The sequence below is a fragment of the Pempheris klunzingeri genome, chromosome 2 (genome assembly GCF_042242105.1).
Source record: "Pempheris klunzingeri isolate RE-2024b chromosome 2, fPemKlu1.hap1, whole genome shotgun sequence".
NCBI classification, from domain to species: Eukaryota; Metazoa; Chordata; class Actinopteri; order Acropomatiformes; family Pempheridae; genus Pempheris; species Pempheris klunzingeri.
The window spans coordinates 20,488,172-20,632,350 of record NC_092013.1 but is presented as its reverse complement, the minus strand read 5'-3'; the positions used below and the strand labels follow the sequence as shown (position 1 = coordinate 20,632,350).

The 144,179-nt window shown below is 42.5% G+C and overlaps 1 protein-coding gene across 1 annotated transcript; it reads right to left on the bottom strand.

Moving 5' to 3' along the window:
- Window positions 1–28,977: 28,977 nt before the first annotated feature.
- Window positions 28,978–143,568, bottom strand: ephb2b (eph receptor B2b). The gene is made up of 16 exons (XM_070849149.1): window positions 143,501–143,568; window positions 97,690–97,769; window positions 87,941–88,625; window positions 61,946–62,101; window positions 59,111–59,446; window positions 45,566–45,690; window positions 44,142–44,304; window positions 42,157–42,265; window positions 40,400–40,464; window positions 38,619–38,741; window positions 38,208–38,455; window positions 34,158–34,373; window positions 33,572–33,721; window positions 31,587–31,780; window positions 30,573–30,728; window positions 28,978–29,419 (listed from the first exon to the last, which is right to left on the bottom strand). The coding sequence occupies exons 1-16, from the start codon at window positions 143,550–143,552 to the stop codon at window positions 29,311–29,313; spliced, it is 2,967 nt and encodes a 988-aa protein (XP_070705250.1). The 5' UTR covers window positions 143,553–143,568; the 3' UTR covers window positions 28,978–29,310.
- Window positions 143,569–144,179: the final 611 nt, after the last annotated feature.

The window sequence follows — 144,179 nt, the reverse complement described above, 5'->3', positions numbered from 1 at the left end:
TTTGTGTGTCACAACCATTATAAGTCAACAGTGGTGCTCCCAGCGCGCTGAGTAAATGTGGGCCCTCAGTAGGAGGGCCTTCCCCGTGAATTAGCCAGTGTGAGTGCAGAAAAGCTAAGCACTCTCCCACCGCAATTAAAGAAGAGCCCATCAATAAATGATGAATGTCAAACACAGCATGATGTTTGGCCTGGTAAGCAGACTAGTATTCCATGTAGTCTCATGGCCACAGCAGGGCAGGAAACAAGGGGCGGCCTGGTGGAAACACGGAGAGAGAGGAGACAAGAGGATGTTAAGAGGACCCTGCTGCAAATGTCACTTCGTCCTTTTCAACACTTCTACAAATGTGGCGGAGGACATCCAAGATGCAGCGGCAGCTGTCATTTCTTAAGCCGTCCGCTGACAGTTGGAATTCTGGGCCACTTGCCCTGCTCCAGCACAGGAAGTGAGATGGAGGACAGGGGCGTTTTCTATAAGCCAAGGGTACAGGAAGATCACCATGGACACATCATCACAGTAGCACCAGACAGCAATGTTGTAACTTAACACAGCGTTTGCCACTTTAGGGTAGGACTTGAACTGTTGCGACCTTCTCATGACACGGCCACGCAAAGGTTAAAGTAAATGGCAGAACACCTGAGAATAATTTGACAAAGTAACACCTAATGTTTCATGTCCTCAGATGACTTGTGGCTCCATGTCACCCACATAACTGTATTATAGCTCTGTTTACAATTGTGCTATCAGTCACAGCCAACAATATTGGTATCACCGTTGCATGACTAACTGGCCTTCTCACGGCTGTGGGAAGGGTGTTCCTTCTTTTGCCAATTTTACCAGCTGGGGCTGAGTGAGAGTGACTCAGAGATATTATTGTTTTAGAAGCTCTCTGAGTGTAGTCGGAGCCCACAATGGTCCACACTCACTGGGTAGTGTTACTTCCTGCTCCGTCCAACAATAAAAACATTCTGTCCTCTTGGATTACACAGTCACTGTGCAAAACACTGCTGACGTGCAGTCTTTAATATCAGCTTTTCAAGGTTATATGAGCCTCCAGCCACATGGAGAGGATGTGGGGTTATCTAAGCGCACTATGGGTACATTTTCCATTACCCTTTGAAAAACTCACTCACTTCCTTGACTGAGGAAACCCGAGAATTGCAATGCTAACAAGTTAACATATCAAGGCAGTCCTTAATTCTTGTAAAGTTGATATTCTAAAGGCACATATTGCACCCGACAGGGCCAATATGTGGTGACAACATCAACATCAAGTGTCTGAGATAAAATCAATGTGTCAAGATCGGCTCTACCTTAAAAGATAAAGATATCTTGCGATGCATTTGTCAATATATTTTTTTGAAGAATCTGAAACAGATTACATTATTATTAGAGCTACATGAACACATAGTGAAATTATATATCTTCATTTAAAGATTTTTGTATATTTCAAGTCATTAAAGGCAAAACCCCCTTGCCAAAGTGGTTGTTTTTTTTAATGCCGTGATTAGAGGGATAAAATGATGGTTGTGCATTAAACTAAATGGGCATTAAAAAAGTGGATGTGTTTTCCACTCCAGTTGTGGATACATTAAATGTGAATATGCACAGAAACGTTCACCATCTGGTTCATCTAGCCGCTTTTCACTTTGAAGTCGAAGCACCATCTGATGTTTGCTGCAAATGACCGTCAGCTCAGCTTTGACATTATTGCTTTCTGATGTCTCCGTAATATTCTGAAAGTGCGAGTGACACGAGCTCATTCACCTTCAGAAGGGGAATTAGGGGTCTGTTTATACTGCGCCTGTGTGCTGTATATGAGTGGCATCCATCACAGCCACATGTCCAGTGGCTCCCGCAATCAGATAGAGCCGATTATCTGTAGAAACATGGCGAAGCAGGCAACACCCTCCTCTCCCACTGAGATCAAACCCATGTTCAAGCCATAGACAGAATATAAAGATGGATGACATGACAGCTTCCAAAAAGTGAGGCCAAAACCTCTTAATCACCCCCTGTTGGCTTGCTGCAGTATAGGTCGTACCTTTGTCTCACTCCCTCTGAGTTAAGAAATCGAAGTGCATGCTGAATAAATTTTCACCAAAGATAATTTCAGTGTATGAACAGAACCACCCCCCCCGACTGCTACTGCGTAGAGATGTGTTGTCCATTTTTATATATATTCAAGCATACGGTTAACGTTCAAAGTGAGTTTGAAACTTGTAAAATAAAATGTTGGTCCCAAAAGGAAACGAGTCCTTTCACAAACAGCTACAGCTGAGGGGCCACAGGTACAAAAACAATGTTCCCTTCACTTGACATCATGTCTGATGTCATTCTGTGTTTGTCCCAAAGTCCAAAGCACACAACATCAACAAGCACTGTGTGTTAGGTCCAGAGACTGACAGCTGTAAGCTTCTGGGCCATTAAATACATAAAAAAAAAAAAAACAGGTACATACAAACATACATACTATAACATCATGGCAGCATAAAATGTTGTGACTATGAAATATTTAGTTTGCACTCGACCAAAACAAATCTATATTTCATAGTGTGCTAGATCCAGAGTTGGAGTGCCGTATACTGGAGCACACCTATGGCATGCATGCAGGCGTGTGCACTTGCATGGTTAAGTTGTGGCTCATTTTGAAGGTTATATAACCACTGTTATCAGAGGGTGAATGCAACAGCCATAGATACGCTTATGTATTCATATGAATGAATGAGAAAACAGCTGCAGTCGTTTTACATTATCATTGTCAGTGCTAGTTAGCTAGTTGGCATTAGTAGAGGCCAAGCCATTAGCTAGCCTGAGGTGGACGTGCGACCACTGCCAAGCCAGCATCGTAAACTCTTATTAGCGATTTCGAAGAATGAAAGGGTCTATTGCTGCTTTTATACTAGCTAACGTTGTTCAAAGGCTATGGGCAGATACTGGTAACTTTAAAGTTTGAATGTTTTCTTACATCTTTCTCAATGCATGAGTTGACACTGTGAATCAATCAACTGACCATAAATGTCAATACGACAACTTTGTCCAATGCATTCGTTTGTATTGACTCTCTTGCATGACATACGCTTTGTTAATGATTGGATCTTCAAGTGCTTAAAAAAATGAAATGGGAGCGACTCCACGCCCCACAAAAGGACATGCTACACTCTGAGTAAGTTCTGAATGATAAAATTGTTTGGTTTATCAATATAGATACAAAGACCTTGCTCATTTGACAGGAATCCACAGAGGGATGTTATGAAATCCAACTGTGAGATTGAAGCTGTCACTGGCCATTGCTGCTTCGGCCACCGTGTCCCTGTCAGCTGTCTGAGGTTTCTGTGCGTCAGGGGGAACAGAGCCATGACTGAAGCCTCACAAACTGAATCAAAGCTCTGTGCACTGGATTGAAAGACAGCTGTAAACACCCTCGAGCAACACTGGGGGATGATGTGCATACACAAAACCACACAGAGACTCCCAGTCCACTGTCAGTTATCAGTGAAGTGTGGTGATCTGGGGACACTAGAGGAGTTTTAAGATATCAGATTTGAAATCCTCATTTCCAAATGCATATTTAATGGCAACATACATTTCATTTTTAATTATGTAACAATTCAAGAATTATAAATCCTTGGTGTGAATGACAGGGCTACATTATAAATTCCAGGCTGTTTTCATTATGTAATCTGTAGAGAGTTAATTGTACCCAACCCTGGCGGCACACATGAAGCCTTATTAGTCTCCATCAATCCATCAAGAGGTCTTGATCCCTCATTCTTGTCCAGCTGGCTATTTCAGATTGAGGCTAGCACTGCAGAGATCAAGAGAGTGCGAAGACAAACCATACAAACCTAGTAGCTTTATCCTTCCGCCCGGAGGATGAGCTCTGATTAACCACGGCCTCCAAACTGTGTCATCTCTCAGCATGAGAAAAACAAGGTGAGAAAGAAGAGGAAACGAGGCAGAAAGAGAGAGACACAGAGGCAGATAGAGTAAAAGACACAAGAGTGAATGTACAAATAAAGATGACTGAGAACGAGAAAGGGAGATGGAATCTTAATTATTGCTGTAATTCAATAGAATGGAGAATAAAACCACGGGGGCACAAATTTGCGACAACTTCCCTCGCTTTTTCCACTCACGTTGTTCGCCACTTGACGGGGAGTGTGCCCTGTCAACCCAGGACTCTCCTCTGACTTGTCAACCGCCAACACACACCTCCCCAGCCTTGCCAACTGCCAGGGCAAATGAGATGGTCGGTTGATCTCGTGGAGGGTTTGTGTTACTCTCTTGCAACCGAGAAGCTCCACTGCTCTCTCTCAGCTGCGCTATTGAGGGACGTGTTTATGTGGCGATCAGAGTTTAACTGCGCCCTCAGTTGCCTGAATTTGTGTAATTCTCTCACCACCAGATTTAGCTGCCATCTGTACAGTGTCTGCAGCTCAGTCTGAACATTTTCTGCCGTGTCATTGTTAACAATGGCAGCCTGGCATGTTTGTCCCTTGGGCTGCAATTTGGAAATGTGCTGCAGTCACAATTAATTTTAAAGGTTCACACAATAAAGGGTGATACAGAATTGTGCTTAAAAATTCTCATAGGTTCATAAAAACATTGTTTACCTATAAATTGGGGGAATGTATTTCAAACACCTCAGATGTATTCACGGTTAAGCTTTCTGCGAGGCTATACTTAGACACAGCGGGGTTTTGAGCTCAATGCTAACACTACCATGCTCACAAAGACAATGTAAACACGCTGATGTTTGGCAGCTGTAATGTTAGCCATGTGCAGCATGTTAGTTTAATGTGTTAGCACGCTAGCATTTGCTAAGTAGAGGCTAAAGACGAAGTACAGCTGAGCTAATGGGAATGTTATTAATTTCTTCATAAGCCACCATAAAACACATTGAAACAAAGTTGACCTGATGATGGCGCTAAAGGAAAAGTTACTACGTTTCACCCTGAGGGGAACATAAATGTCTGTACCAAATCTCATGGCAATTCAATATTTGTCCAGACATTTTTACTTTGAACCACATATGTCAAACTCATGGTGGCACAGGAGGAAAGGTCAGGGAACCTCAGAAATCATTAGTATACTTGTCTGGTAGCCATGAATGTCAAACTTATGAAAGTCCTACATACATGTTTCAGTGGGTGAGTTCAAAGTTTGACCTGCTGATTCATGCTCTGGGGAAAAGTCAGTCCACCCACTAGTTTAGTTAATATGTTATTATCTAATCTCTAATCTATCTCTAATTATCTGTTACTTATACTAGTGAACCAACTGACCAACATTGCCATCTCTATAGAGACACACAGCTAGCATGGCTAAAAGGCCATTACGAGCATTAGCTGTATCTGAGTACAGTAACTTTAAAATTATTTCAATCTTATACAGTTTTGTTGAAAAAAAATCAATTAATCAATTTCACAATGTCTTTTTTACTGTCATTACTACAGGGTTCCAAATAATGACCTTAAAACCTTAAAGGAAACTCATAGTGAGCAGCATGCAAAATAAAAGCAAACCTGCTGCATTATCTGTACAAAGTATCTGTAGTGTCACTGAAGTGATTCATCACAGGGCAACATGAGCAAAGTTTAGTTTATGTGAAAACGTAATAATGAATAAATAATAATATCCACTTCGTGGGTTTTATGGTAAGTTAACACATTGTACCATTTGAACTGATGACTGTAGTCTGACTTTGGTCACAGATATATATATATATTTATACATATGAATCTTCATCACACTTAAAATTACGTTTGCTACAAGACCCTGGTAACCATCTGCTAACACACACACACACACACACATACACACACACTTTCCTCAGACTCATCTAATCTTATTTAATGCTGTTGCAATCACTTTAATTTTGGTGATGAGTGACGAAGCTATGTTGTCACATTATCATCAGTCATGCATTGTCTCTTTCTTTGCCTCTCTACACACTCTCTCTCAGAGACACAAACACACAATAGATTTTCAGAGGAACAGAAACCAAGGACAGCCTCTTACACCCAGCAGCCCTCAGGCTGTGTGGAACGGTGCTAGTGGAAAGGGCAATGTGACTGGCTTTCCAAGTGAAGTCTCTGCCTTTGCCCTCGGTCTGGCTACTGTGAGCATGCTAGAGACGAAAAAAAAGAAATATAAGTGCTGCTCATGACAGCAGACAATACTACAGGAGGCACAGATGGACCCACGGGGCTAAAATTAAGAGAACATCTGTTTCTCATGTAACTCTGGCTAGAAACAACAAGACTACTGCACTTTGACTCAAGCCTTCCAACAATATGTCGACAGTGTTTGTACATTTTTCAGCAAAAGTGAACAAGCACATAATATAAAACATAGTATAGCTTGATCTTTTCTCATTAATTTATTACTGATTTAAAATGCAGTCTTAATCATTAATTATTTCATTTTGATCAAACCTCAGTCATTGTCAGCTGTCATTCTCGCTGTCATACATCCATCCACACTGTGGATTGATGATTCCCTAATGTACAAATTGAATAAAAGCTTTAAAATCTACATAAAGTAAAAATAGATACATAAATAGCACTGGCTGTCTCTTTTCTCATAAAGTTACAGTATGTTTCTCTTTTAGTTGAAACATAATAATCTTTATCAGACTTTGGCTGATTTGTGACAGCAACAATACTCAACACGGCCTCATACCAAAATGAAAAGATACGTTGATTTCCAATGACTCAAACAATAAGTCAGTGGAAATCGAGGTGCGAGGATTTTGGGCCAACAATAAGATGAATGGGGATCTGCCACACGCAAGCAAACAGGTTATGTGATATACGTGATATAAGTTAACATTGTGAAATGGAAGCATTTAGGTTAGGTTTACAGTTTAAACAATTTGATTAGGTTTAGAAGAAAGTCATGTTTTCGCTTATGTGGGCTTATGTTGGGCCCACCAGAAATGGTGAGGACTACATGTGTCTTGAACAAAGGGCCTTGGTCAATGTGTGGCACATGACCTTACAACCTCAGGTCAACAAAACCAGAGCTCCCCCATAGCTCTTCCTCTCTCTCACTTCTCATCTGGACCCCTGAGGGTCCAGCTCTCTCCTCGTCTGGACCCTGCAGGGTCCACTCCCACCTCAGCTCTGCTTGCACCTCGTCTCACCTGAGCCCCTGAGGGTCCAGTTCCAGGCCTGCAGCTTTCTCCTCCAGCTCCAGCGACAGTGTGGCCTGTACCAGACCAGGCCACCTTTTTCATGGCAGTGACACAAAACCCTGCCTGAACCAAGCTTCTCAGCACCAGCAGGTATGACCAAAAGTCTGCCAGCTGATCTTCGAAGCAACAGGAGCACACCAGCAAGTTAGCACTGAGCTGCTAACTATCAAGGAACAAAGGAGCGACCAGATTCCTCCAGCAACCAGGACAGCAAGGACAAAGACATAGGACCCACCCAGGGCCTAACGACTTGAACAGTGTTTATATGCCTGACCTCCCTACCAGTCAGTTAGAACTGAAGAAGCCTCATGGATGAGAAGCAAAACGTCTTCAAGTACCTTCAACAAATCCAGTTGACTTTGCTCAACTCCTAAGGAATAACTATGACCTGGATGACTGAGAATCTTCACAGACAAGGGTAAAGAACCACAACCTTCTTCCAGCCTGGCTCATCAAAAGGCTCAGAAAGAAGCACACTGAAGGGCCGTTCTTCTTCCCTTTTGAGGACTGATAACAAACTCTAACTGGGCATATATATATAGCATAGCATTACTGTATACATGGCTGAGCAATGGTTTAACCTTGTTAATGTAAATTGACTTTAATGTTCATTGAGTTTGATTTGTGATGTGTTGTAGTTCACTGTGCAGCCATGAAGTTAAGCTGATGTTTGTTTGCTCACACAGACACAGGGTCTAGCATGCAACTAACCATCCTATCTTCTAACCTGGCACCTTTATCCTACACACTCACACATACGGTTTTACAAATAGGCCTCGAACGAGAGATGAAGCTAAGCTAACAGCTGCAGCACTTAGCTTTCCTTTGTCTGCCTCTTACCCACACATCAGGGGGTCTGGTGGTCATTTGTAGGGAGTCCACATTTGGTTCTCCCACCATTTTGTCGTCCTACATCTTACCTTCTTTTGCAAATTCACACGTACACACACCCCCTCACACACACACACACGCACATATTGTTTGTTAGCTAGGTATATTTAGTTAGATTGTTTGTATGTTTGACTTTTTAATGTTTATTTATAATCCACATGCTGTCTTCTTTAATGTTATACAAGAGTGAATACTGCCAACCTCTACTCTGACAAGAACTTGAGAATCCCTCAACTAGCTATCAATGTGGTAATTTTGGTTGTAGTTATTAAGATAATTATTGATCATAATACCAAATAAATAGTTTAGTTATTTTATGATACTGATTCAGTTAAATTGTTAAATCTTTTTCCTCGTTTATCGAGCTGGTGCCCCAATTGAGGCAGACTTCCCATTAAAAGGTGGAAGTCCCATTAATCAATATATTGATAATTACATTTGATAATTATTAATCATTGAAAAGGTGACTCTCTGTAACACAGAGTACTGAGCACAACTTAACCGACAGCTTAGTTGGAGCATTTCATCAGTTTTGGCCTCGTCATTGTATTTGCTGACGGTGAGAAACATAGAAATTATCAGCAGGCTTAACCTTCAAGACAATCTTCATGGAATCAAAGATTGTCAGCAGAAAATAGTCACCTTGTTTTATGCCGTGACAATGAGACAAGGTCTCCAGGCTAATTTTTTTCCACTAGTGGCACCAGTGCTCTCTACTGAAAATTTTACAAGTACCATCACAAAATTTAGGAGTACCACTTAATTTAACATGCAATGCAACACAGTCATTTCCCCCTCTTAACTGTATTACTAATGAATGCTTTGGTTATAAGCATTTACAGAAATATCAATGTGCTATTTTATTCTAAAGGGCAATGGTGCAACGATGCTTTAAGAGAAAAAAAATCACTAGGATTTTTAGACGCCAAATAATACATTTCCAGTCATGCGTTACAAGTGTTTCATGTTTAAAGTGTGCAGTCAAGTGGGCAAACTCAGTTTTCCCCACAAATGTTGTTCCACACCGAGAACATTAAATACAATACATGGCGCTGCTTTGCAATATCTCAGCCACATAAATCACGTGAGCCGTTCCTGTCCGAAAGAGTAAGTCTTTGCCCTTTTCAGTGTGCCTGCTGAGTCCTCATCTGACTTGTTCTCATCAGAAATTTGGGACTGTAGTGGCACAGGAGGGTCTGAATGATTTTTTTCTCTTGAAAAATGATTCAGTAGTTCATTCTGTTTTCACCAAAGAGTGAAGCAAGAGCACTTATGGACCAGGCACAGGTAGATGACATTGTTATGATGCAGAGAGATAAAATTTAGTAGCACTGTTTCTGAAATGGTTGCAAAATGCAAAACACTCGAACATATTGATCATTCTGGGATGCTTTGACAAATAAAAAAAATAGGTGTGAGGATTTTTTTTCTTCTTTTTTTGTGCTACTGCAGCAGTCTTTTCTTTTTTTTTACATAAAAAAACAAAATGTCAGATGATGTTTTGTGTGTGTTTGTGTGCTAATTTCATCTGAATGGCCGTGTGTGTTACAGTGTGGAAATATCAGAGAGAGCTACAGTAGGGGACTGACATGTATTTTGAAAATGTAATTATCTAAAAGCACAGCATACCTCTATTGTGACTAAAAGAGAAGTAAGCGTTCGTCTGACTGAGGATCTGCTGGGAAAGTGGGTCTAAAATCCTCCATGGATTGGCCACGAAACACTGCAGAGAGCCCATTGTAAAGATGTCACACATTTGGTGCGCTCAGTGACGGCAGAAGTCCCCCGGGGGTTCAGGCACATGCAAAAATAGATCTGCTTTGATTGGCGGGCCGAAATACAACCAGAGATTTTCATTGAGAGCTGTGATTCACATGTTTAAGTAAGAGATCGAGACAAACACAGTCAGCTTTTCATGGAGCTTTCAGTGTCTATGAGGACACGTAAACATGTCAAATGAATGGAATCTGCTCATGCAGGGACGTGGAAGTCACATGAAGCCTAATGACCTTGTCAGCTGCCAGTGGGACAGACTGATTGACAGACCTTTCTCTCTGACAGCTGCCTTCCAGACCCCAGCAGCTGAAGCAAAAGAGTGGCTCTCCTGGATCGGAAAAAAAAAAAAGACATTTCCCAGGCTCCCATCGTGTTTAATCATCACGGAGGGAGATTTCGAGGACGCAAGGACAGTCCACAAGTTGTCGGATGGACCGGTCAGGGCTCACATCAGCACCACCACGCTTTTCGTGTTATGACAGGCCACAAGACAAATCACAGCTATTACTTGAGCCAGGGGTCAGCTCCTCCCAGTCACATCTGCTATATCTGAGGCCAGGGTGTTAGTTATGTTTTAACCCAGCCATACATCATCAGCCATGTTTTGATATCTCTATTTCCCTTGAGCCGGGAGCAGGCCAATCCTTTAGCGTGTCAGTTTTTGTCAGAGGCCCGTAAACACAAATAATTTGCCAAGATAACAGCCATATTTTCGAGCCGTTCAAACGACAATCATGAGGAGCTCTCGAGTGGCTTTTCGCTGCACTTAGGCATTCTCAAACATCTTGGAATGAGACTGTTGTGTCATGTCCACAGCTGCACAGCCACGCATCATCACTAATGTGTCCCTGGCACAAGCTCAGGGGTCAAGAGGTCCAGCGGAGAGATGACTTGAAATGATGACATCATTAGATCAGTGCCACTGGGCAGCGTGATGGCAGTCAGAGGGCATCCAGGGTGGCACTGCAGGGTGGAGGGACAAAAATAACAGCAGTGTAAATGTCTGCCTCCTCCTCACGGCCAGCAGAAACAAGCCACGTTCTCCATCTAGCACTTGACTCTGATGCCGTGTCTGGCAGAGGGCACTCAGGCTGATCTCACCAAATAAACTATGTCCAAGAGGGATGTCGAAATCCAAGGTTAACAGTGTTTGTGTTGGCAGCTTCATGAGCTATGTGCTTCTGTTTCAAGTCCGTCCAAAGGAAGATGGAATTAGACAGGGCACTCTTCATGGAGGCACTCAGACAGAATGCATAATTTCATTCAAAGGCACATTAACTTTGAGACAGTTAATGAAAGAGATGGAAACACAGAGACAGAGACAATTTCAATTGGTGCGAGTTGCAACGGGCGGAGATAGTTGCCAAGGAGATAAGTCCTGTGAGCATGAGGTGTGACTTCTGCGTCACCGTTTTTTTTTTTTTTTTTTCCCATTCATTTAGTATTCCTCCCTCCTCTCCTGAGCGTATCTCGGTCGATTCCTGCAACGTCACACATAGTGTTTCGGCACCCTCACCATCGCCGAGGAGACGTAGGCGGGGGTCTCGCTTGTTTTCCTTTTATCCAAGATCACCGTCAAAGTCACACGTGTGATGGGTGGAGGAAAATATCTCTGACTGTCACCAAAGACATCTCCCTCCTGTTCACAGCTAGTCAGCAAGTGTAAGGATGTTCTGTCAGCACATGCCACTCTGGATACACACACACACACACACACACACACACACACACACACACACACACACACACACTGGAAGAATGACATTTGAGCTTTGTGTGGCATGTCACTGTTCCCCTAAATCAGCAACGGAGGCCAGATTTTGAGGCAATGGAATGATGTGGGATGACATTTGAATATTCTATTTTCAATTAGTGTGTGAGTCTTGCATGCTTTACACTAAGCCGAGGACACACTCAACACACACTGGCATGCATAAATACATATTTTTATGTCATCCCCTGTTGTTTTGTGTTGCAGAGTTGTGCAAGTAAGGCCACAAACTTATTTGACCCTAGTTTTCAATGGATACTGTCCCTGAAAGTTTGATTTCAATTTAAAATAACTAATTAGCGGAGAAAAGGCAGCGTGGGAATAAATGTGAGATTCACACCTAATATCCCTGCCACGTGATCCTGTAGAGGTTAGAGAGTTAGGGAACATTAGCTTGCAGTTTACTGCATACAGCCGGTGGCTGGACTGAACGTATGATGTGGAAGTTACACTGGAATTTGTCATTTTTTAATCTGCCAGATTTCACAAAACTGGAGTGACAATTGTGATGGAAGTTTCTGGAGCTTCAGAGCTCAGACTTGTCCCCTGTAGTTTGTGATCATTGAAAAGTTACTAAAACTCATTAATATATGAATGCTATGAAAACATGCTGATTTGTTTGTCTGCATGAATAATTGTTTAAAAAAAGACCATTTGTTTAAGGTATTACACATGACCTGATAATCCAATCTGAGTATCAACCCCACCGACACACTTAAACAATGCATGACAGTGACAGGGGACCACCTTGTGGGTGATGGACAGACACAAACCAGCTGCAGTTGCTGATGAGACTACACTTGTGCTGGTTCCAGCAGCTGCTTAGCTTAGCTTAGCACAAAGACTGGAAACAGGGGGAAACAGCTAGCCTGGCTCTATATAAAGCTGCAGGGACTTCCTGTAGTCTCCACTGGTTTCTTAGAAAGTTGATGGTAATGATACTGGGTCTGATTGACAGGCTCTTTTCATTTTGTCTGACTGCTCAGCTGTTCCTTAAAGGATATCTAGTGATGAATGGTGTCAAACTACCAGCAGTACAGTAGTAAAATTCTGTATCACATTGTGCGTGTTTCCTTAAACAAACTAGCTGCAGTTTGTCTATTCTGGTGCTCAAAAACCAAGATGGCGAGGGCCATGAAAACAATATGGCGACGCCTGTACAGCGGGATACCAGGCCTCAAAGTGGCGGTCCACAAACCAAGCCCCGAGTCCAGATAAGAATTCATACTTGAAATGTAAATACGAAGATGGAATGATGCAAGCGGCACACAAACAGAGGCAGCGCTACGGAAACGAGTTAAGCTTGGCTTCCCCTATACCCGATCTTGCACGCCGAGTGAATCTGACAGCGGGGGGAACACCCTGCAGAAACTCGGCGGCTCAACTCGAGGCCTCTGTTGGTGAGGGACACCCGCTGCATCATCCCATCTAAGGGAGTGGGGTCGACTCCAACTCAGTGGGTTTGATCTTTTCAAGGTCTATATACAATCTTCCGTATGACAACTGGTGACATCATTTATGACATCATCTGTGAGGTCACCATTCCAACCAACTGTGACATCATATGTGAGGTCACCATTCCAACCAACTGTGACATCATCTGTGAGGTCACTAATCCAACATGGTGGCCAACTGTCATCAGAATCAGAATTCCTTTAATAATCCCCAGGGTGAAATTACTTTTTGTTCCACACAGCTCCAAAAGAATAAGAATAAACTTCAAACACAAACAAAAAAAAAAATCACCTGTGAAGTAACATAAGAGGCTAAAGCCTTCACACAACAAAAGACTAGGGCTGTACTGGAAATGAATGGCCTACTAGACTGGCAGTTTTGAATTGTATTTTTTTTTAAATAACTTGATGGATGCTTTGGAATGCATTAATGTTACCATGAATTTAATCCCCATATTTTTCTAAAATTACATTTAGTAATGTTCTGTGACTAAACAGATTTTATCACCTATTTTACTTGCTTGAAAAGTAAGAAAAAAGGGACTATCATTACATTTTTTATGTAAGTGCAGGGAGCTTCATTGTTTGGCAGGTCAGTTTGGATCAGAGCATGGTATTATGTTCAGCGTTGAGCGAGTTGACGGCGTTGTAATAATGCTTCTCCCAAACCCTCAACATACACACTGTATTTGAAATATGCACCAGCTTAGAAAAAGGGATGATGGTTTATGAACGTCTCCACCAGTTAGAGCTTTATGTTGCTTTAGACATAGAAAAATCAGTTCCAGATCTGATTGCTGGACCGACAGACACTGACAGCTGAACTTGTGCGTCCTGAAATGTTTGTGTCCGAACTGCAGATGAAGCAAATTTTCCAACACGTTTGCAAATGCTGCATTTTCTCAACTCAACTCGTAAAACATCCTGACCGTCATGACAAACACGCACCGTGACAGAGAATGTCGAGACACGCGTTACAAGGACAGGACGGCAAATGAAGGACGCGGCACACATAGGGATGCAGCAGAGAGCGTCATTACGAGACAAGTTAAGAGAAACTACACAGACGCCGCACACGGCAGGGCACGAAATGTCTGACCCCTGCTGCTCCCTCGTTTAAAAAGCCCCCATGATTTGAACTCCAATGAAGAAAAAAACTCAGAGTTCAGAGAGACAAATGTCCCCATCAATTCTCCTCCAACCTAATGGATGTCTCTGAGGGAGCCACAGCAAGGAGTTTCGCAATCACTCATGGCTCCTTCCCTTATCATTCACAACACATTCCTGCCTGGCAAATGTCAGCGTGTCATTGCCTAACCAGACTCTGCAGTGCATGTGTGTGTTATGCGTGTTATGTGTGTGTGTGTGTGAGCGAGTGAGTGAGTGGGGGGTATTGAGACATCTGAGTGTGAGATGGATTGAAGCGGTGATGTGGAGGCAGCAGGATGGCGAGGGTAGAGAGGACTGCTACCGTGAAACGTCTCCCTCTGCCCGTATTAGTCAAAGCAATTCAATCCATCATCCTCCTCCTCCCTGCTCCTCACCCCCTCCACTCAGTTGTCATTCCGCCGTGAAGAGTGTGATGGATGGACTCCACTTGCTGTTTATTCCTACTCCATGAAAGAAGTCGTGGGTAGAAAACGCCTTGGACGAATTCAATCAAATTGTTTGTTTTAACCTACATGGAGCACCAGGCGGACGGGGTTTAGCACAGCGGCGCGTTAGAGAAACCCACATTTAAATCAGTCCTGCAGGTTTTCGTATATTCAAGCACATAGAAATGTGGGTGTGATTTCATGGGCTCATCATGTTATACCAAACATAAAATTCAGAATTGGAAGAAGTGGAATTAGCAGAACTGATTTCTGAGTGTTAAAACCCGTATAATTACCCCGGCAGGTAAAAATGGCTCCGGTCAGTGCTGCATGCTAACAGTGGGGCACATACAGGCCACCGCGCCGCACTCATAATGACAAACCTGCAGAAAACTATCACCAGTTCCTTTGAGCTCATCAGAGCTTTTTTACTGCGCGCTACCTGCTCAGCACCAAACAGCAGACAGACACACTCAGCGACTAGCTGGTTATTTTTCAGGAGTTGATGGAGCGCGAAACCCAAGCCGAAAGAAGCGTGAATATTGGACTCACGTTCATCAGTTGGACGCAAACACGAGACTACAAATTTCATCATCGTTGCTCCGTATATGCTGGACTTCTTTTTTTTTTTTTTAGCTGTTTGCTAACATGTCAACTAAGCAGGGTAATAATATGCTAGTGTGCTTACGGCTCATTTCCCAAAAAAAATTGCATATGAGGGTTTTAATTGATTAAATGAATAATTAGTTAATACTGATTTTGCAATTTAAAAGTATTAAATAATAGTATTATTAATTTGGTATTCTTTTTTTTCACAGTTTTAAGATATATGAACATCTCAGAGGAAAACTATAGTACACATTCAAGTATACATTAAATTTCTAGATGGGGAGATATCAAAATGACTTTCAATATCCGAGATTTCTTTGAATTTCTTTAATTATCTTGACTGAGCCTGACCATCACATTTCTGTAATCGTCAGGAGAAAAGTATGCATCCCCTTTTTCACAGTTGCCAAACTGTTGCTCAGTCAGTCACCTGCTCTATCGTCGCACGTATGATGTGCCACACACAAATTTATGTTGGTCAGATTTGATTTCAATAACTCTTGCTTTCCTTTTATGGATCACACACACACACACCCAGCAATATAAGTCAGGTATCACCTGCACATACCATAAAACGATCACAGGCGTTTCAGTGAATAACAAGCTGCACATGATGTCACTCATCTGTAGTCAGTCATGAACAGATGGGACGGTGTGACTGCCATGTTAATAATGTCCTCCAATCAATCATGTGAGGAACTGTAGTGATAACGCCTCATGTCATGTCACATGGGAGGAGATTAACGGTGAGCTATGACCTTTCCTGGATTACAGACAGACCCAATAGTCTGCCGAGAGTGCGGACACACCTCGCTGCACCTTAAAATATTCCTTCAGTGCCTCTACCTGACCGGAGTGAGAGAGAGAGAGAGAGAGAGAGAGAGAGACATGGGGCAGAAGGTATTACCCTCACTGCTGTTGGCATTTATCAGCCTGCTTTGACTGATGTCCCTCATGCCTCCTGCTTCTCCTTGAGGCCCAATTTCAGTTTCATTTTGTTTGTTGACAAATTTCATCAGCTCAGACACGACAACAATGGATAAGCTGTGAAGTTGTCTGTTTAAGGCATTCAGGTGGAAATGTTCGAACTCTCTTCACTCGCTCTTTCGCAAAATAGAGGAAAATTGCAACTTGTCTAGACAGGCGGGGACCTTGGAGGGGAATTTGTCCTCGGGAGCGTGACCACTGGTTGACCGGCTGTCAAACACTGCCCCCCTGTGGGGAAATGCATTGCCTGTGCAGCAGAGTATCCTTTGCTAATGTCAGTTTAATAACACTGTCACATGCAGTCCTACCCTTTTGTTTTTGCCCCTAAGTAGCTTTAAATCATCATCTCCATTTCTCTAAGATATTCACAGCCAGGACTGATGCTTTCTGTGGTTCCATCAGATCAAAATATTCTGGATGTTTTTTTTTCCTTTTTCAACACATTCAGTCAATAATCATCTCATAGCAGGTGTTTCCACCTGATTGTGGCCTGAGGTGCATCATGCTTTTGTTGGACGGATTCGACCAAAAGCGCAGCAACAATCCTTCCCGGCCTCATAGAAATTGTGTGTTTTGGCGTGAAAACTTATACTGTTTAGTGCCGGCAGAGGTTTGGCCTCACCGAGTGTTCTCCGGATCAGTGTCAGCCGCAAGAGTGGCCTGGTCTTCCTCACAGTCTCAGAGAGGAACGCCAACAACGCCGTTGTTTGAAGAGGCCCGAAGGACAGATGCATCTTTGTTTTCCATGAATCTGGTGATTGTCCAGCGAAGAAAAAAAATAACCAATAACTGCTTTTTCCAGGAAAAAAGCAGGAGAGCGAACGAGCAAAGAGAAGAGCCTCGGGGCTCTTAATCATTCACCCTGCTGGATCTCCTTCAACAAGACCTGGGCTGAGTTTGAAGGGGGAATCCCCAGAATGCCTGAGTGGAAGATGGCTGCCAAGAAAAGGGAAATTTTGTTCCAGGGAAGAAACATCTCTCTTTGTCATTCCTCCTTTCAAACAACTGGACAGCGTGCACCACAGCAAAACTCCCAAACTGCTTGTGTTCACCTACAGTGCTGCGATGCAAAAAGGTTGTTTACACATATCTACTTATTGATTGTGCAGGGCCACTTGATTCTGTTCTGATTCATCCAGAAGCAGGGTCAAATCCAGAGAGGCTCCCCTCCTGTATGGAGCAGATGCTTTCACCAGGGGGCGCACTGAAAGCAGCTTCTGCCTCTGAGCTCCTACCAGCTCGGCTTTTTGCTGCTTGTAGCTTCAGAGAGGACAAGAAAGTGAAAGAGATTTTATCAATAACCTTATTATATTTATAGGGGCCGGTGAGAGGAACCCATGTTTCTTCATTCCCTCCTCTTTTCCTCCGTGGCTCAGTAGTTGTATTTCAGCACTTTTTAGATTAAAAAAAAAAAATCTGAAAATAGGTGTTCAGTTATTTTCCTCAGTGCTCTGAAACTCACATCCTGTTTCTCTGAGTCGTTTTGTTACAGCAGCCTGCGTCTTGCGTCTCTACATGAAATAAACTTCACATTCTGACATTTGATTTGAGATTTAACCCTGACCTTAAACTAGCAGTGAGGATTTGTGTATTGTCAACAAGGACTGTAGCTCAACCATTCATCCAGCCGTCAGTCACACTGACAGCTGACCTTCATTTTATGGATTCCCTCTTTTACTATACAGTGCACTGGAAGATCTTCACCTCTAGCTAGAGCTTTTTTCTTACCGCTCTCTAGACAAGGAACTAGCTGCGTCTCGTTTTGGATTATTTCTCTGTTTGTCATTTTAAACGGAGGGAAGTAAGTAGTAATACAAGCAGAATACTAATAATATGTTTAGAATTAAAATGATGATCAAGGTCAGTCATTCACAATGCAGGCAGCACAGAGAGGGAGAGGGAGCCACACAGGGACGTGCTCTGGTGCCACGGAGAAATCACAGACTATTCCTTTAAATGTGAAATCAATGTAGTCCTCATCATTGCACTACTGTCTTTTCACTCTTTGTCATAATTTTTTTTACATCTATACACAAGAGCAGTGGAAATAACCAAAGTCAAATTACTTGTATGTGTTACTTTGCCAATAAAGCTGATTTCGATTCTGAAAAAAAAAAAAGTTTTAATTTCAAATATAAATATTATAGAAATATGGGAAATGCACAATAAAAAACTCTGGGGGAAGAGATCTCATTTGGACCCCCCTAATGTTTACACCATTGCGTCCCTGCTTTAGAAGCTGGTTATTAAAATGAAATCCCAAATTGCAAAATGACTCTGAATGACTCTCTCTCTCTCTCTCTCTCTCTCTCTCTCTCTCTCTCTCTCTCTCCGTCAGTAAAAATCCACCAAATAAAACCTGCGCCAGAGCCGTTTTGCTGATTACATTTCATCTCTCCCCAAACCACCACTCCCATCAACCACCTTGGCCTGGGAGTCGTTCATTCAAGCAGCTGATTTCAGTGGCACACATTCGGCCACAGAGGGACGTGTAATCACTGAAATCTGCTGTTGCAGTGATTGGATGGCATGAAAACCTGTTGACTCTCAGGTCTCTGTGGCATATGGTGATGATGAACAGCTGCAGTACTCCTCCACATACAGAGGAGGAAAAACTACCTCTGCACTGCTACTTCCTGGTCTTTGTAATATGCAGCGTACAGAGCTTTGAATATGAATAAATCTCATGTGACTTGTGTGGCTCAGGTCCTAACCTGGAAGTTGCTCGACATCTTCCCAGATCCACATTCTTTATAATCTATCTACCTAATATTGTAAATTAGTGTAATCATCCTGTCATTTCTGTCCTCTCTGTACCTACAACATCTATGGGAGTTTTTATCTGACTCAGGGCTCTAAGGCCAGAGTGCTATTTGCTGTACAGACGGTAAAGTCAATTGTGACCTTAGGCTACATAAATAAAATAACCTTTAGTTAGCGAAAAGCGAAAAGGACGAGAAGCATCAGACAATGCTGTATTCTTACCACTAGATGGCGATCAGGATCCATTCTATTGAAAGCTTTCAAGCACAACTCAAACATTGTTGGCAAAACGTAGCCTGTGTTTGTTTTGGTCAGATAATACAAAAAAGTATGAATATATAATAATAATAACAATAATAACAACAACAATACTACTACTAATAACAATGATAATAATAATAATAATAATAATAATAATAATAATAATAATAACAATACTACTACTAATAACAATAATAATAATAACAACAATACTACTAATAATAATGATAATAATAATAATAATAATAATAATAATAATAATAATAATAATAATAATAATAACAATAATAATAATAATGTATGTGGGCTTATTGTGCCATATACAGTAGGTGAGCCATTGACTCTCACTGAGTCACGCCTCCAATGTTTTGTCCCCTCCTGCTGATGGAGGCAGAGATGGAGCTCAGCCTAAAACCCAGTTGAGCGGTTCACTGTGAGAGGGGAAAGATATCCCCTTTGGTTCTACCCGACACGATGTGGCATCTGTGGGTTGTGTAACTCAAGTGGAAGGGAATTAACAAGAAAAAAAAAAAAGGTTCAGGGTCTCTAAAAGCAGTCACGGAGAGTTCACATGTCTCCCTGTATCGCTGTGAAAACGTTCAATCCGCACTTTGATGTTTGGGCTCTGCAGCCAGATTAGTTGGATGATAATGCAGCAGTTATTGTCTAGAAAATCTACACGTGCGTCTCTGCACGTTTTCCAGACAGGTTGTTTGTGCCGATTACTGTGACGGGGAGTGTCTTTTTTTTTTTTACACATGAATATTCATATTAATCAGTAATTAAAATCTGTTTCTTTGCAATTAACTCGGCACACGAACACTCCTCACCTGCAGCGCAAACTACATCAAGGAATCGGGACACACTTTCCTGGAAGTTTTTCAGAGCCAAACTTGGCACCGACTCATCATTAACACCAATCACAGAGCTGGTGTCTGTCCTTGAGTGATGGCTCCTGTTTTAAAACAAAAAAAAAAAGTTGCTCCGAGTTCCCTGCCAAGCCAGAACAGTGTGGATCAAACACGGTTTTTATTTACAACCAAGGTCTCTGCGAGGTCCACATTAACCTCTCAGTCTTATTTACTGTACCTGCTGGCCCCTATTAGGCAGAGCCTGAGTCCAGTTAGAGCTGAATGTAATTCTCCGTACAGTGAGCCCACATGTCCAGATTTCTTGGCCGCTTTAATTCATCAATCCAGGCAAAGGCTCTTTCAGCAGTCTGTGCTGCATTAGCCACTGTCTCGTAACTCTCTTCAAATCCGGCTCCTGGGGTCGAACTTTTGAGCTTCTTGCCAATTAAGGGCAGTTGTATGGTAAGCAGATCCATTCGTCCCGCGCCCAGAGGAATCACTATGTCTTATTTCATTCTGATTCCACTTTCCATCATGTTTCTGGAGCGGGACATGATGGAAATGGCTTGTGACAGTTCTGACCCATTTGGAGGTCTTTCTACAACAACATGAGCCGGTGAACTCTTCCTCACTCGCTCACACTGGCCTTAATGTCCTCGGTGGCCACATGCAGTTTTTCATCTCACAGCCGCCATTATGGAAAATTTGCAGTGACCTCCTGCCTCCCGGACTGTCTGGTGAATAAGGACATTAGCTGGAACACCGTCAGACAGAACAGCAAGCTGATGGATGGTCATCAAGCCTGAAAATCCTACCATGCTGCAGGCTGAGCATCTACTATTTACTACATCTGTATCTGTACCATCTGCCAATAAGGCATGTATGTTCAGATTTTGTATTTGTAAGAGCTTTATTCATAGTACTAATAATTATTAATTCACCAATGTTGCATAAATCAGTATTAAAGCCTTCTGAATAGACAATTTCTTGGGTTCCCAGAAAATTTTTTTTAAAAAAGACGTGTTGGGTGGTATAACTTTTTTTTTTTTTTAGCTTTTTTAGTTGCTTTTTAATTCATAAGGAAGAATCCAACCATTCAGACCATTTGGCTACTTCTAACTTCTGGAAAAGGGCTGCAAAGCATCTGGACTTAAATCCAGCTTGTAACAGCGTATTAACATTTCCAACTGCTGACTTGATGGTTTATTAGAATGTGAGAAACCCATAATTCTTCATTATTATCCAGTTGCTCATTTCGGGTTTGTTTGGTCCAGATTTCGGTCCAGATGCTCTGCAGCCGCTTTTCAGAAGTTGTAAAACGGACGGCAAATGAGGAATTGGTTTACCACCAAATACTGCTAGTTTTACTTCAAACGGTATTTTGATGATGTTGTTAAAGCATTTCTAAATAGTCATTCCAACTTAGTGTTTTGGGGATTTTTAATGTTTAATACGCTGTAAAAGGATTACGTAGTTCTTCAAGTGTGGAATTTCATCAAGAGCCTTGGGCTTGTAAAACTCTTTCAGAAAATACCAGTGGATACACATAAAAATAGCCTAAAAAGACATTTCGCATACGACGGTCAGCTAGACATGTGATTCGTTTCATTCATTATTTAAAGGAAACAACAGCAGCTCTTTATTTCAACCATAAACAGGCCACTGTTCATCATTGTATAAGCTGCTTTAACTGTTGTAATACCTTCAAAATGACAAAAAAAATCTCTATTTGTAATCAGATACAATCCTTAAAAGGAAAAAGTGTTTCATAATCTATTTTGTACTTTAATGAATTATAAGAAATTTACAAAAAGTGACCAATGGTTACACCCACAAAAACCACCAGAATATGATCATAGCTTTTTAATGCCGCAGCACAGGGCCATAGCTATGAATTATGGGGCGTATGCAGAGGAGACGAATATAAGGACATCTACAAATCCTTCTTGTCCGCACACAACCATCATTCAAACCACAGCAAAAACCTGCCTGCGACTCGAGCACATCTTTCATCAGACATTTTCCTAAATGAAATTATGCATTTTGGGCTCTACCTGAAAGCTGCAAAAAAAATACACTTCCTGAAAATATTGCTACTGTTTGACATTTAATCAGTCACACAACACTCAGTAATCTCCCTCACACACTCCTTTCCTCCCCCAGTTGTACATTATGACCCTCAGAGCTCAGATGACAAGCCTTCCCCCGGTTTGTTCCCATGCTCGGCTGTGCTGGGCCCCGAGTCATCAAGGTGTAAGAAGGTGGGGGGACTCACGGGTGGTCGAGAACAACTAGAAAGGTTTTGGCGTGCCAGCAGGGCCCCAAACCACCCCCCCACCCATCCACCCACCCACCCACCCTCCTCCTCCACTAAAACTCCTGAGCCCCTCGTCTCCTCCTCATGGGGTAAAACTTTTCACACACGCGCCATTCTCCGCCGGGTCAGGCAGAGGTCTCCAGCCTTTCACACGTCGGTCGCTAATGAGGGTTCAAAATCTCAGAGCAAGGTGAAGGCAGCCCGAGCCACTCGAGAAAGTGAGCTGTGGGGAGAGAGAGCGGCTCTGCTGGTCAAATCACTTCTGACATAAAGCCACAGAATAATGTGCAGCAGTCTGGGGACAGACTGGGAGGAGTGATGCTCAATTGCTCAATTTGACCTAAAAAAAAAAAATGATGTGCACTGCAAACGGAATGCAGCATTTGTGGATTGTGATCAAATCTGTGTATGCAGTTCATTATTTACTCAAGAAACGCGCAGCCTACTTTTAGCGTTGGTCTGCTAGCGTGGGAATCAGAACCCTGGTTGTTTTGGTGCAAAACCCAACTTTCTGTGTTTTTCAAATGTGGTATAGTTACACAGCAACGGGAATTTGGCTTGTTTCTTGTGTCATTTTTGGAAGCCTAAGTTGCGTGTAAGCGGGAAACATATGTCCTGCTTGTAAGAGTTCACTTGAAGTGTAATAATCTTTTCTTTTTTTTTTCTCTCTTAATCCAGAACCACTTGAAAAGATAGATTTGAAACAGGATGTTTTCTAAAGATACGAATCTTGGCTAGCAAACGCTATTTTGTCTATAAAGGCAGAGAGCAGAAGAGAAAAAACGGGGGATTAAGGTTAAACCTCTAAACTCAGAAGGAAACATGTAATGCCTGCATTTTATGCCTTTTAAAGGCCGATTGTTTTACCTCCAAAATTGCTAAAACAAACCTACATTATACTTAATCTTCAGAAAACACAAGAGGAGAATGCAGCATGAATAAAATGTGTTCTTTCAGTTTGTTTACTCTTCTTTTTACCATATTTAAATTGGAATCAATCCAATGAATGTATTTACATTTGAATACATTAAATATGTGAAATAAAGGTTACTTTAATCACACCAAAGTGCATGAACTCCTCTGGAGTAAAAACAGAAATGGCAGCGACTGTTCGTCAGCTTTAGCAGGAGTTCAGCTGTTTCTTTTCTCCATCTTGCTTTGATTTGGCCTCACTGAGTTATCTGGAATGACTAATTTTACAAAGATCAAAACTGACATTTACAGATACAGCTAGGGGAAAAGCATCAATCTTGGCTAATTCAGTCGTAGGTTTAACGAAGGCTGGCCATGCCGATCTGTATCTCTCTAGCTCCGATGTGACAGAATAGTTCTCGTGCTTCAGCTGTTAGTTTCCGTGCAGCAAAGAGTGCAGAGTGTGATTTCTAGTCTACAGAGAGAGAAGTCATGTTTAGGTTTCAGCTCTGTTCTGTAGTTATATATAGAAAAAAAAAAAAAAAAAGCACAGATGATACGTTTCTAAGATATTCTAAGACACAATATTTTGATGGAGTAAAACTGCCAAAAATTCTGATTAATTAATAATTAATAATTAATAATCAAGACAATTTGGATCAAATAAGCAGTTCATTTTTCCTATTAGTAATAACAATAATAATTATAAATCATATATTAAAAATTTTCCACTACCAATAAAAAAATCTCTAACATCAGCGACATTACAATCTTTAACTCGTATGAAATTAAATTACAAAATAGGCTTTAAGTTATTTGCAGCATTTACTTCATGTGCTCTCAAAACGTTAGAAAGGCCCCACAGCTGTAATGTGGGCACGTTTTGGCTCTACGCCAACAATTAAAACAAACTTCAGTCACCGGTTTTTAGCAATTTTTTTTGCTCGTTTCTGAAACCACAGATTTCACATCACCGTTGTTAAAATATACAGTCGAATTCACAGAAAGCAACTACAGAATAAATGAGTAAACACTCAAATAAATAAATCGTTAAATAAATAAATAAATGTTATGTTATGTTTTAAATGAAGGAATAATAAACAAACTACTCATCATTGTTTTATAACAGATCTTATTTTTTATTGAGGAGAGTCAAGTTGGGCTTTCCATTTTTAGAAAATAAACCAATGACAATATTACAAATAATGACATTGTTACATCATTCACAGGGTTACAGTCAATATACATTTATACAGAAATACAGGATCTCCCACATCAGTCACAGTGGTCTGAAGCGGCACTGGTATGTAATGTGGGCTTTAAAGGAGCGGGGAGCAAGTGGAGATCCCCGCCTGTACTAGCCATAAGCCAGAATGGTAGTGGGAGGAGGAGGGGAGGGGGGAGGGGGGGGGGACAGGGGCAAGGAGGGGACGACGGACGGGGAACACAGGGTCATATCGGGGAACACAGGTGGCCGGGTGCCGTAGTGGTATGAAAGTTTGTCCAACAGAGGGGAAGGCCCAGGCCTGTTCTGAGCAGCAGCAGCCAGTGTTTGTCCATCAGCAGTGTGCTGAAACATGCTCAACACTGGAGCTCTGCCTGCTGCAGCGTTCACACACTATCTGCACCTGAAAACGTCAATCCAACGAGCTACATGTGGCCACCACGGCAGTAGATGGCGCTCTGGTGCTTCGTGCCGCATCCATTAAACAGGAGCCATTTTCTGTCTTCCACAACAGGAGGCCGGCCTCTCGCTACCTCTCTGCAGTTGGGCGGCGTTCAAACGCAGCCCAGTGGGTACATCCTGGCAAAGCTTGTGTTTATGCACACTATCATGTAACAGTAACACTGAGACTTAACGGTTTTCCTCCGTCCTTCAAAAATTGGCACACGGTGAGGGCAGGACTGAGTGGTTTTTACTTTGCTTCACAGATGTAAGAGGAGAAAGTACAGCGTGTTTAGCTGAAAGCTGCAGTAGGCAAACGTTGTGTGAAACCGTCGGGAGTGCCACGACCACAACGCATCTACTTCAGTTTCCAGAGGAAAACTGTGAAAAAGGTTGTCTTTTTTTTTAACAAGAGAAGCTGCATGTGTAGGTGGCATATTTTTTTGGTGCTGTAAAACTTTACAATAAAACTACATCTGAAAAGTTAAATAATACACATTGTTTCTGGGAAGCGGAGAGCAGAAAACAGCTGCTCTGAAGGGGAAATAAGCAAGTGAATTAAACATAAAGGGCGCAAATACCTTTCTGTATATACAAATCTTCAATTGACATACGGTGGGTTTAAATTTTCCTCGTGAACCAATGTACCTGACTAAACGTCTGCCTAGTTCAAACCTTTTATGGTACGATGGACAGTCATTTCAAATGAAGTCGGATTTCAGAGAGTCAGTAAAAGAATAAGATTTGGACATCAGGGCCTTTTCCACAGCTCTGGCTTTGGTGTAAAGAAAGTAGCCGATGTGCTGTTGAAAAAGAAGTCAGAGCCACTTGAAGCACTTGATGTAAGTGTGTCAATTTCTTCTCCCACTATCATTGCTCAGCTTGAACTGCAACAATACGTCTCTTGTTTTTTTTTGTGCTGTCGAAATCATAAGATACATAAATACTTCATGCAGTGCTTTCAAACACTCCACATTCAATCAAAAGGGCTCTTTTTTCTTTTTTTTTTAACTCCTTCAGATAAAAACGGAAAACACAACAAATGAAGGAGTCGCAAGAAAATACTGACAGTATGCAACATAAAGTCAAACTTCAGCACCATCTGCTAATAAATATGACCGCCCGTCCAGTTTAAGGTAATTCCTTGAGGCAAAGTTCAAGGATAATTGCTTGATTAATAACTCTTAAGTCTTGGCAGCGTCCATGGACCAGCATCTGAATGAGCTTTAATGGGGCCGGAGCAGAAACTCACCAGCCTTGTGTATACTTCAGATTAATTTCTTGAACAACATTAAGTGTCTTTCCTGTTCGCCGTAGCATGAGAGAACGTATAACCTCAGCCTAACTGAATAAAACTGATGAGCCGTTAAGTATCGAGAATTGGAAAAGGAAGACAGTCTAAAGCTCAGTTAAAAGCAAACTGCGTGTTGGCAACGGTGGCATTTAGGTCACAGCATCACTTCTCACTCACTTCTCAGCTATGACTAACAGCTCACGATTCTCCTCCTCCAGTTTCATATGTTATAAAAGCTTCCAGAGAAATATTCTTGTTCTGATGTGCTGCACTGCGCATGAAAATAACCAATGAAAGGATTACGGAGCAGAAAGAGAAAGAAAATCCCTCCACTACAGACCTTAAATTCTCAGGACAGCCAGGGATAATGAAAGGTAGGACGACAGGGGTGCGGTAACTGAGGTTTTCTCGCTTTCTTTAACCGGGGCTTTGGTGCTAAAGCTGTGTGTAGTGACACGACAAAAGTCCCAGCAGAAATGGAAGCATTGTCCAGTGTGGAGGATTTTTTTTTTTTTTTTTTTCTTTTTTCTTCTTCACATACTCAGAGGCATGCAGCATCAGGACGAGACAAGACACAACTGCCCCGCTGATGAGCGCGAGTTCGCCTGCTGCTGTTGATGCCTTTAAACTCGCCGAGACAAAACCAGACAACTGCTGAAAGCCGACTGTGCGGAGATCAGTGGGAGCGGCAGACAGGTGGCAGGCAGGCATGTATGTGATCAAGGGGAGAGAGGGGGAATCAGCGCCTGGACAGAGCGGCTGTGATCGGGGTGCGGCCGCCCCGCTGTGACCGGACGCATCAGAGCGATTGGCTCACAGCTGGACGTCCATGTCTGGCTGTCAGGTCTCGGAGCGGAGCCCAGTAGGAACTTCGCACTGCTGATATCAGTTACGGACTGTATACATAAACCCACGCTGATTCGCCTTCTCCAGGGAATCACTCCATTGCTACGGACTCCATCTTTCCCCCCCATAACCCTCACGCCACGTTACCAATGACAGCACAAACATTGATTGACAGCTCTGTAGTTATGAGACAGTATTGTTCACAGGAAGCCATGCGATAAATCCATATACTGTCCATAAGACGAAATCAAAACCTGTTACGGGGGAAATGCTATCTACATGTTTTTGTGCACCAACATGATTCATGTTTCAAAATAAACTTCTAAGCATTGATGGAAGATCTAAGTGTTTGTTGGAGTCAAACAGCAGACTCAGTGCAGAAAAAAACTAAAAGTTATAGTGATAACAATTCAATAATATCCATACAGAAATTGCAAAAATATAACACATTGCATTCGTGACTGTGTGTGTGTGTGTGTGCGTGTGTGTACAATAGCCTTGTGTGGTATCAAAACTTGAATACTTTAAACATAAAAATGTCTTTTCAAAAGGAAAGCTGGAAGAAGAAGAAACGCTGAATATAATGCAGCCACATTTTACTCTGTAAAGTGTGTCAAATCTAAGCTCTTACCAAACAGAGTTCTAGTAATTGCAGCAAATCAAAGCACTGTGAAATTAACCACTCACTCAGCATGCTATCAAACACGAGTCCCGACTTTTCAGGAGCCGCCGCTTCTTTGTGCATGTGGTACGCGCGGGCGGCGTGTGCACGGATGCACGGACGCCGTTGGAGACGAACGACGTGAAGGAGGATGCTATGACCTGACTCACTGCGTGTGTGTAAACAGTAGAACCTGTTACTTTTTCTGTGAATCTATGTAGTACGTTTTTTTGCTCTATTCCACAAGCTACTTTTTTTTTTTTTCCACGGAGTAAGGAAAGAAACTTTGCGGTGACGACAACTTAAATCCTTCCTGTGGTCAGTTCTTCTGATCCTGAACAGATCCATTGGAACTGTTTCTGAGTCATGGCGCTGTGGCAGGTCAAGTGCATCTGATATGTACAGTACAGTACAGGATCATAATTGGGGTGCAAAAAGGGGGAAAAAAAAAACTTTCTATTTGGCAAGCTGTGAATATTTCACTGTGAAAGAAAAAAGAACAAACTAGTCATTTTGTCTATAGCGAGAGGAAGCATGGTGAGACGGAATCTTCATCACAAAATTTCACACAATATAGAAAATTACTTGCAATGAGAAAAGAAAAAATGTATTTTTTTGTTTTCTTGAGTGTTGATTTCACTGTGTGAATTGTCAGTCTGAATTAAGGGGTTTTTTGACATCAGTCTATGCCAAAAGCTGTCCATTGCATGTTTTTTTTTAAATTTTATTTATTTTATTTTCTCTCCAGGGGAAACAGTTGGGAGTGCACGTTGGGTCCCTCAGTCTCCTCTGCAGTTTGCTTTCAGAAGGCCGCAGAGAACTCTGTTTCCTCATGAAGTCCAAAATTAAAAAACGGCAAAGACAATATCCACACCTTGTTGAGGATGGCCTCGCCTCAACTCCTCCTTGTTTTCTTTTTTTTTTTGCCCTTTTAAAGGGTAGCTTTCCTACTCAGTTCGTCTAGTGTACAACCGTATATCATCTATAAATTTAGATAGACTCCTTGCCTTTTTCGCAGTTTTTCTTTTTTTTTTTCTTTAAAAAATTCTTTACAAAATTAGCAGAACAAACAAACCAAAACAAAAAAAAAAAAAATAGTTCAACATCAAATGAAAACTGGTGGAAGATTGAAAAATGAGTTGCTGGTCACTTCTAACCTCCCGTGTTTCTAGCTCCAAAAAGGTGGGTCGGCCGTGGGCCCTCTGATGCCTCATCACACGGGCTTCTGTTTCCACATGCTCTCCTCAGCTGATCCCGAGGATGGAGGGAGAGTCAGGGTGAGGGGATGAGAGGAGGAGAGAGGGAAGTGGAGAGGGGAACGGGGGATGAATGCTAGTCTGGTGGGAAGTCCAGACACACTGTAATGCGATAACACATCCACTCCATCCTCCGCACCCAGAGCCCTGCATCCCATCCGCCTTTTTTTTTATCCCCCCTCTGCTCCGCACGGGAGGGTCAAACCTCAACTGACTGGATCTGGTTCATCTGTGCCCGCATCATCTGGACGCTGTTGAGGATCTTCTTTTGATGGCCTGCTAACGTCACACCAACCCTCAGGATGTCACTGTGAGGACAGACAGAAGCAGATGTCAGTGCTGATGACACCAAAGACTATAAAAAAAAAGCCTGCAGAATCTCTCTATCTCTCTCTATCTACATATCTATATAACAAAACAACATAACATATGGAGGCATGACAAGACGGCTAGCAGAAAACAGCTGAAAAAATATATACGCATATGAAAACTGATATGACAGAATAGTAACAGGCATGAAACACTGTCATTTAGCAGAGAAACAGCTGCGTGTTCATCCATCTCTGAGGCCAGAGAGCTTATATAATCCCAGAAAAAACGTTTGAATGCCAGTTTAGTGTATTTTTCTGTGACTGACTGACTTCCTGACTGATGTGGTTGAACCCCGCCTCTCTCATGCCGCCAAACCAAATGCTAAGAATTACAAATTCACAACATCTCATAGACTCCAGTCTACCAAAGACACAACATTCATTACAGAAGTTAGATGTTACATAAAGATGACAAAAAAAAAACAAAAAACAGGAAGCTCCACTTTGTATCAAAGCATCAATGTTTGACATAAATCCTGATGTTTGGAGCTGATGCCAAACATCAGGATTTACTCAATTTTTGGTTAAACAGTTTCTTATCCCCAAGACAATGAAATTTCTCTCTCATAATTCTAAATCTCAGCGGTAATCACCCTTATTGGATTACACATTACCATCTGTTTTGTTCAAAGCACTGAGGTTTCATTAACCTTTGGCTCGTGACACTTTTATCTCCAGGAAATCATTTTGAGCCGTTTTTTCTACAGGTGGCATTTTTAACATGCTTATAATTTGCATGTTAGGATGATTTTCATCCTAATATTTTGGTTACTAAACCCCAACTTGAAACATTTCCTCTTAATCCCTAAACTGAGGTCAGAAAGAGGCCTGCTAAACACATGTCAGAGAATAATGGGCAGTGTTATGGCTTCGAGCTATTGTGCCCACTGTTCAGCCTAACAACTGCAGTATTACGATCTGCTAATTACATGCAGTGCAGCTAGCGTCTTTTATAACGTGCCAGAGGCAGAGTCTGGTGCTCTGACAGATTTTAGGGGTATACGAGACTCAGCGCACACGCCTCCTGCAATCCTTTTCCTTATGTTTATCAGACCCAGAAGGAAGGAAGGCAGGAATCATCAGCACTTACTCCATTGTCATCTGAGACACCACATCAAAAGTAGTAAAGTCAGCGTTGGCGAAATTGTCTTTGTACTGGCCCATCTTGATGGCGTCCAGCCACTCATCCACAGTGCTGAAGCTGGAAAAGTCTGGGATGCTGCGGTCCAGAAGAGGGAGATGAACACTGAGGGGGATACAAGCAGGGGCCATTAAGAATAATGATGATACAAAGTGGCAGGTCGTCAGCCCAGACCACCTGCGTATGATTCAAGCACAAATTATTACATTACATTTTCAAAAGGCTAGACAGAACTTAGAGAATCCCACTGGCCTTATCCATGAACCAATATTTTCCAAACTGATTCCTCATAAAGTGTATTTTCCAAATGAAGTGATAGGCTTCAGGGAGCCAATATATCCACTCAGTGTCTGTGGAAAATCTGGCCCTCGGTCCCGCACTCCACCACAAATGAAAGTACAGACAGGGATAATGGAAATCAGTAAACCCTGGCTCTCGAAGGAAACTAACACCCAGAGCAGAAACACTTCAAAATGTTTTGTTTTGAAAATTGTACAACTGCTTCAATCCAGGTTTTTGCCCCAAGCATTTCGTGGGAAGGATTTGATCTATCAAACCGAAAGGCTTTAATTTACATAACCGCTCGGCGCCAGGAGAAACAAGAGACACTGTGTTTGGAAAAAAGTGAACCAGGCCGCGGATGGCACTGCAGCAGGAGCACGGATTTCCTGTTAGGAAGAGGACAGCCTTCACATTGAGAGAAAATCAAATGCATATTATTGTTCTAGATGTTATCCGCATCAATGTGAAATAATGCTAGAACCTAAGGCCGGCCTTGTGGGACACCTACAGAGACGAGATAAAACACACATGCAGATAACGTACAGACAGTGAAGGGCAGAGCAAGACAAAGAGAAGAACACACATTTAACACTGGCTACACTGCACCATATGCTGACAGACGATGCAAACACAAAGAAATCACATAGTAAAAATGTGATCAACAGCCTTCCTGCCGCTCACCCTGAGGATAACGGGGTCATGGCCTTTAGCGTGTTGGGATTGCGGATCATCTTGTCGAGGTTGTTGACAATCTGGCTGAACTTGGGCCGGTTGTTGCGGTCCTTTTGCCAGCAGTCCAACATGAGCTGGTGCAGCGCACTGGGACAGTCCATGGGTGGAGGCAGCCGGTAGTCCTGCTCTATGGCATTGATGACCTGCAGGGGGAGACACAGATCTCTAAGGGTTGCTACGAGGCTCTACAAAGAGGAGATCAAATGATGGAGGGGAGAGAGTGTTCGATCCAGTGGTGGAAGAGGTACTCCTACCCTTCCCTTAAGTAAAAACACCAACACATCAGTGTAAAAATACTGCACGACAAGTAAAAGTCTTACATTCAAAAACTCTGCTCCAGTAAAAGTACAAAAGCATTTGCAACAAAATGTACTTAAAGCATTAAAAGTAAAAGTAGTCAAAAAGCTAGAAAATGGTCCTAGTGACTGTTATATTATTATTTACTATATTATTTACATTACTGGGTCGTTAAATATTTTGTATCACTGAATAAGTAGCATGCACTGCTGTGGCTGGTTGAAGAGGAACTAGTTTTAACCAAACAGTAAGGTAGCTCCAAGGGTCTCGACATAAACCTAAGAGGTTGTGAGATGATTTGGGATGATTTGGGGAAAAAAAAACAACTAACTTTTGTAAGGGGTCGCAAACCAAAAAGATTGTGAACCATTGGTTTAATCTTTAACACACACACACACACCACATTTGTCTCTGAAATACCGTAGAAGTACTCCGCTAAGTAGCATTAAATGGAGATACTCAAGAACCTCAAACTTGTATTTACATTCAGTGCTTGAATGAATGTAATTTTGCAAAACTGACGTGGCCCTATTGACAAATACCCTCCTAGGTTGTATAAACATCATAAGTACATAATAAATATGCTATCTGACAGTTTTTGCATAATACCCCCAATTAAGTCAAGTTCACGACAGCCACATCTAATGTGAAGTAAACAATCTGATGAACACATAGCAAGAGCATCTGTGCCTCTCACCATGTGGGGAAAACAACTGCTTTAGTTATTACTGCGTGTTACTACTTAGTTATTCCTTAATCCTAAATACATGTGAACATGCAGTAAAAATATATATATATATTTGTGCACAATCACCACATTAGTTTTTCGTGTGAAGAGTTGTTTAAGCGTTAGGTCATTAAGAACATAAACCTTATTCCAGCGACCTCACACTTCTGCCAGCTGCCAGCTTCTCTGGCCATTACAAAGTGTTTAATGCTCTCTCTCACTCTCCGTAAAACTACATTAAAAATATGTTTAACTTAGACTGGTGATGTTGTTGGTCGGGGGGCACATAGAGGTGGTGCACGGTTAACAGAGTGAGACAACCTGGAGGACACTTGTGATGAGGACGCACAATCCTCTGCTCATTATCGGGGCCATTAAAGGAGCTCCATTCAAACCCAGATTAATCTCATTCATGAGACCTCCAAACGAGGACCCCGATGGAGCAGAAACACTATCTGGAGCTGCTAATAAGATAACTGTTGAGGTCCTCAGTCCCTCTTAGCACATTAGTGTTCTCACTTTCAATTTGAAACTATTTTCATTATCTCTCTCCCCATAATTTGCTCTCTTCTCTGCTACCCAGAGGGAGATAGGAAATGGAGGCTCCAGTCAAGAGCAGAAATTGTCCACCGAGCACTGCTGTGCATTTCAAATGATCTGATTATGTCTCTGTGGCCAATGCGGGGGGATTTTCACATAAAAACCCGAAAGTGAAAGCTGCTGTTAAGCTAAAGGAAAGCAGACACAATGACGAACTGTATCTCTGAGGAGTCTGAGGGTGTGATGAATCTCAGCAAGCAAAAACGCATGAATGTGAGGAGACATTGTTTAAGAAAATATTTAAGGGGCAAAGTTGACTGAAGATTCAGCAGTAATTCTAAAAATGACTTTAGGCAAAGTGAATTCATACATCTTGATTGGTCATGTCCCAGTAAGGCCTCTCTCCGTAGGACATGACTTCCCACATGACGATCCCGTAGCTCCACACATCACTGGCAGAGGTGAACTTCCTGTACTGGATAGCTTCGGGTGCAGTCCATCGGATAGGAATCTTCCCTCCCTGCGAACACAAAGGGCACAACCTCAGCGAGGGAAATGAGACCGAAACCTGACCGTCACAGTGTCCTGGCTACGGAGAGAGACACCGTTCACAGCAACAATGCTGATGGTAATCCAAACTGGGAGGTGGATACAACAAAACCCCTGGGAGTAAAGTGTGGATGGAATACTGGAGAAGGAGGAAGGGAAGAACAGGTGAAGGGGTGATGTTTGTCTCGATAGGGAGAGCGGTGTGGGAGCGTACTGTAGTGTACGCTCCGACCCGGGTTAAACAAAACCAACTGGGAACACCGGATGAATGGGATTTTCAATCAGGGCAGTTCAGATAGTGTCAGACAGGTTCTCATTCACAAAATAATATACTTAACTTCTTTGAGCAGGCTGTTTGACCCTGCTTTAAATGTGAGGGGAAGGCAAGACTTTTCCTCATTTCTTACCAGAGCACTAGTGTAGGTGGGGTCTGATGTATCATCCTCCAGGAAGCGCGAGAGACCGAAGTCTGACACTTTGCACACAAGGTTGCTGTTGACCAGGATGTTTCGTGCAGCGAGGTCGCGGTGCACATAGTTCATGTCGGCCAGGTATTTCATGCCTGAGGCAATGCCACGTAGCATGCCGACGAGCTGGATCACAGTGAACTGCCCGTCGTTTTGCTGTAAAACAGACATACTGTGTTAATAACACTTTATTTCATGGGGCGGTTCATAGAGAGGACGCGGTGCAAGAAATTCGGGGTCATCTGACGATCAATATATTCTCATTGTCAGGCCAGCAGCATGATTTCAACATTCCAATTTCAGTCATATATACAAAAAAGATAGTGGCCTTGTTAGTATGCTGCTTCAGTGTCGAGGCTGACGGGCTTAAAGCAACACAGACTGAACTGCAGAATTTGAAAGATGCAATAATTCCATTTAAAACCCTGCACACAGTGGTTGTAAGATAACACACCTCAATAAAATCTTGTAAAAATAACAATAAAAATAAAGTCTTGTAATGATTCTTTTAGAACTAATCATCTATGCGCCTAATGTTTACAAAATGCGCCTTTAATATTACAAATTACTTCCCACTTTTAGTCCAATTAAAAGCACTTAATTTTGACGCAAAGACCATTTAATTTTTACTTGTAACCCAACCCCTTTGAGGCTCATGCAGAAGAGTTACTTTGTCGTATTAGTTTCTCCGAGGAGTCCCTGCAGGATACGAAGCGGCGAAGTTTGGGTTGGGCTCAACTGGCCTCAGTGGGGCTAAGCTGGGTCTGGCTGGCTGTCTACAGCTGTTCCCCTCCATGGTTTGGTGAGGGCTTTACCCCATGCACGGGGAGCGTCTGGAGCGGTGGTGCAGCTGTGCCTCCAACTGCGCACACCTGCACTCTCCCCACCACCCACCTCGACACCAGGAGAACAGAAGATTCCAGAGAGTGGAGCATGGCAGCTCCGGGGGGACGGGTGTGGACAGACGGAAAGGCCAAGAGAGGGACTCGGAAGGGCAGGCGAGCAGGCCCCCGATAAGCCATATTAACAGTCTGCATGACCGCTCCGCTAGCCTATTTCTCTTTCAAACACTTTGCTGCTCATTAGCCCAGCGGATGCTTCTCCTCACGTCAAGCTGCTCTTCCTCGTGCGCCACAGCAATTAAGCAGAATGCATTATTCATGAAGCCTTTCTCACAAATTCACCTTGCCACCTAATCTGTGTGCTGTGTTTGCATATACTTTAATTGGAAGGATTCCAGCAAAGTCTTTGGGGTCAGGTTAGGTGGAAGAAATAACCAGGAAATTGTAGAACTGAGTGATTCAAGGTCTGGCATGGTTTATGTATATAAAAATGTCTTGTATCAAAGACAGACTTTCATTTTCTTTACTTTCTCTGCTCATAGTTGGCTCCAGATACCAATCCAGCTCTGATCGATCTTTTCTACCAATTGCCTTTCTTTCTGTTCCCTGCAGGTTACTGTGCAGGAGGCTGCAGGGAAGACAATCCTCCTGCAGGCAGATCGGTATAGAATGCAGTGGCCATTTAAAACAAGCACCCACCAATCGCCTCGGAGAAGACACAAACCACGTTCACAGACTTTAACACTGTCAGCAACTGTTGTCATAAACTGTCACCGTGAGGTGTCGCAGAGGTTCCCTGTTGTTTTGAATAGAATGTGCTGTCAAATGTGTTTAGCAAACATCTACATATACACAAACACCCTTCACTGCGAGATCAAATTCCAAAAAGAGCTGATGCTTTGTGTCTCAGGGGTCGGATGCAGAATGCAAATAAAGACTGTGAACCCAGCCTGACAGGAGCTTGCATGTCTTTTTCTTGAGGATGGTTTTGATGTAGGCATGCAGCAGAGAGCTTAAACTGACTGTCAGGGTGGGTATTAAACGGGTGGAAATCATTTAAAGAGGTACAGACTGTTTCCAGGCAGTTTAATAATGCTGCTGAATTCTTCAGTTACAGCGATTAATCATTAAATGGTTTGCATTAACTGCATGCACAATCTAATCTATATTCTACATTTCTGTATCTGCAAGACAACAACTTTCTTTTGTGCAGTGCTTATGTACCGCAGTGCATCAAACAGCATAGCATATATTTTTTATTCCAAGAAAGGCCACGACTTAAGTTATTTTATGATATGGCATACTCACTACACTATGATACTCCCTGTGTCACATTAAAGAGAGAGTTCCCATTACATCATTTGAAGTTAATCTAAAAATAAACCTTTTCTGGCAAAGACACTCTCAATTTCCATAAATCAGAGGCCCTTCACTACTCATTCCAAAAATGCAAAGACAGCAATTAGAGTTGAGGACAGCATCCAAAGAAAAAAAATTGTCATATTAGCAAAAAAATGTTTTTATTTAATTTACATCCCAAGACAGATGCTGAGGGGCTGTGTGACATCTCATCTCATAGCCAGCTTCATTTTAAACATCTGACATCTCATTTTAAGTCTTGCAAAGTATTTGAATTATTTATGTGGGTTGTAAATGGGGGAGCACGGCCACTTCTTCGCACCATCCTCCTCCGGTTAGATTATGAAAATTAAAAATCCCATGAACTTGTGAACAGTGCATATTTCTTGTCAGAGGAGTCTGGGGAAAACGAGCATGCGATTCCTGTATGCAGGACTGTGTGTGTGGATGCAGAACTGCTTAATCAGCAAGTGGACTAAATGTGTGGTGAATCCAAAGCAAAAACATCAAAGACAGACAAAATTTCCTGGACTCTAACAAGCAAGACCCTGTTATTCCGCGGTTCTTTGTTCAGACTGACAGAGAAAATGTAAAATATTGAGAGAAAAGCAAGAAATAAATCAATACTAGAGGAAAACAGATATTCTGCGAGTGTCGATAGTGAAGCGTGATTGCACAGAGCTGAGAACACCTCTAAAGCACTCGTGATTGACACTTGAATTAAACAGGAGATTCTGTGAATAATAATATTTACTTGAAGTAGGATTACAGTGCATGGGTGTATAAACCATATCAAATTACTGGACAAATATGCGCTTACGCAGAAGAGCGTGTGTTTATGTGCAACAAAGATATGAATCCTTGTTTGTCAGAATAGCTTAAGATAAGTACTACTGAGGCTGAAAGATCAATCTTTTTTACAGCAAAATCGCAGTTCTTAAACAGCAAGGGCCGCATAACAGTGTCTTAACAATCTGTAGGAGGTGAGCAATGAATTTACTCAGCTGTATCTGATTGATATTAATTCTGTGAGTTGGCAAAAACAACAAAGGAAGAAATCTTGGCTACTGTCTTGTTTATTATTTATATATGCTCTTTGCATGGAGAGGGTGATTTCCACTTGTCATTTTCTGACCAGAAGCAAACAGCTAGCTTGGCAGTTGTTGAGCGACACTGACCGACCGGTTGTCAGAAAGTTTCCCATTTGAGATCATCATATAATTTATTCAAACTTGCAGCTTTTCAGAATAAAAGCTCCGAATTGACACCTACAGGATTCAAAGCAGGGATAGCAGCTGTGAGTCTGAGAAGTTAACACACATAGATAACATTATTTGTTATTTACCAGCAGTGTCATTATAACAATATTGGCCAACTATGCAACTTTTACCGCTAAATATACTGCCACCTTTGACTGTCATGATTATATTTATCGATGCCAAATATACAAATACTTATGTAATAAGCGTGAGCTAAATGTGAGCTAAGTTGGTCAGTTCTCCAACAAAACGCTGGGCAAATTTACTTAGAACGTAAGGATTCTCTGACTGAGTGTGAGGACGAGCAGCTTCAGATTCTACTGAAGAAACCATACAGGTCTGTGATTATGCTTGACATAATCACGTCTTGTTTGATGCTATGTGGACCACAAGCACGGGCATGTAATGAAATCTGTCGAAAGAAATTGCAATATTGGCCGCAAAGTCCAAATAATATATTTTCCTGTGATCATTACGCTCCAGGCGAGTCACAGAAACAACAAAAACAATACAAAAATCTGGATGCTTACTCTGAGGAAGGAGTCCAGAGAACCATTCTCCATGAACTCGGTGATGATCATGACAGGGCTGCTCTTGGTGACCACACCCTCCAGATGAATGACGTTGGGATGGTCGAACTGGCCCATGATGCTGGCCTCACTGAGGAAGTCCCGCCTTTGCTTTTCCGTGTAGCCAGACTTCAGAGTTTTTATGGCCACAAACATCTCCCTTTTACCTGGGAGCTTTAGGTTACCGCTGCACACCTCTCCAAATTCTCCTGTGAAGAGGTGGTATGGGGAAAAAAAGCAATGTTTTTAAGATATGGGCAAGTATGAGGAAGCAGCTTTTCTGCATCAATTTGTACTTATAAATCAACTTAAAAACCAAGCTGTTTTACAGTGTTGTATTCCGTCCACGTTTCAGTCAGATTTTTCCATTACCTGCACCAATGACCTGTTCAATCTTCACACAGGATATATCAATCTCCTTGGCAAACTCCCTCACAGCCTCGTTGGGGTCCTCATATGTGAACGGATCAATATAAATCTTCATTCCTGGAGTCACTTGGAAAAAAGGAAAGAGCCTCTATAATATTTGATTTTTGCAGTCGTGCTTACACTCCTACGGGCTTGACAGTCAAATGCATTCAGGCACATTAGCAATCAATTCACCTAGCATTCACACACCCCTGGGCAATTATGTGATTTTTTGTAGGGCATTCAGGCGATGAAGGTTGAAAGATTTAAGAGGTAGTGTAGTTACAAATGGTGGTTATGACTAGTGCATCATGGCTACCATGTAGGTTTTCAGCTAGCAAGGACATGGTACCTCTGGTCTTCTTAGCTGTGATAAGGCAGGTTAATATATATATATATCATTTCCTGTGAGTCATAGGGCCATTAACACTCAGGAGAGAAACCTGGGCCCTATATCAGCATCGCTCAGCTCCACTCAAAGAAATAAATTGGCTCTCCTAAGCCCTGATGCCAGGTAAATTGGCTTAAGGTGGCCTTTAAGCGTTCAGGGACTTAAGTGTCCCGAGTTTTAAATCCGATTATTCGGCTCTCACCTCCACATCAGGCCTCGGGCTATTTGAATGGATACTGAACTCATGCCTGGGCTGCTGCAGAGCTAGAAGAGCATGCACAACGCCTCAGAGCCTGGCACACAACACTGAAGAAACGTGCTGTGGAGATGAACAGATGGAGAGGATCTGACCAGGCAAAACCCCCCATTACTAAAACCCTACAATCTCTTCCCAAGCTGAAGCACTGTTCAACAGACCTCCCCCCTATGATGGCAAAGACCACCAACAACAGGGGCAGAAGTCTGAACTGTGACTGGTGCGAGGAACGGGATGCACGCAGGACGCGCTGGCTTCTGCTGTTAATGGCAGTGAAATACCCGAGTATGGCACAATTTTCAATGAATCACAAACTGGGGTTCTTTGCACAGCGTGATCGGATTATATTGAGAAAGCTATTACCTTTAGAGTGGAATTAACATAAAAAAGGTGAAGAAAGGTGGTAATTACACAATCAAGTGAACAAATTAAGACGGGGTCATAAACTTATGATGGAAAAAGATCTGTTTTTTTCCCAGTCATGCAGGGGGAAGATGGATTAGCTTTAATATCTTGGAGCCACGGAGAAATTACTTCTCAGCTCTTTCTCCCAGATTTATTTCTGCATCATTGTCATTTAAGCTCCATGCTACTGTACTGTATGAAGAAGGAATATCATTGAGAAGTTCCATTCATTCACCAAGTCTTTTGAATCTTTTTAACAATGGCAAATGACTCATGTGGTATTAGCATGCAAATGGTGTTAATGTGAGTAAAGACTGACCTATTTCCACTACAATGGATTTAGTTAACTATGAAATGTGACGATGCACTGAACACACACTTGAACACTGATTTTGATGTGGTTAAATCCAAGCTCGGAGTGAGCACGGTCAAACAACAGGGAGGATTACTCGTAAGTGGGGGACGGGCAAATGAAGCGGTGCTGTGCTGGGCCGTAGCCAAGGACACCAGCATGCAAGGTGGTAGCCATGGAGACAGGTGTGTGAGGCAGTGGAGGGCTGAACGATAGCCATGGAGGTGACTGTGTGAGATGGTAGTCATGGAGACAGGTGTGTGTGTGTGTGTGCGTGTGTGTGTGTGTGTGTGTGGTGCTGAGGGAGGAAAGCAAGCAGAGTGGAGTGGTGGTTTACTCACTGTGGCCGCTGGTGTAGTGCTGCAGTTTGTCTGTGTATTCTGAATCGGCCCTGTCAAAGCCACGCCTCCTGGGGGAAAAACAAAGAACTCTAGCTCCGGTTCAAAGAGAGACAGCAGGGAGGGGCAGAAACACAGATCAAACACCCCCAGGCCTACCTACATTAAAGATACACCGACTAAGATCACATAAAGAGCCAGGTATTTGTGGATAGGCAAGCATTGAGGGTATTGCAGCGCTGGAAAAGGTAGCTTGCATAGTTTGATAACAAACAGAGACAGCACAAGTGAGGATAGAACTGATAGTTCTGACCTGGATGGTAGAGTAATCAAAACTATTATCTAATATATGGATGTCTTCATCACAGATGGGAAAAACATGGAGCAAACAGAGGGATGCACTGCTCCGATCTGCCAAATCAATATTGGGGTTGATATTGACGTTCAGATCGGGTATCTGCCACAATAAATACAGCCCCCTTTGTTCAAGTCATTATGAAAGATAAAAATAACTGAGAGGAAGAGAGCACGACTATCAGATCAGGAATCTATATCTGCAAATGGCAAAAAGTTACTGGAATGTGTAACTTTATCTTTAGATCTGCGCCTCATGCAAAATAAACAAAGCTAATTACGACCACAATTTCACACCACAATCATCGTAAACGTGTATGTGTGAAATGTATTTACAAGTTGGGAAATAATTGATACATATTTTCTAATTGATATGTCAAAATGATTTTTTATGACTTTGGCTGTATGAGAAAAGGCACATCTGTTATCTTTTGCATGGAACAATCCAATTTTCAAACTAATTTCACACTTTTACTCCGCACTCGCTTCACCATGTTGTGAGGTATGAGGCATCACTTCATTATGACGATGTGCTGGAGCTGCTGTCAGCAAAGTTGCGTGTCCAAGGTATATTAAAGTATCTTTTTAGTTCTCTGATAGGGCCATCACAGTGCATTAGAACCTTTTTATTTCTTCGACTGCCTGTCGGTTCTCCAAACTCTCAGTCACGCACTCTTTCATTTTGTCCTGGCGATACTCCCAAACTATCCCACAATGCAGTGAACAACCTATGCCATTCGGCGGTCATAATCCAAGATGGCGATATGCTACGAGTATGAGTACACACTCATGTAATACATGTACATGTTGTACATTCCTCTGTGAATCAAAATACTGTAAAGGAGCAAAGCCACAGTTTTAATATGCGTGGCCCCAGTGGGAACTGAAATCCCAACCTTGGCAGGGTTACAAACGTTTGATTCTAAATGAGCAGGAGCACCTGCAGAACTTTAATGTTGACTTTTATGTATTATTTCTGCTGCTGAAAGACTGGAATTCATTAAGAATTCATATCTTTCAACCCAGATGGTTTTATCTCTACAACTCACAATTACACTATGATTTAGAATCAGAATAAACTTTATAGGCCAAGTATACATACGAGGAATTTGACCCATTGCTCTCAATGACCTTTAACACTGTTATAAGAAATACTTTCAGGTCAGACAGAAACTCAGCTACAAACTAGAACAAAGATAATATAAACATGTAACTATTATGCACATACAAGTAGGTCAAAAGTAGGTCACATTGAACATGTAATGTCTATATATATGTCAGACCGCTTCTGTACACTATAAACAAGCATACAATAGTACGAGCCTGCAGATTTCATACAACCTTACTGATTAAAAGCAGAGCGTACAATTTGCCAGCTCAGAAAGACTGGGACAGGAATGACTCACCGGTTGCAGACGATGATGATGACGACCACAGCGATGAGGAAGACCAAGCCAGCAGCTGCAGAGCCGATGATGAGAGGTAGCTTCTCCTGAATGCTGGTGTTGTATTCCTCTACAGACAGAAAGAAAAACAGAATAAACACATACATAAACACAGTGGCGGACACACACACACACACACACTAACATACACACACGCACACTCACGCAGAGTCACAAGCTGAAACATATGGGTAAGCATCTGAGCCACTGCATATGGAGGGAGCAATGGGTGACAGACACACATACGGCTGGGTGAACCAGTGAGCATCCTGGCATCTTGACTGGCTGCATGGACCATTTTCCAAAGCACAATGAATGTGCTCAGATGCCGCGGATATGGACAAATCATCTGGCAGAAAGCGTGTGAAGTGAGGGGAGAGAGCATGTTTGGGTGAGACCCAGACTGATCAGGCAGCCAAGAGCAGGAATCCAGCTACTGAATGGGCACACACAGTTAGGCCCAGACCCTTCTCTTGAGCGCTGGGAATGACGCACAGCTTCACAGTTTTAGCCAGATACAGTGTGGAGTTGGTGATTTCCCCACGGTGTTATAAATATTGTATTCTAAACAGTAGAACACTGTACTGTCATTTTTAAGTACTGTATGAACGTTTAAGAAATAGTTACTAATTCATTCTAATGTGGTGGTTAAATAAGATAAGATAAGATAAGCTTTTATTGATCCCACCGTGGGGAAAGTTCCCTGTTATCGCAGCTCAAAAGACAAAGCAAACAATTAAAGACAGACTAATTAAATAAACATAATATAATATATATAAACATTATATTCACTAATTATTACTAGTTAGCAGATATAAGGACAGTGTGATCAACAATTACCATTTTTTCTATCAAGAAATGTTTCATATAGTTCTGTTTTACTATATTATCCATTACATTATATGAATATATTACCATCTATATTATCCATGATTTCAGCCTCCACTTATGGGTGCCCACAAGAGGAGTTCAAGTTCAAGTTGTTAAACCATACATTAATAAACACTTGGTTAATTATATGCCTTTTTAAAAAGAAGAATTTATTAGTGTTTATTTTGAATATTGAAATCAGTAACGCAAACACCCTGGTAATACAGTAATCAGATTTAAAATCAAAAAATTTGAATCAAACACAGTTTGATTGTCTTTGTTTTGCTCTCTGAGAGAGGCTCATTTTCACCTTGTGCTGATTTTTTACTGCACTCATCACAGAACTATGATAATGAGCGCCTTCTTGCAGCAGGAAACAACAATCGCTTTGAACTGATCTTCTTTTCTTTAAGAAATAAACACTTTTCAGATAAAACTGAAAACAATGAGCCTTATTTATAAGTTTGCTCAATATCTACAGTTTTTAGTCAGTTTAGATATGTCTTTAGTGCTGGGATCTGTGCGTGTGGCGGCATCAAGGATGTTTGTACTCTATGAGTTCTGACTAATGATGGCCCTGGGCACTGCAGGCTGAAGGAAATGAGATGTTCAGAGGGGAAAACCCAGGCCTTGGCTCTGACATTAACCTACATGACTGATGTTTACTGAATGTTTCGTCTTCTCCCAGCCGTGTCATTGTACAAAGACAAGACAACTCCCACCTCATCCTTGACTTAAAAGCTTACGGTGGCAAATAGCAAAAATCTATCTTTGGCGAAAAGATGTGTTTGTTTGAGAGGAGGACCAAACAAGGGGAAGAAATCTTCACTGTTGAAATATGAATAATGAAAGAATTATTGGAGTATAATGTGTGGGACGTTTCCTAATGCTGAAAAAAGACATGATGAAAGTGAGAATATGTTTTTAAACCACGCTAATCTGGTTTTGGAGTATTTCAACTGTTTACATCACAACATGATTCCCTTTCATTCCTGCAGCTGTCCGTATCCATAATATACTACATGAGAGGTGATAACAGCTCTACGTGCTTTGGTGAACACTGGCTAAATTCTCACCCTCAGTCATGGTCTGAAAGTACAGTTTGCCACTGTAGCGTCCAAACCCAGCCACGGTGCGGGCCCGGACCTGGAACACGTAGATGCTTCCTGACTTGAGGCCACGGATGACCACTGTGTTGGTCTGGCTCCTGACGGTGGTAGCGTTATGTTCTGATTGGTCCTGGGAGAAGAAAAACAACATGTTAAATTTGTGCACATGAGTAAATAACTACGTAATGACACGCAAATAACTCAGAGGGAACAAACAGCATCAGGGAGCATGATCTGTTTTTGCTGCTGTTTTAAAAAGAATATTATTGATGGTATAATTGATGCATGATTAACAGCTTTTTATTTTGGTGGATAATATTATATTGTACATATCTTAAATGCACCACACAGCATCTGCAGATTACATTTTATACTGAAATCCTGTTTTCTTTTAGATCTGGCAGTGTCACCGTGATATTGAGAACAGAAATAGGCAGTGATACTCATCTCTACATTTATTTTACAAACATCCACAGTAACCACAGAAGAACTAATTCGCAAAAATTTGCTACCACAAAAATGTGTAATGTTTGATAAAGCAGCAGGACTGAGAGAGGCAGGCTTCCAAGCAGCTGCAGTTAAGAAGGTAGATTTGATGGCAGTTTCAGGTCAGGCGGTTTTTTTGAGCCGTGCCTTCTGATGATCAGAGCCTTATTTCACTGCCATGCTCCTCTCCTCCAGAATTCTGACAGGTCTGAGAGCGGAGACTGAGACTCTTTTAGCTGCTCCCTTCAACCCACTACTCAGTGTGCACTTGTGAGCCACAGCAGGGGCCGGGACAATTGTTTTGACAGCTCTCTCCAGCAGTGTCAGGAAAGGGAATTATACTCAAAAGTGGAACGGCTCAGCATGTAGACGAAAAGCTCAACAAATGCTGCGTATGTGCACAGGTCTGCGCGTGCGCCTGGATGTCTGTGAACGGCTGTATGCGTTTTTAGTGATCTCTGTGCTCGAATCAATGCACACTTATGACTGCGAGGCTTCTTGTGAGAAACTATGCCGATTCGGTGGAGCTTGCCCCTTGAATACTATTTTTACAGCAGTCAGCGCAGCATTGTTTCAACCACAAATCTCTGCGCATCAATCCCCAGTGGCTCTACTTCAGGGCTGAGCGCGGTTTCCTTTCCCAGTGAGTGACCGTGATTATAATTGAAAGAGAATGAGCAGAAGTTCTAAGCAACGTTCAGAAGCTCTGCCTACATGCCTTGTAGAGATGTGCTGTTATGCAAACGAGCGTGAGGAGATATTCTGAATTTCAATGCACGACTAAACAATAGAGTCAGTTCTTACCACCAGTGTTTCATTTATTTAGCTGGAGAGGGAGAAAGCGAGATGGACCTTGTGTTTATGTGGATCAATGGCGGTTTGGAGGGAGGCTGTGTTGCTGATACCTTTTCATAATACAGTAGCTCGTAGTCCAGGATGACTCCATTAGGCTGGTCAGGCTGGGACCAGGAGAGGGTGATGCTGTCCACGGTGCGACTGACCTGGTGCATTATGGATACTGTAGACGGAGCTGCGAGGAGACAAAGGCAAGCGTGTTAAGGACGAGGCAGATCAATCACAAACACTTCACAGTCACGCGCAGAGAGATTTTACAGCATCTTTAATCTCACAGACAAACGCCACGTTCCGCAAAGGTGTAGCACGTAATGCCATAAAATCTGTGTAATATACTGCACTCTCCTTTTAGAGAGTCTCAAAGCTAGACGTGCGTAGCAGGTTGGCAAGTTCAACATGTTCCTACACCACATAAGCAGCTTATGGAGCCTCCCAGTATCAACTGTGATTAATTTGCGCTCGTCCTACTGCTGATATCAGACCACCTTCTCCAAATAAATCTTTTTAAATCGCCAGACCACAAGGTATTACATGAAGTCGGCCCATTTGTCAGCCGCATAAACTAAACAAACAAATAGCATAGGTCACAGTTGTGCAACACAGAATCCCTTTTGTGCAGCGTTTTTGTCCTTCACATTTTATTTAGTTGTAGTTGTTTATGCATATTTACTTGTAGATGACAGCTTAAAGGGCCATGGCATTGGTTTTCCACGCTCCAAATTGCATGTGTTTGAAATTACTGCCAACAATTTTTTTCTCCTTTCTACTTTCAGTTTTTTAGAGTATTCTCTTAGCTTCCAGGCACATATGAGTTCCCCGTGTCTTGAAGGAGCAGTATGAAAATCAAAACATTCGAATATTTTTAAACTTGCTACATACGGGGTGGCCAACACATGTTTATTTTACCAAATAACATTATCATTGACTGTCCTTGAGGTTTTGAAAACTATGTGATGGCATTTTTATGGTCTGAATTGAACTGCAACCTTTTTAATGCAACAAACTTACAATTTTACAACGAATCTTTTACAACACAGTTACTTGCATCTTTGCCTTCTAAATACTAGGTACTTAAACAGTCCTTTAACAGCTGCCAGCAGACACAACTAAATTACTTTATATCAGTCACACATTTCCTTAGAACAATATCTTGCTTTGATAGTTTTTTCAAGACACACACATCACTGCAGTTTTTATTTTTTGAGCCCATTACTCGATTTTATTTACATGTTTTTGAGCGAACACAATGTTAAGGCTCAGTAGTAGACTAAATGACTTGTTACATCATGGGTGGCCTACTATAGTCTTGCATAACCCAGTGACCTAAAACATTGTGCATTCCTTTCAGCACGACCCCGAGTGAGGGGGCTTGATCACCTCAAGTCCTCCAACAACCATTAAGATTAGTTCAGGGTGCCGTGGGTCAGTGTAAAGCTAAGAGAGACTGAAGATAAAAAGCTCTGTCTAGGGAGCCTGGCAAGGCCTGCAGGCCTCTATGTCTGAGCCTCTCTGTATGTGTGAAAGGATGGGGTGGGTTCGGGGAGTCAGAGAGGGAGGGTTGCTGGGCAAGATTTATGGACACCGAGCTCCACGCTCATCCCCTACAGGCCCGTGCTGCACACACATGCAGGCCTCAGCCAGCAGCACAGTGGCTCCCCTGAGTCCCAGCAATAAAGAGTGAAGTCTCTTTACCGCCACGCGTTCTCTATGGAAAATCCACTGACTGGGAAACTACGACTGCCACGCCTCTATAATCTACGATTCTAAAGCTGCATGTGTGTGGTTTAAAGTCTTCTGTGTGTAATGTTGATTTTGTTGTTGTTCATGTAGAGAAATGCTTACAACTAAGTATCAAGCAGAGGTGTCTTTGCAACTCCTGTCCCGAAGCAGGGGAGAAAATATAGTGTGCTAGTGACCACAGTGAGTCAGACCCGATGATAAAAAAAAAAGTCCCTTTTATAACCTTACTCATTCTCATCAGCTAATCAGCCCTGCCTTGCATGCCCTCTGACCCAAACAGAGGCATCCATCTGAGGCAACAAATTATGATGTCTCGTATAAACTGTGATGGTCAAGGGACTGAGTGCGTCCTCGTGCGCTGCTGCCAGCAGATAATAAATAGATGTTCTGTATTTCATCTCAGCAAAGCACTTACACCATGATGGTTTGTGGCTCTGCAGCGTACATACATCATGCTCCTTTCCTGGAGCCGGAGGTACAATATTGTATACAGGACACCAGATTCAGGAATCTCTTCCATCTCACTGTACTCACGAGTTTGTTTGCCGTCACAAGACGACAGCCTAATAAGGCAAACAGTTACTCTAAGGGGAACTCACGAGTATCCCATTACGGATGTACATATATTCAAGACTGCCACATGGCCTTTTCCTGCATAGCATTTCCATTAAACACACGGCACAGCCATGCCTAGTAACCTGATACAGGGCCAGAGAAACAAAGGCAGCTCATGTATTCATGTACAAAGGATGGATACATGCCAACATGAAAAGCTGTTGGAGGAGAACACTGTGGTTTTCTTCTGCTAAAGGACAACTTCCAGACAGTGGGGTGGCAGTCGCCATGTCTGAGCTCAAGAAACCGATAAGGGTTGATGTAACAGAAAACAGAGATTAAATTGAGGGAACATTAACATGACTTTTAGAGCTGTTCAAAAAATAAAGCGTTGAGACGTTCGGCTTGTAGGAAAAATAGCAATCCAGCTGGCTTGTGTATTTCAAGTCAATTAAGTACACGCATTTCAAGCTAAGCTGACATTCCACCAATTGGCTGAGGAATGCAGTGGTATGCCAAGTCAATGTTTCATTGCAGTAAGGCCTACAGCAATGATCCACATATGAAAACCATTTTCGTACATCTAATTTACGTACTCCAAATCTACAAGTCTCCATTGTACTCCAAAATCTTTCAGTGTACCTAGAATTTTTTTTTCCCCCCAACTTAATCTATAATTTAAAGGGTTGAGTAAATACTTGGTTTTCATTGAGTCAACATCATCCACTAAGTTATGCCACTAAATACATGTTGTAGTTGTTTCAAGCCATTTTCTTTGTTGTTACAGTAATTATTTTTAAATCGTGCGGATTGCACCCCATTAAAGACAATTAGAAATTAAAAACAAAGATGTAAGAAAGTTTCCCAGTCATTTATGTACTGTAAGCCAACTCATCATAAACTATGTCAAGTCAAATCAATTTTTTTCAAAGTGGGTGAGCTCCACTTTCACTGGATGCTTTATTTATAGATTTTCCCAATGAATGCCCTATTCATGTTCTTAAAACTAATGGAGCGGTTATAATGACAAAGACAGGGATTGTAAGTTTATATAATTAAATTAGATGGCTGAATTGTAAAGATAAATGGCCTTGATGATGTCTCTAACAGCAGTTTCACATGGACCGCAGAGGACTGAGAGAGAGCAAACACACGAGTCACAGACATGAGGGGTGCTAGTGCTTATCCCAGCAGATGAAATATTTCATTGTTGTTGCATACAAAGTGGCTTCATAATCCCTGTTGGTCGGACACACAGCACTCAACGTGGGGTGGTGTGTTCAACACCAGTTCAGTTACTAACAGAGTGGGTTTAATTTTTCGTCTTTTAAACTCAAATATATCCAAGTCTGCAAACAGCAGTGAATAAAGACTGAACATGCTGGGGCCTGAGGAGGGAGGGGACGGGAAGGGCCCATTTTAAACTTTCAAGGTTGTATATCGCATTGCTTAATTGTGAGATGATGGGAGGCCCCAGCTGTTGTCAAAGAATTAGGTTTCAGACCCCACATCATTACTCAGCCTGGGATCTGATATGAAAGATGGTGCTTTGGAGTCTATTCTAGCATGACGCTCTGGCCTTGGCCCAACAACTGGGAATACAAAGGCCCTGTTTTGCTCAACATGCCTAATAGACGTTTTAGTATTATGTTTGAACACCTAGTGGGTTCCCTAATCAATTAAAGATGGAGTTTACAGGGATATTTCCACTCATTCAAATCAAAGCAAGATTTAATGGGGCATGCTTCTGCTAAGACGCACACAGAAGTGAGGCTTTCATCCATCCCAATAATTTATGTCTCTATTATCTTTTCATATACTTTACTCTTTTGGAGGACTTTTCCACCCTCTCTTTGATCATTTCTTTGTGTAGGAGAGCTGGATTTCTACTGCTAAGCCTCATTACTAAGTACTGCAATGTACATGATGGGCATCTTCATTAAGCTAGGCTGGTGAAGGGAGACCATTGTGGATGGGTGGTAGCAGAGGGAGCTCAGTCATGGGTCCTAAACATCCTCTTTGGGCAGATTTCCAGGAGTGGAGAGGGCTTCAGGTGCTCCAGGACCCCAAAGACACCCACAGTAACTATTATATCAAGCCATGCTTGAAGGAGCAGGGGGTGAAATAAAAAAAATCCAAAAAAATCACAGCAATCAAAGTAGCGGCTTTAATTTCCTGCAGCTGACTTATTTTATTGAGCCACCTCATGGTTTCAATGCTTTTTGCTTTGGTTCTGTTTCAGTCTTTACAAACAAACACAGAGAAGAGGAAAAACCTCCAACATTTGCTGGCGTGTGAATCATATGCTTCTGAGAAACTACATGTTTAAGGTCTTTTATCTGCATCTTTCTAACATCCTGATGTGTCTATAACCATGTGGCTCTGATATGATTAGACGTTCTGGTGCAGAGAGCAATGCTGTGATTTGGGGAAAATGGGGGAGGTAGCGAGAACAGGTCAGGGCTCGTAAATCTCTTTTCCTTTTCATTGTAAAAATCGGTTTCCCCACAGTGCAGTCTCTCCCAAAGGACTCAAACCACCTGGTCCTCTACCAGGCAGCCTCCCAAACGGGCTGCCACTGCTCCACTCTGTCCGACTGCCGTCCGTTTATGAGCGGCACTTCGAGCCGTCTTAAAGGGAGAGGCCCATATTTGCATGTACTTTTAGCATGCTGGCACCCTGCCCTGCTCCCCCAGCTGCAAAGGATTGTGGGTTTTACATCTATAAAGATTTTCCAATGCAGTAAAGCTACGAAAGTGAGATTTCAGTTCATCAAGCTTTAAACCATCTGCACTGGAGAAGATTGGGAACTATAATACACTCATATACACACCATAAGCTAATTCTAAAATAGGCTCTTCAGGGCCTTGAAGAGTTTTCAGATGCTTGCAGAGGTTAGGGTTTAAATCTAAGCCAAGTCTGCAAATCTGTGGATGGAGATACAACCCAGATAAGTATGTATGGAGGCAATGCCGCAGAGGAAATGAGAGACAATTCTTTTGCAGCTACTGAGCTGAACGGCATACAATCAAAAGAAGCGCTTAGGGATTCGGTGGATGTCGGTGGATGATGCTGGATAAACTTCTCAGTAGTTGAGCCACTTACAGATTCAAATGAATTTGGAATAGTTAACAGTTAATGATATACGGACTCTGATAAAAAAACACAAATAGTCCAACAGTGGTTTAAGTGATGCAGCCAAAGCATCTCACAAGAACATCCGCAATATTGAATGCTTGTCCCCACCTTGAAAAAAAGTTGGTGAATTGTGAAAAGCACCAAAGATGATGTAAAAAATAACACTTGATCATTCAATCCTTTACAAAGTCTGATATGTTCAATTTTACAGTTGTATTAGAATGTTGTCAAGAATTCAAACCAAAAAACAGCGATTATCTAACAAGGTCGAATCTAAATGGTTCATGAAAAGGTTCTTTTAATACAACAAACTTTGCACATTCTGAAAAAGCCATGTTAAATTATTAGAACAATGTTTCTTAAGACCTTGGCGCTATAAACATTTCAGATAGATTGTTATAATGCAATTTAAAAAGTCTGTTTTTTACAAAGACACACAGATCTACTGTGGTTCTTCAGTCTCTCGGGGCTGATTTTGGGCTGAACAGACACAATGTTTGAGCTGTCTGCCACAGGGATGTGGAATGAGGGTTTGACTCACACAGCTTTGGGGGAAACTGGACTCTGTTTAATCAGCAAGCTGCTTTTCTGCATTTAAACAACTTCCAAACTGTCCACAAAAAAAAAAAAGTCCACAAACCACAGAATGCATGTCAATATTCTGCAACATTGGAAAGGCGAGTGTGGACTGCAGTCCTCTTTTTCTCAGATTCTTTTCAACTGTAAGCAAAAATGTTTTATTTTATCAAGTTAATGGTTTTGTTAGTAGAGGAAACAAAATAGAATGCTGACATGAGCAGAAGAGATGAATGGCCGTTTCAAAAAGATGTAAAGTGGATCGACTCTGTTCACGGTAACGTGAAAATCGCCATTAAAACAAAGTACAAAAAAGAAAAAATATGTACTCCTACATAAAAGTTTGTGGAACACGATTCGTGCATGATGTGTCCTCAACCACTACTACTACTGAGAAGTAAATCTATAATTGAACATCTGGAATCTCTGAGCACTTAGTATGGGTTGCTTCAAAATGGAGACCTCCTGAGAAACGGGGACCTACAAGCCCAGTATTTGACTATTCTGTAAAGCGATGCCCTGATTCGTGCTCGTTCACATTCAATAACTCACATCTAGGAGGCAGTCACCACTTCCTACCGATGCTACTGAGCAGCCCCAAAGTAACAATTTTCCAACATAAACAAAATGTGGAAATTGCACATCTGCTCTGGTTCTATTTCAATGACATTTGGCTTAACGTCGAAGACATGTTTATCTACACGGTATTGAGATTGCTGCAATGAGTGGCACACAATAGCAAGGATTATAAAAGATCATCTCCGCTTATAAAGTTCCTGACCCCAATTTACACATAAAACCTTCGAGGGGATGATAGTGGATGCAGATCCGCACGATCATCTACTACTGAGTGAATCGAGGCTACATTAAAAAATGAGAGGCATTAGTGACATATGAGTCGGAGCAGGGGGAAGCAGCTTGTCGTGTTCAAACCGCAAACTCCAGACAGTGAGGCAAGACAGTCGCTCAGACAATGACGACTCTGTTTTTCATCCACCTTGAAAGGAATACTTAATCTATATGTCACCACAGGAACTTGAGCGTGTTTGGCAGAGAAAAGGACAGAAAAAAAAACGACAGAGAGAGAGAGAGAGAAAGAGACGAGAGAGGATTAAGGAGACAGAGATGGGCGTGCCGTTGTGTTCATCACAGATCCATTTCCTTAATTGGTGAAGTTAACTCCATAAAGTTCATATAAAAGTTAATAAATTCAAAAACACAGTGCTGATTGGGCCGTGACCCCTTTTTGCTTCATCACCTTTATTTATCATCTTTTTGTAAATTATCACCGCCGCCGTTCTCTTGTATATAACAGTAAATAAATGACTGCGTTAAAGCATGGTCAATTATTCAGGCATTTCAGTATACAGCTCATGCACTCCACAATAATTAATTGTACATTCACATTATGTTCCCTTTTACGGCCCAGTGGGCCAAAAGATCGCGGCCTTTTAACCTAGATTCATATGCAGGCGATGTGCATACTCTGTTCCTCCCTTCCCTGCACAGGCTTAGAACTGCAGATCACATCCTGAAGGAGGAGATCTATAAAATGTTCCCAGACTGAAACACATAGCTGCTGAATGATTCATGACCAAGATCTATTAGTTAACTAATTTTGACAATCCATGTGCTAATTCTCTTCTTGGGGGTCATAATTAATCTCATATTGCATGCATAGGTTATTTAAAGTCATCTGATGAACCTCACTGTCAGCCCTGCACGCCGCTTACTGCAAACTTTATCGCTGCGCTAATCCGCACCCTCTCTGCTAGCGCTGGTGCTCGTGCGGGTCCGAATCTGTCTTTTGTAAACAAGTTGCTCTGTATCAACAGTAGCATGAACGCGTTGTATGTGTGGCTGGCTGGCTGATTACCAGAGCAGCCTTGTCTCAAGGCTGTGTCAGTACTGAGCTCCAGGTGCACGCTGAGGCCTCCTGTCTGTCCGCCTGGCTGACCCACACTGGCACACACCATATGTGCCCTTCTTAACACCTTCTGTCACTGTCACACCGCACGCCATGTATACTGGTGGTCCCTGTCTGACTTTCTGTCTCTCAGCCTGTTCATCTTTCAGCCCGCACCTCTCACTCTCGTGAATTTAGGGCTGAATTTTGCTGATGATAAAGCAGCCCGAGTTGTTATTGTTGCTTTAGTGCCTGTACATTTCCTCACTCTTGGTAAAATGTGTATCTTTACATAATTATCTTAAACATGGTGATGACTTCATGTGATGAGAGAACTGACTTATTTGTTCAAAGTGGATTTGCATAAGGATGTACACCTTCATGTTAAAAATAGTCTCCAGCAGTTGTTAATAAAACACATAATGGCTGCTGTTGAGCAAGAACCAGCTCTATTCTAGCTCTAAACATAGAAAGTCTCACAGATTGAAATGACTCGGCATGTGATAAAGGCAGATCAGCCAGAAAGCCATGTCACTGCCATGAATGTGCCATTGGACCACATAGATTGGCAATAACCGGTGACACTGTCGTAAAGTCAACATTGTAGTAGACACACTTGGCTGGCCGGTGTATTGACACAGTCTGGCAGTCCCACCTGGCCCTTCACCAGTGCTTTTCACACTACGGCCCAATGGAGCAGCAAAGTCCCTGGTAGCCTGGTTACAGTGGACCTGAGCAATTTGGACAATAATTAAGTCATAAATCTTCCCTAGACCACATGAAAAGGCTGCAGCGATTTCACCCACCCCACCCCCCAGCCGTTGAGTAATGTGGCTCACTTCCACAATCAAGCCAGTTCACCTGATAAGAAACCAATTCAGTCCATCTGCCTCTTGATAACATTAGCAGCAGACGCGCCGGCTCACCTTGACTTAATGAAATGCCCAAACAAATATGTCCTCTGGAATCCAATATTCCCAGCCACTATAGAAAGCAACGTGGCGTACACACATGGTAAATTGGGATCTAATTCATCAGCTGTGAAATGCTGAATTCTCTCGCAGATAGTTTGCATTCAGGTAGGAGATAATCTCTCCTCTACGCACTGGAATTGATGATACAGCAGCTCCTCCGTAAGCTAGCAAATAACTGGCAGTCACATTATTTGTTTGCTATTATCCGTTTGTGTCTTAATAATTCAAAGGAACAGTTTCATCTGTATCCAGTAAGTGTGCATCAGTTATTCTGCAATCCATAAAATAGACTTAAACAGGCTCTGCTGCCTTCATACACACATGCACGACACAGTTACGTCTACAATTTTCACCCGAGCTGTCTTCAATCAGAACCATGCCATCTAATTATTGGCCACAACTGAAACACAAGCTTGGACTTGCTCACCTGGTGGAGGCCGACTGCACCAGCTGTGCAAAGCTTAGTTCTAACTCAAGTGTGTGGAAGTGGCGTTGTGCCAAACAAACTATCTTCTTGTGTACAGATTGAGATAGAGATTGTCACTATTTACACCCCGTAACTGCCACATTTAACTGTTACACAGCAAACTGAACCAAATGACAAAACTGATGTTAGTTTGATAATACATCGGCCGTTGTGGAGGGCAATCTTGACAATTTTTAATTACTTTTCACAAAAATAACTGTGTATCTCAAATTATATTAAACATTATGCCAGTAACGTCTGCATTACCTGCTGCAGCCCAATCCTGAAATCAAACACTTGCTAGCATGTGTGTTCAACATGTGGATGCATAAAAATACCTACAGTGTGTGCTGCTTTGTGTTTGTAGCCTGTCTATCCAGCCATGTGTCCAGACTGAGTGAGGACAAAATGGCAGACTGCCTGGCAGGATGTAGTAATGTGAAGTCCATTAGGACAAAATCACACACTGCCTCTCAGCTGTCAGAAACGTTTGATTAAACCTCATAGTGGGAAATGTGGTTTCGGCTACAATTTTCACTTCATACAATAATGAATTAAGCGCAACAAAGGTAAGAAGCTGGGGAGAATGAAGCAAAGTAGGGACTGGTCTGAAATGGCAAAGTGCTTTCAAAGGGCAAATGTGTACTCTGGCCATTTCAATCCTGGTGCACCAAAGGCAACAGTCTTACTAACCAGCGGGTCACCTTGCCAGTAGTTTCTCAGCTGTTCAGAAGTAATGTAGTGATGTCGTGTCATATAAAGGGCAGCAGATGTTGGTTAAGACTGGAAAATTGCAGAAAGGATATAGAAGACAGCTAGGGGCGGCTGTGGCTCAGAGGTACAGCGGGTCGTCCCTCAATCGGAAGGTCGGCATTTCGATCCCTGGCTCCTCTAAGTCGAAGTGTCCACCGAACCAACTTGCAACTTGTGTGGTGTGTGAACAAAATGGGTGAATGTCACGCAAAAGCGCTTTGAGTAGGTGAAATGACTAGAAAGGTGTGAGACAAATACGGACCATTTAGACCATTTACCATTTCAATAATAAGCAGTAGTCCACACAAAAAAGGGAGATCATTAAAAAAAAAAAACAAGCAGCTCCATAGCAAGCTGCCACCAAGTGCCCCATTTGTACAAACAGGTGTCTGGAACCTTTTAGGTCAGCCAGACTAAGGCAAAACTTTTAATGAATACACAATAACTAACGAATCTATAATCAAAGTAATGGAATTTAAGATTTCCATTATTGCTGACAGTGGCCACTCACTGCCTCATTGGGCTTAATGATGCAAACCTGTTTTCACTCCTTCCGAGTTCCCTTATTTCTACAAACTGACTTATGAATTAACAGATTATCTAAAACCCTGAACTAAAATAATGATTTAGCACAAAACAAAAGAAAAGATTTAAAATTTTTCATAAGCGTAACATTAAAAATCCAGACGTACAGTCTGTTAAAGTCCAAACACTTGGCCTCAAAACAAATGAATCCTGCAGAGTGAGACTATTTCATTAATTGCTATTATTATTAAAGCTATTGTTGTAAATACTGCACAGGATGATGCCTAAATGATTGCTGGTATGTAAAGCACCTCAAAACATGTTCTTGCAAATGTTTTCTTTCTGAATTTAACAACTGCATTAAGATAGATGTTTGCAACGCACGGCACATTTTAAATGTGACCCCTCCCATCATGCTGTTGCCATACGTGTGAGACTGGCCTTGTGTCACCACCCTCTCACCTGTCAGAACCAGTTAAATCATTGTAACACCCAGACTCACTACGGTTTTCAGCCTCAGTCCCTGACAGAAAGCATCAGATTTGCAGCTCTGCCTCGCTCCTTCCGCTCGTTTAATGTCATGCAAGGAGTAGCGTTTTATAGACAGAGCACAGCCAAAATAGATGGCTTACTTGTGACTCATTATTACAAAAAAGGCTTGGAGGCACTTAAAGGCTTCTGCATATACAACACAATACAAGTTTTGGGGAATTAGTCATATGCTTATAAGACCGGCTCAAATGCCATTCGGCACGGCATCTCCTTTTGTGTGGCATTACACTGTGTAATCAAGCGCCGCACTTTCTAGGGCAATCATGTCCTTTATCACAGAGGAACTGTCGCCAACCACCTACAGAGTGGGAGGATAAGCCCTGTGGGTAATAGAGTGTGGTGGGTGCTTGATTGGGTATGGTGAGTGAGAAGTTTTGCTCACATCTCGCACCACACTCCTCCCCTGCCCGCACCCCTCACACCAACAAGTCATATCTGAGGACAGGAGCCATCCACACAAGAGATGAGACGCACTTTCACGCCACTTACTTTCAATTCACTCATGTATCTGTTGCTTTCACGGAAAGCTAGAGCCTCTGGCCGAATGCAAGCTGACTAAGGCACTGTTTAACACACACGTACACAACATTTTCATGAACTTTTTTTTTTTCTTCTTCTTCTTATGCTTTCATTCTTAGTGTAAGAAAGAGGCACACAACTGCCTGAGGTAATTAGGGGTGACATGATGTTTATGTAACCTCCAAGCCTCACAAACCAGATGCAATTATAGGCTCCTGGTCCTGGTGACCCCAGCTCTGTAGCATAGCACCACAGAGCTGCAATCCCATGTCCCAGGGGCGAGCCTGGTTTTGCAGGGTGATGGGGGAAGGTGGGAGAGTGGAGTGGGGGCAAGCAAGAGTTGAGTTCTTTTCACAGCTCTCTCCAACGGGAGCTCTCGCTGCCTAATCCAAAGTGACGGGCACTTCAGTGGAGAGGGCGCAGAGCCCCCCAATTTCCGCCAGGACCCCACGGCAGGGGAAGCAGAGAAGCCAAGGGTTGGGGTGGCAGACTTATTGTGGCCTAGTGAGAAAGAGTGGGGCAGGGGCCTCATTACAACGCTTAACTGCACTCACAGGCCCTCATTAACCCACCACACCAGTGACTCAAATCAAAACAGACAATAAAAAGAGGTCGCCGTTTGAATAAAGGCCTCCATTTTAGTGTGACTTGAAGTTTCAGCATTGTAACTGGGTACTTTATGGAGCTTTTACGCAAACAGATTTCTGTAAACATTGAAGTTTGCAACAATGGGTCAATTTACATGTGGAAATCTCCTCCTAAATGTGTTCATCCAACTTGTATACCCTTCCTATTTCACTTCGCCCATGTAGGCATCCGGACATCTGGGAATTCCACAGGAACGTAATGAGAGAGTTAGAGTCTAGTTAAACAAAACCCAATATGTCCGCCGCAATAAAAGCACAGTAACACAGTGCTTTAGGTAGCTCAGTCATAGACGACTGCCTTCAGTGCAGGGGGATGGATGATGAGAGATGACAGGCACTTACGCATGTTGCTAATGGGATGCAAAGCCAGTGCAAAGATAAAGCCCAGCCTGTATCCCCCCGCTCATCAGTGCTTGGGGGAGAAAAGCTTGGCACGCCAAATGATGCGTTTCATAAAGACAATTAAAGAGCAAATCAATGCTGCTGCCTCTGTGAAATAATTAGAGATGAGGCCGACTTCAACCGCAACCACATAGTGGAAAGCATGCAAAGCTCAAATAGTTGCAGAAGAGAGATTGGAGGAGATTTTTTTGTCGAGGATCCTACAGATTAAAACATTGCCCCAGTCAACAAGGAAACCTGTTTTTCATTAGGCCTCAGAACACGCTGAAAAACTGGCTTCTTTGAAGCAGTGTTTTAGTTTACAAGGTAGCTCATACGTGATGTGTACATAGCTACATACTACCCTTACTATATACTACGCATATACATGATTTTTTGAAATATTTTTTTGTAATGTAACTCTACAATCAAGTGGGTGGATGAAAATAGAGCTGTAATCACTGAGCAGTAGATAAAGTGGAGAGGCAGCAGCTAGCCCGCTCTCAGCTCCACAGTCTGAAAAACATGATGATGAGGTCACAGTGTAAAGACCAGCAGGCCATCACATTCTGACTGTCACATCATCAACGGCACTCTCCTTCCCATTTTACAGCCCTTAATCTGCATACATCAGCATGCAGGAGAGGAGAGAAACTTACTTAGTGGAAGTCTATGCACTGTGCATTATGTGCTTGTACAGGAATGAGTGTGATGAAGAGGTACTGTACAGGGCATAAGTGACAAAAGAGCAGCACAGAAATAGACGGAGAGAAGAGAAGAGAAGAGAAGAGAAGAGAAGAGAAGAGAAGAGAAAACCACATGGGGAATATTAAGTGTAGAAAAAGACAGATGGGCCCACTTACCAGCCTGGTTAGTGGTAATGTTGACTGAGGCGTACTGAGGGGAGTAGGGGCTCTGATCTGACACCCCGTTGACAGCCTGCACCTCGAACGTGTACTGCGTGTGGGCCAACAGGTCGCTAATGTAGACCCGGGATTCTGTCAGGCCCAGCTGACGTGGCAAAAACTGGACGTTGTCCCCACAGCGGGTGCAGCCTCCCCGCCCTCCACCGCAGCTCTTGCAGATGATGTTGTAGACCACGTCCTCTCGGCCCCCCGAATCCCGGGGAGGCATCCACTCCAGCATCACGGAAGTTTCATTCACGCTGGAGATAACAGTCTGTGGAGCTGACGGGACAGCTGGAAGACACGAGAGGGATTCTGTAATTAACACTTGTGAATGCATAGTTCAGCATTAAAATACATCACACTGAATTAAATGTTGTGTATCCCTGTGAAACTAAAAAAACATCATGCATGACACACAGGGATCATTATATTAGGTATTCATTATGAAAACTGAAAATAAGTTGGTAAAATATAAAGTAGAAGGATTGGTCGAAACAACAACACATGGACATGAACCCGCAGTAAATGGAAGAACTATATTCTCTCTCTCTCTAGCTTTGCTTTTTTTGGTCTCCACCAACTACTAGGGAACTACATCACCGTTATTAGCTCCCAAACACTCCACTATGTTTACCAGCTAGTGTGCCTGTCTGCCGCTTGGTGCTGGGCAGATACCATACAGTGGGTCTATCGTTGCTTTTTCACTGAAAACAGCTGCCTGCTGCTGCTGCTGCTGGAAACAAGACTGATGAGAGCAGTGAAAGTGAATCAAAATAGTAAAATCTGTGGGCCATAAAACCAAAACAATGAGCAGAGAAAGGCTGAAACATTTCACAGAGCTGAGGGCAAAGGCAGAATTTGGTGATAATTTGCTGTGGGTTCGTCGCTCCAAGCGACAACTTTCACACAGTCCCACTTATGTGATCCATTGCTTATGTTTAAAATTTTGATTATAGCTGCTTTAAGATGTCCTTGTAACGAAAACAGTTGACAATCTAACAATCAGTTGAAAATTGGATTATGTAAATGTATTTGCATTAGCACTCTGTAGTTCGTTTTGGAGTTTCTGCTAAAAAGATAGAAGATATGTAACAAATAGAAAGTTTTACAGTGTATATAGGACAGAAAAATGATAACAATGGCTGTCAGTCATATAGGCCATGACTTCAAGGATGCTGTACTTTTGCATAAACTACATTCCATAGCATTGTTCTAAGTTTATGATGGAGGCTGTGTTGTGTACTTGCTGGTGTAGAGGGCATAATTACCAGCTCTACTTAAATAACCCCTACATGGGAGAAGAAAAAAAGTCCACTAACTCTCTAAGATACTATAGCCTCTTTGAGGTCTGGGCAGACTGTGTTCCAAGTTGGCGGTGTCTCTTCCCTCGGGATGCCCATTTACACTCTCTCATTTTCCATGTTGGTGTCCACTTTGTCAAGTGTTTTCTTAACATCTATTCTTGACAGTTTTCTCATGGAGCATCGTATAGAGTTACTGCAGCGGGGAGAAACCTACTGTTTTCTCCTGTTGAGACATTCTTAGCAGCTCGGCATTACGGGGTGGAAACTTTCCACATGGTGCTACATGTTGAGTGACAGGCCAAACAAACAAACAATGAGAACTGTTTATCTTTTACAGCCATGTGCACCTAATTATGGAAGACGTATCCTCTAGGACTAATGAGATAAACAATTCCACTCCGCCCACAACATCCTAAATCTGAATCGATCACTTCTTATTTAACCTCCTTTTAATTGGCAGCAATTAACAGATCTCCGGCTCTGGAAGGAAGCCCATTGGAGTGCCCTTCTTGGTGTCTCTCATACATGGAAACATAACTCCTCCTTGGCATCTCCTTCCTGGAGAGGAGGGCTAATATCCCCCCCATTAGCTGGCGGGCAGCTCTGATGGGCCCATTCCCTTGCTTTAATCAGGCCGGGCCCTGCTGCGCTTAATACGGGTGACGTGACGCTGCTGCTTTCTCATTCACAACAGCTGCTCGACTCCCAGAGCCAGGCTTATGCAAATCTCCTTTGTTGGAGACCATCAAATCTTTTCCCTCCTCTCTCCCTTTCAACAGGCAGAGAGGGAGCGTGAGGAAAAAACACTACCAAAACGTTGAAAGGGCTTTTTTTTTTCTCACTCACCCGTTTTGTTTTAGCGAGACCACACTCTATGCACCGATTCTCACATGCACACAACCTCCCTCCGTCTCCCTCAAATTCCCTCTCCTTCAGTCCCATCTTTCCCTCACGCTTTACCCCTCCCTGACTCACTTTTGCTTTGGTCTATCCTTCTGTCTCTCTCTCTCTCTCTCAACCTCGATGTCAGCCTCAAATTCAAATTCAAATTCAAACAGCTTCATTGGCATGACAAGAGAGAGTCTCGCCTGGGCTCATTCTCCGTGCCTGCCCCTTCACAAAGCTGCGCGCCCTGGCCCAGTAACCTCTGGTCTGGCTTGGAGTACGGGCTGTGTGATGTTGAGGAGGGGCAGCCGAGCCTTGTGTGTTGGGTCAGATCTGTGGACAGCCACACTATGGGCATGTCAGCGTCGTGTTCGTGTGAGGGACAGCTCTGACAGGGTTTCTCTGTTAGGAGTTACACAGACTACCACTGTCCTTTGATCCCAGGGCTCTTCTGCTTGCGGGTGTGAAACGCGTATGTGTCAGAGAGCTCATATTTGAAATGAAAAGACGTTGCGAGTGCGTATTAATGTATGTGTGCTATGAGTGTTTGTGCGGAGTGCATGTTAAAGTTCAAAGACAACAACTTCGGGACTATACATACTTGTGCACGGCATCTGGAGAGGGTCCGAGTCGGTGCGATAGTATCCGTTACGGCAAACGCAGTTGATGGCGCCTTCACTGGTGGTACGGCTGTTGATGGGACACTGCATACAGGGTTCATCTCCTTGTGTCGGCTTGAAAAAGCCAGACGGACAGGCTGAAAGACAACGGAGGATACGAATAAGAATTTTGAATAGAAAGTGACAACCACTACGTTTTCAAAAAGCACAGATAAATAATGCAAATTCATTTCTTCGTATCAAAAACTTTCATTTCATTCAGACATTAACAGGACGATTAGAAACAAAGGCAATGTACAGGTACTGGAGTGTCAACTATTTTTAGACTCAAAGATATTGAATTCATTAAAAAGAAAATAGTAATAAGACAGAGAGATGTTCTGGTTAACTTTCTGTCACTTAACTGATGCATCTGTAATTTATGTCTAATCATGTTCATCACTAAACATATGTTAAAAGATGTTAATAGTCAGAAGGTTAAATGTAGTAGCCTGTATATACAGATTCAGTATTTACCGGAAAAAAGAGAAACAAATGTAAAGTTTGAGAGTCTTTCCACTATTTCATATTTCTGCTGTATTTCGAGGCTTTACTTTGAGGCACATTTAAGCTGTCTGGTCACATCTTGCATTACAACAGTCGCCATCAAGTGACCAACACTCAAAACAACCCAAAACACACAGATCACGAGTCCAACTTATAAATATACATTAGCGCAACCAACATATAAATACACCCCAGCGAAGCCTCGCATGTGAGTCAATTCTGTGCCGATATGGCAACATGTTGTAAGTTTGCTGTGAATAATTCACCGTGCTCTAGTTGCCTGAGAATTCTCTGAAGTGCCCTGCTTTCTGTTAAGAGCCCTTTTAAAGGCCTCTCAGCGGAAACCTGGGAGGAAAGTTGCATTCATGATAGAGATGAAGGTGAGCTCACACACCGCAGTTACCATTGAATTCTGTATTTGTGTTTCTGCATGCATTTGGGTGAGTCACGGGCTGTATGTGGGGTGAATCTGTTTGTGCGTTGCCACAAGCATGCACCATCGCAGTGATAAAGAAACTGACTTAGCTGTCTGTGAAATCCCCTTATCCTCTCCTGAGTCACTTTCCAACTAAACCTTCTCTGCTAAAAAAAATAACCTTTTTCCAGTATTTGCACCTGCACCATGTCAGGAGCTATTTTCTATCTTAGGAAAAAAACAAGCCACTGTTTTGCTTCAGGTAATCCAGCTCCCACCTGCCCCACCGATAAAGGAGAAAATACAGAGGTGTTGAGACAGAGATGTTCGAGTACAGTAACATGAAAAATTCACATATGGGACACAGTGCATATCTGAAGTTAAACCCCCCCCAGGTCTGTCAGTGCTGTTGTTTTTCTTTAGGAACAGTGGAAAAGGTGCAAGAATTTACTGAGTCTGGTGAAAGCAAGCAAAATAAAGCAGTTTTTCCACTGATGTATGGCTCTTTTCATAATGTTTTTTTTTTAATTTATGAGTTAAGCATGGCAGGTTCATAGAAATATTTTCAATGCACTATCAAAGCCGCTCTAATTTCTTATGCTCGGTAAAACAATTTGTCTCACTCAATATAGGAACAGTTATCCCCATTTTCTATATTATTCTAAAAACATAAAGTGAGAAAAATACAGTCACTATTTCATTATGAGGCTATACCAGCAATTACAGCTCAACTGCAGCATCTGGAATATGGAAACATCTGCAGCTGCAATTCCCATTTAAAGTTCAAATCACAGAGCAGTATTAGTCCGGGTCCAATCCCAATGTTTATATTAGACAGACACATCGCTGTACTCACAGACCCTTCAGGCAAGGGATTAATGCTCTTTTTTCCCCCCTAGTAACTCAAAGTACATTAGTCAGCGCCATCGCCTTCTGGCCATTATTCAAAAATCGCGACCAACGGAGACACTTTTTTAAAACAAAAAGCAACAGACAGGTGTTTAAGATGTGCTGTAAAGGTGTTGTAAAATGTACTTTCAATAAGCTTTTAATACCTGTGACTACAACTGTGGACAGAGATGGTGCTAACGATGTCAGTGCTCTGTTCATCTTATCGATATGCTGCAGTACTGTAAATTTTATTACTCTAGCTGTGTCACCTGTTCAAAGAAAGAGAAACTGGTTCAATACTATTGACCAAACCATCTCGCTTGAGAGCGGGTAAAGAGAGCTTGACTAACACTTGGTTTAAAAGATGCCGTTTTAATTAAATACACATTATGTCGAGCATCTTTGACTTCAGCTGCCTTTGTTATAATATAGCAAATATCAGTGGCAGACTTATTCCAAAATAAAACTGATGTTATCTTAAAGATCTCCTCAGCAAGTATTGGCTTTGACATGTTTTTCTTCTTCCATGATTGATGGGGAAAAGGTTCTGGGTACAGAGCGAAACATGAGGCCTGGACATTCACACTGCCAGCCAACAGGGTCTCTGAATGAGGCCCGGGCAACAGCAATGTGGGGAATTGGGATCGAACCTCTGCGGCACAGTGAGGTCTCTGGGAGTGCGGCGCTCCGAGGAGCAACACCAAAGGAAAAAACAGCATAAAGAGGTAGTGCAGGGGGGGGGGAGGAGAGAGAAGTGCAAAGATGGGAACAAAGAGACGAGAGGGGAGAGGTGGGGAATGGCTGTGTTTGGGAGTTTCTCAGCCAAGGAATTCAGTATATTACTGTGCCCACGGTGAATGTATGTGCTGCAACAGAATGCAGACTGTGCAAAACAATCACAACAATGACTTTAAAATCTGCATGGGGAGGAAACTGAAAGAATACAATTGATTAGCACTTATAAAGCCCCATGATGCCTTGCTGCCACGGTGGTTGTATTTAAAACTTCTGAGGATAGTTGTTGGATGGCACACAAGTTTTTTTTTTCCCCATCAAGCAGCAAACATCCAAAGACATAATTTTGTCTACTGTAAATCTGTTCGATGATATAGAATAAAAAAAAAGCCTGTCTGTTTGATTCAAATGGTCACAGGATCACTGTCAGACTACCTTACCTATATCTTTAAATTCTGTTTTTATCCCGTAAATAGCAGAAATGGTAAAATCCCACTAATGCCCATTATCATATCGTTGCTCGTTGTTCATCTACTGTTAGTTCATATATTTGTGTCCATGTCAAGTTTGAAAAAGCTGAATAAAATGCAGCTATAAAAGCCCATGAATGTCTTTTAACAAACAGAAAAAGTTGTTCATCTTCACTTTAAACCAAAACGGACATATGTTCGTGTAATCTCCGCCGTCTTCTTAGCATCTTTCCTTAAATACTTAGCTCAGTGCTTTGTTACCAGATAAGTTGGGCTCACAGTATCAAGAAAATTCAGATAGGGCCAAGTACAGAATCCATTACACAAAAGTAAACAGAGCTGATCTTCCAGTATTTACCAGTAAAGTTCTTTTGGAATCGCTGCATTACCCTCTGTGACGAAAGCTCTCTCATCCTATTATCTCAGCAAGTTAAAACAACCCATGAAAAAGTATTTGTTCAAACCATCCTATCCAGTTCAAGAGGCCTCAGAATTATGTGTCTTGGCATGCCTCTCTGCCCTGCCACGGTCATTATTTTGGGGGAAATATTTAGGGAATTTCCACTTTATACCCAGATGACAGATTTTAAGAGTTGCAAATTTGTGTAGTGTCAGATGTAGAGAGGCATAGACGTGGAGAGCAGTGATTAAAAAACAGATCAGAGTTTTAATTCCCTACCTCCCTGCCTGCCCAGATTGCTGCTGTTGAGCTGTTTGATCACCATACTGGCACTGTTGCTCTACATGTGAGAGCTAAAGGCTGTTTTTTTTAGGATGTTTCCTCTAAACTTCAGATGTCCTCCTGGCAAGATGGGATAATGACTGCAAGAATATTCATTGACAACAGCTCCTCTGTTGTCCTTGCTTCCTATACTTAAAAAAAAAGCACCTCACACTGCTATTAATATCATTAATATCATCAAGCCAGCATGCCACATTTCGCTATCGGATCTCTGGGGATTGTGCATGTGTATTCTGGAACTGGGACAAATAATGAAAATGTGGCAATAAGTCAAGAACAAAGGCCGCACAGAAAAGCTTTAAGAGAATTTATAAACACTTCAGATTCAATTTAGCGGTAGCCGTGTCAAAAGGTCCAGATCACCTCAAATTGCTTCCAGAGACGCTTAAGGAATATTCACTCTTAAATCTTATGTTTTAAAAACAAATGAAAACTTATGTCGCTAGGGGCGAGTTAGTTTTCTTTCCTGTGTTGTTTGATTGTTTAAAAAGCAACTATTACATTACTTTAGTCTAACGCTGAGGCTCAATCTGAATAATACTTCCCCGACTCATATTCCAAACCTCCAGCTGCTTGCGTCCGTCTATGTTTATGACTTTTAATAACATATACTGACATAAAGGCTTTAATTGGGGGTTTTTACTGAATAAAAATAGTGCTGCAAGAGCTGCGAGAAGTAAGTCACTGTGCCAGGGTGCTAGTCAGTTTTTACAGCAGGTAATTTGCTGGTTGTTTCAAAGGTTTCCTGAATATTACAGCCGGAGAGATTTATGGCACATTGAAGACGAGTCCTGCAGCTAAAAAACCATCTGAATCGTACAAGGCATGTGCGTCTGTGTGCGACTATTTACGTGTGTGAGGCAGAGGAGGGAACACACAAAGAGCGTGAAGAAACACACAAGCAGATAAAAAAAAAAAAGATGGAGAAAGGCAGGGAGCGTTGTTTTCAGCCGCGATGCAGACATGACCAGCTAAACTGGAAGCACTCCCTGTGAGTCTGGCTCCTCTAACCAAATCAGCAGTCACAAGTACACACACACACACACACACACACACATAGCACATAGAGCGTGGCCAAACAAAGACTGGGCATTTGACATTTCTATCATGGATGCCTGGGCAGAGCTCACAACCAGATAGTCAGCAGGCTGATGCCAGGTAATCCAGCCTAACGCCACACCTATTGAGGAAAAGCAAAAAAAAAAAAAAAAAAACAACAGCCCCGACATCCATCCAATCTCTTTCACCCACCATCTCTCCTCTCCACCACCCGACAGAGAGACTCTTTGTCCAGCAGTCTGGGGCATCAGAGCAACAACAGCACACCCCTCCAGCCCACTCTTCCATGTTCCCCCTTTTCAGGAATCGAATCCACCCTCCCCCAAAACTGCTTTATTTAATGAACACACCATTAAAGTAGAGACAAGAGAGACAAAGACAGGCAAGGTGTGCGCGTGTGTGTGTGTGTGTGAGAGTGAGTGTGTGCGTGTGAGAGAGAGAGTGTGTGTGTGTGTGTGTGTGTGTGTGTGTGTGTGTGTGTGTGCGTGTGAGAGAGAGAGTGTGTGTGTGTGTGGTATTCAGGGTGTGAAAGAGAAAAGGCTGGAGGGGTGAAAAAAAAAAAAAAAAAAAAAAAAAATCAGAGGTGCTAGGTTTTGTGAGCACAGCAGGAAAAAGTGCTGAAAGCGATGAAAATGGCCAGCGTCAGAGGGATTGTGTGTGTGTGCGTGGACGCTGGGTATTTCCCAGTATTCCATTGTGACCAAAGAGGCCGCTACAGTTTGCAATGTAAAAGTTTGGGGCCCTATTTGCTTTGGTGATGCCTGTAAAATCTATTTATACGAATCACTGCAGGGACAGATCAGAGGCTATCGTAAAGAAATAAGTTTCTTTTACAAGACAGACCGCTGTTCCTCCGAGGAGAAATTAGATTAAGACAACCTGTTAGCTTTTGCAGTAGCTTTGTCATTACCTCTTACATCCTGCAATCACAACTACAGACCATCGGCCTTTGAACTGGTCACGTCTAAGTAGAGCGTAACCTTGTGAAACGACAGTCATGGCCACAGATTAACCAGAGGAGAGCAGCCATGAGTTGTGTGTGTGTGTGTGTGTGTTCCTGGGAGTGAGGACAAGCTAGCCTGTCCCCCCCGTGCCTCAGCACTTCCATGGGGAACACTAGCTAGCACTGTTTGCAACACAGGATCTCCGCAATTCAATTAGGGACGCAGTCCTCCTTGCCGTCTAATTCAATCAGGCTTGTGTGAAAGCTATTAGACAACTGGCATTCGCTTCACCCCACACACACACTGGCACACAAATGAGATATTCATTTCTCCCTCTAGGTTTCCATGTCTGGTGCAATTAACAGGTCTGGGACTCTGCGTGGCTCCTCACACTGTAAGCCGACAGTGCCAGTGAGTTAGGGTGACCACCGATGACCTACAAGGTGTAAATCAGGCTACTCTCAAACTCAAGGAGAGCGCTGGGTCATTTAAATGGGTTATTTTCAAAGAAAATCCTGTCTGATGTTCAACATCTATAACTGAGACAAGTTCAACTTTGAGCAACTGGAGCAGCAACCAAATCACTAAAAATAACTGGAAAAAAAGATTGGGCTTACCCAATGAAAGAAAAGAACATTACAACCAGTTCATTTAAGTTATAGGTGCCACTTTAAACTCTCTTAACTTTAGCAGTAAATCCAACCCTTCAAGCCTCAGAAAAATGCCTCAATCAACTCTGAGCAACTGAGAAACTCACTCAGCAGACAACTTTTTCACTTTGAACACATATTTACATATCCAGACATTGTTTATACAGGCAGTCATGCAAATTTGTGCGTCATTGTGTGAATGTGTGTTGGCGCACATCATTTGACTTGTGTGTCATGGGGTATGGGAGGACAGGGGGGTGATTGGGTAGTGGCTTTTTATTCTATCCCTCAGCATTTTGCTCTAAGCTGCATCTCCTCTGCAGTTGTCACTGAGCTCACATGCTCAATCCCCCCCACTAGCAGGCTCCTCAGAGAGAGATTAGGAGCCAAAGTGAGCAGCAGATTAGCTGGAAATGTGGGACACCTGGGAAATGAGCTCTGAGGGCGCTGGCTCTTCTGGAGAGCTCAGACTCGAAGCGCAAACGCTCCCAGGAAACCCAAAAACACACAGGACATTGCACCACACACACACACACACATCATACAGATGCACACACACACACACACACACACACCCTGGGCTCATTTAATTCGATCTTCTTCCGATACATATACATCAACACATAAATAAGCAGAGACCGTAAAGAAGAAAGCTGCTAATAAACCCCATCTGGCCAGTGCCCAGAGGACGATTTCAGCGGGGGCTTAACCTCATACATGTGGCGCATATACAAGGCTCACCATCACAAGGCTTGGTATTTACAAGGACAAAGAGAAGTGTGGAGCGCTGTTCAGAATGTCAGTGGCAGCTAAAAATACTCTGTAAGGGAAATATTAGTCATGTAACAACTGGTGTAAATTAATTTCCCACTAACTGACCTTATTTCTCATTATCTCCTTAACTTTGGCCATAAATAACACCAGCAAGCACCATGGCATAGATACACTGTGAAATCTGTGCGGACACATATTTGCCACTTGCGTTGCACGCACACACCCAAACATGTATGCAACTAGGGCTGCAACAAACAGCTCTTTCCATTATCAATTCATCTGAAAATTGCGTTTCAATCTGTCTATTAATCTTTAGTCTATAAAATCATAGAGAAAAATGCCTATTACAAAGCTCAAACTTGTCGTTTTAACATTTGATATAATTTACCACTATCTAAAATGGAAAACCAGCAAAACTTTACACTTGCGAGGCTGGAAGTGGTGAACATTTTGCAGTTTTGCTTGATGAAGAAATCAATGAATGTGCTTCAGATTTACTGATCGCTTCATCATTTCAGTTGTATATCAACACTGTGGTCTGTTACGGTACATGACCACGTACACGCAGTGCACCACACCACTTCTCTTCACCTACACTCAGGCTGTCTGGAGATAGTGCGTCATTCCCATGTGGCAAACGTTAGTTTCTTAATTCAAACAACGCTGGCAGAGTGGCCCTCTGTTCAAGACCACAACGCTCTCATGATGATCATCAGGTCATAAATACCAAAGGAAAAAAAAATCAGTGAAAACTATCTTAACCACAGTATTTCCATACTGTCTGATAACTACCATCTGTCAATAGAGGAGGAAACAGAGATGAAAGGGGAGTACCACTGGAGCCATGCATGCAGCACAGTAATAACGTCTGGAATTTTCACTGCGCTCCCCCCCCCTTCTCTTCCCACTTTTTCTCAGCACAAGGGAAAAAAGAGGCACAAATGTGGAATGGTGAAATTACAGGCATCTGAGCCAACACATATACGCACAGTGCAGGAATATGGGTGAGGGTGGGTGGTTGTGGGGAATAAAGCGGAAAGGGTCATTTCATGCAGGCAGATCACTTGACAGCTTGCTCTCCAGAGGATGGAGGGGTCCAATCAGGTTGCTGGTGGACCCCTTCGGTACACTGGCCTGCAGATGGCTGGGGTGTGGCAGGAGGCAGGTCCGTTTGTCGGCATTAATCTCCATTTAAGATGGCCTGTCAACCTTCAGGATCCATTGTGTTCCACATTGTATTCCATTATTTGTAATGACAGATCATTAACAGTGGTGAGAAAAATGTCACCTAATGCAGATAATGGTATATAATATAAAATTATGGCACGGTCCTCTGTAAATTGGCCACCAAATGAGCCTCTGCGCTCAGAAGGGGTAATTAATTCAGTCAAATTCTGTGGCCGCTTGCATTAGGGCGGGAATTAGCAGATGTATCTGTGGTGTTAAGTGGTTACAAAATGGCCTAATTCAAATTAATTCAGCTCAATAATTTTGTAAAACCATTGTGAATTAATTAATTTGCGACCCTAATTTAGGATGGCTTGGTTAAACCATAGCACATTGCATCGTTGTGGTTTAAAGTCTTACCTCTGTTTGCACAAAAACAGCCTTAGCTTCTGTTTAACCTCTCACCACCCACCACCGGTGGTGTCCTCTACCTTTCATGCTGTTGCATAAAGTCATTCTCCACTAAAAAAAAAAAAAAAAGGCAGTCTGGCCTTACTTAGCATTGCATGCAACATGAAACCAGGGACACTGAACTTTCACTGTCATGAGACACCAAGTGTCAGTTATTGTGCTTGTTGGTCTACGGTGCTCCTCATGGTGGGAAGGGGTTTGAAAAACACACCTGTCTTTTCATGTACAGCAGTGCCTGAATAGGCGGACACTGTTTCGAATTTAAAACAGGTAAGAAATGAGGAGAGCGATCAGGTGTCAGAGTGTTAAGCTGTCATTGTTGAGGCAAACAAAAGAATGTGGGCAGCCTCCGCCCACCCTCACCCTCATGGGAACAGATCACCTGCTGCTCCACAGGATGCACTGAATAGCACAGCATCCCTGGAAACACCCACCCACCTATGACAAGATTGTACAGAGGTTGCAGTGAGTTCTTCCCTTGAAGAACCGTCTTATTTCCCCCCTGTGGACAGTCACTCATACATTCCATACCACTCAGACTCTATACCACAGCTCCCCAAGCCTGTGATTCATAAATTTGTTTTTAAGTTGCTTCTGCGGAGGACTGTCTTTACAGTATGCGCTATTTTAGACGCACAGATCGATGTGTCTGAACTCTTTATGAGTTTTGACAGGGGTTGTCAGTGCCTCAGCCTCCCAAACCCCCAAATGTGCCCTTTTCTCAAGGACAGCTAGTTGCTAGGGCAACAGGAGCCATTGCCATGTAAGGCAGCTTCCCCACTCCGTTCCGCAGGCTGCACCCGGACCTTACAGCCCTGATCACAGTCTCAGACTGCTGATGACAGTGGGACAAGGTGGAGGAGGCAGGGTGAGTGGAGGTGGCGGATAAGGGGTGAAAAAGGGTAGAGAAGCGGGACGAATGGAGGATAAATAACGTCAGTGCCCTGCTGGAGACATACAGTGGGTTGGTCTAGAATTCACATAATTGTCTTGGCAGAGATAAAGAACCAATACGGGATGAATTACGCTGCCCAGTCCGTGAAATAAACACCCCGTTAAAGTTGCCTCACTGTTTTGGAGCTTGCCGGAATTCATAAAATATCATCAGCTACGTGCTGATTTCAATCTTCCCTATCTGGTTGAACGACACAACAGCCCCAGTAGCTGGCATCCTGGCCACAGGTGAGAGGCAAGCAGGGAGAGGGGTGTTGCTAGTGGCAGTGGGAGGGGGGGGTTGGGTCCTTTGTGCCTGGAGGCAGATGTAGGAAATAGCTGACAGAGGCAATCACTAGTCTGTATGTGTGTGTCTTTCTATGTGTCTGTGTTTGTAAAGGACAACACAGAGAGCAAAAGAGAGCAAGACAGAGTGAGAGAGAAAGAGAGGAGAGAAGGGGAAGGAGGGGGGAGTTTACCAGAATCCAAACAAAGGCAGCAAGCGGCAGCTCCGAGCTCAGTGACAGAGGCTCCCTAAGGTGCAGTCTAGCTGATGGACAGGTGGCATAAAGGGGCTGCGTGTTGTCCAGTCAGTAGGGACAAGGGGGGTGTCACAGGAAAGGGGGCGAGGGGGGCTTTGCAAGGAGCAGCTGGTGCTGAATCCTGTCACTGTCCCTGTGTAACCTTCCAATGCACACATACAAACACGCGCACACACACACACACACACACACACACACACTCTTCAAACAAAGCACAAGAAAATAAACAGTACCCTGAAATGGACTGCGAGTATCGCGTTCACAGGCTGGATTTCATATCTCCAGTCATCTCTCCCTGGAGTGTGTTTATTAAAGATTAGATCAATTCTTCTGACCACAAGCATTTAATGAGGCAGCAGTAAGTCTGAGCGAATCCTATTATCCATCTAATCTACGAGAGAACAAAAAAAACAACAGCTGTAACATGCCTATTTTCCACACATGCATGTATCCAAGAAACACGTACATGCTTGGAAGCATGTACACACACACACACACACACTTAAGAATCACATTACTGAAGTATGAAATGAGGAGGGAAAGGCAACCCATCTCTCCGTTTTGTGGTGTCATGTTCTATCAACATCCATTAAGCGAGAGGACACATTTTAATATTTTCTCACGAGAGCAAACTCAACCGTTGCGTGAAAAAAAAAACATTTACATAGCAATCTCATTAGTTGCATCGCGACTTTTGCGACGACTTGCCGAATGAAGCTAGGTGAAAGTGTGCCGCTCAGGCAGTTGTGTCACGTGACCCGAATCAAGCTCGCTTGTCAAATGGATAATAAACTCATTCAAGCCGTGGCATGCCGCGGAACAGTTAAGCCCCGGCAGGAGTATTCCACCTGAAACTAGGTTTCAGAGATGCAACCTGAAGGAGTGAAATTACAAATTTGCACACACACGAATGCACACACCCAAAACCTGTTCCTTGAACCATTACACCTGCGCCTGAAAAGGCTGGCATTGTTGGGAGGAGATTCATTTGAAGGCTTTAATGGCTGCTTTTTAGAAGTGGAATACATTAAATAGACCAATCACGGGTGCAGAGTGAGGTGGTGGCCCCACAAAATTTATACTGAGTGAATAGATCGACTAATTAGCCTTTAAATATGTCATTGCTTCTTCTAAAACAAGGGATCCCTGAGCTATTCATCTGCCTGCTCTGCGTCTTCTCCTCCTCTATGACTACATCCTTAACCCTGATAAAGGAGGGGCTTGGCTGGCTGGTCTCCCTTCCATTTGTCCTAATCAATGGAGGCTGTTCAGCCCAGACCCAGGGGGTCAGTGAAATTAAGTACCCAGCTCACACAGAGAGGGATCGGGCCAATGCTGGGGCACGGGGGGAGATATGCAACCCCTCTGTTACCTTAGCAACTCTGCGGTTGCTGAGTTTTCCCCAATATATTCCTTCAGTTCAACTCTTTTGCCCTTGTTAGGATGGTTTGCGCCAAAATGGTAGCTCTCTAAGAATATTGCTTTGTGTGCAGTATAGTCATTTCTCACCACGGACGGTCTTTGCAAACTAATTCCAAGTATTGATTTAGACATACACAGCACTGGCGTGAGTAATACAGCATTCCCTATTGCAGAGGATACTTCACCATTATGAAGTTTCAAATGCTTTATAGAATTGTTTAGTTTTTTTTTTTTTAGTTTCTAGCATGTGTAGAATACTAAAACAAGAGGGGCAGCAGGGGGAGTATTTTTGACCATGTTGTGTTAATGCCTTTCCAAAGATGTGCAAAATAGTTCATATTTCCAAAGGATTAAGTGTAGAGGTGATTTAGAGAAGAAGTGGCATTTGGAGGGTAACCAAAAACGCTTCCTCATCTCCTCACTCAGAGCCTGCCCATGGCAAAATGTCATGTGTGAGGGAGCTCCAGGTGAAAATCCCATCCAATCATTATATCTTTCTGTCATGTAACACATACTCCATCTATTACATTTTGGATCTGCTGGATATTCATTTAGCATTTATTCATGTATCTTGTGCGGCTTCTTGTTTGCATTGGATCTGCTATCATCAGTTTCTGTGAGGTCTACATTCAGCTTAGGAACGTTCCCTCATGCTCTACCAGGTGTTGGCGATATGGACCTCAACAACTGGGATTTGAGGCAGGGAGGAGGGAACGGTTTCTTTTTCTGTATATTTTGGATTTGCTTTTTCCTGTCAAGCCTACAAAAAGATTAACCTCAGCCTTAATGCGACGTTATAACGTTATTCTACAGTTAAAGCCGAAAGAAATAACTTTGTTTAGTAAACTGACTTGACAGGTTTAAGTGTGTGTTTTGTCACACCCCTGCTAATAGCTTAGTGGTTTTAAATGTAGTAGACTTTAAGCTGTTGTTTAATTCACTGGCTTGTTCTGAGGCTTGCTCTTGCTTGGCTCCCATCCTAATGGATGGGGTTTTAGATTCACACTCATTACATGGAGATGGAGAGTCTCCGGTGAGGCCTATGTGTCAATCATTCTCAGTTAGACAGAATTAGTCATATGACTGAAATTCACGAGTCATGTCACACACACACACATATATATCACCTTAATGCAACCCACCTAGCCTGAAGGCATAGCTCTCCCCTTGGCACAGCTCGGCACATTCCACTTCTGCATATCTGACATATCCATACAGGCCGGCACATATCATCTTTGACGTTAATACTGAGGTGCTGAAAAGGTCATTGTAAAAATATAATGGTTGAGTAGATGCCTCTACCTTCTGGGGATAGCTACTGTATTTACTCATAAGCTGGCAGTCACATGAGTCATCAAGACTCCATCTGTTTGGGCCCTTTATATAAACTAACAACTTCCAACAGAAGAGGGCAGATAGATAGATATACAGTCGCCTATATGGTAAACACACAAATCAGGGCCCAAATCCAGTATTGTGGCCATGGTGTTAGTGATGCTAGTGAAGGTACTGCAAAAGTTGAGGCAGTTTGGAATGACTGAGGGCCTGCGAAACGGAGACTGGCAGATTAGTCTTGGGTTCCTGGAGGCAGCAGGATTATCCCAGGGAGGCTAGTGGGGGTCATGTCAGTTGCACTCAGACTAAAATCCCCATCCATAGCAGACGTGGATGAAATGCCATGTGCAAAAAAAATCGTTACACGTGTTTTAACCTGACTGTAATACCAGATAGGTGTGGATTTTAAGAAGGGACTCGAGTACATTTGTGTAGCATTTAACATTTGTGTAGTCTTGAAAGGTTCAGGTGTCTAAAACCCTGATCATCTCCCGTTCCAAACAGATTAAAACAAATAGGGGAAAATTATGTGCATAAACTGTTTCAGTAGGTCTGGCAAGAGGGGCACAGACACGGTTAGTCTTGCTTCGTTGCATGGAAGTGTGATGAGGAAACGGGGAGGGCATCTGTCCAAGACCTTTGATTTGTGGACCTTTGCCAAGGCCCTTAACCAGAGGCATGAGCAATTGATTAAAGAATAAGGAAAGTCCTACTTGCTGTCCTGCATGGTGATTTTTATGGGTTCTTTTCCTCAGACTGCATCAACAAAGTGTATCGGACTTAATGTTCGATCTAACTGGCATGATAAGAATCTGAATATCCTTACCTCACATTTACTATCAATACGGTGTCTGCATGCTTGATTAGCATCAACACTCCTTGTTCACTGTCAAAGTATATATATATATATATTTTTTTTTTTAGGGTCTTCCCTTTGGCTGCCATGCTTTTTTGGATACAAGACCTATACTGAATACGTTCTGCCGAGCACCAGCAGGGGCCTCCTTACAGGTCAAATACCTTCTTATCAGCACACTAACAGGTTCTGGCTTGACAAGCTCAATTAGCCAGCGCTTAGTGCAATGTATGAGGAGACCACGCTCTCAGCACGAGGCCCATATCAACAGAACCAGGGAGATGACAGACAAGCGGAGCCCACAAAGGCCTGATTGTGGCAGTGCCTGGAAGGTCGGTGAATGGGTAAAGAGGGAGGAAGGACTTGTGTTCTCAGGGGTTTTGTGATGTGGCTGATAAGAATCTCCCAGCTGAATGACAATGCCACCGTAGAAAGTCTTCTGGATAAATTACCTCCATTGAGGTCAAAATCCTTAAATGAGCATGGGAGAGAGTGCCGATAAATGAGTTTTAAATGAAAGATTGTTCTTTTGAAATTGAGGAAATACTGCATCTAATACATAGTTTCCTTTTGCATATTTGCATTAACTGACAATACCAGACAGATTGCTGCACGCCTTTGACGTAGCAGCTGTATTATTTCAAAGGGCAAAACAATAAATAGCGAGGTGTTTAGAAGTGTCACTCGACTGTTTTGATAAAAACAGTGGCAGCATTACTGGATCTCAGCTCCCTTGAATAGCACAACAGTGATCCTATTGATGCCCACCTCTCTTGCAACACTATACTGACAGATAACGAAGCACATTAGAGCCATGATTTCAATCATAGCCAGTCATTCTGTAATGGGAAGCCTGCCTGCTGGCATGGTGTGTAGACACAGATGGAATTTAAGCCATCTTTTGCCAAGCTTTCATTGGCCCTATTCCCCATTGCCACACTTTAATAGCAGTGAGGTACAACACTGTGAATGATCCGTACTTAATCACGCTGCTTGCAGGCCCAGCTGATTCTCGTAATCTCACACTTTTGCACTGTGTTGAGATAAAATGTCTCCTGACGGCCTTGAGAGCAAACACAAAATTTAACGCTGTGATAAAAATGCCATTAAATCAGTGCTTTAATATGCACTCGTACAGGCTTCCTGCATAGAAGATACATGTGTACACGTGTTGACAGGAGGCCATCATGAGCATATGATGGTTTATTGGCACATGCGACAAACCCAAGATATGTTGTGTCTGCCTCTGCTCAGAACCTGTGGCTGTCTCGTCTTCCTCCCGCAGCCTCGAGACAAAGAGCACACACAAAAAAAAACTACTTAACTACAAGCAATCTGTTGAAATAGGTCATTATGGTGCAGGCATGCTGCGAATGCACCGCGTCCCCAAATCAATACGTGAATTGCTATATTTAGTAAGAAGGTCGCAAGGAGGAGTTATCAAGGCTGAACAAGGAAGGAGAGACATCAACGAATCAGCTCTGTGCTTGAGTGGGGCCTGCTTATTTTAGATGCAGATGGCTCCAAAATGTCTCCTCTAGTGAGGGCTTCTCTCTGCTGAGAGTCGAGATCTCCCTCATGGTGGCTGAAAATGTCACATTCTGCTCAGTGTCAATGTCACAACATTACCCTTCAAGGTGCTACATTGAGACAATGTTATCTCAAATATCCTCCATTCAATTGTTATTCTAAGTGATTCGATGATAATGGTTAAAGGATTGACACAGTGGAGAAGAGAGGTTTTTGTGTCTCATCTTTAGATAAACCTCAATATCAGAGCAGTCTGCACAAATAAATTACCCGAGAGTTGACGAGAGTAATGTTATTCTGGATTCGCTTTTCTATTTAAGTTCTCTGATGTATTTTCCCCAGTAATGAGCAACTAGTCCATTTCCTGTCGCACGTTTGCCTCAACTCTTGAAATTCATATCCCACCGTTTTCTAAAATCTATCAAAAACAGAGTCATACACTACTTCTGCACTGACAAACAAAATCAATAATTTTAAGTGACACGTGCCACTGACAACCCTAAACTGGGCCAGTTCATATCATACTGTAAGGGGAGATGAATCTAATCCTCTGCCAAGTGCATAACATCATGTAGTGTGGTTAAGAGAGACATAGTATATGTCTGCACGGTGCCATGATCTCTTCCTCTAAGTCTCTCCCTCTGTCTCGCCAGTTCTCTGTCTCATGTTAACTATATCTGTCTCCCTGTGAGCGGACGAGGTTTGTCTTTTTGTTTCAGCCAAAATACCCAGCATCGTCATGTACCGTGGAAAAAAAGCTAAGACAAGGGGAGAGGAGAATCAAAACAACCTCATTAATAACCGTGACTAATGTATTCCAGACAGTTCTTTAAGCCTGTTGCTTCACGGAGAGGAGATGCCCGTACACGGAGGGAAGGCAGCGGTGGCCCTGGTGTGTGTCGAGACTGAGACTGTGTGTGCCATACAGAGTCGGTTGGCGGGGTGGAATGAAAACACCCCACACATGAAAACGCGCTGATCTCTTCCCCACCGAAACCGCCAAAATAACTCTGTAGAGACCACACAGCCTTGAGATGGCCACAATAAACCAGAACACTGGTCCCAGCACGAAGCGGGCATTTCCCCAGACATCAAAATGCCGCGAGGCCAATCCTGGATTTGTAGTAAACACTGGCGGGTGGTTAATGTCCGGTCCGGAGGAGTTGGGTACGTGATTCTTATGGTGAGGCTGTTGGTCTCAAGGTTTCACCTTCTTTGTGCACTCTGTCTCTCTATGAGTCATATACATTTCATCTACATTGTTTTGCAGTGCAGGGAGTCCATGTTTTCAGAAAATAGGAAATCAAATCCTGACCTAAAGTAGCTCATATTTTGTTGTTTTTTTTACGTCAATACTTAAAACCAATTACATAGAGGTGAATTATAGTTTGAAATGCTGGACTTGAATAAAGAATCATAAAAAGTTCTGAGTTCGATAACTGCAGCAATTTACCAGCAATGGAAATCTGATCAATGTTTCAGGTAAAGTAGGTGCATCAGCAAAGTCTCCTCCTGGAAATCATTCTACTTTTGCTAGTGACCATTCTGAATTCACAGAGACAGTCTCATTTTACAAAGCACACAGTAAATTTAACGGTGTCTAGAATTACCAGACACTTGTGGGGTCTAAAATTACACAGAATTGAAAGAATATACCTCAGTTTCATAAAAAGAAATGACGCAGTAATTACTGTCTAATTTTCGAGCATGACAGGGACATAAAAACATTATGATATCCCAGCACTGTACTTCAACCCGTGCTGTGATGTGCACAGGAAGCGATTGTTATTTTTCGACACAAAGCAAAACAGAGCGGGCTTCTTATTAGCTCGTTGTTTACAGTCTCACCTCCTCCTTCTCCATATAAATTCATTACAGACAAAGAATCCCTAAAGGCTTTACAATATAAACTGTGGGAAAAAAGCACTAATCACAAGGCAAAGACATAGAGGTGGAAGAGAGGAGCAGGGGGAGGTGGACATTTTCTCACCCTGAACCCACTAGTACATACGATAATGCACTGGTAGGAATATTCTAACTGACTAGATAAGGATTAGCTTGGCGGATTGTGCTACGCCTTTCATCTTCCAAAGCGTGGGTATGAAAAAAAAAAAAAACTGTACCCTTTACATGAACCCAGTTCTTTACAAGAGTAATAAGAATTTGAAAAAGCGTGTCGAACCGTACCTTTCAGCCGAAAGCTTGGGAATTCCACAGGAGAGTGGAACAGCTCATTATATTGAGTAATTTATTTGCTTAGCAGCTGCCCAAGGGAAAGTAAAAAGTTTTAACATTCAGAAAATTCTGTAAGTAGTCCATTTACAAAGCCGAGCTGTCCCCCGCAGCAACGGAACACCATCCCCCTCAACCAGGCTTCAACAATTAAACCAGGCCACGGGAGCCAAGATTGTTTTCCTGCCCAGCATCAAGTACGCTCATCCTGCACAATTACAGTCTTAATTGAGTATTGTGATAAACAAGCAAAAGTTGACAGTGAGCTCATTAAATATTGCTAACCAGAGTTTGAGTTCTAATCTGAGCTTTGCGGGGGTCTTAAATATAACTAACATTCGGGGCTCACACGACAGCCCGCTACTTGCAACGGCTGTATCCTTCGTGGTAAGTGCAGCCATACTGAATATGAATGCACTGTTCTGAAAACATGCTTCTTGTTAATGTCAATAATATGCATTACATTGAAAAATGCATTATTTGCAATTATAATAATGGCTGTTGGTATAAGCAATCCCCACAAATGTATGATTTTACGACTTTTATGGGAGTTCGGACCCCTTCTTATAGGAGCTCAGCTTCTTTGGGCTCGCATGCAACTTGAATTGTGCTGCAAAGTGGGAAACAAGACAAAAAAAACTTTTTGTCAACCAAAGACTTGTTTTTTGTCTTTATTTTGTAATAGCAGTGATAACTATCTTTAGCATTATTTTTTTTAGATCTACTACCATTTTCATCAGCTAATTAGCAAAAGTTTGCATGCTAACAGACTGAACTAAACTAGTGAACATGGACACCAGTCTCTTTAAATAGACTATAATATCGTTTAGGACTTCTTTTGAGCTGCTCAAGATCTCACTGCGATCTAAATGCTGTCTACTCACATTCATTTGTGGTTTGAAGTGAGTGTGACGGCATTTCTCATATGACATTACATATGGTGAATGGCATAAACACGATTTCTATTGAACAAAAAAAAATTAAAATATTCCCCTGCATATGTCACCTGGAAGTCAGGAACACACTGGCAAAGAAAACAAAGTAGAATCCTGCCCAGTGGCTCTCAACAGGGGAGAGCTTAACTTTACACTGACGCAGCTTTAGAAGCATGTGTTCAATTTCAAACTCAAACACCACTTGGAAACCTCCCGCGGAGGATGATGACAGAGACATTTGCTTTGCCAGTCCAACTTTTGGGTTGACATTAGCCAGTGGATTTCTAAACATTTTGGAATTAAATCCCAAAGTAAAATAAATCTCAATATAAACTGCTTGATTTGGTTGTTGATTTTGCTCAAACACTGTGGGCAGATAAAGCTTGTGTGGACACGCTCACCTCATAGGGATTCACTGAGGTTAACAGAGATATTGCCCTCGAATCCAAGGATACTTTCTGTTTGTTGGTTTTTCTTATTTGGTCTCAGGCACTGGAATTAGTTGTTAATTGAACACAGCCTTTTTGTTTTCCTTTGAGAACAGCAGGGTGTACTTTCTGAATCTAAATCATTTTGACTGCCAAGTAATTAAATGCACAGGAATTTATCTTAATGACACTGAGGGACAGATATATCGACAGCCGAGAGATTTAAAGTGCATGCTGACTCATGGTCAGTAAGTGGACCTTACTGTGTCCGGCAACAGAGACTTTGAATTTACATCTCTTAACTGTATATCCTGTATATGTCATGTTGTATTTGTAAGCAGAGAAAAGGGCCTTTCTCATAGACCACATTCATAATGTGCACCAAAAATGCTTATTTCCAGGAACTGAAAGCAGCCTTATTTTTAGGTTGACAAACACACTTTTCTGAAATTATATAATGTGTTTTGAAAGGAGCTGTATCAAGAAATCTTCACTGTAGAGAGTAAGTGATCCCTCAGTTGAAGTCAAAACATCAGAATCTCAAAATGCTGGGGTTAGGAAGTTTATGGCATTAATATTCTCTCTCCCCGTGATGACTTCCTTTTAGGTGGAGGAGATGATCCCTCACGGTTATTAATGCCATGTGTTGATGGACGGTGAGGCATATAACACAGATAAGACGAGAAGAAGAGAAAGAACACCGAGCTCTTCCTCATGCGTCTTCATGTCTTTGTTAATATTTCTCTTCCCCAGTTGCCTTTTCCATTCTGATCTTTCTCTACCCTCCCATTTCTCTGCCTCACTCATGCAGCCGTTTAATCTTTAATCAACTGAAGTTTAACGGGAGAGAGATCTTTGTTGGTGGGTGATGTTACTTATTTTAGAATCCATTATACTTCTGGAGAGTCTTCTCCATGGGGGATGAAACGCCTTCTCTCTGCTTTACTGTACTAAGGCTAAGTCAAAGTGAGGGCCACTGCAGACTGCAGTCATATACTTACATAAGTTGCTGTCGTCCAAGTTCTTCTCAAACGAACCAATTGTCAAATTATTCAAATGAACTGAGCAGCAACACAACGAATAGCTGGTAAATTATATAACTAACAGATGTTTTTGTCATTTCTATTCAGCCTTGAGGGGCACATATTCATGCCACAACAGTAATAGGCACCTATATGTGAGGAGTATCTTATGCTGCAATAGCACAATGCTATATGAGATTGAATGACCATCCGGTGTGAAGCAGAATTTAGACTCAAGCCTTTCAGCTTCTCAGTGAGTGACCAAGGGGTTAACTGTGTGTGAACAACTGTGCTCATCTCTTGGATGCAACGGCCGCAGAGTACACGTGGCACATCCCACCAATGTCAGGAATGGATAAGCTTCCTCTCCACTCTCACTTTTAGAATAGCTCTAATGTAGGTCAACGGCGTACAACACAAGACGCCACAATTTTCTCTCAATGTTGACCGAGTTCTAATACATCAGTGGAAAACAAGGTCACTGATACTCGGGAGGGATTCCTGTCTTTAACAGTGAGACCGATTGTTTCTCATCTTTTATCCAGACAGATGCTCGATCCATCAGTCTCTCTTAGCCGAGAGAGCAACTCGAATACTCTCACAGCACACGAGTCGAGGACATCTGAGAGAGAGCAAGCGGGGATGTTTTGATAAAGCCGCGGCCTTGTCCCTGATGAGAAAAGAGTGGAACATATGGAAGGGTCTCTATATACTGCACAGCTCTCATTTCCTCACTGTCACGGCGGCCTGTGCAAGGTGAATTTATCACGAACAAAACCATAAGGTCTCAGGGTTGTCACAAAGATTTGCTCTCTTGGAGAAACACCAGAAAACTGTCTGTGGTCACCAGGCTGTCTGCTATTTTGGGGCTCAGGGTGAGACAGGGATAGGTGTTACAAGCAAGAAACAGACCCGCAGGAAGATTCTATATTTGACGAGATGACCAATGATGTATTAAAAAAGAAAAGAGGTACCGGGATTATACGAAGTCATGCTGTCTGAATTTGAAATGCAAAAGATGGTGGGGGATAATGAGGAGTGTGATGGGGGGGCATATGGTGCAGAGCCCGACATGTGCAAAAACATGTGGAAAACGTTTACGGGCTTAACAGGCCGTGATCTTTGAGTTCAGGGAGATTCGCAGGGATCACAGGTCACGTTATCACATCCGCATATGATGGATGCGCTGTGAAAATGAGGATGATGAAGTGGATGTGTGTGGGTACAAAGGGTTCCTGTATGTGAGTACATGAGTTTGTGTGTACTCACTATACTGTAATGTACAATAAATTAGAAGGGCTGTATGTGTGTTTTAGCTTTTCTCTCATTAGGCTCTTCCCTTCCTCTCATTAGAGGCTCCCCCGCTCTTTTTCTTTTGGGTTTGTTTTTTCACTCTTTTCTGCTGCATGGATGTGTGCAGAGTGCAGAGAAAAACAGAAGACTGGTGGACAGTGGAAAAAAAGCACCTGGCCATACTGAAATCCCATCACAGTGGGGGGGTGGGGGGATAAAGGCTCCTGAATGTTCCCTGGGGCCTCTGTGGACAGAATGACATGTCTTAGAGCTTGTCTGTTCACCTCCTGCTGTTACAACATCCTGCAATGTGTACAGACCAAAGAGGCTACCTCTATCAAACACAAATCACAGAGCCGTTATTGGGTTATCGTTTCTACATGAAAAGATCCATAATGGAAATTAAGTGATATTGCCTCTGTTGCAGAAATTATGTCATGATGTCTATGATGCTATTTAACAGACAAATGTTGCCGCAATGAACATCTGTTCAGGCGCTAATTTGTATTCCTCATGCTTAAGTAAACGGCTACCAACAGCAGCCGAAGCAGCCATCGCTCTAAGAGAGTGAGTGTGGTTTTTACTTTAACATAACATTGAGCGAATGTCTACTGTGTAGGCAGACTGTTGACATTTTGGTCTCACTCTCTCTTTTTCTTATTTTCTCCCACTCTGCCCCCCCCCTCTCTCTCTGTTACTGCAACCCAATGCAAACCTTCCTTCATCTTACACAATGCACAATGCAGCAAAAGCCTTGAGGGGGTGTGTTTGTTTTGTTTTGCTCTGTGTCTTGTTCCAGCGCAGAGGACAGTCATCCAGTCATCAGCGTGGCTGTTCCCCACGTGAGCTGTTAGTCAATTAGAGCTGCCATTAAAGACAGTGGCACCCAGGGAAATAAAGGCAGCGGCGTGGATTTGTCTGTGCTACGCTGATTTCCACCCTTAAACCCTCTCCAGACGAAGAGACTGCAATAATTGGGATTCTGACAGTGGGTTAGGGGAACTCATTTCCTGCCTTCGCCTCCTCCCCCTCCTCTTTTCCATACAATCGTGTCTATCCAATCATGCCTGCCCAGCACCTACCTTTGCACTCGATCCTCCTAACTCTCTTTATCTGCAACCGCATTTGACTGAAGAATTACTGAAGCCTTTCCTGCTTAATCTAATTGCTCTGGGTGCAACTGCAGGAACCTCACTTCCAAGAAGCTGCTATTCACTGCTGTTGCAGCCCTCAACAAGAGACTGACGTTAAAAGAGGCGCTGGTGTTGTGCCAAATCCTCCACACTGTGACCTAAAAATGCTTATCATTCATGTGACTTACTGACTCGCCGTGGGGCCTGTCGTGCATGTGCAGTAGAATGTGCTATGTCCATTATGACGTATATGTGAGATGTGCATCTCTGTGAGACTGTAGTGTAACGTGCAGGTGAGGTGAGGATGCGGTTATTTTTAAACAGATCCACTATGCATTAGAATTATGGACTGTCGTAGATCATAAGTGCATCGCCATTGTTTCCACCGTGCGTAAGTGGAAGAGCATGCAGCATATATAACAGTAGCACACTGTTATTCACTGTCATGCTGCCCTATGATGTGTTGACTCTTCTCCCTACAAATCTGGGCCACGGGGCCACACACAAACTATACTGCTTGTTTTACATTGCTTTTCTTTTCCTCCCCACGCACAGCCACTGACAAAAACATAACCATACCATGCGTCAAGCTGTCAGTTTCACTGCGACAGATTGTATCCATCTGAATCTTCAGTGCTCTATAACGCGAGCCACGCTCCCACAGTCGAGACCCTTGAACTCACAATAGCATGGGGTTAGATGATCAGATTGCAGTGAAAAACACACATGGGCATTGTTAAGGGAGTTTGCAATTCCACCCTTGAACATGGCTCCCATTGTACCCGCTGAAGAGAATACTTTTCATTCTGGAGTGAACAGTGAGGGCAAACAGGACCTCGTGTGTCTCTGTGGTGCACCATCGCCTCAAGACTCTGAGGGAAAGTAGGATCTCTCTTTTCAGGGCCATCTCTGCTGAAAAGCCCTGGTGTGGTTCCTTCACTCCCAGCACTTCTTAAAAAGGAAACATAATCTCACTTGTAAGACAATCGCAGGGAGAAAGGCTTCAGCAATTTGATGTGAGCGCCCCCTTCTACTGTCAATATTTTGACAAATTTCATGACAGCATAATTATTTACCGGGATCCCGGCCAAGGATTTAATTGTTACAAGTGTAATTACACGTTTAGTTGCGGAGATGTTGGAACAAAGCATTGGTTGCGTTATTAATATTACAGTACAAATAGTCTCTTTCATCTTGGCTGCTTTATGCTGTCTCTGTGGCTCCGTAATCTAGCTATGAAAGAGGATATCTGACAAACCCTTGGAGGGCACCTCTCACAAATCAATTCATTACCCCATAATATGAGCAGGCAAAGGCGCATCTTTCATAGATCAATTCATTATCCAACTTCTGGCAGTTGAAAGGCTGTAACTGACCACAGTTTCAAGCACTGATATCGCCTTTCAGTGTTTAGGAAGATGACTGGCGAGCAGACCAACTGGTGGCAACCTTCCATCAAAAAAAGCTTCTGAACAACGGAGGGACCACAGAACAATATCCTTTTTAACTTTAATGGTTTTATTTTCTTTCTTAGTCAAATACACACTTCCCCTGTTGTGGACGCTCATGAGTATTGTATGGAGCCATAAAATCCATCTATATTTCCGTGTGTAGCGTTTTGCTGCGTTCCACAGCTGCACTCTCAAATAATACATTATTTTCATGATGCTTTAATATTCAGTCAGTGCATCACATGATCAGGGAAGACCAAGTGACGGAGAGATCTGTCAAAATCACATAAAAATGGCTGCATACACGTACATATGCTTCTGTCAGGGTCACTTTTAGTGCGTTTATGAGTCCTGCAGTGCTTGAATTTATAACTATCACTGCTGCAGTGGTGAAGAGGAGAGCTTTTCTACTAGTGGACCTTGGGTAACAAAGCCAGTGTACCGCAGGTAAATAGGAGTAAATAGCAGGGTGGACAGAAATGGAAGGTGGAATGCTCCATTTCTTTCAGTCAAAAAGTCTCAGGCCCAGCGGTGAAAGGATATGCATGAATCAACATGCTTTCCCTGTTGAACTGGCAGCATTTAATTGTATAATCCCGTTTAGCACAAAAAAATACCATGACTGAGGACACCCCTGAGATGTTCCAATCCACCACTTGCGGTGAATTACATGTAGGGCAAAAAACAAGCAGATTTGTGTAATTATGTGGGGATGCGGATTCAGAGTAGCTTGCTACAGCAGAGCAGCTATCTTCATGCGTCTCTTATTGGCCTGTATTCCTTACGGAGGAGCTGGTGCCTGTCCTCATTAGTAGTCATTGAACGGGCCTGGCTGGCAGTGTTTGTGAGGCAGCACCCATCACGATTCCCCCTCCCAGCACACAGACACTGGGGGGACGTGTTGTAATTACAGGCGCACATAAGAGAGGCAGCAACACACCGATCTAAAACGCAGGTGGGTGGTTTGTTGTGCTGGCTTGGAGCAGCACGACTCCAGTCTGCAGGCTACACACTGTCATGCCGCTTCAAATGATCAAGATCTCTAAGCACGTTGACCAAATACCACCTGCCAGAGCGTGGATAGGGCATGGCACAGGTAAATGTTGGGCACATCGATGTTTTCAAAAGCCAAATCAATTTGCCTGTGAGGGATTCCAATTGATAGGAAAATGCAGGCAATTTTGAAAAATATCCTCTTTGTCCTCGTGGATGGAAGGAGGCATTCTACCAACAAAAGGTCAGCACAGAAATTTTACAGATTGAAAATTGTTGTTCTTATTTTCTTCGAATTTCTGTCGAGCATGACTTTAGTTAAATATGCACAGAGAGGTGATTCTCTGTAGGGAGAGGTTGAAACATTTTTGTATTCTTTTTATTCTGGGGGAAAAAAAAAAACATTCAAATGTGGAGGAAAGACACTAGACATAGCCTGCTAACAAAATCACACTGTGAAGGGCCATTTTCTTTTCATGCAGTATAGACAAAAAGATTATAATCTTTATTCAATAGACCGGAGGTTTAATAGTAGATATATGGTTCACAGGAAGGAAAGGTATGAATTATTTGTTCCCTGACAAAGCTGTTGTGGTTTGCGACCAAACGCCAGCGACGAGCAACTCCCTTTCTTTTATGTCAGCTTAGAAAAAACTGAAGACATTCTGCAGTCACTTCAAAAGGCAGCAGTATATTTACACATCCTAACCAACATTACCATGTGAATGTCTATATTCACCACTGTTTCTGTTGTAAATATTTTTATGGAAATATGGATGGCTTCAGGGGAATAATCTATGTATACCTTCCATCATGTTTTTTAATACATAACCATACATCACTGGCTGTGAATGAATAGATCCCTGGAACAGCTTACGATGAAGAGTGCACGACGAGACACGAACACTGCATGAACTGTATCTTTAAGTGTTTGGATTAGATGGCAGGGCAGAGTGATTCATAAGGCTTAGCGGATTTAATGAAAACCTTAAGAGATCAAAACTTACCTCGACAAACAGTCCCGTTCTCCACAGCCTCGTTCCCAGCCTTGCACATACAGCGTCCGATGGGTACCATCCATTCTCCATCTCCGTTGCAGTACAGCTTAATGGGCACATCCACCTCCTCTGCATTCGGGATGCAAACACCTCTTGAAGCCACCAGGGAGGTGCTCTCAGCTCCGGAGAGCGTCTCCTGGAACAGCGCCCCGTTAGTGATGATGCGAGGGCACTTCCGGTAAAAGACGCGAACAGCGATGAGCGACATGCAGCCGCCATAGTCCTGGAAAGCCAGGTAGAAGCCGTTTCGTGACACGGGGCCGAAGCTCCGAACCTCAGTGTTGATCTTCATCACTCTGCCCCCGAGGTCCACCTGGGAGAAGCTCTCGTCTGCTGCAATGGTGTCAACTTTGATCCAGGGGTTCTCCATCCACGCTGGTGAGGATCTGGTGGCTGTGTCAGCATCGGACTCATAGTAATAGAGGTTAAACGTCTCTTTACAGGAGCCCGGCACGTTGGGGATGCTACTGCAGTCCCTCACGGAGAACTTCATCTCCACGTGGATCCGCTGAGCACCACGACGTCTGATGTACTTTGTCCGTACCCAGTTGTTCTGATTGTTGTCAAACACATTGCAGACCTGGTACGTCCGAATGGTGTTCATGTTTTCATCATAACCGCTCACCTCCTCCCACTGTTGGATAGGGGCAGACACAAACAGTGAGCTTACATTATGAAACAAAGAAAGTAATTGGTAATTGAGTGACACACTTAACCTGATTCATTCAATTAAGTGCAATTCAACTCTAAAGCAGTCACTGGTCTGCATGTTTCCCATTAATATAAACTCGTAAAACCCCCACTGATACCTATTTTGCAGCAATGACAAGAATGTTTTCATGCACACTTTATACTTTGATTACTGGGAGTAAGCAGCTTGAGGCAATATGTTGATTAAAGTGATTACATGGTGAAAGAAACAAAATATCTCTAATAACTCAGTTTATATGAATGCATTACATGTGTCTAAGAAGGAACAAATGAGAACCAGCTTTTCCAGCATTTCTTGAGCTAATGCTGGTACACTAACAAGGCCACTTACAGGTTAGTATGACCTTTATTCCAGTTTGTTTTGTCTGGTAAATAAAGTAATTTTACTATAATAATAGACAGAGAATTTAGTTGGGTTTTTTTTGTGGGAAACAACCCATTTAGCTCTCACCATTTGGGGTTTATGTGTTAAATGACTTTCAGAAATCAAGGAGGTGCTTTTTTTAATCTATGAGAACAGCTGCTCTGTGATTATTTAAGTTCCAATTTTAGGAAATTTTTTTGGACCAGATGTATGAACTGGCTGTCATCTGTTTCCTGGCAATATGTACCACAGCTTAGTCTGGCAGGTAAATCCAGGTAAAGGGAGAGTGGCATTTTGTCACTTCAGACCCTGCTTGGCTTAGAGAATCAATTAGTTTGGCTTTTCAAAATGTGTACCTGCTATCAATGCTGAAATGTTTTCATTTGATTATGAGATTCATTCTTTATTCATTTAGGAGCTAAAACATATAAACCCCACTTTGTACAGGCAGACAGCTTTGATCTTTACCCTCTCCTTTTCTGTCCTCTCACAGAGGGAACCGTTCACATTCTGTAGAGCTTTAAAAGAAACTGGAGACGTAACATTAAGTCGCTTTAACAAAGCCTAGAGGTTCTGGTTTGTGTGATAGTGTGTCCTACTTTTTTATTGTGTCTTAATAGGACACATTCATAGCTCATACCGTAATGGGTTATTGACATTGTCGTGAAAGCTCCTTTCACTACGGTGAAGCACTGAGGATACATGACATGAATTTTCCACAATCAAAGTCACACTAAACTGGCATAATCATATTACACAGGTAATCATATAAAGAATACTAGAGGAGCAAATGTCACTCCAGGTTTTTTGGGTATGCTGTTCAACTTCAAAGTCCACACACTGCACACCAATTTGAGAGCTCGCTCTGACTCTACAGACTCCAGATGCAACCTCTGCGGTTTCCCTGCCCCTTGGCCATGGATCAAACCAGCTTTAAACGCCGTGCGCTCTAACCAACGAGCAGGTCATGACCTTGACCTCAACGTCTCAGCCAAGGAGCCTGTTCTCAACCCCCAAGAGCCACTTTGCATCAGCTGCACCCTCTACTGCGTCTACCGCTCTACCTTCCCCCTTCACTCTTCACTTCACAGCTGATATAATTTCTCAAATTAGTGCCCACTTAGTGAGGATTCGGACAGATTTTGACGGGTTAGGAGAGGAAAGTCACCCCTCTTGTTACAAACCGGCCTTCTATCAAACACTTTCTGACTAATTAGGACAACGTTAGATCTTAATTCCCATGTCCCAATTAATCACCGCAAGTGCAACGGCTTGGCTTGACCCAAACCCAAGCCATCACAAAAAAAATGAACTGAACAGAAAAGACAAATAACACAAAACTTAATAATGAGAGTGAACAGAATACATTTTCATTAAAACGATGTGTTATCCAAACATTTTAAAGTAATAACAGTGTCGAGCGTAAGTGCATTTACAAAATACTGCCAAAGGGGTTTTAAATCAGAGTCAACACATTTTGATAGTAACAGTTTGCAGTTTCGCTGTGTAAATTTAAATTACATCATAAAGAATATAAGACGACAAGTGGATGCAAGTTTATTCTACAGCTGCATCACACCAAATTTAAGTCAGTGTGGTCCGCATTACTGGCTAGTAGCCTCAAAAATCAAACAAATAAAGCAATTACGACTACACGGTTGTGCAAGCTACTGGTTCTTGAAGGTATCATTTAAGGATAAATGTGTCTTTTGGCCCGTACTAGCAGACATCATCACCCCAGGTCATGAGCAGCCACTGACCCTCCCACTTGTTGAGGAGCTGTGGAGAGGCTGTGGGCCAATTAAACAAGAGTGGACTGTCCGCTTCCACTGAGCACAGAGCGTTGGACAATTGCAGTTTAACAAAATGAATGTGGAGACAGGTGGGGGTTACTGCTAATGAGGGATGCGGACAGGGGAAACTGCAGGGGAAAGTGTTGGCAGTGATGTGGGGGGAAGGGTTGAGCCAGGCTAAAAAAGACCCCAAACAAAATGTGTTTTGATGGAGGGCCCCTTTTTGTCCTGTCATGGCCTCTTTGCCCTGCTTTCATCACAGCCAGTGGAGGGAAGCAAATGGGGCATAATAAGAGCCTAACGATCAAGTGCAGAGTGTGAAATTAGAAGAAACGTCTTCATTTTCACAGCTCTTTCCCTTGGTTCTTTGCTGAGAGTGCTGTTAAAGGGTGGTCATGTGTTTTAAGTACAGAAGGTGGAGGTAACCCTGGTGGTGGATGTCAGGATGGATTAGTTAGAGGGGATGAGCTGCTCTCAGATGATGATGGAAACAAAAAAACTCCATCTTATTCTGCTGAGATCCTGTTACATTTAGCAAAAAGTTGTTTTTCTTGTTCTCCGAGTTTGGAAATCAACAGCCATGGGGCTGAGTGCATTGAATAGTGTGTTATTATAAAATAAATGTTTAAGACCAGATGATCAAAGACATTTTCCTAATAACCAAAGGCAATATTCCAAATATTACTAAGAGCTACTTTGCATTTGTGAAATATTTTGGCTGTTTTTTTGAAGTTATTTGACTTAAGATTGTGAGACTTTGAGGTAAATAACAAGCAAATGGGTTTTCATGGTACACTGGATGTGCTCTGTTCCTCTGAGGCAAAGTCACACATAGAAACAAACTCTTACAATAAAACACAATGGAGTGAAACTAAATGTGACTTGCTCCAAACAGGCAGACACTGATTTATGTTTCGATTTCTCTCTTCAGAGTCCCGAGTCTACTAATCCTGTGTTGAATAGTGCAGGCAAATACTTTTTGTGTTTGGTTTAACCTGCTGGGTGTCACCTTATCTATTATTCCAAGCGTACTAAAACAAACACCAGGAACACACCTGCATATGATATTTGATGCCGTCATCAGGCCGTCAGTAATTGTTATATATTAGCAACACATGACAACACATGACACATGAGTTTTAGTGCTGCGTGGATGACGCCAAAACGTCAGTTGTTACATTTATGGCCTAGGCCATTATTCCCAAGAATTTTTTACGAACAGTACAGTGTACTCTGAGTTAGTCTGATAAGAGTGCACACCTGCTGTTTGGACAAAGCCTGTTAGATCATGCAGTCATGTGCAACCACCCTTGTGCTGTTCCCAAAACAAATCCTGCACCTTTATCATTCTGCCCGTTAAACTGATGTTCAACTGTTTCAACCACTGTCAGGGCATCACTGCTTTGTTAATAAAACTACTTTCTCACACCAGCCTTGGTCCACTAATTGATGTGCCTTTAGTTTATATCATGCTAGAGAGAGACTACTGAGAGACAAATGCCCTGCATAGAAAATCTGAAGTGAATATAGATTGTGGTGGTTAGACTAAGGCAGGGCTAATAGAGACTACTATATTTCAGCCGCTCCTCTCTTCTTATGGTGTTATATGAGGTGCTACACTTCAGTAACACTCACTAAGACTGAGGTTCAGAATCAATATCTCCTCTGCCACTCCAGGAGAGAGACAGCAAAGTTCAGCTGACCTGCAATCCATATGTCTCCATGAGAGCAGGTCTGCGCTTTATCTATAAAGCCAAGCGGGACGCACTGTCGAGGCTGAATTATAGACTAGATCTAATTCTACAACAGAGACCATCTACGAAAGACCAAAGCTTTTTGTCACATTCACTATTCAGGACGATAAGATAAGTCCCGTCCGTCACGGACATCTTTGTAGCGACTCATTATCTGTGAGCACACATTATGCAGGAGCTGCTTTGCACTTTGCCATCTTACATTTACATCTACTGACATTTAACTCCGAATTGGTCAAGTAAGTAAGCACACAAGGGCTCAGTGTGTTCAGTGCTCAAGGAGACATAAGTCGTGCTTTATTGTACAGCCCTTAATTACAGTTAGGGTCTTAAGGTGATTAACAACAGCCACACTAACTCTAAAGATAAAATCAACAACTTCTAATCGTTAACTGAAACTGAAAACAATGCAAAACAAAATCTAATTTAAAACAGAGTAGGAGACCTTGACACTGGCCTCATGTCGGAGGATATCCACTTTCACAGACAGTCTAGCACGCATCAGCAGCCAAGTGTCCGCAAAGCAGACACATGGCTATAGATATGTCACCCGTTATATTGCTGTGTTGGGACCTTAGGACGCATTCATACAGCAAGCAACACAATCAAGTTGTCAGAATTTTCAATTTCCTGTACATCTGTGCAACCAAAAACACTTGCAGAAGGTCACTAAGTTTGTTGGCCGCAAAAAGGTGGCCACAAACATACTCTTCATGGACAAAAGTCGTCAACAGCCAGTCAGATTTTTGATAAATAGGTCTGTCTGGCGAGCAGAAGTGGGAGAGCTGTTGACGGTCGTTTACAGACACTCTAAACCATTTCACTGACTCACCGAGACCCCAAAACAAAAGACTGCAACCATTATAGCACCCTGAAATTTATTTTAGAACTTTAATATTCTATTATGACCCTTTTGTTAATCAAAAGTAGGTTGTTTTAAGATAGACAATGACATGGCAACAATAAAGATTTTTATAAATACCGACTTCTTCAAGCTATTAGCTGCACAGTACAAACACAAGTAGGCCTGTTCTACAGCCCACAAGCGGTCAACATAGAGTGATACATCAGCTAAGCAGCGGTGTGAACGCTCTGTCAGGACACTCGAAGATTTAACGGTTTCATTATTTTGACACGACATGAACCGTGTATTTATCACGTCTTGTCATTTCAGTATTTGAATTAACCTGAAGTAGCCTCACATACCAGGGCCACATTACACATCACCGCTCTATCACTGACAGAAGTAAATAAATTATTCACACAAAAGCAGGGAGAGAGACCCCGTGGAAAACTCTCAAGACACAGTCGCCCCATTTGCAGTTGTGGGAAATCTGTCAGAGCAAGAGTACCTTCCCTAGAGGGACAGAGGACAAATGACACCCACTCTCTGCATTCAATTACTACAAGAGAGTCCATGGGAGCCAAATCCTGCAGGAGACCGGGCTTCATAGAGAGGAGAGACTCACACACACACAGACTTAAGTAGAACTGTCTGCTGCAGTCAGCTCCAATTACCACTGTCCACTACTAATGCACAACATGTGAAACTAGAAGAACAATTCCGTCTTTTACCCCCAGTTCCACAAAGTTACATGTGGATTATGTTTGCAAATTTCTGTGCAGAATTTCTAAAATATAATTTCCCTTTAATTGGAAATCAGTCGCAAATTAGTGGTCAATTTAAATCTCTGTGAGTACAATGCAATGAAATACATCTAACAAATTGCTAGTGAGAAAAGAGTGAAAAATGGTACACCATGTTGGTCCGCCACGCATGCCTACAATTATATGTAAACAACCTTAATCTTGTTCCAAAGGAATTTTAATACAATATTCAGTATGTTTGATAAATAACAAGGAACTGATTTGTTTCAAAACATTTTGCAACATGCACTGCAGGTCGTCTTCCTGCAAAACTCCGCTGTGCCGCGTGTCCCCAAGTGACACTAGATATATCCTGGTACGGCATATTATGACACATCCATAATGATAACTTAACCCACACACACCAGCTCATTATGTTCTCCGCCTATGCAGGAGACCTCAGTTTTCCTTCCACAGCAGCTCTGTGTGCTCCCTGCGGCCATAAGTCTATTTCTAAATGGCTGCCGCTGTCAGGACTTCAGTGCAGGAGCGAGAGGGGGCAGGAGGTCTGACCTGATGTTCACACGTCTCTCAGCTCCACTTGAGAGGAAAACATTGACCACTTAACCCTGCTCTGCTACCCGGCTATACATTAGCTCCATGTCACGTAGCGGATTCTCAACAGGTCAAAATCTGGGGGTAACTTTACAAAGACGTTGGTGTTAAAGGAGCTGCGCAAGTTTAAGTTTGTTTAAAAAAATGCAATGTGCATAGCTATTTTTTTTTTCCCAATGTATTCTGTTGGCAAATATATACAAAAATGAAATTCAAATTAGTTGTGAAACAGTGCCAGATGTTTGCATATTGTTCTATCACTATCGTGCGCTCTGTGTATGTGTGCACTTGGGGTTAAGTCTTCATAACATTGCCCAGAGACACAGATCTACATGACAGGCCAGCTATACTGAATGCATCAGATTCCCCATGTGGGTGGAATCGGGCATGTGATACGTGTGTTTTATTGCCAGAACTTGAGAACGTTAGTCAGAAGACAGCAAACTTCCTAAACTGCCCTGGGATAAATTTCTGGTCGGGTAAATATTACATTGGTTGTCCGTGTTTTTTTTGCATTGCTATCAAAAACAATGAAGATGTCAGGCTTGTCTGGCTCAGGGACAACATAAGTCTGGCTGTCATTTTGCATAATTAAAAGGAAGAAGTGCCTGACTATACAAAGAGAGGGTTATAAAACATGATTTACAGAAGCTGAACTGTAATATTGTTCTACACGAATCCGTAAGAAGTTGGTTTTATAGCTACGCTCGAAGAAATTTCTTACAACAATAATTTCATAGGCGATCTTCAAATATGCAGTAAAAGCCAAGAGCGGAATAACACCAACTGCCATAACATTTCTGACTTACTATCATACTGTTACTTGTTTGCATTTCAATTGTGTCACAAAGTATCGCATGTCAAGTTAGGATATATTTCATGAAGCTGTACAGAGTAGTGAAAGCCAACTGCTGGTGCGGCGCTCTGCTGGATGTTACTGATCCACCGGCTAAGCCCATGAAACCATGCATATATGTGTGTAAGACAATAGCTTCTGTAAAGCACCTCTTGCTGTTATACTGAGAGGGACAGCGAGCTCTGTTTCCACACCTGTTGCCCTGGGCCATAAGGGACAGGCTATCTCCATCGCTCTCACTCTTCACTTTCCAATGGACTGTGCTTTTGACAAGCTCAGCCATATCATCTTAAAATTTCAGTGCCCACGCTGATAAGGCCAACCTATACCTGACTAAATCCAGGGGCTTAGGGACTTGTTCGCATTTCATTACACTCCAAAAGAGGGGTATATCATAACTGCGCGTGGAGGGTTTCAGACGGGGCACGCATTCAGAAGTAGATAACCCTTTCAGTGAAATCAAATGTCGAGGTATTTGATGCGGAACAGAAAACTAGCACAGAGCCAGGCAGTACAGCACATGTTGCTGGGACATAGATGACTCTTGAAAAGCTCAAAAGGCCTTTTTAGTTTGATGTTTAGACCTTAATTTCACCCCACTTTGGCATTTTGTGGGCATTTTCACTGCACAAAATGACCTCTCTGGGTATCTGTAAGCATTCAACATTTTAGTCTGAAGTTTCCAATGAATATTGAATCTGATTAGGAAATATGGGCTGAGTGACTGTTTTGCTGAATCAAATATTTTGCAAAGATGAAAGGAAGATGTGATGTAAACTGTGTTTGGAGTCGGTATGTGCGCGTAAGCTCTCTCTGTGCCGATTGGATCCAGAGCTGGAAAGAGAAAAGGAAACCAGACGTCTTCTTGCTTTGCTATTGATTGTAAGAATTAGCGGGGAGGAGACGACGTGCCCTCAGGTTGGGAGAGATAAAACACTCCTAAATAATTGCTGGGCAACTTTGAAGTTGTATCATGGAACTGTTGAAGGCCAGCTCTCTCTAGGCTGCCATTTTTTTTTTTTTTGCTTCTTTTTTAGAGCAAAAAGACACAGCATGATGGAGTATAATTCAAACCATCTTTAATACAAACCACAGAAGCATAAATAATTGAATAAAATCGGCAGTGGTTTTTTGAAATGCACCAGCAAATAAGTCTACAACATTTTTTCTCTCTTTTGGACCCATTCTAAGGAGTCTAAATCTTGTGGTGGAGGGAAAAAAAGTGAAGGAGACTGAGACTCTGGTTTTGGCTGGCTTTGAGTGGGCCTGGCTTGCATGTGGCTAAAAGGAACCAACTCCCTGGCAAACCATGTGGAAATACTGTGCATCAAACACCAACGGGGACCTTACAACACATAACTTCTAGCCTGGCACATGAACACACGTACTAAGCTTTAACTTTATTATTGTTCATTCGTATTGTGTTTGTCGTGACCCAGAAAGTGTCAAGTAGGTTAAAACGCACAAAACGTGAAGAGCAACCCAAAAGAAAATGGAGCCTAGTGAATATTCAAATGCGTGGGTGAAACTGTATGCGTCATTGTGGAACTCCGGCAATATTCGATTATGGTTTTTAATAGTGTTAATAGTGGAATGTTTTCTCCTTCAAACGTCGACTAACCCAGAGTCTTCAGGCCAAAATAAAAATTCACATTCTCAAATTCAAATGACTTCTATCCATCTCTGCAGGAGGAGTTTCTTTCTCCCAGTTTTTGGGGACATGTTGGGGATTTAGCTCACCCTGGGGACCAGCCAGGCTCATTACCTGATCTTTGACCTCAGAGTGAGAAACCAAAACACAGACAGAAATAACATAATCATGGGGCACTGAGCAAATTTACACATTAGCTGCACTTTTACCTCGAACAAAAAAAAAAAGAGGTCCGTCGCACACCTCGTCTTTGTCACAGCGAAAATGTCCCAGAATTACATGCAATCATATTATTACGCAAATGATAATTTAATTGACTCTCAATTATCAAGAGCAGAACATAGTGAAAGCAGATCATGTCACTTACGCTATTATCACTCGACCCTGACACGGGGTAGACCGTCCAGCCGAGCTCTGCCGTAGCTGTGGTGGAGTCCATAAGCGTCTCTGTGGAAGAAGTAAGGAGAGACGGTGGTCAGATTATGTCCTGACAACATGTAAATGCTCCTGCGGTTGAATGGAAATCAACTGAGTAATACAAACATATTGAGAGGCGGAACAGTGCAACGGCCATAATATGATCATTTCCAGAGCCAAAGGTGATGTCTTCGCATTTTGTCAGATCGGTTGACACAAAGTTAGAATTTAAATAAATAAATAATAATAATAATAATTTAAATAAACAAAAAAAGCTTTTTTAAAAAACATTTTGAGAGGCAGAATATCCATACAATGGCTTAATATCCCCAATTATTATGAAGGGGTTTTTTTCAAAAAGGTTTTCTTGTCTCGTCTTCTTCTTGTTCTTTCTCTCAAAGTTGTGTGTGGAGTACAGGTAATTATCTACACAGGTATTATTGTGAACTACAGGTGTGCTTAAACGATCTGTCAATTAATGAACTGGTTGATCAGCAGGGAATCAACAATAATTTTGCTCATCAATCAATATTTTAAATTATTCAGAAAGCAAAAATACCAGTTTGAGCTTCTCCAATGTGAAACTTTGCTGTTTGTTTAGTGATATGTGTCATGGTAAATGGGCTGTATTTGTATAGCGCCTTTCTAGTAATTTCAACTACTCAAACCGCTTTTACATGACATCCTCATTCACCCATTCACACATTCATGTAATTTGGAGGAGACTGTTCTTTCATTCGTTCATTCGTTTAATTTCTGTTCGTTCAGTGTCTTGCCCGAGGACACTTCGACATGTTGACCCACAGGAGCTGGGGATCGAACCCCCGACCTTCTGATTGAGGGACGACCCACTCTACCACTGACCCACAGCCGCCTTCATCTTAAATACTGTTGATCAGACAAAAACTAGCAATTTAAGATGTTACCTTGAGCTCTGGGAAGTTTCAATGGACAATTTAAACTATTTTCTGACATTTAATGACAAACCATTAATCGAAGGCCTACTTCAAAGACCCACATTGGTGTAATCGATGTATTAAGGTACAGAGAGGTGGCTACTAGTTAGAAAAAGGTCAGCCACATCCTGGCCAGCAGAGTTATGCCATCTTCCATATGACTTGTCAGGAGAACAACAGAATGGAAAAGCAAATCTCCGCGGCACAGAGGAGGGGCCACCCTATATGCCACGGATTAGCCGGTGGAAAGAAACACCTCTGGTAATTGGGGTCAAAGAGAATGTGCCTCCTGTCTGTCATGAGGTCCTCTGTGGCACACATTCCACCAGCCTGACCCAAGTGACTGTCATACGCTTACTGAACCATTCATCCTGTCACCTCGTCTTCCTCCCCTCCGCGCCCATGCCCTTGTGCCCTCTTATCCAGTCCCGACTTCATCTCGGCTCTGCTTCTCTCTGTATGTAACAGAGGGCATGCCTAATGAATTTCTCCTGTGATTAGGCCTGTGTCGGTCTTGTACTCCAGTGTTGAGCTGCAGCAGATGGAGAGAGCATTCATCAGGTTCGAGGCGTCAGCTGCAACTCCAAAATGCCACAGAGGGATTTAGAAACCCCCCTCGACAAACACGGCTGAGCTTAGCCTAAATCGCAGCCAGTGACTGGTGAACAATTGCATGCTGCTGTGGTTCTTCATTAATATTGTGATGTGAGCTGATCGAAATGGTGCCCAGGAAGTCGGACAACATGTAAAACTTCTTTGAGAAATGTTATTATAGGTGATAAGTGAATCAAAGATAGAGGATCTGAAGTTGCGCCGAGTGCGTACGCAGCTCTACAGCAACTTGCAGGATATTTTAGAGATTTCCAGTTGTTTCGTAACCATGGATTTCCTCTGATTTCTATTCCAGCAAAAAGCCACAGCTTTTAATTAACAGGCTCCACACGCATCGGTTTATTTCAGGACCTTCTGCTGACTTTCCGTGTCTCACCAGTACTCACAAGGCATAATACTAGATTTCACATCCTATTCAGTTATCACAAAGCCCAAATCGTCTAATTAGGCAGATGAGACTGCAATTGAGCAGCTATTGATAACCTTGTGTGTGACTCAGAGCTGAGCAGCCTGCATGGGTGTTAGGCAGAGAAATGGTAATTATCCCCCATAATGATAACGATAATTAGTGGAGGAGTAAAGTGAAAATAATGAACCCCCTCTGTGGTGGTTTAAGGAGTGTTGTGGGGGGAACAGGGAATGAATTTCCCCAGGATTGTTAACACCGACTGGGCGACACCCCACCTTCTCACCCATCTTTCTCTTTCTATTTTTCCTGCCTGTAGCCGCACTTTCCCCTCTGCTTTCTCTTCAGATTCTATCTCCCCTTCTTTGCTCCTTTTTCTCAATAACTTTCCCTTCACCGTCTCACCCCTCCTCACCTCGTTCTCTCGCCTCTCTCAAACAGACCTCCCTTCCCCTCTCTTTCATGCTCCGTCTCTCTCCTGCTATCAGCAGCCCACATGCCGGACAAGTAGTACCTCACCCTGAAAGACTGATCACTTTTCTTCCTCCTGCTGTCTACACTTCAGTCCTGGCAGCCACACCGATTCATTACCTCCTGTGGAGCAGAGCAGCACATAGCTCACCACTGTCAGCCACTGCCTCGTTCACAGTCTGAACCCCCAGCCGTGGCAGAGCATGGCTGCTCAGCAAGACACGCTGGCTATTAATCAGGAGGAGGACAAGGCGCAGAGGTTCTCGCCTGAGTCCAACCGCAGGAATCGCTTTCTTTTTGTGTTTTCTCGTGGGCACTTGTTTACGATGGGAGAATTTGAATTTTTGCCACTCTTGAGACTGGCAGTGATGTCATCTGAGATAGCGGTTTGAGTGTATGGACGCACTGTCCCACTGGCAACATCTGCTGTTTGTGGGTCAGTGACAATCAAGAGACAATACAGAGTAAGTTGATATGAAGTGCCAGATGTAATCAATCTGTCGTGTCTATTGTTGCTGCCCTAAGGAAGACCCTGTGAGGTTAAACCTGGTGGCATTTTAAAGCATTATACCAGACTAAATAAAGGCTTTTTACACTACGTTTTGTCCTTGCTCTGCCTGAAGAATGTCTTCTTTTCTGTGAAAGTGGATGAGCTGCATGTGAAACTCGTTGAGCGCTTGTTTGCATTTAGAGGAGTTATAGTATTTTGCATTTTGAGGACATATTATTTCCAATGTTAAATAAAAAAAAGCTGATTTTCACAGTATATTTGCACAACTCAAAAAAACTTCTATCTTACTGCATATCTTGTAGTTTTTACTTAGAGTTGTATCATCAGCAACTTATTTTATTTCACCATTTTTTTTGTTAATGTTCTAAGATTGCATTAGCCATGTCCAACGAAAGACAACCTTGTAATTGCCACTACGGTGATTAGTGTCTTCTTTCAGGAAGACCATCACTTTGTCACCAATTTCCTCATTCCAAATAACGCTGACATTTTGTAATATGTCCCATTAACAACTAAAAATGATGCCTCTCACTTTTTCCCCCCATGATTTATTGAAAAAAAGAAATTGCTTGCAGTTTGCTCGCGCTTGATATAAAAGTGTAATGTCTGGTGCTCCCTGTTTTATAATGTAATGGATTTGCACAGCACCAGACTGTGTTGTTCGGGAGGACGCATCCAGTGTTCTAAGATCCGGTGACAAACTGCAGCCTCTTAATTTCCCACTTGCGGCGGCGTTTTTGCATTATTTGTGTGACAATGGAGAGTGATGCATAAAAGTGTTTTAACTGTTTGAGCTTATGTGAAAGCCTCCACGCTGGCAGTCAAAGGCAGCAGCAATACTTCATTGTCTACACGAACAAAGAAATGTTTTGTAATATTAAACATTCATGTGAAAACTCTAATATATTTTCTACAATTTCAGAGAATATTTGCAATATTACAGTAAATAATTCAAGCTTGGGCGTCTGTCTTTTTTCTTTTTTTTTTTCTTTACTTGATACCCTTGACTGTAGAGGGGGCTATGAATATGTAATGAGACCTAGGAGTCTAAGAAAAGCCTAGTAGGCTGAGAGTGCTTCCTCCGACACTTCCTGAGACTAAGAAGAGAGTTTAGTGCTGATCTGAGAGAGAGCTCTCCAGTGAGAAGCCGTCTGAAGTGACAGGCAGGGGAGGGGGGAGGGAGGGGAGCCGTGGTACTACAACAACACTCTTCTTCTAAGAGGGGTCAATGCTGCATCTCAGCTTTCTAAAGAAAGCAACAGCATTTTCAATGAGGGGATACAGAGAAGAGCTGTTCACAGAGAAGACATTTCGGCTCAAACAACCACAGCCAGTCAGAAAATAAACATTTTAGACAGACAAAGACTTCAGACTGAAAGTTCTCGACAAGCTATTGTGTTGCTGAATTAATAAGTGAAAGCAACTCAAGATATTGAGAGAACATCTCTACTTAGTATTAATATGCTGTGAGTGCTGCATTTAAGATCATTCACTGTGCTTAAAATGTATTCATCCATTCACTCTTCTCTGCACAAGGCGCTGTTTTCTCACGGTTATATCATTTCTTTTTCCTGCCAGCCAGTTCCTCAATATTTGCAGTTGCTTTACCATGGTGACTGACCGTTCATGCCTTGTCCAAAGGGTATGGAAATCAAGGTTTGACAGATGGATGGCCAATTAGTTTGAGCAAATAGACAGATTTCTGCAGCCTGAGTGATTGATGGAAACTCTCTCCACTGCCATGACTTATCCGTCATGTGCCATGACTACACCTTCCAACTCTTACACCTTTTTCCCCAGGCAGGGAATGTAAAAAGTGCGGCTTTCCAAAATGACAGGTATTTATTTTTTGTCTTTCTATTAAAAGTACATACATGCTGGAACTTGCTTGTATGTAATCATATTGTTAAATGGCTGAGTTGAGATATTTCTGCGTGACTCCTCTTATCTCAGCATGAAAAATCAAATTTGACAAATTGCTTTGCAACTTATTGCATCATTATTGAGGAAAAACCCTGCATAGAAATTACTTTGACATGGCAGTTGAAACCAGAATCAAAGAGAATATACCAATTTTCTAACAAACTAGCCTATATTTAGGGCGTACAGTTTAATGAGGGTATTTTGAAGATGCAATTGACCTCCAAAACAGCGTGAAGCAGCTTGGAGGCATGTCTTCTTTTTATCTTTCTCGCCAGTGGAACTGTAGCCTCTGCTCTCCATGGAACAAATCCGTCAACATTCAATTTAACATCGACATAAACCACATATGGTGCTTTCCATGGCTGTGATAATGTCAGCTAAAAGGGCTAAAAAGCAGCTAAACATTTTCCCCATAAAAACCATGCTGAGTTAAGTTCAGTTTAACCACTGCTGAAGGACGCATGTGCACTGCACTTGCATTTCACTAAACACCTGAATCCACAGTATTTGATGGCAAATGTGGGAAGATTGTGGTATGCAGTGCAGTTGCGGAGTAACACGAGCAAGCTGTTCATTGAGCTAAAAACAGAACCCTATATAGCGGACCAGCATGGAAATCTGTCTAGATTACGGGGCAAGGCATTGATATACCCCTGAGGGAGCTGGTGCAAGCGCAGAGACATGATTCATAGCTGTAATGATGGACAGGGCTACTGTATGGCCTGTTGGAAAGAATAACAGTCTGTTTCATTTAGAGGGAAGAAGTGGATGGAGCCCCTGGTCCGGAGAAACTCAGCTCAACTTATCTGTCAGCACAAGCTGGGCCCATTAAGGTACAGTAGAGCTCCCACCACTGTCACATAACAGTGTATCCCTGTGTGTTAAATGAATTCTTAATCCCACATTTACAATGAAACAGGGGCTTTGTGGACCATGTGGCACTGGCCCAAACCCCAGAGGCATGACTTTCTTCGTTTTCAAGGCAGGCTGGCATGCAGCCCTGGGTATCCAGGACGCTACCCAGTATGTCATTGGTGAGACATCACTCTGTCAGGGAGATTTACGTCGCATGGAGTTTATTGTGGAGGCCTGAAAAGCCAGCTTCAGAGTTGGGATGATGATGTAGGTGTTTCGGGGAGAAATGATGTAGGGCTCAAAGTTCAGCTCCACCTCATCAAGGCTGCAGAGTGATGCGTTTTCCAAGGCAAAAGGAAATATGAGGGAGGAAGCTGGGTAGTTGATTTTGGCAAAGGGCGGTGCAGTGTGAAATATGGTACCACACACAAACACAGAAAGTAGAGTACTCTTAGAGCGCTAACTGTTGACAGAATGATACAGCATGGCGTTCCCTGGGGCATCAAGCAGGATGTACGACAGTAATCCCTACACAGCCGAGCTGTGTTATCAGTCAGTGCAACTTAACTTGTCAGCAAGGCCAAGGGGCAATAGCCTAAAACAAATGTCAGAGATTCAAAAACTACGACTTGACATATGACTGAAAACTGCCATGCCCTCATATTAGCTGTGCCTGCCATATCACAGGGATTTATTCTATTTTTCAGATGATGAAACACAGTGTAATTTCATATGTTGTCCAAAACACTATCAGCCAGTGCCACCACATATTGTCTTTGTTTTGAGTGATTTAAATGCAGAGCAGTTCTGTGCTTCTAACTCAAGGTAGGCAAGTAAAATAACATGGACCATGAGCAGTTTTTTTGTTTTTTTTTTGTGTAGAGAGCACTGGTGTAATACTGGCTACAATTGAGAGCGTTGCATTGTGGGTTGTTAATGGTTTCTAGGCTAGCAGGTTTCTTCAAGTCCATTTCTAATGTGTATTTGAGTTAGTCAGTCATTATAGTCTTTAGTTAAGATAAGAACTGTGTTCAGGCCGGACTAAAAGTATCAGAGGCAAACTTTCCCAGCTCTCTTATAGTAAATCCTAAAAGATTTAGAGATAGAATTTTTAAAACATAAACTACCAGCCCTGTAAAATACAAATGTACAGTTTAACCTACAAGCTAGCAGGAACAATTCTTTTTCACTATTTAATGATAAGCTGCAAGTTATTTTTCAGGAACAGTTACCGTCTTATCACACCTATGGTTACAAATCCCCATTGTCATGCCAGTCGTCCGAAAGTATAGCTTTTCTTTCCATACGTTGAGATGTGTTTTTGCTATTAACAGCACATGTAGGTGTATCATTAGTGTAGTCTTACCATTAAAATGTAGTTGGTTCTGAGTGACACCATATTTCATGACAGAGAGACATCAATGTAAGCAATAAATTTGCGAGCGGGAACAGTCACCTGGCCAATCATAAGCTGTGCAAAGGAAACCTGGCTAATAACACAGGCTGGAGGATTTATAAGTATGCTTTCCATATTTCCCAAATCCCTGACAACCCACCGGGACCTGTTTAACAAATCAGTACATTTTAAATTTTGCAGTGGAAAATTCTGTAAAAGTGGGTCCCACATTTTTATAAGCAGCAGCTGAAGAGAACATGCGTATGATTCAGAAGGAGGCCCGACAAGTGACATCCATCCATCCATCCATCCATCCATCCATCCATCCATCCAATCATTTTAAGTGTAGTGTGAGCACTGGATTGTTCATCTGCGAGTGAGGTGGAAATACCTGCAGCAAAGTTAGACAGGGATGTACAAATCACTTTTCATCAAAGTGACAGCTTTCCAGATCTCACTCCTAATTGACTTGATGGAAATGATCATTCGAATGTTCCCACACTTTGCCTTCCAGCCGGTGGTTGAAAGTGGATTATTAAAAAACGTACACAGCTCCCGCAAGAACATGAAGGAATCCTTTATTTCACGGATGTGTGGTCCCTGGCTTCACGTGAGGCATGTATTTATCTCTCTCTCTCTATTGCTCATTTTCCTAGTCCCTTTCTCTCACACTCCTTGATCCTTGATTAGGCTGTGTGGGTAATACAGGCCCTGTAGGAGCAGCAGTGCGACCATGATACGCTCGTATTAGCCCAAAAGACAAGCTGTTCCCCCCGCAGCTTCAAATATACTCAACCACAAGTGTGGGAGCAAAGGGACCCATTTCCCCTCCTAATTTGTCCTACATGAGATGATTTCTGTGGCAGTCAAGGGAGCAGCTATCTTCATACACACAGTTTTGATTGGCAGCTCTGGCAAATTATGGGTTAGTCGAGTGGGTGGATGACACCAACTGAAAAATTTGAGGGATATATGATTGAAGAAGAAGCAATTTGGAGAGGAATAAAGTAGTGACTGGTAGGTGCCACCCTGCTGTTTTTCAGCACTTCAAGAGATCAATTTTGGTTTCAAAAGGAAATGTATATATAGGTGTGTGTGTGTGTGTGTGTGTGTGTGTGTGTGTGTGTGTGTGTGCGTTCCAGCCAATGCAAATCGGTGTGAAAGATAGGTACCTCTTTTTATTGTGACGGCCAGTCCTTGATTGGCTGATAACCAGTTTCACCCTCTATTGGATATCTGGTCGAACTACATTGTCCTACATAATGTGTGCCAAGTCAAGTCATTTAAGTCTGACAAACAAATCTAGTTTATGACCTATTCTATATCCTTTTAAAGAGCCTTTTCATCCTCTGAAAGATGGTTTAAAACCTGCTGTAAATTCCTGTGAGGCCCTGGGTTCTTATCATGTGAGGTTTGGCGATAAGGTTGAACTGTTGAACTGCGAGCGCCGCAGCTCCCCCGGCAGAGCTGCATTTCGGTCAGACTGTAAAAGACATCAACAATATGTCCATCCGTTTTTCCCCCACATTTCACTGATGGCAACAAAGACTAAATGCATTGGACAAGGCTGTGTGTAACATATCCATGTACTGTATATGTCAAGACAGTAGATCTTGATATATATTGAGTCCAGGAAAGAAATGTAACCTTAGCAGGCATATTTGTTAATGTGGTTCTCTTGTTTTCAAGAAAAAATCTTTAAATGTTATAACTGGAGATGTTCTTGACCACAGTACCTCAAACGCACAGTGATCGTTTTCTTATTAAGGGTCCGGTAAACGATAGATTGTGAATGTAGAATGTTTATGTTGAAAAAAAGTAATATGAACAGTAACAGCCGCAGAGCCACAGAGACATTTATGAAGCCAACTATGTCCAGACAGATCAGTCAGCCAACATGCTGCACAACTCTGATCGAGAAACATTCAGAGGAAAAGAAACTGCACAGTATTGTGCAGCACCCTGCAATGCCCCACAGCAGTCTGCTTGACCAAGAATATTCACGAAATGGAAATGTGCAAGGAAGCTGTTTCCACGTCCCTTGTTATGTTAATTACCGGGGAATATTCTTCCCATTAATAATTCAATATCTCTAAACTAAAATGCATCAGATGACAGATAAGCAGCAGAAACATTTACAAGTAACAAATACCAAAAAATGGACTGAAAAACATGTCCTTTATTGTTACAACAAAGACCAAATAAGAAGCACTACAGTTATGCTCGGCCAACAATGACATCTGTGATATCTAACTGAAAATATATTCCAAGGTCCCTGTACTTGAGGCAGGAAAGCACTCCTAGCATTTAGCTGTATTTAAGCCCTTTAAAGCTTGAGTTGCACTATTTGAGATGTATCAAGATTCATTCAGAGATTTCCCCACACCCCGCTGCTGCGAATGACAACTGCATGTGCTTGGCAAATTAGTTTTGCAAGCAAATCTTTCTTAAAAAAAAAAAAACTCTTACATGCCGTGCTTTTTTTTTTTTTTTTGTCTCAGACTTGGTTTGTGGGTCAAGTACTAAGGGAGAGAGCGAAAAGATCCTTAGACTTCCTTGCGGTTAATGATGCATGTGACTCATCTGGAGCTGTAAATGTTTCACGGAATCTAAATAAATTAGTAGCAGTTTCTTGCTGCAAAACTGTGTGTGTTTGTCTCAAGTTATGATTACAAGCAATCAAGGATGCAAACAAGGAACCCTCGCTGTACAAAAAAATTTTCGTTTTCGGAAATAATCAGCTTTTGGAAATCAAGCGGTAACAGAATTTTCAGCAACTCAGCTGATCCAGTCAGGAAACAAAGCCAAAGTTTTAATTAGCTCCACCAATACATCAGGTTTCTAGAGCACAAAGCTCCACTCATGCTGTGACACATCCCTATTCAGACGCACATCTGACGATTGGCAGACTATTATGCAATGCAGTATTGTTATCTGTGTAACTCTGTGTATAAGTGGCAATAGCTGGAACAAAACTGATTTTACTTTAGCTCACTTAGGTATTGATACACTATAATAACTGCCACGGTCACAACAGTGATTTCCCAGGAATGAAAACAACACAACACAATATGGCCTTTCATCTTATTTCGATCCCAAGAATAAATGGATGAAAAATGTAATACAGTGTATAATACGTTGTGGGAATCAGACCAGTTATGTCAGCACCACAGCCAGAGTGAGATTAAAAACATTTATTTACTGACTAGAACTAATATCTATGTATTGATGGGATTTGGGGCTGTGGAAATTAGAAGTGGTGCATAGTTTTGGCACACTGGCACTATCTATGTCTGAAAGTAACACCATGTTGATAGAAGTTTAGAAACGTGCACGCAAATGTGGAAAATTATGCCACATGCTCATCTTTTACTTTGAGGTGCAGATACACTGAAAAAAAAAAATCAGCATTTGCGATCATATTTAATTGAATGTTCATAGTAACAGATAAAAATCGAAAGTTGGCGTGCTACTTTGAGGAATTCCATGTGTTCAAGCATATCTATTGCAGTTAGTTTTACCACTACACCCTCGGAGTGTGTTCTGTTCAATTAAACCGACAAGATATTTGAGCAATGCCTCCAGAAAAAGACACATTAGAATCAACAAATCAATCACATTGACTCTAAGTTAAGAAACTGACATGCCTGATTCATTCAACCATAGAATAGCTGCATATGAGCTACCTTTTTCTCTCCTAATGACTAGTCTTCTTTTCAGGTACAACACTTCCTGCCTGTGTGTCATTCCGAGGAATGTGAACAGTTATTGATGTGTGAGAGCATCACAGGGTCAGACTAGGGGAGGTGATCTCTTGCCAGTCGATGCCGCCTGTCTGCCAAGAAAGTCATCAGATCAGAGTTGTTTCTCTGTCTGGGCAGATATCGCAACCCTGAGCCCTGCAGAAACACACACACACACACACACACACACACACACACACACACACACGTCAGCCCATCCACCTCCCAGACCTCCTGCTAGTTAATCAGTGGTCTGATGTACTTAGCCAACATATTTTCTCACTTCTCCCTCGCTTGATGTAAGGGGATGAATAATACTTAAGACAAGAAGCCTTAAATTATGTATGCACATTAAAACGCTGGGAGGTAGGTGTGGAAAAGGGTAGATGCTGTATGCGGTTCAGCAACTTGCAATAAAATAGTGGCGTTACGGATGAGATGGTATTATCCTCTCAAAGAGGGAGGCTAGATGTAAGGGTGTAATAATGTGTATTAATGGGTGGCTTTGTGTGTGTTTTACAATGCCTGCAGTCAGGTAGGAATGGTAAAAGAGGAGTAATGATTTATTCTCACTTAGCAGTACACCATAGACACCATGTCTGGCCTCCTCTTTTCCTAATTTATCTCTCCCTCTCCTCTCTCCCCCACCTGTCTCCTCTGTTCTGTCTCTCTTCTTTCATCCTTCCTCTTTCTTTTTTTTTTTTTTCACTCCCCACCTCATCTCACCTCCACACACATATTGTTTCCTCCCTGCCACTCTCTGACATTGCTTTTTCTCTTTGACAAGATGCCCCATTTTCGACTCTCGTGCCCTACACTCGCTGGCCCGAGCGACCTCCGAACCGTGACTGTTTAACTCTCGCCAACCACCGTCCGTCCCCATCCTGCCTCCACCGACGGGGACCATACGTTTCATAGGAGAACAAGGAGGATGGATCACATGGGAGGTAATGCACATTGGTGGATTCCAGGGAAGTGAGCTAGCTCCTCTCCCTCTCTGGCTTTGGAAGAGTTATGGGTGGGTGATGACCCCCTGGAGGTCTATAAAGTAGAGAATGGGAGGCAGTGGTAGGCAGTACCTCGGCCACATTCCTGCCTGCCTTCCTGCTGCACTGCTGAGACCATTACTGCATCCAATCACACAGGCACACAGCAACTATGGGCCTCGGTGTAACCCAAATATCGCTTACAGTACAGGCACCCCTAAAGCCCCTGCAATCAACATCCTCTTAATCACAGACTGTAGCGCACAATGGAAATTGTGTTGGCCAACCATTAAGGCACCTTAAGGATCCTCTGTTAGTCAAACTAACATACACTGGGAGATATTGGACACCAGTGAAGCACAAACAGAGTGCTAATGGTTTCATGGTGGTCAGCTGTGAATGAGTGGAAGACAGAAAGTGAATGAGAGTGAGGAGAGAAATGGGGAAAGAGAGGAAAAAAGGTGGAGGAGACTTAAGTGAAGCAGGACAGCGCTGCTTTACAGACTCATTTCCATGACCCGCGTCTGTCCTCACCGCGTCCCAGTGTGTAGCCTTCACCTCAAATCAGGGCCGGTTGGAGCAAATTAAATTGTTTTAAGTGCATTTTCAAATGAATTTAAAGTCTTCAGGGACAAAACGAGGTCATCTGCTATTCCACAGAAAAGACAACAACTTTTACTGAGCGCGCAACAAGAACACAGTTTTATGAATTGTTTTAAATCATAATAATTAACTGGAGTCCTTGTTTAACAAAATCATAACACCTTTACAAGCAGACTCATCAATATTTTATGGATGGGGCACTCTGCAGCATAAATTACCCAGTGCCTTTGAGACCTTGTCACACACACACACAAATCCATAGATCCTAAGGGGGGAAAATAGACATGTCTAGGGTTGGAGAAAGCAGTGAAAAAAAGTTTTAAGCTTCGGAGTCGGTAATGGGGTTCAATGTGTTGCTTAAAGGTACTTTGGTAGAAACTAAGTGTGAGAATCTATTAAAAAGGACAGCACTGACAATGAAACAGCACAAGGCGCTGGGAAGAAAGTGTACAAGAAGAAGAACTGAGGAATTCTTGGCTTCCTTGTTTGGCCTCGTTATCGCACACAACAAATGTCAGATTGTGCCAAGCCAGCTCTGACTAAACTGAAGGTCCTTGGCTTGTAAAATATGCATTTGCCCTATTAGGATGTCATCCTGTACAGTAACAGGCACAACAAGTGGCATAATGTGGTATTATGTCAGGAACAGGAAGGTGTAGAACAGACTAAATCCACACAAATACTTTTTTTTTTGTTTTAAAACGCCTAAAATGGAGAATGCTTCCAGGACCCCATTTTAGTTTGAGACTTTTGATGCAGGCACCGACGTTCGCTTCCCAATTGGGTCACATCAATCACGACACGTCCTTCCCTGATTTGTCATGCCCCTATCAGGTGAGCCTTTTCTTGACACAACGACATCAGCCTTGACTGTAAGTGGTTACTTCAACATTGACAACAAATTGCAGGTGTTGCTGACCTTGCTGTCTATGCATGTCTGCCACGAAGCAACCAACCAAGATAATCTGCTTCCTGTTTACACCGGCACACGTGTGCCCAGTGTCTTGAATGGCCATATTATGCATATGCATTTTTGGGCGTGTTAGTATGGATGGTGATTGTTTCTGAAATGGTGCTAAAATGCAGGTCATGCTCATTTTCCTTTTAAAAACTGAAAACAAGTTAGTGTGGATGTGGCTTTAACCTGTCGCCCATAAAAGATACATGTTTGCATTATAACTGAAAGGTAAACAAAGAGAGTCTGGCTCAAGTTAAGTCCAGGGATGCTTTGTGGTTCTCTGAGGAATGCAAAGCCCTTCTTTGCTCTAAAGCAGCGAGCCCTCCATCTGTTTGTTTTGTAGCCATTACAGCCACTTAGCCTGACAGAGCACTTTGTTTCCCTTATCTACTGAACAGCTAAAACGCATAAGTGTTTTCAGCGTCTGCTCAACCTTGAGTTTACCTCCTATCACCATGTTTACTCATGACACAGATCAAAGACAGATTGCTCTTGAGCGAGCAGTCATAAAAGAGACTGCAAACTTCTGTCTGCCAGTGACTTTATGGTTTCATTCCAGCCGGGAAAAGACAAAAGACATACATCAGCACCAAGGGCCACCTCTGACAGGTGAGCACAAGAGGAAGACATCCAAATAGAGCTAGTGGGGAGTAATGGCAGCAGATACTGCTGCTCAGGAGAGGGAGGAGGAAGGGGGATATTTGTCTGTTTGAATGATTTTCCTGCTGTGGCTCAAAGTCAGGAGTCGGAAAGCAAAAGACTTGTCAACATACCAGAGCAACCGCTTGTTGCTATGGCAACTGGTCAGCAGGGTGCTGAGGTGTGATGGGCAGCATGTCATTAACAGTAAGGGATGACTCCATTCCCCCTAGTCAAGATAACACAGTCTTGTAAGAGCAAGGAGGGAATCATAAAGGGAGCTGGTTATCAGACGGGAGATAAACCTGTTGAGCTGCATGGTTCCAGGCGGCCTTCTCTCACCATCCAGGCATCCACGGCTCTGTGACGCCGCAGAAAAGTTTGACTTTCCTCCCGAAACAATGACATCTAGGTTGCACTGCAGTCAACAGCGACGGTCTCCCTTTCTCTTTCTACAAGCGCATACACTTCATTAAACCTCAGCTGAAGGGCGCGTTTTGTTTTTGGTGACCAGCAAAACATTTTATCTGATCATCTGCTTAACCAATAAAGTAATTCCCAAACAGCTGCACGTAAAAGCAGTCTCATTCTGGGGATATTGCACATGAAGCAACGTGCGAAGCCAATCTTTATCCTTTAGGGAATGTGCAGAAAGTCAGACACAACTAAAAGAGTTTTAGGTTGTGATGTGTGGAGGGGTGTTTGTGTTTCTACATTCTTTTAAAGTGCAGGTCTTTAGAGGGTGTCTACATGCTATGCAGTGTATGTTCACGCATGTACTGCATGGTCTCATGTGTACGATGGTGTGCTACTCAGTTTCAATGGTTACAAAATAGCTATTTAAATTTTCTAGACTCATCAGAGACCCAATAATGACAGCAGCATTATTTTGGGTGTCATGCGGCTTCATTGAGGAACATCAACAGTTCAAACTTCACGTCAAACAATTATGTTTGATATTTTGGGCGTGCATAGGCAATTTCTACTTGAATTGATTCCTAAATGCCATGTGTGTGATTGTGTGCGAAAGACCAGGAGACAGGGTGTGTGTGTGTGTGTGTGTGTGTGTGTATACATGCACGTCTTTTCAACTCGAAAACCCTTTTAACGGGATCTTACAAAGCCTCTTGATAGAAAGGCATCAACAGGTGGCAGAGAGGAACACTGCAGACAGGCACAAAAGTGAAACATTAACGCTGCCAGGAGAGTTTTGAAAACCAAAAAGAACAAGAGCAGACGTGGGAACGGAGAGGAACAAAATGATAGATAGAAAAACAGATAGATGGATAGATAGAGTGAAGGACCGAGCCAGCTGAAGCACAGAGGGGCTGATTCACAGGCGTGGTAAACGGTTGGCATGCTAATCAAGCCTGTATGTGGTTGCAGGCAGGGTGAGAAGCGGGCGTACGAGGTGGCTTCACAGGCAGTCATTTGCCAGCATTCAGCTCCCATCAATATCAGGACCGATTAATGAGGGACTAGAGGGGAGAGCGGGGAGAGGGCAGAGAGGACTGGGGGGGGGGGCAACGGCCAGGTGTCGGAGGAGGCACAGAATGGGAATAAAGAGGGCGCGGGCAGTGATCCGTGAGGAATTCCAGCCGAGCGGCAACAAGAGTGGTGGGGGGTGGCTGTTAGTCCCACACTGCAACAAATGCCCATTAAAAAGCTGCACTTGGTTCTATTTTCCTTTTTCCAACACTTATCAGCCTAAATGATAAAATGAAGCTGCTGCTCCAAAAAAAAAAAAAAAGCACACAAAGCATTATCAGGACAAAGAATTGCCTCTGAATAAAATCACGGTGTCATGTTTGTACAAAAACACTATAAACCTTCTTCTAAAGTGTTGAGTGAGAGCTTGTTTGATAAAAAAGTAACCACAGACTGGCTGGGTTTGTAAAAGTATCGCACTATGACATCATGTTATATGATATCCGGGTATTGAAGGTCAGACTTTGAAGGACCATGGACCTGTGAAATTGCCAGCTGCAACTTAAACAAGTCAATCAATCAAGTGCTTTCACATCGTTCTGGTCCGCAATGCTAAAAATGTCAATGCATTTGAAAGTGAAGAATTTTGTTCCCCTGTATTTTTGTCAACAAATTTATCAAATAAACGAATACTAACAGCAGAGAACTTCACTTCTTCCTAGAAAATGTCCTGTAATTCAAGCACACCGTTTTGAAAACAACGATTTCCTTTCAAACCTGCTAAAAAACTTGGATTGTGAAAGGGTAGTTTTTCACTTATTCTTGGAAAAGTAAAGACTCAGGAGTCAGTATTGGATTTAGTGACTTATTAAGGGTTGTTTTTTTTGTTTGTTTTTTTGCAGTGTGGAAGATAGAAATACGCGAGGAGGATAAAAGAAGGGGAAGTGAGGCTTGATGTGCGTGTGTGTCTGTGTGAGGCCCTTTAATGTTTTGGGACGGAGATTTAAAGGCTAAAACCACGTTTCGACCTTGAATAGTGCTCCTCCCCCCCGGAGGAAAAGGTCCCGGTATAGATGACAAAGGGTCGTGTTCTTTTAGGCATCTGCGGGCCCGAGGTTGTGTTTTATTGTCGGTCGTGCCTGTTGTGCATGTGGGTGGCCGTGCATGTATGTGTGCACTCGGAGCTAAGGGTGGGGTGTGCATAAGTGTGTGTGCTTATAGGTGCGTGCATGAGTGAGTGTGTATGTGGGTTTAATGCATCTATCTATGTGCTGCATTGAGTTGACTTGATGTGTGTGTGTGCCTGCCTGTATGCGTGTTGGCACAACACAGAGGCATTAGTGCAGAGTGGTTTAGCATGTGAGTGAGAGCGAACTGCGGGCCCAGGGGAGCAGGGATTTTGGGGGGGGGGGGGGGACCACAAGGGTCGGGGGGGAAAGAGTCCCCCTCCTTTCGTGCAATGACTCGCCAGGTCATGTGACCACTGGTTCTCACAGTGGCACTGGGCAGTCGGAAACAAGAGGGCAGCGTGTTAGGGCCGCATGCCTGTTTCATTGTTTGTGTGGGGTGCCTCAATGCTGAATGCAGACAAATCAATCCTGAAACATCAGCATCAACCCACAAGCACAAACTGGCCCGAGCGAGGCAGGACAGAGGCAGCACTGTGTCGGCTCGTCTCTGGGAACCGACTCAACAGCAGCAGAGAGTAATTCCTTCTCATTTATCTGTCTGTGTGCGTCCTCTGTCTCTGGCTCTTCGTTTGTCTATTTCTGTTGTCTGTTTCTCATGGCAGAAAGAGAAAGAAAAGTAAGTCTCCCTCCTTTCTCTCGCTTTGTCTTGCTCAGCAGTTCTCCAGCCGCTCAGAACAGGCTGTAAATCCAACAACAACTAAAGGTAACACATGTAAAAATGCCAAATGGGGGGTGTAGGAATACTAAGTGCTAATTTGATATCCTCCGGTTTCATCTCTGGTCTGATGCCCAACAGTTGCATTCCTTCCGTGACAGAGTGCAAGAAAGCAAGAGAGCAGTATATCAAGACGTGCACTATTACCCTGGGTAGCATAAAATCCTTGAGATATGTGTTATTAAAGGTAAATGTTAACCAAGCAGTCTGACAGGGAAAACATTCTGATTTAAAAGCCACCAGCCAGGATCGCAGTAGGAAACGTCCACATGCACTTGAGCCGAGGAGCTTGCTGGTCTACTGGAATCAGTGGATCGGTGTGTTGCTCCACGGAGCAACGAGGTGATAGTTTTTAAGGATTAATGTCACTCATTTACTCTCAAAGCCACATAGGCGTCAGGAAATCCAAACTAGAGATACAGCGATAGCGATACGGCCACGTCTCAGACCAAATTGGCTTATTGAATGAAGCACGCATTCTGCGGCTTTTTACGACATTTCAGAAGCCACAGAATAATTTGTGCTCTGACACACACTCAACCAGCCAAACCAATGACAGCAAACTCTTCCACATTTTCAATCACCGCAAGCTAAAGATATCACAGATCTTTCGAGATAGCCTCGTGAGTCCCCCAACACTGGCTCCTGATTTCTCCAGAGAGTTGTCGGGTTGTGTTGGTGGTTATCACAAGGTCAGCTTCAAACCATCAGCTAAATTAAACAAAATAAATAGGGGGGATTCTGGCACAACTCCTCTGGAAATAAATGCCACCGCAGCTGTGAGAAAACCGCAAGAAACAAAGGTCGCCTTGATTTCCAGACATCTCAATGATTCCAGAGGGTGGGGACTGGGCCTGGTGAGGACAGTGTTGGTTGGGGGGGAGGGGGGGGGGCTGACTGTGCGACTCCGACAAGTCCTCTGTGGCACCGGGTGCCTCTCTCTCCCCAGTGACCTGAGAGTGTTAGGGCCTTCGCTGAATAACCAGCCCCATCCGCCACATTCAGACGAGGGCTAAAAGGTTAATTGAACCTCTGTGCTGTGCCTTCCTCTGTGTAATTTACTGTGATTAATGCATGGAGGTTACTGTCAGACTCATTTACTAATTGTCCAAAGCAGTACGTAATTAACCACATCTGCAGAAATGTGTCTGGAACTGTACAGGCTCTGTAAAACACTAGAGCTGTGTCCGAACAACTATGTGCCACACAGATTACGGCATTTTCAAATCATCGGCTCTCTTGTTACACTTGTCAGCCTGACTGAAGGGACTCCATGCACAACACTTACTGATGATGAGCTGCAAAAATGCCAGCTCCTGTCATTCCTTATTTAACTATTAGACGGCTTTTGTTTTGAATTTTCTTGAGGACAAATTCTCCCCTTCACCAACAAGAGTCAGGGTTCCTCACTGTGAAGAAGACTTCACAGAATTAACACCTCATCACCCCGAGGCCTCTCGCAAAAGTTTCCACCTGAAACTACTGACTGGTCTGACATGCAAAACTTTACATCAAGAGAAGAGCTGAAGTCAAAGAGATCACAGTGTACTCTCTTATAATGTGTTTCTGGCAGTAACAAAGTGATATCCAGGGTAAACTTTTCAAGTTTCCTTTTTTTTTCCCCACTGTCAGCCTAAGCCCCGTCTGGCTCCGTTGCCTGTGTCAATTATTTCTGGAGATCCTTTTTGCCAGACTGTCAGACAGCTCTTGTATGCAAAGCCTGTAGCTCTCTGAAGTGAGAGTGCCATGTAGGTAGCTAAAGCTCTGCTTGTGTTATCTTTGTTTTGCAATAGCGTCTTTCATTCAAATGCTTGAAAAGTTACAGGGAACATTTTCTGGATTGCTTTCCTTGAGATAGCTGCAAATAAATACCAGAAATTACAAATATAATGTCATAGTCTATAAGACTCGGCTCTTGAGGGGTTTAAAATTTTAATGGAGCCTTCTTTTTTTGATGATACGGATGGCCAAATTCCCCTGACGACGTGCTGCCACAGCTTATCTCTGGGAGAGAGTGTGTGTGTGCGCATTAATTTCCCTGTGTACTCTCTCTGTTGGGGTGTGTGCCTGCATACGTTGAGCACATTCTGCCAGCCCAGTGCTGTGACCTTGTGTCCCTATGTGTGTGTGACTGTGTGTGTACTCAGCGCACAGGGTGCCTGGCCTATTCTCTCGTTCTCTCTTGATAATGGGTGTATATACATTTTAATCTTGGATTACTTGGCTGACTCGGAGGAGGGCTTTCTGTCAGCCTGGTGCATGCAGACAGCCATTACAATACCCTGAAGCTGAGTAAGAAAAGCGTTACTGTATGCCGCCTCCCATTTTTGTGCTACTAATTTAAGGCGTCCACAAGTACAAAACCATCAGGACGGAGCCGAGACAAATCTGGGGACTGTAACAGATTTATTCTATCCTTTCTGCACATTAAAGGATACAGAAAATAACAATATCAGCCTTATTTAAAGTAGCTCCTTTGAATAGCAAAGGACAATGCTGGCTCTCGTTTCCTCAGACACCCTCCATATTTTTAATGAGTAAACAAACTGACAATGATAACATTTACATCAATTACAGACCACTTTCACCCTTAAGCTTTTATAAGATTTCCAATGTCATGTTTAAACAACAGTCCCCAGATTTTCTAAGGGCATCGTTTAGAACTAATTACAGCAAAGTCAAACTTGCCTGCCATTAATTGTTATTTATGAGGGTGAATTAATTTTCAGAAAGTTGTGGGCTACTTTGAAATGTACACTGACCTTGGCAATAGGACGCAGCACAGTAATGCATTCACACCTTTGGCAGATTTTATGCTAACGAATGGCAAACTGAATATTTGATCAGGTTTTTCCCTCTCCAAGGTTACATAGTTGGAGGTTCTCTCTGCGACTCTTTGATTGCGTATGCTTTGTAGCTATCACATGACTCTCCAGAGCCGAATCTATGCCACTGAATAGAAAAAGGCACCCTTTAAGATTTTAAATTGTCAATATATCGACAAACTGTTAACTTATGGGCTGTTTTCAATGTTCTTGGTTGTCAATGACATCAAGCCCGATGAGTGGAAGTGCAACTGTGGTCATCTCCTGAGGGAGTGGGAATGAGGGTTTGTGGGTTGTAATTAATTTACTGCTAGATTACACTGGATAATGCCCGTATCATTACAAAATTAGGTTGACAGTGATCCCGGTGTAGATAGTGCCAGGCGTGTGTCAATACACACAAGAATGTGCATTTGTGTGTTTGTATGTTTGTGGAGGCTTTTATGGCCCTCGAGACATTTCTAAGTGGGAAATGGTGTTTAATTATACACAAGCAGATGTACACACGGGCAAATAGCCCGCATAACTCACTGAAACAAAACAGCTCGAGCATGATTCTGGAGACTTTCAAGGCCATGCCAGTACAGAAATAAAGCTCATTAAGGAACACTATTCAAAGTTAGGATTAAGGTTTACAGCGCCTTGCTAATATATTATAATCATTTTTATAGAAATTATTCACCCCTTATAACCTTGAGTTCTGCACTAATAAGTTAGTGTGGTGGTTGAAGACCAAAGAAAATGTTGAAATGTCAAAAAACATCCAAAAACGAATGCTGTGTAATTCTCGTTTTAGACACTTTAAAGGCCTAATGTATCAGAAATACATGTAGTTTCTGTAAAATGTTGCTCGTACATAAGGACTATGCACTGATGACCTGCCCCAGGCAACAAATTCCCTTAAAACCTTTTTGGTTTACATTTTAGGTTTGATACTTTAAAATCAAGTGATTAAAATGTCCACAAGAAGAGTAACTAGAGTCTCTTTTATTATTATATGGCAGTTACAGCCCTTCTTTTTATATGTTCATTGAAGCAAAAACATGCTCTGGAGGATTCATCTTTCTTGAAAATGTGCACAGCGCTCGGTCTGCAACTTCACAGCCGTGTCCCTGCTGCTCTGACATGGGACAAAAAGTTTTCAAGAAGAGCCTTCGGAAAACTTGAAAGCATCCCTGCATTCTGTCCCGTTCCCTTTTCCCCGTCTTTTGATTTGCACTTGCACAAAAGCGGTCAAAATGCAAAAATGCTTGACCATTCCGCAAGCGTTCTCCCTCCGCATAAACTTCTCGGTTGCCCCTTTGTCCGATTAATACCTTCATGTCTTTCAGACGAGCCCCCTGCCCCTCCAGCCCCAACCCCACAACGCCATCCCAGACAAGCCTTAGTCCTCATTATACACAGCTTCCACTCTAGTTCCCAAGATTAGGCAAATGAGCTCCCAGGCGCAGTCTATAGACAGCAACCCGGACCCCACTCCCTTTTCAAAATCAATCCTGACATTCACCAAAAACTAAGAAGCACTTAATAAGTACTATTTTACTCTTTTTTTTTCTAATTTCAAATTGTTGTCTGATTTGATGTGAGCCGCAATCATGGCAAGCGGCGATTAAAATATCGTTCTTTTTTTTATCTTAAATTCACCATGATAGATTGGGAATGAGCGTTTCCATCAATAACAATAGGGCATTCTTGAGTGGTGGGGCAAATCCCTTCACAGAGCACAAAATGAAGGCTCTTGAATAAAAGACATCACATGTAACGCAAACATAATTCAGCATCAATTGAATCACTTCCTGTTATTTGAAAAGCTGCATGCAGTAATTCTTTATTGCTCATTTATTCTTCAGCAAACGCCAGCACTTACTTTAGGAAAAAAAAGTTTGTAAAATGATTATAAATAGAGAAAGAAAGGGCATCTCAGTCTTGACCTATTAGCCATTTTATGAGCTATGAGTGATAGTGATTCATGCATAAAAATGTCTGAAACATCTGTGTAGCCAAATTAACCAAAGGCCGTAGTAAAGCAGGCACTTGAATACACTTTTTTTGGAGGACTGCGTTCTCTTTTCCTGTCAATGTATGTATTTTTAGCTGCCCTGATCCATGAAAAATGTTTTTTTTTCTGACACCATATATTTTCTTATGTAAGATATAAATAGCACACTGTAAACTAATTCAAACTAGATGAGAAAAGACTGATTGAATGACAGCAGCGGTCAAAAGCAAAATGCTATGATATGATTGGCCATATTGCAAATTGCAAGTTCATTCACCCTGGTGTAGGTTGTAAGCATTCCATTTCCAATTTACTTTCTGAGCACAATAAATACATTTGCTGGGAAGGTCCAATCTGTCCTTATCAAATAATGAAATCTCATATTCGGGAGTCCCATTTCCCGGCTTGGACCATATCCCAGCAACGAGCATTTTCCATCTTACAACTACACAACTTAGTTACAGGAGGACACAGTATGGCATTGAGCCCCGGAGAAGCTGATTATAGCGTCCCACCTCCTGCAGGTCGTCCAACAGTCTTAACCTCCTTCCACCTTTCATTCCCACCAGCCATGACAAGAAGGACTAGTCAGCTGAGAGAGGGTTAAAGGTCAGGGCACAAACTGATGTAAGTCAGTAGGAGTGGGAATGTTTGGCATTCATCCAGCTTGATTTTGAATCCCTGGGGTCAGCATTTGATTTAGAATCCACCATCAGCGGAAATTTAATGCAAGAAGCAGCTTTTCTTTGTGCAAGTGTGTTAATTTTTTTATGGGAAAAAATGTCTCAGGTTGTATTGTTCACATTACTGCAGATGATTTCCAGCTTTTTTCAAATAAAATACTTCCATATGGGGCTGGGCGAGAAAACAATTTCAAAAGAGGATTGTGATGAAATCTCTGTCAATAACAATGATGGATCCCTTGATAGGGACAGGTTTCACAGCTTATTGCACAGCGGAAATAAACACGACAATAGCCAGTAATTCTGCAATGTCTGGCTTCCACAACATAGTTTGAGCTGCCAATGAAGAAAGTGCATATCATCTGGATAAGAGGAAGAAATGAGTGGAATTGAGGGGCATGAAAGTGATGGTGAAATAGAGCTGGCGTTATCCTCCAAAGCTGAGGAAATCCTTGACAAAAAAAGGTAACACAACTGTAATTATGTGAAAATAGATTGGATATCTCTTCAATAAATCTTTTCCATCACCTGAAAGCATCCCAGCAACCACAGCTGGAGAGAGATAATGCAGGCCCATGTTAGCCAGTTACATTATGTTATTAGCAAACTATATTCTACAGTTGAACTAAAGAACCTGGTAAAAAATGTGATAAATATTGATATTGATCAAAATGGAGAACATTATCATGATCTCATATTTTGCCCTGCCCTACTCCCACGCTAAAACCTTAGTATGTTAGCATGCACTAGGAGCCGGAGTACAACATTCCTAACAGCCCAACCCTAACAGTCATTTTATGTCATGTCAAACTCCTTCTTTGGGAGATAATCAATCTCAAATGCATCCAAATGCTTGTCTCATTGAACATCAGACAGTATGAACACATTTTTTTTTATAGAATAACTGTAGACTTGTGTGTCCCCATAGTTTACCTGACTTGAATTTTGAAATGTTTGATTCCATTCAGTATCAAATCAAAATCTTTGATCGACAGTTTTTCTTCCACCTATATAGCGTACACATTACATCTGACTGGACACACAGATAAACATGGGTTGTATCTTTCATCCTCCTTCATTCAGTCCCACACAAAACATTGACCAATCTGACCAAAACAGTAGTCACTGCTTGTGACTTAGATCTTAAGAACAGAACAAAATACATCAATCATTATATGAACTGCATAATGTCAAACTCAGCAGCAACTGCCTAAAAAAAAAAAAAAAAAAACTACTACTGACATTGATAAAACAACTCTCTCCATCTTTTTGGCATTAACCTTGATGTACATTCCTTCCCCCTCTTCTACATATGAGAAGGACCAGAGAGAAAATTGTTGTTAACCCAGACAGTCCTCACTCCTTGACACTTGCTCCCAATTTATTCTGCTTGTGTGAGCTAATCTGTAAAAAAAAAAAAAAAAAAAAAAGGGGGAGAAACTCACTGTCTAATGGCTTCATGAACATTACTTTTCTAGAATTCAAGAGACGTGCTTAGTAAAGGCGAGTAACAGAGGCTTGGGAAAGTAAGGATGGGAAGTGTGTAAGCTGTCCAATAAATCCCTAGCTCTAGCTCCATTTGTTTGGTTTATATTTGTCTGGTTTCATCCTTGTAGACTAAGACATGACATATAGTTGGCAGGTAAAACCTCGCTTAAATCCGCTTCACTACTGCTCAATGCAGGAAGATGTTGCAGCCCGTTCAAACTTGGAGAGAAGTGTGAATCCTAAGCAGGCAGCCAAGATAATAACAATTCATCATACATAGCTATTTGGTCTGATCTAAGCTGGAAGACAGCCAAAACAGCACTTTCAAGAGAGAAAAGACACCTTTGCCTTTTAAAGGAGCCATAAATCCCATTGATTGGAGTTAAATGCTTTCATTCTGTGGATACTGGCTATTACACCGAGCAGCGTGTAAAAGGGGGGAGAGATCATTCAGAAACAGCAAGGTACTCTACTAATGTTCATTTTAGATGAAGTCAATATTAGACTAAATGTGTGGAGCAGTACAGCAGATCAGGGGTTTTTGAAACCTCTGGGAACATGACGGTGCATATTTTCAACGAGCCGCATGTATCATGGGGAGACTAATAGTAAAAACAGTAGTAATAGTAAAAACAAAGCGCAGTACGTGTGATCACCTTTGTTCTCTCTGGTTATACTCGCAGTGTGATAAATCCAGTCTACTAACGACAGTCCTAACCGTGACATCATCTTAGCGGTATGGCCTAAAATTCATGTCACAGTATAATTTGAAGCATGGGCCGTAACAGTGTATATCATGGTGCATTTGTTTTTACTTAAAATTGCACTATAGATGCTTCTGAAGGGGTACAGCACTGGTGTGGCAACTGCATGGCGGCTATTAGTCTACTCTTAACTTAGGTACCAGGACATATTTCACATAGTACAGAGGTATTTTAAGTACATTTACTGTGCAAAATGCAATAATAATAAAAAAAAAAAAAACACAAAACCTTTTCCCAAGTGAATTTCTATGTCTGAAACTTTTATGAAATACAATAAAGTTAAGGTGCACAAAATGTGATCAAAACTGACTTCAAGTATGTATCACCACCCCTTGCAACCACTGTTGTCCAACACAGCCTAATTTACAGAATATTGTTTTTCTGTTTGTTTATATCTAAACCATGTCCACATTGGTCTAATGGAAGTTGCACTGATTTTTTTTTTTTTTTAACCAACTCCTCCACTTTGTTGTATGCAGTCCTTTCAGCCATTTCTTCATCTCCAAATAAAGCAGCATGGACCCTCAAGTTTTCCACACTGGCTGAACAAATCCTGCAAAGAATCTTGGGCAATGTTTATCAAAATTCATACCGTAGGGAAAATTCACACCGGTGTACTTTGTGTATCGTTTAGACTGTCTGGCTGGCTAATGTCACCATGTGTGAACATCAGCACCAGCCCTCTCTCTGGAGGAGCAAAGAAAGAGACAGAGCATTTTGCAACCAAGATTCTTTCACTGGAGGGAAACAGTGTTTCTTGGCTGGACCACTGAGGCTATTTTTAGCATCTACTTATTGCAGCAGGGCTGTGCCACAGCTTTCACCTGAAAGATGGCTCTTTGGGAAACTTTGACACCAAAAAGACGCATGAAAGCCTTGAATGCAATGTCATTCCGGATCAAAAGGGAAAAAAAAAGGCATAGACACTTATTAACCTAACAGTGATATGCGGCAAATGAGCTCCAAGCCCATCCAACAGGTCTGAATATGAGGATTATCACTAATTTACCGCTAGTATCTAACTTTGAATTGTAATTAATTTAATTGTTACGTGCAGGAAATGTGCAAGAATTTATATTGTGCTGCAGATGCTAAGACATACTGTGAGCTCCACTGTTGGCTTGTGGGTGGGGGTGGGTAGATGTAGCTTTCTCTCACATGTCTGACTATTGTATTCAATTAAATCAAATCAGCCGCATGATGCTTTGAGTAATACGTATTTATTTATTTACTGGTCCGCCTGTACATTTGTTCAGCAATCAGACTTGAGTGGGGTCAAGGCTCTGCTTTCCATCGCTCTCTTTTAGCGTCTGGGTTTATTTGCAATAATGACACAAAATAAAATCCAGGACCTTGGATTTATCAGTCACTGAAACCAGGCTGAATGAGCAATTATTCTATAAAAGCATGATTGCCTGCAATTGTTAAATGAACGACAAAGCAATCCACATTCATTTCACATCAATAGCTAAAGATAAAGGGGAGTGATTTGTTGTGTGGGAACGAATATAATCAGCAGTGCTACAGCGTTGGTGGTAATCTCCATGTGACAGGCGTTACAGATATACTTATTTTTTGCGTAACGTAAATGACTTTATTTCGGATCAATTCCTACATTTCTGAAATCCTCCCATTCATGGTCATGTAATACACATTTTTGCAAAATTAGAAAATCAACAAATACTCCCAGCCCTGATCTGACACCGTTTTGGAAAACAAGTTAGTTCACCTTGCTGAAGAGGCTGTGAGGCTGCCACCTGTTTTCTTAGTTGGATAGCTGAATTACTGTTTAGCCGGCTGAATGACTTGTTGATTAGCTGTCTGGGACAACAACAGTCTTCGAGTGCAGCCACTACAGATGGTTCCTCCCATCACTGAACTATGTGGAAATCAGCACAACAAAGCCACCACCTCTGCTCTCACTTGTAAAAATAAATACTGGATCCATCCACTGGATACTGTGGCTTACAGATCAGATCTCTACGGTCTCTTTCGGCGAATCGTAAACGTGTCCGTCTAAGAGTGCGTATCTGTTCCAAGGAGTGCGTGATGCGAGGCAATGATTAAGCAGAGCTGGCCAAATCACCCGCCGATCTGCTTAGTTGACATGAAAGCAGCTCTGCAGCGGAAAACAAGGGCAGAGTTCCTTGTGTTAACCCAAGCAGACATGTCACTTGCTGTATTTAAAAAAGGGAACAAAGGGAAAAGCAAGAACATGCTGAGGAGAAATTATAGGGCTATATCTTCCCTCGTGGTTACTGTTCTATCGCCGAGGGATGTTACAAGCTCCTGAATGCTAATCCACTCCCTTTTTCTTTCGATCTATCCGTCTATATATCTGTCTTCCTGTCAATCTATCTATCCATCAATCCATCCATCTGTCCGTCCATTGTTGAACTGCGAGAAGTGGAGCAATTAAAATCCAACTCTTGCTCATATAATCTTGCAGGTCAGATAATCCTCAAGGGCTCAAAACTGAGTAAGCTACTCTCACAGTCCCTTGATCCCCTCCTGGCCAAAAAGCTAGCTAACCCATGCACTTATTATGCTAAGGCAAATAAAAATGCTAAATATCACCACTTCAGTGCTTTCCATTTTTAGAAATCTGAAATCTCGTTTATATCTTATAGATAGTGCTGAATGTTTAAAGTTGCTCGGCTGTGTAATACATGTAGATTATCTGCTAACCTCTACTAATCGTAGAGAGGAGGAGATGATGTGCTGATCATAACAAAGTGTAATGAACCTACGTGTAAAATCCCCCAAGAAACACATTTTCACATCTGCTTCTAGTGTCCAAAAATGCCCACACCTAACACAGCTGAGCCCATCTCCTGACGCCAGCCGCCATTAGGTGATAAAGGAAGCACACGACAAAAGCACGACAAAAAATAATTACAAGCTGACTTCTGCATTTTTAATGCATGAAGATTAGGCATGATTTTCCTCCCTCCAGTCCATTCACCAAACCTCATCATGTGTCTGTGTAATGTATTGCGCATACTCCATCCTGCCAAGCATGGCTTTAATAATCAGCACATTAAATACTGCTGCTGACAAAGAAAAGGCAGTTGGTTGCAGTTAATTCAGAATCTGTCCAACAAAAATATGTGATTATTGTTTGCAGTAAGTCCCTCAGCAATCCCAGACCTGAGTCTAGTGTGCAATCTGTTTGAGTCCACTGGCCAGGGAGCTAAAAAGGAACTAATGACTCATGCTCTACTGATGGCTCTGGGTGTATGTGAGGGTGTGTGCTTCAAGGAGGATGGGGGAGCTTTAAGATTTAACCCCTCACTGTCACGTAGGCCCAACCATGATGGAGGACTACAGGGAGTGTGTCATGGCAGGTTAATTCAGTCAGGGAACGAGCGTGTTTACCCTGTTATCTACATACTGAAGCATATGCTGCTTGCACGAGCGAAAGATCCTCCGTGCAGATGGTCTTCGTTGAAAATCACATCCGACTCCTACTCAGCCGTGTAAACTCCTGTTGGCATTGGCTGAGTGGCTGCAAAGCCACACATAAGTAGGAGACAGATATGAGCAACCGCATTGCTGCTATTTGTATATCACCAGAAACAGGCTCCCACTTCAGTGTTGGAGTTTTTCTCCTGTACTTTACTCTGGCTATGTTATTTTATGCAAAGTAGAGGGAGCAAATTCTAGAGACACAATAACAATTACAGCGTAAAGTACATATTAGATGCTTCAACAATTGTAAAGATGAATGTTGTTTTTTCACTTTACAATTATTTACTCTGAATCTAACAATGTTACTCTTATGTGGGCTGGGAGTCACACAGTCATTTTGAGAAACTACTTTGATTTTGACATTAAAAAAAAAGATCAATCAATCTATTTGAACATGTCAATAGAAAAAATGATTCATTCATTTGTTTTTACTATACTGAATGAATGTATTCCCAGCCTCCAGCCTTACAAAAGAACATCTTGCTCACTGCAAGATAACTAATCAGCATTGATTCTGATTGGCTTGTAATTTGGTTAAGTGATTTCAAATGCTGTACATGAGGGAGGAATAAACATGGAGGGCTGGCAACAAAAGGAAATTCAGTTTAATCGGTCAGTCAATATAAAGAAGATGAAAAGTGGAGGGAGTGGAAGACAGAAAACAACTACATGGTGGGGGTGCTATTTTCTTCTTGAATGGTGATCACAACATGAAAGCCTTGCTGTATGCTGAGTACCATGAATGACAAAAAGTCACTTCCTTTATGCGCGATCGCAGCTTGGCTGACAACAGAGGAAGAAGAAACAACAAAATACTTTTTGGCTGCGAGTGTTTTCTTTTTATTTCAACAGATAAAGCCGGTTTTGCTTTATGAAGACAAAATGTACTGCTCTCAGAATTCAAGATAATTACTGAAAATGATCCAAGCCAAAAAGAAAAGCTGATAATTCAGACTGGGATCATCTGTAATGTAGCTCTTGCTGTTGAGATCGTATGAATGAACTCTCGCTGACTATTCATCCACTTCGCGAGAGGCTTTTTGGCTGAATCAAACCGCCGTCATATGAAGTCTGCCAAAGGCCCGGCTCTCATTTGAAACTGATTATAAAGAGAAAAAGCCTGTTATCTTTAAGTGAGAGCTCCAATCCTCTGCAGTGCCGTCAGAGAGCTGGACGCTGATGTTAAAACACTGTCTATCTAGAGCCTTAAAGAGTTTTAATTGCAGCCGAGTGATTAGGGTTCAATGCAAAACTTGATTAATGTCACCTACACTCTTTTAGTGTTTAATCATCATTTGCTTTTCCCACCTACTGTTCATGGCGTCTGTAAAACGATTCTCGTGACATTTCAGACAAGTGCGTCAAGCGCAGTAATGACTATGAATTTTAAAATTTCTACATAGTGTTTTCTCCACAAATAGGTCAGTGCGCTCCAGATATACCTGATTTAGTCTCAGCAGAAGTGACTGTTTGGTCATATAGCCAAAGTATTATGTGTAGTATGTATGTCAGTGATTTTGGATTGCATTATTCTGTGCTGATGTAATGTCGTGTCTATCCAGTGAAACGAACATTATTATTCTGTCTAACACAAGTCAACTGTCTTCAGTTGACTAAATCCCATAGCAATGTATTTCAGGTACTCTTCCACTTGTTATGTTTAGCCATGATTTGCACACAGCCAATTCCCAACGGACCTCCATGACGGCGCCAGCCACAGTTGCTGGGAAATATGTGATACAGCTGCAAGTCTTCAATGTAATGGATGTCTGTTCGCTAAAACCCAACCACACTTTGTTTCTGACACAACCTTGCACCTTCTCCAGAGTACATCCCAAAGGAGCAATTCACCGCGTCAATGATGCTGAATACCCCCACCCAACTGCCCGTTTCCACAGCTCCCCAGCCTCTGCTGCACTCACACTCCTTCACTCAAACAAGTCAGAGGTAGCCACGTTGCAAGAAAAAAAACAGTTAGTTGGAATGCAAAGAGAATGCTTTCGCTCCCGTTTCTGTTGAGATGCCCTAGAGCAAGACATAGATGCCCAGAGTACTCCAGCAGGAGCTGCTCAATACCAGCTCCTAGTAAAACAGCTTGAATTGAAAATGTTGACAGTGCATAAAGCCTTCCCATCAAGCGTGTTTTTCATTGGAACTGAGAGCTGAGCAGTTGATCTGGGCTGTGGCTGCAGTGGGAGGAACAGAGGTAAAGCTAGGGAAGGTCGGGACTAAGCCGGGACTAAAGCCAGGCAGAGAGGAATGGGGCTTGGACACTAAAGGGAGGGATGTGGTTTAGACAGGGCTGAGGCCAGCTCCGGCTGGGAAAACAGCAAAAAATATAATCAAGTTATTCATCCATGTATTTAGCACTTTTTAGTGAAAACACATGAAAACATGTCCCAATGTGACAGAGGTAATTACGTTTCCAGTGAAGTTTCACTCCTTTTGAGAATTACACTTAAAAATGCAACAAGAAAAGAGATCAGTTAATGTATCTTGCCAGGATAATACCACTAGATTGCAGAAACTATAAACAAGGCTTCACTGGAAGCTAATTAAATGATGTCACGGTTGATTTTTTTTAAGAAACATTTAAGTTGAAAAATAAAAAAGGTGGTTAAATTGGTCATTTTAGCCTGGAACAGACAGTTGCCTGAATGGAGATGAAAAGCAACAAAGTTTTAAGCAGTTAAGGGTTCTGAGGAGGAAGCCCAACAAAAGCAAACTGCTGCACACTATACTAAAAGATCCATAAAACACTCCACATCTGCTGCTAAACAGTACAGTGTGACATTGTTAATCAAGCAGTGTTTACATCTCCGCCTTGACCAATAGCTTGCCTTTGAATAGGAGCCGTTTTATCAATGCAGTTCTGTGATGAAGAGCTTCACCACGTGCTACGTCGGGTAGAATGATGGTTTCAGACAGCCCATTAACCGCTTCAATTAGACCTGCTGGTTCTCACCTCCTCCTCACTCCCTGTGAAACGGACTTAACTCTTCCTCTGTGCAGCTGTACACGCCGTCTGACACACGCTCAAGTGAGAAAAAAAAAACCCAACACCATTCATCGCACACATCTGGTACTGCCTGCCTGACGCCTTCAATAAAAAAAAAAAAAAAAACCCAGCACATATGTTTCTTTATGGCCACGGGCATAATCATGTCTCTCCTGACAACCCAGCAAAAGGCCCTTAAATCATTTGGCACCGGTGAAGTCCTAATCCAGAAACAGAGTGACAGGTAATGGATTTCTACGAGATGGCGCGTTTGTATTCGGGCTCTCAGGTTGTTAATGTTTCACATTAGCATGGGGGTGACAGGTGGCGGATGGTCAGGGGATGAAAAGCGGGTGAAGGTGCTTTTACAGAACAGGCCTGGAGCAGGACAAAGGAGGTAAAGATTGAAGCAAATATGGCGTTTTGAAATGGGGCACGCGAGGCTGTTGAGAAGGACCCTGCAGCTACCCAACGTGAGTGTAAGCGACAACGAGTGAGAGTTAAGCACAGTTCCTTTGTCAGCTGAAGGATTAGGTGCTGTGAAGTGGTAGTCCCACAGCCTCGCAAACAATTCAAAGGCAAAAACCTTGAGAACCACGATTTCCTTTTGCCGTGTTAGGGCTGAAGTAATCACTTTCTGACGCGTACGATCTGACTCCCTTCAAGCTTGAACGACCATTTGTTAAAGAATAATGATGGGGCAGTGCATGCATCATCGACATGCTGTGTCCTCGTGGTTTCAGGGTTATTCCATGTTCAAAACTTTTGCTGTCTTAGGTAATAAGTGTTCATCAGTACCCAAGTGGCCTGGCTGTTTACTCGCTATTACTCTGGGTGTCACGTTAATTTGAAATCCATGTTTTTTAAAGTAACAAATCATTATATCCATCTGTATGGTGGTTGGAGTGCAGTGAGAGATTAAAAGCGCATTGATTGGGGTTGCAGAGGCCCTTCATCCCTTTTTGAAAATTGTTTATTGGGCTTGTCAGGTTGCACCTGTCTTGTTGGCAATTCCAATTCCATCTAATTTCATCTCTTCTGTAAATATAATTTTTTGCATTCATGTCACGTGGTCCGTCATTGACATTTTCAACTTCACATATGTGCCAGCAGATGATTTGTCATCTTTGCAGGGGTTTGAATGTGCAAACAGTTCTCAAATGCCTAAACAGAAACCCCAACCCTAAAAATGCTATATGTGAAACATCAGCCTCACTTACAGCTTACAGTTCTAATCATTAGCAGTCAGAGCAGAGCCAACCTGTGCTGAGGCAAGCGATCCTAATCTAGGTTTGATGGAGTTCTGAACATACAGCTCACTGTCCCTTGGAATTACCTTGACAGCAGTTTCAACCTTATGTCCAACAAGACGCACGCAAGACACAAGACGCTGCCAGTGGCCATAACCTTTACTCGAAAAAAAGGAAACCGTAGGGTCCTCAAAACACCTGCCTCAGGGCATAACAAGAGTCAGATGTGTGTGCATGTGAAGTTTTCAAAGCACAGAAACAGGAGGGAGAGAAAAATGTAGCCACAAAAAAAAAAAAGGAAACAGCAAAAGTGGTATTCATTTTCCCTTTTGAGTTAGTGGGTTTGTCTGTAAGTACGAGTCAAGTGTTTTGATAAGACATACAGCGGCAAAAAGTATGACGACAAAATATTAGCCGAAAGGCCATCTTTGCCCTGACCTTGTGTTCACACCTCTTGCGACTAATCCAGCTTCAGCCTTCTGGTTTCCATGTTAAAGTCATAGCTCCAAAAAAGCCCCGATGGCCCAACCCTGCAGGTGTGGAGTCTGAAATAGTGTTCGTACATTCGCGTCTGCGTTTGAGGCACACAGACAGAATAGGGGAGACAGAAAATAGCCATGCTAATATCTGTGAAATAGAGATTAGTATGCATTCATGGCAAAAAATCTTTTTGTACGGAGGAGGACCACTAAACACCATTATGGGTCGCAATTTCTAATTCTTAAAAATAGGACATATTACTGTAGGCACTAAGATCAAAGGAAAATCTTTTTTTGCGTAATATGCTATTTTACTGGTTTTCATGGTGGGAAGGAAAGTTAAGTCACATAGTAAAATGACCCAAAGCCTTTCCATTTTGCTCAGTGAGGAGAAATTAGGCCAAGTCAAAACAACAATTGTCTTCCCCTTTGTGTTAAAACGGTTGAATTCAGTGTGCCCACGGGACATTAGCAGCAAGGATTTAAATGATCTCTCTGCGTGTGTTCCTGTATTCCACCGACTGAGCCGCAGAGTAGGGACGCGAGCTTGCTAGCATATGAAGGTCATGTGGCAAACTCTGTTTATGAGCGTGTGTGTGTGTGTGTGTGAGAGAGAGAATGTGTGTCAGCATAGCACACCAACCGAGGTCCAACTCTACCTATTCCATCAGTCGGCACCATGGCGGGCCCAGAGAGCAGTGCAATCCCTGGATGCACATCCCTGCCAGAGCATCACACACATGAGGACAGACGGCTAATCCCAAACATGCTTTTTCAATCACTCCAAGAGGCGGGCGTCCCGACAGCAGCCCCATCAACTCGCACAGGCACTACATGCATGTAGTGTGCCTGCCTGACCACTACAAAGTGTCAAACCATTTCTAAAGGAAGGCAGATTGAAAAGTGCTCAGAAGAGGTGTAATCAGGCTGGGGCGGTACCACACTGAGCATAGCATGCGAGTAACAGTACCCGCTTTTGGGGTTGCTTCCCTGCTGAGACCACCCATACCACAAATTTATCTGTTGCCTTGTGTTACCGTGCGGCACGTAGAATAAAAGCACCCATGAAACGGCGTATGTTTGTCGGAATATACTTTAAATGTGAAATTGTTTTTGCATTTATAAAGGCTTGCTGGTTTTGCTCAGTCAAACAGCTATTATGTTACATGAACTGACACAAGAAAGTTGCAAACCAGATCCATCCACTGAAATAAACACCACTAGTTCTATAAACTTGGACTGAAATGATAAATTAATTAATTAATTAATAATTAATGGATTAGAGCAACAACAAAAAAAAGAATCAGAAACTATTCTAATTAATTGCTTTAGACTTTTTTCAAGCAGAAATGAATATCTTTGGGTTTTGGACTGATTATCTATAACTATTATCTATTATCTTTGGTTAATTGAAAAATAATGGCAAAAAAGTGCATTTTATCTAAAACAGATGCCTTTTTTTTTTTAACTCTATCCAAATTATTGAAGATCTGATGTATGTTGGAGGAACTTCAACCGCTATCAAAGTTCTGGCTGTCTGCCTGGTTTTATCTGAGAGTGCCTGCAGCCTGTGTACTGCTGAGTTTTATCTGCTGCTACAGTATTTCTTATTTAGTAATAAACTGCAATGAAACAGACCAAATATAGTAAAGCTTAATTTTATTTAACTTTCTCAGTTGCCCTCTCTGCCTCTCTCTCTTAAGTCAAAGCCATGGCGGATTGCTTGCATGTATAGTAGGCGCTTGTGGTGCTTTTATTGACGTCCACGTCTGTTTATCTGCAGATGAGAAACCTATTTGGACTGTATGAATAATAATATTCTACATGTTTAACCCTATCATATAACATTCATTTCATTTAATGGTCTCAGCTGGATCTCTGTATTGATTTCACAGGCACAGCAGGTCTCTTGAGATTCTCTATGGATTTTCCAGCTGGCCTCCCAAATGATCCATTGTGATTTCTATCTGAAAGGCCCTGCCAGGGGAAGGCATGGAAAACAGTCATCATTTCACCATCTCCTTATATACCTGGCTCCCGTTTTGTAAGCCACGTCACCTCATGGCTGTATTGTGATTCCAGACATAGTTTTATTGACCCCTGGAGGACGTGTATGGGTCTCTCTTTGGCAGCTCTAGAGTCGCGGGCATGTGTTTTAGAGATAGTGTTTCCTGCTGAAACCTTGAACAGGTTTGAAATTAAAATAAAATAACAATGAACTGTTAGTTGGAACAAGATGGGGACAAGATGTTATTGCATTAACAGGAGCTCTTACAAGTGTGAGTGTGGCAGATGCTGCTGATTGCTCCCAACACAAGATCCACTCTCAGACAAGTGATTATGCAAATTCAGGTAAGCTTTCTCTGCCCAAATGGTGCATTTATTGTCGGCTTTGTGGAACATGAAATGGCTACAATGAAGTGTCAATTGATAGGGCTCCATAAACACAATCATAAGGGTATAATCTGTGCTAAGCCCAGGTTATTGATTTTGGAGCTGTTAGCCGAGGTAGACTGATTACAGCGGTGTGAGGTCAGAGAAAAAATAAAAACGCCAAGTCCTGTCTTTCCTCAATCCAAATTATACCTCTGTTTGAACTAAAAATAAGCCCACACAGTAAAACCGGCTAAAAAGGCTTACTAGGTGCTCCGATTGCCACCCCATGGTGATCTGAAATCTACCGCAGGCTTCTCATTGCTGTTGCTCTGTTGGTCTCTCCATACAGTAAATTATTTGTCTCTCTCAATTAACTCTAACAAGCAAGTGTGGCAATCTGTGACTGAGAGGAATGACAGAGAGAAAACAGAAACACCAAAACAGAGACATTCTGTTGTCTTGACTTCCTACCTTACAACCATCGCAGTTTCTATCAAAGCTAACTGACATTTTATTACGAGAGCTTTGTTAAGTACTAAAGTAGATTGGATATTAAAGTCATTAAATATGAATATTAAAGTATTAAAGTTAGCATTCATCTGAAAGTGTGAGTTTCAGGGTTCAAATGTAATCGCCATGCTACAATCCAATCGGAAAGTTAAATAAAGATTAAAAGAACAACAAATAAACAAATAGAGCTAAAAGCCGTCAGTGTCCGTCGGTTAAATGAATCAGACAAAAAACATGGCGCATTTTTTTGTGCGTATGAATGTAAATTTGTAACCGTGCAGATCAGCTACTATAACATGAACCTTTCTCATTACGTTGTTCAGGTCAGGGTGTAATGCTAAGTGAGACAGGGTTACATGGAGTACATGCAGTGTATGACACACATGGATAGATTTCCCATTAAGAACACACCGCTCTCTATGGTGGAGAAGATAATTGTAGCATTCCCAACAGATCTCTCCCCCAAAGTCGAATTGAAAATCACACCATTGCTGTTGACAATTATCCATGGCCTAGCAGCCCTCTGTAATTGGACTACATGCGATTAAGCACTAAGAAGTGTGTTTACCCTGCTGTTGTGATCACCCATGCCTTCCTCACCTCTTAACTCTACATCCTGCCCGTCCTGTCTTTTACAGACAAAGTGATTTTTTTTTATTTTATTAGACCGTTTTGTCAGATTGAACCGTGGTGAAAATCTCACAGCACCCATGTTCTATTCATTCACTTATTTCACTGACGTTTATCGCGTTCTTAGGTCGCCCACTGTCTGGTTTACAAGGTCCTGCATCTGGCTGAATGTGATTTCTAAATTAATCGCTGAAAACACTGGATGAGCTCCAGCTCTCTAAAACCAGACAAGTCACAGCCAAAGGCCAAATCAGTTAATTGCCTTGTGTTAATTCCCAATTCTCTAAGCTAATGCAATTACTTGGGAATAGAAACCAACTATCACACTTTAGGACACAAAAAGTCATTCTCTCTCGTTCTGTCCCTCCCTCTGCTTTTTAAATGTCATACCCTGTTTAATCTATTGAATCTATTCATAAAGCATCTTAAATGGGAGATTAAAAAAAAAAAAAAGTGTACCTTTCAGCTTTAGTTATTATGCCTGAGATCGTTCTATCTCTTTTTTCTCCCCCAAATTGAAATGTTTATTTTGCAGGGTAAAAACTAGTGCACGTTCAGGCCATAAAATATGAAAAAGAAGAAGGAGACTACAGTTTCTAAGTAAACCAATTTCTTTAATGGTGTTGAAGTACTGTAAAGTACATAAAAGCCAACACAAGGATTGTTCTAAACTCCTGTGTACATAAGCATAAGAAGATAATCCGAACAGGGCAGCTTGATGTATCTTTGTTATGCCTGCTGGACCTGCCTGGGTCAACAACACGAGACAACCGTCATTAGTCATAGGAAAGCAGTGCCTGCCTGCCCAGTACACTAATCAGATGAAACATGTCTGCTTATTGGCAGCACCTCAGCTGGGGAGTTCTCTCTGTGTCCGAGTGAGACCGATAGACGTGTTAGGGTGTAACAGCGGGAGACTGGGCTTTTTGTCTGATGTGACTGCATGTTTGCTGAGCTGAGATGCGGCTAGCCGGCCAGAGCCAGAGGGGAAAAGGGAAGAGACAACAAATGTGTTAGTGGCTCTTTGTAGCGAGGGAGGGATGATGCACATCGCGCTGAGCACACAACTACCAGCAAAGACACAAAACGGTCAGCGCCGGTGCAGACTAAAAGCTAGTTTCCACTGAGGAGGGAGGGAGGGAGGGAGGGGGGAGGGTGTCCTGCTGTTGATATGGGCCATGGTGGACAGACGGTGTGGGCCAGAGGGAAAGAATGGAAGAGGGGGGGAGACAGAGCCGGACAAAAAACAAAAGGCAGATGTCACGTGGGTGCAGAGTCGCTGATAGATGTGATGTGCAGCGCAGCGCGCAGGCAGTGGTTCAGGTAGAAAAGGCTTCCCTTTGTGATGCAGATGACAACGCAATCAGCCCCGCTTTGTCTCGGCCGATGGGCTCTGCTCCCAGGGACATTGAGAGGCAGACACTAATCCGGTGGGTTTGTGTTCTACGGGCGCCCTCATAAAGGCAGTGTCACAGTACCTGGGGTGTGTGCGGATGGGGGTCTCTGAAACGAGGTCTGACCTCTCTCAGGGTACACTCTCCCTCCTCCTCCTCTCCTTCTGTCTCTCTCTCTCTCTCCCCGCATCCTCGCTCACTTGAAGATTATAGTCACCATATTGTCAACGTGTACGGTTCAGCGTTCACATGAAGGATGTGACAGGAGCGCGGGCCGCGTTGATCAGTTCATCTCCGCTTTGCGTGCAAACTCACTTTATCGTTTTCAGTCTTACGGACGACAGTTTTACTGCCCGGATGAAAAGAGGAAACATACACAGTGACAAAACACACTGATTCCACATAATGGGCGAGACTTGTGTCAAATTACGGAGACTGCACAAAGAATTCAGACTGCAAATTAGGCCTACGTGTTGCGGAGCCATTTTGATTGTGAGTACTTCCACGTTTCCTGTTATGAATAATGTCTGGAAATACATTTTTACTGTCCCCTAATGATTTCTATTCCCAAAGGGTTGGGATGAATCAGGCTCTTCCTAATAAATATGACTTACCAAGAGACTGTACATCGCCAATTAACATGTGCTAATTAAGATAGCAGGATATAAGACCATCCTTGATCTAGATTCCTGTGTGAATCTAGAAGAGGTTACATGGAGGTAAGGCAGCTTCCTCCACGAGTACTGTATGTGTTTATCCAAACCGCTCTCGTCTAGTCAGCAAGAAAACAACACATGCAAACCTTACTGCACCGGGCTGGAGCAGGCCCACTGGTCACGAACTTATGAGTTAAACTATTTGAATTAATTCATAACATCTGTCTGCAAACTTGATTGGGTAATAAAAATGATGCTTTCTGTAACAATGTGATGAAAAAAAGAACAACCTGCTCTGCAATGTTAAGTTCGATTTCATCTTTGTCCAGCTGAACTGGCTATACGCACCGTAACACCGTTCTAATAGATTTTGCCACACTCTTTCACTTTTTGATGAAGCTGTTTTCCCACCTACATACTGAAACAATTATAGCGCCCCCCCCCCTTCCCCTTCTCTGCCCGATCACACACACCACACCTATCCTTAAAAGCACTGCAAGAAAAACAAACCTCAAGACCCCTAATTTACCTGATCTTCACTAAATAATACATGTCGACATAATACGGCTTTTCAACATTCATAGGGCACAGTACCTCCAGTGTTATCTAAAAACATCTAAACTTTTTATATGTAGCGTGATTAAAAAAAGATATAGACTATTTTCTGAACAGGGATGCATGACAAAGCCTCATACAAATGCTGCATAAATTGTTTTTACAGAACAAAACAGACACATGTTCAATGTCTGGACTAGTGTCAAGAGAAACTTTGATTTGTTGTAGCTTTACTGCTCGGAAACACGAACACCAGATAAAGTTTAGACAATCCGGGAAAGTTGCGTACTTTTCTAGGACTGGCAATTAACTTTATAAAAAGAATAAATCAAAACCACTTATTAGATTTACTATAAGTAGGACACATCACTTGCTAGGAGTTATGTGCAACTTATCATTTAACTCACAGATGCTGTTGTTTCGACATGGAAACCCCACTATTTGGTGACAGTAGGTGGATACAGCTTTGTATCTGTGTGTGTTTAGGATCTGATGAGATTGTAGATTAATCCTGTCAGACGTTGTCTATATGTTTCGTCGAGTGAAACATGTACAGTAGCCACTTCCTTTTTCCAGATTTCCTCATCGTTACAAACCCACAATAATAGTGCTGCTTCTGCAAATATAGATTACAGCTCTAAAGCCACTTCATTCTTTGAAGCTGATTTTAGTCACATGGCTAATGTAGTCGGCATTTTGACATGTCGATCATGTAGCCTATATACGGGCTTATAATTATTTGCCATTATTTTGAAAATCTTGTTATTTTAGCTACACAAGGACAGCGTCCTTTGTTTTGGAAGAAAGAAACTGAGAACACATACTATAGATAAAGAAATGCACAACACTTTGTAATAAAGTCGTTTGTATTGCTTCAGAAAGAGTGTACTTTGTATGAAGCCACTCAAAGGTTAACGTGCACCAAGGCAGTCTAAAGAACGCCATATTTACTTTTAAATTAATCCACTGTTTCCAGCTGCTGTTTCAGTCATGCAGTGGTCAGCTTTATGTTGCACATCAAAAGACTCGAAACACCTGTTGACTCTGAAAATATTTTCATTTTCCTGATAGCATCAAGTGGCAGCCATATCTGACCAGCTAGTCTGCTTACTCAACAGGCCTGATTACAGACCAGAGACACAGCACCTGTTCTGTTTTTAAGAAGCTGTACATTCCAAATGTGGGCAAAATGTGGGACTTTAAATGCACAAGCACCCTGTACGGTATACGCCCATGCAGTAATATTAAGTGTTAAGCCACTAGGTACAGTCTGCGGCGGTTGCGCGGTGTGATGCAGCTGAACTGGCTTCTGAAGTTGTCGTTTTTACTGTTTTGCCATGTATGACAGTATTCCCCCCGTGTGGTGGTTGAACTCAGAACTTCTGTGAACCCATCCCAAGATGCTTCCACTCTTGACTTGTGTCGCACACTCATGGATGTGAACGTGAGCAAACTTGACTCAACAGTTAAAGGCAGGGCAGAATGAAGAGTTTGGCCCGTGACGGTGATCCGCAGCAGCCAGATTCTCACAGCTGAAAGCATGGAAACAGTGTTGAACAGGCCGTCATGTCGTGAGCCGAACCCTTAAACGTTAAATTAGTTGGAGAAGCTGGAGCCAGGAGCAATATACGGGACTATTTTTCTTGCAGAGCCAGCTGGGACAGAGATCTACAACGATGAAATCCCATGTGTGAAGGTTTTAATAAAGCTGACTTCCTCAATTATTTTTTCCTGTTCAACTCTCAGATAATAAACTCTATAGAAGTATTACAGTACATTTGAGCCTCCAGTTATTTGATGACGGTCTAGATTTGGTACATGCAGTGGCCACAATAAAGCAGAGCAGCTCAGTACCGGTAACTTTGTGTGATGCTAAATTTTCTTAAGAAAAGCGGTGACACTTCTGCCTTAATCTCACCCTAAAGGTAGCCATAGATGTCTCTGAAATGTGACACCCCCCTTCAAGTGAAACAACTGCTACCAGCACTAATTGAAATTTTGCATGCAAAGTGACAATGCCTGGGCCCTCGGCAGCATGGATTAAGGCTTGAATAGAGACAGATTCTTTGTGAAAGCCTACTGTGGCGGTTGGCGTGCAGGCCAGCTCCCTGCATCTGCTCATTGGGTGGACTGAGAAAACACCGGATTGTATACGGTCGCTCATTTTACCTTTATCTAATCCCATTTCGGAGCCCGCCTCCGTCTGTCTTTTGTTACTCTTCCACAAAACATAATGCTTCCATGTTACACTCGCGTCTATTCCTTACAAAACAATTCCGGTCAAAAACAGCTACCGCATTTACATATGAAAGCATCTTTACCAAACTTGGCAGGGTTTTCCAAACATTAACAGTCATACCTCATGTACCTAGGACTGTCACGCTGCCTTATGATTGCGTGAGATGTGTTGCTGAAAGGGTTACGGAAAGTGCAAATCTAATATATGCGATTTACTAAATCAAATCAAAACTGAAAAAAGTTAAAAAAAAATAAAAAATAAAAAGAACTAAGCCGGTGTTTGCCAACTTTAAACAGAGTGGACTCCAGTGCTCAACAGAGCGCTGAAGGAATGCAGCGCATATTGAAATGCAATCAAATCTGCTAGACATTTTTTAAAGACTACATGCTGTGATCTCATTCTACCCCACTTCACCATCCTCTGCTGTGGTTTCTGTCCCATTATATTTCCTTCAAAGAGAAAGACAAAAAAAAAAATAAATAAACGTTGTATCTAAGTGATCTATCATCCTGCGGAACCCAACAACAACATGCATGCAAGTCTGGAGGAGGATATCGATGCCTCATAGCAACACCAATCCTCCCAGAAAGCGTTTGCTGGGTTTACACAGTACAAACTGTAATACCACAACAGAAGGGGGGGGGGGGAGAGAGAGAGAGATCAGAAAAGCCAACTGATCCATCCAGTAAATTTCATCTACTACAAACAACACAGGCTACTGCAATTTTATGGCCGGGGATGAATCTGAAAGTTTCCACTCAACAGAATTAGAGGAGCGCCGTTGTTAGTACGGCTGTCATCTGGGCACTGATGACAATGAATGGGTGAACTAACGAAGGGATAAATCCACAGTGTGTTTTCATAGACATGTTTGACATAGCTAAGCTAATTTCCTTGGCAGTATTACCTCAATTAATTTTCGAAAAGGCCCTGTCTGTCCCCGTTAACTAAACCAATAAGACGTGGCATCGGTGGCAGCTTACATTAACGCTAATCAACAATTTAGAGTTGTTTCACATTCCACGGGGTAAATTAAATGCCTCTGAAAAATGGTAGAATGCCACCGATGAATGAACGCCATTTATAGTTGTCCGATATTACTGCAAGAGAGGGGACACGGTGCAGCAGTCTGAATAGAGATAAAGGTGCTGAGGACAGTTCAGACATTAGTAATTCAAGGCCAGTTTACGTTGAGTCACGGTTTAGATGGCGAGCAGTGTTGACACTATTCGCAAAATGGATACTTGGGAGACAGCTAGGGTTTGCTTAAGTTTGGCCCCAGTTTTAATCCTCTAATCCTCCCCAGTGTGGTGCCTGCCTGATTCTTTGATTATTGCTATAACAAGTAGCCCTTTCATACGTTTGTTCTAAAGAACTAAGGTATGCTTCAAGTAATGCAGGAGTTATGGTTTCATTAGCACTCATGCTTATATAGTCTTTATTTTGTCTTAGCCAAACCGTTCCGACAGCGCCTCGGCGATCTACGACTAATACAGCGCGATGTGACATTTAGCAAGTTATGTTCATCAGTAGAGAAAACGCAGAATTACGCAAAGACGTCAACCACTATTAAAGAAAATAACAATGGAGGAAAAGTGGTACTCCGGCAGTAAACGTGTCAGAACGATCCACTGGAGGGTTCTTTTCCATCGCATGCTGGGATGTTTCTTTTTTTTTCGGATTAGAGCTGCAGTGACCTCTTTTTCAACCCTTTATTTCTCATACGTAAGCCATCCTCGCAACTTCATTGGACAGTCGACTAGGGTGACTCACAGGGTAAAATGGAGGGGGGGGGGGGGGGCTGCAGCGGGTCGGCGACGGGACTAGTTGGTATCCGAATCAAAAAGTGAAACAGCACGGGGCCGACAAGTACTGCAACATGCACGTTGTATATCTGGTGGAACACCAAATATCAGCAGAAGCTTCTTAATTAAGCAGGAAGTGAACTTCAGTGGCCTGTCGCTACCATGTGAGGACCCATACCAGGCGGTGTGTGCTCTCAGCTCGCACATACGTTTCACAGTAGATCTTACATGGAGACAAACAGTAACCACAGCCATGTTTGCAGTTTGGAGAGGAAGAGAAAACAAGGGGGAAGTGAAGCACTGTGTGGTGTGAATCTCTTGTTATTTTTGGCGATTTTCACATCCTGTGTTTCCCCTTGCTCTTAGACAAAACCGCATTGGAAAAGAAATCAAAAAAATAAATAACCATTACAACAGCAATCACCCATCGCGATAGCAGTAATTAAAAGAAAACAAATCATATTGAATATATATGGGATGAAGACAAACAGTTTCCGTTATAATGAGATTCTTAGTACGTATTTTTTACGATAGATTTTTTTTTTTTTAATGTAAAAGTAGTCTATATTCAGTGTAGGCTATATTAATATTCAATATATTATTCAAAAGCTAAGATGTGGATCGTGACAGTGTAATTTATGCAGTTTTATTATTAACACATATAGCAGGTTTTATTACGTTGACGAAATGTTCGAAGATTCAACAGAAAAATCCTGAAAATATATTATTAATTTATTGAAATAAAAGAAAAAATACAATTTATGGATTGTATGAAATACACATTACACGTTGTTCCCTGTAATTGCGTGGCATGTTTTAGTGCTCAGACTGGACTGTACATATCATTTCCTAAAATAATATATGTTGTCCTGGTATGATGTCCACTGCATGGCACAAATTCTAAAGCTGCCAGTGGTGTTTTTTTAGATCTCCGAGGTGTAACTGCACCGAAAACCCTTTGCAGAGGCAGTCAGGAGAAGTCTGCATAAACACACACGACGACGTTCGTCAAAATCAAACCTCAACCTTTGCTGCACAAAGGATTTCAGAATAAAAAGGAAGCAGCTAAATGCTTTTGTTTAGTCTTTTTTTCCCCCTTGTTTTTCTTTGTGTCCTTCGCTTTATCCAGCGGTTACATTCAGTTGCGTTTTTACATAGTTTCTTTACTCCACCTGTAATTATGAGGTTTACTTTAACTGACCAGAGGAAGAAGACATGTTTGTTTTCTGACAACATCCTATAAATAGCCTAAATAGATGTAAGACTGGGCTGACACTTTCCATTCTTCAGCACGGCAAATGTCTCCTGTCCTGTCACAGGGCAAACTGGGTCCAACAAGCATAAAAAAAATCACCTGCAAATTAGGATTTTAAAGTACAGACTGAACCCCCCACCCCTGAATTAAAAGAAACTATGAAGAATAGCTTTTCAGAATATTTAAGGGAAAACATCACTCAAATCTAGTCCCTTTAAGAAAATATCACTAGAATCTAGTCCCTTTAAGTAACAGAGATCTTATATTTGAATACTGTACCAATAAACATGGCCAGACCAGTGACTTTAGAGCATCACACACACACACACACACAGTAAACACACACTGTAGGCTACACATTATTTTAACCATTCAACCTGTTCTCATTGTGTGCTGCTGCCTTAGTGCTGCTTAGCCAAGCTCCACGCACAAATGGCTGCAGAAACACCACACAGAGCCTCCAGGAAGTCCAACCACAAGGTTTTCAGCTGGTGGATCCACTGAGGAGACGTCCTGGGTTGCTGGTCCACGTTTTTAAATCACCCACTGAGTGTGACACACCTCCACGGACAGACTGGATGCGACCTACCCGACGGACCGTGGGGTGTTTGGGGTTTTTTTTTGTTTTCTTTCTTTTTTTTTTTGGTAACCTGACGTGGCTGAACGTGCTGCATGAAAACACGCAATTTCATTTACGCCATCATCGTTAAACAGCATCCGCGTACCTGCGGAGATGCGGGAGCATGTTTTTTAGTGTGTGTGTGTGTGTGTGTGCGTCCCAACATCATCCCTCGCCTGCTGTCTTGAGCCGACTCTAAGCTGCATTTAAGCACTACAAACACTACACGAACAGATACGCTGGCAGGCTGAGATTAATTTCCCAGTTATCCTCCTGAGATTAAAAGCAACAAAACGCTCATTCACGCGCTTTGTGTCAAACTCAGAACCGGCAAGAGGATGCGGCTCAAACCGTGATGGAAACATTAGCTTACCTTCAACAGCTATTACGGCCGGTATGGTCCATAATATCCATAAAATATCCATTATTGGTCACTTGTATCACCCAGACATTCAAATAAAATACGTCCCGAAAGCCATTGACAGCAAAGGCAGAGAGGGGACAGGCGGTCCTTCGCCTCCAGTAGAGCGACCCCGGATAGCAGAGGAAAGCAACTCAAATCTGAACCAAGTTTGGGCGAAACCAAAAAAACCACAGACAGAGGGGAGCACCGAGCTACACGGAAACATGGCTACGCGTTTGAGCGCTGCGTTAATCCAGTTGTTCTCCCACAGAAGAGAAATAATAAACTTATACAAGTAATTTATGGTAGTGGTTTTTTTTGAATAATTGAATTATCGATGCAGCCGGTCGTCAAGAGGACCTGTCATCCCCTTCAAAGTCACTTCAATTTGCCCCGCTGTCAATCAGCAGGAGGAGGACAGTCCTCGCCGCCTCACCTAGCGATAATTAAGTGTTTTGGGACCATGTGGGGCATTTATAAAAGATGGAGCAACTTATTCTCTCTGTCACGCCGCTCCAAATGGAAATACTGGTTACTCTGGGGCTTGTGTTTTTTTTTTCTTTTCTTCTTTATCAGACAAAGCTGAAACGTGCCTGTGGGCTTCAGTGTGAGGCTCCTGCGGGTCATCATGAGGGACTTTTGGAGCTGG

What these genes read in the sequence shown, in the direction of transcription:
- ephb2b (XM_070849149.1), bottom strand. Translation starts at nt 143,552, where the DNA reads ATGGATATTTTATGGATATTATGGACCATACCGGCCGTAATAGCTGTT. An exon ending in CTCTGGACTCCTTCCTCAGA is followed by an intron (nt 34,374 to 38,207) that starts GTAAGCATCCAG and finishes TCTGTTTTACAG; the next exon opens with CAAAACGACGGGCAGTTCAC. An exon ending in ATGACCCCGTTATCCTCAGG is followed by an intron (nt 30,729 to 31,586) that starts GTGAGCGGCAGG and finishes TATCCCCCTCAG; the next exon opens with TGTTCATCTCCCTCTTCTGG.